Source organism: Hemicordylus capensis, chromosome 2 (assembly GCF_027244095.1).
Source record: "Hemicordylus capensis ecotype Gifberg chromosome 2, rHemCap1.1.pri, whole genome shotgun sequence".
Lineage (NCBI taxonomy): Eukaryota > Metazoa > Chordata > Lepidosauria > Squamata > Cordylidae > Hemicordylus > Hemicordylus capensis.
Window position 1 is genome coordinate 138406840 of NC_069658.1, and position 144179 is coordinate 138551018.

General features: G+C 43.8%; 1 protein-coding gene across 5 annotated transcripts; it reads right to left on the bottom strand.

Moving 5' to 3' along the window:
* Positions 1-15204: 15204 nt before the first annotated feature.
* Positions 15205-85485, bottom strand: TAL2 (TAL bHLH transcription factor 2). 5 transcript variants are annotated; one of them, XM_053298524.1, is made up of 8 exons: positions 62818-63055; positions 60607-60741; positions 59185-59297; positions 43320-43370; positions 38401-38623; positions 34647-34704; positions 33776-34065; positions 15205-21088 (listed from the first exon to the last, which is right to left on the bottom strand). In XM_053298524.1, exon 8 carries the CDS (start codon positions 21069-21071, stop codon positions 20718-20720), a length of 354 nt encoding a protein of 117 aa, XP_053154499.1. In that variant the 5' UTR covers positions 21072-21088; positions 33776-34065; positions 34647-34704; positions 38401-38623; positions 43320-43370; positions 59185-59297; positions 60607-60741; positions 62818-63055; the 3' UTR covers positions 15205-20717. The 5 variants fall into 5 exon arrangements, with proteins under 5 accessions (XP_053154499.1, XP_053154498.1, XP_053154500.1 ...); XM_053298523.1 differs by lacking the exons at positions 59185-59297; positions 60607-60741; positions 62818-63055 and adding exons at positions 55183-55307; positions 85341-85429; XM_053298525.1 differs by lacking the exons at positions 59185-59297; positions 60607-60741; positions 62818-63055 and adding an exon at positions 48628-48648.
* Between the last annotated feature and the right edge of the window lie 58694 nt (positions 85486-144179).

Sequence of the window (144179 nt, forward strand, 5' to 3'; positions counted from 1 at the left end):
TTACTGTCTCCAGAAAGCCCCTTTCCCCCAAACATCTTTTTGAAACTATGAATACAAGATTGCTTAAATATTAAGTGCCTTGAGAATTTTTTGTTGAAAAGTGGCATTTAAATATGATTATAAAACAATAATAAGAGACACAATCATACTTTCACAAAAATCAATGCACACAGAAAGTTTCTGTTTATTATGAATTGTGTTCCTGAAATATAAACAAGCCATAAAGTGATCAGTGATATGACAATCCTGTGTTTTTACCACTTCGTTCGTATTCAGTTATGAAACTTCTGACAGGGATGTGAGTCACTGAAGATTTTCTCACAATACTACAATAGTATATATGCATTTATTATTAAAGTGTAACACAGTTGTGGTCATGAAGCACTGGTAATTAGAATACTGGTGAATGCCAATACTCTGCAAACTGGAAACCCAAGATGGATGATTCAGAATTCTATTCAGCAAACCTTCATAGACAACTGTAATCTTAAAAGTACTATTCAACCACAATATTTCAGTCATTTATTATTATGATTATTATTACAATTACAAAATACAAAGCAACAAGATAGTAACACAATCTCAAATAACAAAAACATTAAAAACACAACTTAATAAAATATTGTCTAATAGCATTAATTGTATTTAACCTACTACTACTATGGGACTTTTTAAAATGGTGAAATCAAATAAAGGTAAATTGTGCTGTCAAGTCGCTTTTAACACCTGGCGCCCACAGAGCCCCGTGGTTGTCTTTGGTAGAATACAGGAGGGGTTTACCATTGCCTCCTCCCGTGCAGTATGAGATGATGCCTTTCAGCATCTTCCTATATTGCTGCTGCCGTTTTCAGAACTTTAATAAGTTCTGAGTACTGGTAGAGTTTTGAGGATTGGGCTGTCATTTATGAAGCTGTCTTTTCTAGCAATTATATGACAAATAGCTTGCTTTCTTATTTCATGCTTCCATTATGCAACTTATGATGCATGTTTGTCATGAAAATCTCAAATGATAGCCATAATCCTACCAGATGTTGAATATGTTGGTTTTTCAGACATTGACTAGGCAAGTAACTAACAGCTATGCTGCTTGCAGTACTGCTTTTCCCCCATGGAGTGGTGCCAGGTTCATTTCTAACAAACAACAATACACTTCCACTGGTTTGCACTTGGTTGGGGGTCAGAGTGGAAGAAAGTGCTAGTAGTTTAGGACACAGATGGACAACCAGATGCTTGACCCCAAATAAATTCTATCTGGCTCTTGCTGACCCTACCAAATTCTAATCAAAGTACTGTATATTAAAGAGTTTGTTTCTTGCAGATACTCCATACTTTGCTGGTACATCTTTCTTTTGGATTTGATATCTCACGTGCATGGAATGAGTAAATATGAATATTTGTATGGATGGTAATACCTGAGCATACATGCTGAAGTGCCAGATTGAAATTTGACCATTTCTGAGAAGCCACGTGTAGATTTTGTCCTGGCACCATTGTCCAGAGAATAGAAAATACTGAATTGGCCCTCTTTGTTTTGTAAGACCCTACAAAGTTCAGTTATCTCATTAATCTAGTAATATTTTAGTGTTGATACTGTCTTTTAACTTAGCAAACTACGGAGAAGAGGATATAAATCACATTATTATTGTTTATTTTATTATTTATTTATTTGTTCAATTTCTAGACCGCCCTTACAGAATCACATTAGACAGGCAAATGTTAGTTGGCCATCAGTATTCATCACATTTCCTGCTTCTGTTTGTATTTTTAATAGGGTTGGTGTGGTGGGGTGATGGTTTTTATTGTTTAACTGATTTTAAGGTTTTAAATGTGATTGTTATAGAGTTTTACTGTATTTTAACTTTTGTAAACCGCCTTGGGATGTCTTAAGAAAGGCGATATAAAAATTGAATATATGAATGAATAAATAAATAAATAAATTAGACGGGCAGAAGTTAGTTGGCTACCCATTTTCTGGGGGACTATAGTACACACAGATATCTATCACTTATGAGAGGCTACATGCAGTTTTGGTCCCTGTGATGTGGATTCGCAAACCGAATCCACATCACCTGGACCATTCTTTGGAAAATGATATCTCTAAAATGATTAGTGACTTCATTTTAATTATTAAATATAGAGTTGGAAAACAGGTCACTTAATGCCCAATGATTAGCCTACCATATACACAACTGAATAATTCTGTTCATTATTATTTCTTCAAAACAGGTCGACCTTATTTGTTCCTTATTTCGAAAACAAACTTGCTGCTCTTTTCAGCTACCTCCAAAAGTCCTCTTATTTCCCTCAAACCTAGATTTTTGATCTGGTTGGAATTTGTTCTACCTTCACAAAAAATTTGGAAAGACCCTACCCCATAATTCACTTATACTTATGAACAGAGATGCAGGGGCGTAGCAAGGTTGGAGTGCGCCCAGAGACAAGATTTTAAAATGCCTCCCCTCACTGAAACTCAGCTCATGAAGTAAAGAAATCTTAAATGAAGCTGAGTAGTGGTAACAAAAAGCAGAGTAAAATTTATATAACTCCTATGTGCCACAATAGAACATCATCCTAAATTTTTTTTTAAGGTTTTGTAAACTGTGGACGATGCAAGTCATTTAATGGTACTAGAGAAAGACATGCTGTTCTGGTAGCTCCAGGTCTTAACACTCACATCAGTTTCAGAGAATGAATACAACTGAAGGAAGCCCAGGCGGGTGTGTGGCTGGGGGAGTCAGTCATGTGACTTGCCTCTGGGGGGGCCCCAAGGCAGTGGGCCCCCAGACAACTGTCTCCCCTTGCCCTATTATAGTTACGCCCCTGCAGAGATGTCAAAATGTGCACAGTCCAACACAAATTATGGATGGGTGGTGATCTATAGAGAACCCATCAACCATTTTATTGTAAATCCATGTTTTTAAAATTAAAACGTTCTAAGTGAAGTTACAATTGAATACAACAGACAGCTAGGAACACAGACGATGTCAAATGTGTTGCATTATATTTTAGTATCCAGAACCATAGTATACAAACACAGAAGCTGCATATTGCATCTTAAGTTGATAAGTTGGCCATGCTATGCGCATATCAACACCAAACAATTCTTGCACGAAGACCTCTTTATTGCACAAAAATAAAATATCACACACCAGATGTTACAAGTTAAAACCACTTTCAATGTCAAATAAATCATACTCAGTTGCTTACTGAGCAACGGTGGGAGAATTATTGCATCTTATCCATGTTTCACTGAGCTAACTGTTTTGCTCTGGCAAGTTTTAGAATCAGCACATGATCCACAAGGAATAACTTTTTTCTGGAAATTTGACTTTTTCCAATTTTCAAATTTAGAACACACACCTGAAAGAAAGGTTAGTCTCTGCATTCTTTGAAACCTTTGCTTTCTATTTGCGCTTATGTGAGTTCAAGGCCATACATTCTTGCAAAATATTAAAATGAAACTGACACCATATCAAAAAGAAACTTAGACCAGGGTTTCTTAACCTAGGGTGCCCAGATGTTGTTGGACTATAACTCTCATCATCCGCAGCCACAAAGGCCACGGCTGGGGATGGTAAAAGTTGTAGTCCAACATCTGGGGACTCAAGGTTAAGAAACCCTGACCTAGACTATCAGAAAGGAATATACTCAGGTACCAGGCCAGGCTTGGGATCAGAACAGGATGTCCCATTTTACTGTCAATGATCACAACTTTAAGCAATTATTATGGTCAGGCTAGTTGAGTAAGACTGTGAGGTTGTTCACATGACCGGGCAGGCGGGAAGGCTGGTTGAACTCACCTTCCCCCCAGTCAAGTGCTGTTTTGTTGCTGGGAGTGCAAACCATGCTCCTAGACAATCTACACTGCATGGCACAGCGCGGACCTCCAGAGGCCAGGATGATGTGTCCCAGCTTCCGGATATCTCACAATGCACTGTGTGATGCACTGGGGGATTCCCCCAGGAGACGGGTGCTCTAGGTGCCTGTCTTTTTGTCCGCAGGGGCTGAATTCAGCCCCAGCGCACATGATCGTGGAGCCCAAGTTAAGGATTTGCTCTAGCCTTAAACCTGGCTAAGAGCTGGGATTCAAAGCAGGGCTAGGCGGTGCTGCCCCACTGGGGTCGGGCCTGATCCCGGCAGTTCTCACACACAGCCTAACCCAAGCTGAGCTTCCCTAGACTGGGTTAGGATGTCCGTGAGAACAGCCCCAGTCACTAACATAAGAATAGGCAAAAATAGATGGGAACGTGGAAGGCAAGGTCAAGCAAGTGGAGCTGAGCATCTGTAACAGACAGGCAAACAAAGGAAGTCCTGTGACAAAGGCAATGAGACTGAGAGTCTTTTCATATGGGCACTTATTCCAACATAATCATTTATTCTTACAGGCAATTCTGCAGGGGGGTGGGGTTAGATTACTTTGTCACATCCTGTAACTTCATTGTGCACGCTGTCTGACGATCTATGAAACACCCATTTCATACTACATTTATTCTAGTTTGCTCACAGGAGGGCAAACCTTGTACGAGGAAAATGTATAGATGGGTCATAGTGCAACCTGTTGAGAAAGGGTTATCTGCATAGGTGGCATCATATGGGAGGGCTGGTTCCCAAGGGTATGTCCCTCCTAGGCCCCCCTCACTTCCACACCTGAGGGCACTTTTCTTATGAATCGCACCTCATGCAAGCCCTCTGTTTGGAAATGCCCCCAAAGGAATCTGTACAGGAATGCGAACTGAACTGATCCAAGGAGTTAATATCCCTGCTAAGATACGATCCTCCCCATCTCTGGCAATTTTCAAAAAACACCTGAAAACACATCTCTTCAACCAGGCTTTCTCAGCTTTTTAAAACTTGTTTTTAAATTCTTCTGATTATTTAATTGTTGTTTTATGATGTTTTTAATTGTTAATTATTGTTTTTATGCTTTATAATTTTTGTTTTAATTATTAACTGATTTTAATGGTGTTTTAATGTAAACTGCCCTGAGCCTTTTGGAAGGGCGGTATAAAAGTTTTTAATAATAATAATAATAATAATAATAATAATAATAATAATAATAATAATTCGATTTCTATACCGCCCTTCCAAACATGGCTCAGGGCGGTTTACAAAGAGAAATAACAAATAAAATGGCTCCCTGTCCCCAAAGGGCTCACATCCATTCAATCAAAGAAAGAAAGAAAGAAAGAAAGAAAGAAAGAAAGAGAAAGAAAGAAAGAAAGTAAGTTTGTCTATTTAGTGCCTACAGCAATATTGGAGTTTTACAAACGATACATTGGAAGACGGATGCCCTGCTCCGCTTGCTTGACCTTGCCTTCCAACGTTGCCATCTACTTTTGCCTATTCTTATGTTATTGACTGAGGCTCTGAGCCTGCTCTGAGGCTTTCAGTGTAAGGAAGAAGAAAAAAAAGGACTGAAGCAAGACACGGAAACACATCATGCAGGAGGAGGAGGAGGAGTCTGAGGACACCCATCACAAAAGGTAGGCTTATAATAATGGCATAAATTAAGTGAGAAGAGGACTCCAATAAGGTGTTCAAAGGTACAGATTAACTAAACTACATCCAGTAAGAAAGCCCACAAGAGCCTAATCAGAGTTGTCACAAGATAGCAGCTTGAAAGAAAGCAAGAGACTATTGCTTGCATCGCTTAATGCAGGCATCCCCAAACTGTGGCCCTCCAGATGTTGATGAACTACAACTTCCAGCATACCCAGCCACAAAAAATTGTGTCTAGGGATGCTGGGAGTTGTAGTTCAGCAACATCTGGAGGGCCGCAGTTTGGGGACGCCTGGTTTAATGTGATGATGAAGAGAGATGTTTGCCGATGGACCCCAGAGTCCTAGATTTTGATTCTGTGAGAGTGTTCTTATATGCAAATAGGTTTTGAAAGCCTATCAATTTTTAATGGCCCATGTATTCAGCTAAGTAACCTGCCCTGAAGTGTGTGAATCATTATCATATATCACTTGGATATATAACAATATTTCTGTGTTATATACGCTCCAAATGCCTGAAGAACATGCAGTTTGACAGTTTGCCTACAATGTTGTATTATTAATTTAATCCAATGACAGGTTTGATTTTACTTGCTTAATTATTTTTCTTTTTTCCCCATTCAACTCCAAAGATATTCCAGGGAAGTAAAATCTGTTGGGGGTTGTCATTTTACCCCAATTAATTAGCAAAGCACTAAAGAAGCTACCTACTCCAGTTACAGAGTAGAATGCAGAGTTCAGTTGTTGCAGCTACTTAGAGAAGACACATGGAGATTCTTGTAGAACTAAATACTAAGTATTTATTGGTGAAGTGCACTTTGGATAAGAAAGACCCAATCCTTAATCTAAAGATTAAGTAGTTTGGGAGTGCTCCTGGACCCAAAGCTCTCCCTGGTTTCTCAGGTGGAGGCAATGGCCAAGAACACTTTTTATCAGCTTTGGTTGATACGTCAGCTAGGTCCATTTCTAGATGTGAATGACCTTAAAACAGTTGTACATATGCTGGTAACCGCCAGGCTTGACTACTGTAATGTGCTCTACATGGGGCTGCCTTTGTATGTAGTCTGGAAACTACAATTGGTACAGAATGCAGCAGCCAGATTGGTCTCTGGGACAACTTGAAAGGACCACATAACACCAGTCCTAAAAGAACTGCACTGGCTGCCGATATGTTTCCGGGTAAAATACAAAGTGCTGGTTATTACTTATAAAGCCCTTAACGGCTTCGGTCCAGGCTATTTGAGAGAGCGCCTCTTTTGTCATAATCCCTGCCGTCTGCTACAATCTTCTGGAGAGGTCTGGTAAAGGTTGCCACCGGCTCATTTGGTGGCGACCCAGGACCGGGCTTTTTCTGTGGCTGCCCCAGGGCTCCGGAATAAGCTTCCTGCTGAAATAAGAGCATCTCCTTCTCTGTTTGTTTTCAGGAAGAACCTCAAGACCCTCCTGTTCTCTCAAGTTTTTAATTAGAATTTATTTTAATATTTTTAATAATTAAAAAAACTTTTAAAAATAATTTTATGCTATTGTTTTTATTGTCATGTATTTTAATTTGTGACCTTTAAATGTTTTAAATTTTGTACACTGCCTAGAGATATACATATCAGGCAGTATAAAAATGATAGATAGATAGATAGATAGAGAGTACATAATGGATAGGTATGGAGGAAGAGAGATGTTTCCATGCTTATTCTATAAGAAACCCAACACATTTCAGCCAAAAAAGGCCCTCTCGGGGACAATGATATTCCTCTAAAAACCTTGCAAATGACCTCTGTTCGAATCCAGTTGGATTCAAGTTAGCAAGAAGCATTTCAACAGAGATCTCTTGGAAGTTTTTCTTATTATTATTAAAGAAATTGTCATCCCTGAAGAGGGCCCTTTTTTTGGCTGAAATGCGTTGGGTTTCTAATACAACATCCATACATATTCACAAACATCTTATGCGATGTGGTCTTTTCTACTTATTTTGATTGGCTGACATAACAAGGAAAAAGTAGTCCCTCTGAAACTTAAAAGGACAAATTAGGCAACACCTTACATGTCCTTTTAATTTCAGCGGGACTACTTTGAGTAATGTTCCTCCCCACGGCAGCCCCAGTCTTTGTGGGAGAGAGAGACCACAAAGGAAGTGTAACTAAAGGAACTCTAACCCTGTCTGGAGAATAAGCAACTATTGGATCAATAATGCTGGGCAAACTGAGACATGGAAAGGATTAGGCTTTCTATTATTGTTTTTTAAAGGAAGAAAAACAACTTGCAACAGGAAACAATGTTTGCATTGTGCTCTGCATTGTGAATGCAGTTCCACCTTTTCCTACCCATTGAACACCAGCCTGTTTGGAACACTCTAAATTCTCAAGAGCATCGTGGGCTTCCCAGAGTGAGCTTTGTCTTTGGAGACAGAAGATGTTTTATTGTTAACTGACTCGCAAGCGCATTGTCCTCCATTGCCACCACCATCGTCCCGCCAGCCCCAAAGCGGGGCACCCTTTGCGGATCCCATTACAGTGTTTGGGATCATGAAGTACAAATTAGCATAATCAGATTAGCTGCATAGTGCTGTACGTTTGAAAAGGACACGGGGAGGGGGAAAATAACAAAAAGAAAAAGTATTTCAACAAAGGGAAGCCCTGAGGAGGGCAGAAAGGGTTTATTGCTATTAGGCTGCGGCGCTGAAGGCTTTGCACCTGCATAGCGAACAAGTCCTCTTCTAACTAAGGACTCTTAGATGGTATTAAAACATGGGAGAGAGGAAAGAGAAGGGGGAAAAAGAAAGGCAGACTGAATGAAAGGGGGACTGAATGAATCAGCCTGCATCCCATTAATTGATTTATCGGGATAGGGAATGTGCAAATTGCTGACAGTGGTAAAACGGCCGTTTGATTTCTACTCAGCATGGAGAGGAGATCAGCCAAGTAATCTGGTCTATCGAGATAAGAGTTTTAGAGCCTCTGCAGAAGAGTGATAAGAAATGCCAAGACCCCATTGGTGGTTTTAGGGGGGGGGGGTTGGCTTTGCTGTTTGAAATCCTGCACAAATTCTTCCCTTTTAAAAAGAAACATTTCTAAATATACAGTCTTTTTCCCCTTTTTTTATGTTCTAAATTTAAAAATATAAAACTGAAGTAGAAACAAAGAAGAGGGCCAACCGAGTGAAACGGTCTGCCTCAGGTGACAAATTTCAGAGTTCCAGGCAGCAAATTGCCAATGATTTAGTATATGATTGTATTTTTCCAGGGCATTCCATTTGGATTTTCTGCTTCAGGCTCTGAAACGTCTTGGGCTGACTCTGAAGAAGAGTACTAGTCAGCTTTAGTTTAAAAGGGACTTATTCCTCATATTTGGAGGGGGAGGGAAACTCGCGCACACACACACTAGCCATGGATGCACATCTTTACAAGAAGGTGCCAGGTGGGGGCTGGACACCCAAGGCTTTTTAAAAAATGCACTGGTGGGATTACTTGTGTTTGCCCTACCACAAAGCCAATTTGCATGACGACCAGAGGTTTTTGCTAATTAATCCCCTCCTTTTTGATTATATGCTGTAGGGTAGGAGAGGAATGGAAGTACATCTAGTAGAACTCCATGCGGAAATTCATCACAGAAGCTTCCAGCACAGACTGACTGGCATTGACCAACTGAGGCAGGGTGTTGTTATCCTGCTGATTCCACAAAATGATGCACAGTACTCAAGATAGGTCTTTTGAGTAGAGAAACTCAAGTGACAAAACATGTTCTCCATATTTTTGCAAGGTTCTATCAAGTATGGAAAATCCTGAGTAGTCTGAAAGAAAGCTTGCAGAACCTATTTCAGCACCAAATACCACCATTTTCAGTTTGCTTATTGCCACATGGGAAGGTGATGATGAAGAGCCCCAGACAATTGTAAGATGCTAAGCAGGCTAATCAAGCAGGCTTGGGGCATGGCTGTGTGGTTGGGCAACTGCCATAAAATGGAAGATAATTGCCCCTGACCTACCAAGGGTCCTAACTGACAGGGCCAGTGCTGCCATCTTGATTCTCATTCAGAGTGAGGCCTAGCCAGATCAGAGGGGTTGTTGCCTGACATGATGAGAAAAATTATTCAAAGTTATCTCACTGAAATTAAATGGACAAAACAGGTAATGCAAAACTTGTCCTTTTAATTTCAATGGGGCCACTTTGAGTGATTTTCCTCATCGTGTCAGCTGTTGTCTTTAATCATGTCAGCGCCTATGTGACTGAAAAGGGCTACCCAAACTGCCCTGTGATGGCACAGAAGAATCTAGGCCATTTTGCTAGTTCATTTTGCTCATTGGACCTTCATCGGCCAAGTTGCCCAAGAGCTTCTAAAAAGCTGGAGCTGGTTCTGGCCAGAGGGCAGCACGACACATTTCTGGTGCTGACTGGTGCAGGTATAGAGACTCTATCCATGGCAGCAGCAATCCACATGGGGTTCAGCCTTAAAGCATTACAGCTCCCATATGATGATGTTGCCCCCTGGAAGTGTTAATCGTGGCTTATGGCTGCTGTGACATATGAAGTGGCACAAAGTTTCCAAGGTGGCATATAGATAGATAGTTAGTTAGTTATTTGCTTTCTAGACTGCCCTTACAGAATAGCTCAGGGCGGTTCACAAATATAATAAAACAGTTAAAATCAATCAATAATTGGGAATAAAAATTTAAAAATACAGTAAAACAGCTAAAAAACAAAACAATTCAAAACCTTCTAAAAACCCAATACATTTAAAACCCTTTAAAACAATTTAAAAACCCTGAAAGGGTTTTTATCTCCTCAAACAACCTCAGAAATTAGGTTGACCAAATGCAAGGACATACAGGGGTCCTGCACATTTAATATTTGTGCATAATCAAACTACCACAACTAATTAAGCCCATTGCAGTTAACAACACCATCCTAATCCCTCTCCATCCATGGTCGCCAAAAGTCAACTGAAATGTTTAAAAGTCTTACACTTAAACTATAGGATGGGCTTCAGTTTAGTAGAGACCTGAAGGCCAATTCACACATCCATGTACATCTCCTGATGTCTGATCACTCAACAGCCCAATATTTAGAGCAAGCTTTCACAATTTGTGACCCCACTACCAAACTGAATGCAGCCCATCTAACATATACTGTGATAGGCCAAGCACTTAACAGATTTCCTTTCTTGCAGTCGCAGGCAAACAGAACAAAATAGGTTTATCAAGATAAGAGCTAGCGGCTATGTTTGGCTTGGAGCCATTTCAGGCAATATTTCATCAGCCTGGGCCACCACATAGAATCACAACACATGCACATCGTGAGGATTTGTGTCCTTCCCTCCTCCTAGTATGTCAGGGCACCTTTTCCTCATTGCAAGGGGCGGGGAACATTAATTCAGTCCACCTCTCTCCACACACTATTTTGATCACAGCATGCACATGTGCTGACTAGCTCACGGAGCACATATGGTGGGCCAGGTAGTCATCATATAGTCCAAACTTGCCTTTGGTGAATCACAAGTCATGCAGATCTGATGTGACCAGATATAGAAGAGGTCAGGGCAACAGTTCAGAGAACAAGGAATTTCAGTGGGTGTAGCTTGTCATGCAGGGACAAGAAAAGATGTGCTTGCCTATTCAGAGTACAACAGGCGACTCCTTCTTTGCATCTAGACCTCCTTTCAGAAATACACAGCTATGTCCCATGTCTTACAAACATCAATAATATGCATGTATTTATTAAAACATTTGTATCCTGCCTTTTGAGTGCAATATTCCCCCAAGGCAGCTTAGAAAACATAATGAAAAGTGTAAATAGCAACAACAGAAGAAAATTTTTAAGGCACACCCAGCAGATTCCTAAATGCAGCAGTGACTGAAGCATCACTTTAAAGGCCAGTCAGAAATTTTTTTAAATCAGTTAGTAGCAGAAGCTTCTCCAAAAAGAGTCTTCAGCTGTTTTTTCAGCACGCCCCAGGACTTAAGTCTGTCTGATCTTCCCAGGGATGGTGTTCCATAGAGACAGTGCTGCAACTGAAGAAGTCCTGTTTCTGGTCACCTCTATGCAAACTGTAGATATTGGTAACAAGCAGAGCTTGCAAAGGAGATACTTAGCAGGTTAATATGGGCATAGGTGGCTCTTCAGGTGCTCCTGACCCAGGCCGTAAAGGGCTTTAAAGTTAATACCAGCATTTTTACTGTGGCCCAGAAGCAAACTAGCAACTGGTGAAACTGCTGTAGAATGGGCTACACTCATACAGCAGCCACCTCCCGCAAGCATTCTGGGCCAGCTGAAGCTTCACCCACCTTGCTCCTCCCCTTTAGTTTCTCTCTTAGCACCTGCTGCTTTAAAAATGCAATCATGATATAAGAAAGGATGAATTTAGGGTCACTTTATCTTTGGCTTTTGGATTAAACTATGTGACTTTTGAATGACCTCTGACCTTACAGGTCAGCAGTTAAGCTGTCCATTCACTTGCTTCCCTTTTACGGTGAAGGGATGAAAGAGCATGTCAGATGTGAATTGTTTGCCCTTATCTTCACTTGGTCATCTCAGGCAATTCCCTTATAACTAAAATAAAATCAGCAAAAAAGCAAGGTAAATTGTGTGGATTTATCCAGCACTGTAGTGTTTGAATAGGACATCCTTGATTCATAACGGACTAGTACAAATCTCTTTCTGACTTGCTTACGCTGGATTTCTTTTGCAGAAGATTTTACAGATGGGTCATGCAATAGTTTGCAACACAATATCCCTTTCAGTTCACTGCAGGATTTCTTCCATTTGTGGATATGGATTAGAGTAAACTAGCTGACTGGGCGCATAGCATCTGTGCCCCTAGTTCTCCCTGACTATTCCCCCCCCCATTCAGCCCCTTCTCCCTAACTCTTCCCCCGGGTGTCTCTGACACCCACCCAGCCCGCTTCTCCCCCCTGCTCCCTGCCCATGGTTTCTGGCCAGTTGCCAGCCCGTTCGCTCCTGCCTCTGCCTTCTCCTCTTCCTGGAGGCCTAGCTGCCTCCTGACCCCAGCGGCAGCGCAGGGCCCGCCACCACTGCCGCCTCCTTGCCACGGCTGGTCCTGCCGCCGGCTGCCGCCATTTCCCCCTGCAGCAGATCAACAGCCTCCTGAGTCCTGCTGCGCACGAGCCTCCGCTGCCCAGCCAATTCGCTGGGTGTCGGGACGCTTTCCACACATCAGGACGGACACGTCTACGAGGATTAAATATATAGATTCATACATGTATATGAGCACCATACCAAAAAGCTGATTCAGAGATGCATGTTCATCACTTGATGGTGGCTCTTTGACCGAAAGAATATACAAAGCTATTTTATACCAAGTCAGGCCACTGTCCACCTCGCCCAGTGCTATCTATTCCAGCTGGCTCTCCAAGGTCTCAGGCCAAAGAACAGCCAAATCTCCCCCCCCCCGAGACCCTTTTAAAACAACAGATGATCCTTTTTAAAACAACAGGAACTGAACTTGGACCTGGATGGATGCATGCAGTGTACTCTACCACAGAGCTAGAATCCTTCCTGACAATTTAGCAAAGGCATGAATGAGGCCAAGCCTGAAGCAAAGTTTTATATCCTCCAATGACACTTCACACTTTAGGATGGTGTCAGTTCATGTGCTTTGCCAGACCTGCACCACAGAACTCACATCTGGTCAGTAGCATATAATAAGGCAATGGCTTGCTAAGGAATGGTCTGAAGGTGCCTGATGTTCAATCTAAGCTAGTTTAGCCCTGTACACTGCATGGATAAGAGACTGCCTGTGACATATACGTGAGCTTCTGTCAGTCAGGGCTTAACGAGATCTGTCAGTAAACATGTTCCTTCTGCCAAAAATTAACCTCATACAACTTATTCTGCCTTGCCCTCCTGTGATGTCTGGAAGACTTTGCCTTTTGCCCCTTTCATTGGCTGGTGAGGGAGGATTGGCCTGTAAAGTCAGTCACTGCTTACAAGTAGTAACGGGTACCATCGTAATGGAGAGAGGCACCTTTACGCATAAATTAGTAGGTACTTCCATCCATTCTGGCAACACCTACAAGCTGCTCCAAGCAGCAGTGCACTGCCCAGCACTCCCTGGAGCAGGGGATCTGCTCTGCCACCCACCTGGCTTCCACAGAGCTATATCAAGTAACCCAGGGGAAAGGAAGGCCCTCAAAACAGTCTTCCTGGGCTTTAACATCATCCAGCTACTCACCAGGTAATTTGCAGGTCTTTACTGGCAGTAGGCTTTGCTCTTCTTTCCAAGCCTGCCCACTCAGCTTGAAGCACAACGCCCCCAATCAGGCATCTTTGACCTACTTTAGGATTAAAAACTCCTGAGGCCTTCGCCTGAATATCTTTCAATCTGGCTTTGTTTCCCTTAGCCTATCCTCCCTCCCGAGCAGTTTTCCAGTCCTGGAAACAGTCTTTATAGTTCTTGTACAGTCTTTGCTTTGCGTCCCTTAGATTAGCAACAGCCCTCATTATTCTTGGCCTCAATTCTGGCAGTCCATTTGTGGCTGTCACTGCAGGCCTTGCTCCTGGCCCCGAGTGATTTTGACTTCCCTCCTGTTGGTTGTTTTGTCCCTGGTTTTCCTCATAAGGTTTGTCAAAGTCCTTCTGTTTGCAGACCCTTTTTGCCTTCTTGAACCATGATCCAGAAATGACTTTTAAGCAGCTTATTGCAGCTAGGGTGTCTGTGAAGTAGGATGGAGATCAAAAAGGTGGGGTTCAGATAATGTTATAAGGCAAAGTCCAGTTGTGCTATGAGCTAAAACCTTCACTGGAGCAAAAAAACCCACACCTGCTCTGAAGAGAAGGATTTCAATAAGATAATTGTTCATTAGCACATAATTATTATTCAAAGTACACAGACCCTTCATCTGTGGACCATACATTGCCTTGAACTATTTGGAAAATATAATTTGACTGTGGGAGACTGCAGTTCAACCGCTGCGTATCTAACTATTGTAAATATGCACTTTGGTTGTGCAAAATATTTCTCTCAAGGTTTTTGTATAGTCTGGCATTTCATAGTAGACAATAGGGTCCATGTTAATATATGCTAATGACTGCTTCTGTCCACTGGAATTTGTGTTCATATCTCACTTGTCTAGGTAGGGATGTCTTGAATTTAGCCGGGTTGAGGGAAACAGTTTTTAGTTTGGAACTGGTTAGTGAGATTACTGTGAGATTTGTGGTTGGCAGAAGTGATTCCCAAAACACAAGTAAGCAACCAAGCAAGTTGGGATTAGTACTCCCTGTATGATTGCTTGGTTGCTTACTATCTGTTCAGCCTGTACATGTGTAAATTTCCCAGGTTACCTCAATCTTCTCCTACTCTTTCCTTGCAAAGAAACTAACTGTAACACTTCCTAGAACTTAGGCCTGATCTACACAAGCAACAGAATGAGGTGTTAGCATGCCGTGATGGTTGAATTAACTGTACTATTTCAGAATACAGGTTGGATCATATTTTGAATGCTCTCCTATGTTCAAAAACTCCTGGGAAATTTTTTTTAAAAAGGTAGTACATCAGGGAGAAACATTCTATCCAAGCTTACTTTCTACTGTGCTAGGTTTCTACCTACATGGAGGCATTCAAAAATGTTAACTCTCACCTGCAATGATGAAATGTCCATTCCATTACTTAGGATACTGTTACTTTATTCTGCCTTAGAGAAGCAAGGAAAGCAAAATAATGAATTTCTTATGTAACAAATGACACACTTACTCCAACCTTGAATTTTCATTTTTAATCAAATAAAAGAAGTGTCTGCTTTTGTAAATAATTTATTTCTTAATATATTAGCCATTAAATAACATACTATACAGGATAAGGTATATTGAATGAACACCATATTTGTTCATAGCTATACAGAGGGGAATCACAAAACATAAAAAGTGCTGACAAAATAAATCTTTGGTAGATAAATCTAGTTAAAAATGCAAGTTGTACATCAACACATATTATATTTTAAAAAAACAGAACCAAATCTTTACTATAAAATTAGGCAGGACAATTCAGACAACATGAAGAACATTTTTTACCACCCTGATATTAAATATCTGCCTTTTCCCTTTGCATCAGAACAGTGTTCTACTCAAGGAATTAATACATCTTCATTTGTTTTGTGTATTTGGAATAGCTTCTTCACAATAAGAATAAATTATGGAAGGAACAGCCCCACAACACACAAGCCTGGTCAAATCAAATAATAATAATAATAATAATAATAATAATAATAATAATAATAATAATTATTATTATTATTATTATTATTATTATTTTATTATTATTATTTTGTTGCAGTGGAGTTGCACCAAGGATCCATCTATCAAGAGGTAGAATCAGGACTCAGAACCCCTTCATCAGTTCTCCCCATTTTAAGTGGGTTTTTACTTGAAAATATGAAAATCTCACATATTTATTGTATGATCAATCAAAATGTCGCAGCCAGATCGCCCTCACATCCATTTATTGTATGTAGAAATGCAGAACATTGCTAGTGATTCTCAAACACTTCAAAATAAGTTACACAATAAACAGAGATTCAGACACCTGTTCTCCGCTCCCTCACAAGGCAGTGGGTAACATCTTGACTAATGAAGTGTGCACATAAACAGCAGCTTCGGGCAGGCCAAAGGTCCGCCACCCTCAGCAATATTTGTTCACTTATGCACATATTTTCGCACAACAACGTAAGTGGGCCCTTCTCCCAAAATGCTCTCCTGTACCCACAAAGCCTTCTGTCACAGTAGAAACATGTCACTGAGGGCTTAACTCTTTCCCTGCCAGCTGTTTCACCCCTTGTGGAATTCCAAACCAATATCTGCAAGTAAAAGCAGCAGGGCAAAATGTTAAAGAAGAGGTAAAGAAACGTTTCCCTTCACCTTATTTCTGCTACAAAGCACGCATGCGGACACACACACATTAACATCACACACCATTGCAGTACACATGTAGTTTGGTCCTGAATTCATAGCAGAGGTGAAATTTGAACCAGGGAATGCTCATCCCAGTCTCTCTGCCACTACACAATAGTGTTTGCTCCATAGTGCCCTTTCAGAACTAAATTCACAGGTTCTAGGTTGAGTTCCAGCCCTACTTCTCATATTTTCATCTCTATGTCGTATAGTCTTTAATTTCATTTGTCCTCCAAAATCAATGAAAAAATTCTAAGCAGGGTAAGGTTAAACATACTTTTCATATTTTAATTATAATAAATTGGGGCTTTGTTATTGTTTTTTAATATCTGATTGGTTTATAATTTGTTGCATTATCTTTTACTGGTTTCCCCTCAATAAGCATTTAATCTTTACAAATATTAATCAAATAAACAAGCAAGCAAATAAATAAACCTAAATAAATAAAACTGCCTGACTATGGCTGCTTCATCATGAATAGTTTCTATAAAGCTTTGCAACATGCAAAATGCTTTACAGATTATATCCTCCTATCTATTTCCAGTTGTTTTTCACGAGGTATAAGCAAACCACAGCTCAGCACAGCCAGTAACCTAGCCGTTGCAGGAGGCAGTGCAAGTGGTGGTGGTCTATGTCAAAATAACTTTGAGGGGGCGGGATACAATATGGGCTGCATTTGATTTCAAGTGGGCAGCTCCTGTTTGAAAATTTCAAGTAGCAATTCCTGTTTGAAGATAATTTTAGTAAATGTTCTGGGGCACCTTAAAGATGGCAAAAAGGGTATGGGGGGACAAATCCCCAAGGTGCTGATTGGTTTGCTCAGTGGGTTTTTATTAGTACACTTTTATAAAATTGGTTCAGTGTTGCCAGAACCGTCCTTTGGGCAACTGCTCTGAGCCCCGCGCTGGCACGGGCCCCGCTCTGGGCACACTGCAGTGCAGCCTGCCCTCCTCTCTCCCCCAGTCCCAGCCACTTATCTTTCCCCACAGCCCAGCCGGAGGTAATATTTTGTGTCTGTGTGCAACTTGAAAGGCTCTCAGGCAAACTGCTAGAGCTCCGTCTCTCGGCTGTTCGGCAGGTGGGCGGGGCTTCCAGAGAGGCCTCCATGCAGGCCTCCCTGAAGCTTGGGAAAGAAGCAGGGGGGCAGGCAGGCAGAGATTGTCCTGCACCAGAGCTCTCTGCAGACCCTCTGCCCTGCCCAGCCCAGCAATGGAGGTATGATGTGATTTCCTTTTTGTGATTATTCCCTCCCCTCCTTTGAATATTTAAGGACTGGCTTGCCATAGGGCTTTGGTATTGAGCAGAGATGTAGGGTAGGGTGGGAGGAATATGTATATTTGAATTGAAGTGGATTGGACAAATCGTTGGATTTTTATTTTTTTTCCTTTAATTTTAAAAACCCCTCCCAAAAAGTCCTATAAGTGGCTTGCTTCGTGGCAGAAAATTACAAAAACTTCTGGAACAAACAATATATAATATTTATTTGTTTGTTTGTTTATTAATTAATGCACTATGCTCAAGTTGATTTGCAACCCAGAAGGTCTTAGAACTGTGAAGCATGTGTTGTGCTTTTTGTTTTTATTTCTTTAGAAATGCATTATATGTCCAAGCTGGTTGGACATGTCCATAAACCTCACTCACACTATTTACACTGTATGTCATCAATCCGTATGATTCTGTAATGATATGAAATGTGAAGAAGGCTCCACACATGCTGATTCGCCCCCAGCCCCACATCCCACTAGGGACAGCCCTGAGTGTTGCCTTGCGTGTTTCGAGTCAGTGCTCTTCTTCAGAGGCAATTCTTGGGTAGATACAATGATTCACAATTGTTTCATTATTCAACATTGTGAATGATTTTATAAAACACATTGAGCAATAACAAAAACACATTGAGCAAGCCTATCACCACCCTGGGAGTCTCCCCTCCAATGCTTTGCCTTCGAATTGTTGGTACTGTGTCATTTTTCTCTCCCTCCCCCCCCCTTGCTTCGCACCTTAAAGATGAGGGATACTATCTAATCAAAGTTAAGCGCTTTGATATCTCATTTCCTTCAATGGGGGAGTTTACACCTTGTATCAGTAATTTCCCAACTGTGCACTGGGGCACACTCCTGTGCTGGGGGAAATAAATACATAAAATTATTAAAGACTCCTAGAGCCCAAAGTACCCACCCACAAGGAGGCTGCTTGCCATGTCTCCATGATTCCCTGCTCTAGCCTCGCCCCTTCCCAATTGGCCTCCACTAGGGTTGAATAATCTTGTCTTATCCCTGCATTGGCACGATTTAAACATTCAGTCTCTCAACTGGGCCAAATAGGAGAATGATCATTGCAACTGCCCACTGCATCTCTGTGTGAGCAATTTCTCTGAAAGCCAATCAGCAGGCCATTCTAGACCTGTTATTCACAGAAAAGTGCAGGGGGTGGGCTCCCCAGAAGAGGAGTCATTCTTACTCTAAAAGGTAAACTTTTGGGGGTGTATGGGTGACGTGTGCCTCCAATTTTAATTCAGCAAAACGTGTGCTTCAGCTATCAGTAACTTTGGAAATAGTGCCTCAGATAAACATCCATACTGAGAAGTAGGATTACATATAACTCAAATTGTGGATCTTATTTTCATTTCATTGTAATGCATCCAAATAGCATTTTGCTGATTTATGAATGTCAAAGGCAATGAAACAGTTGGCTTTCTATTAAACTGTGCTTTTCATTAGAAAACGCTGTTGGAAACCAAATTAGTTCTACTTGTTATATTTGAAATTGAGATTTTTTACAAAGTTAAATAAAATGGTGCTTTTACTGGGTGACATCCTGACTAAACCTCTGTACAACCAAAAATGGCCTGTGTACAGCAATAGCATCCCCACTTTTGAAGCACAAGGGCTTGCACATTCAGGGCAGGCTGATCCTCATCAAATTTTCTATCTCCTGGAAGTGCTGTGTGGCATCATAAAATTGTGTCCCTGAAGGTTGACCAGCCCTCAGGGACATAATTTTGTACTACACAGAGCAATTCCAGAGGAAGGGGAGATTGACAAAAATCATCACGTTTCTCCATGCTTCAGAAGTGGGGATGCTATTGCTCTGTGCATGCCTTTTTTGGTTGCATGTATGCAGGTCTAGGCAGATTGTCAGCCACCATTCTGACTAAAGTCACAATTAGGAATTTTAAAAAAGAATTTTAATATTTGTTCTGTCTCACAAATAATCAAATCTGAATACACCTTCTAAAATACCCCTCTTTGAAAAATTCACGTAAACAATTGCAGTTCACTCTAGTCCTTTTGGCAATTTCAATAAAATCCGAGGCAATCATGCTAGGTATTATACATTTTCTTCTGAACTACGTAGTTTCTACACTATGCAGATTCACAATGCATTTCACTATGCAGATTCTTCAATTTTTTTTTGGTTGGATATATTATCTGGAATAGGCTAGATAATCAGCACTGTCAACCTAAAGTATTTTTACACTTGACACAAAAAATAAAACACAGAGACCTCTACTCACAAGGGTAACTTGTTTTTCAGATGGCACACACAGACCAAGACTGAAGGCAGGAAAGTGGGGCTCTCTCTGGAATCTGCTGCCTGAAGCAATTACTTGTAATTTTGGCTGTTTTGAAATTAATTTAAATTGAAGATGAGTTGGAGAGGTTCCCCTCTAAGACCCAGTTTAGAAGTTATTGAATGGTGGAGGGAATGGGAGCATACTCTTACCATTCTGCACATCTTCTGGAATGTGTGATATGTGAAATGAAGCATCTGGACTGTGCTACATTTGTAGAAAGCTGTACATACTGTGGTCAGGTTTCTTATTGTTCCCTCTAACAAGTGCGGGGTAGGGGTAGGATCATATAAATTCCTCAGAGCATACATCACAGGGGGTGCATGGGTGCAAGGGCATGCACCCGTTCCACCACAGGAAGGGGCTCAAGCAGCTTAATAAATGTATGAGGTGGATCTAGTTATACTCCTCCTCAGCCACAAGCTATTGGTCCCAATAGCTTTCATCAGTGTGTCATGGTAAAGGCAATCGATTGGTGCCCTTCTATGGGGGTTGTGAGAAGATGCTAAACCTGGAAATCAAAGCACTTTGCGGCAAGTTAAGCAGCTGGAATCCCAATCCAATTCATTTTTAGAGAATGAGTGTTCCTGTTTTAATTTTTGAAAACAACAGTCTTCCCAAGAAACCCTTGCACAAAATACACTGGATAAAAAAACAAAATAAATATAAATAATTGGAAAGAAGCAAACGACCCACAATTAAGTCAAGGGAAACTAGCAGATTACTACCAGGATGGCACCCCTGACTGGTGGTTCGTCATGGAGAGGATGTCTCTGACCAGCACTCTGGAACATTGCTGCTTGTGTTGGGAGAAGGGACCTCAGAGTCTTCAATGAGAGTCAGTTCTTCCATGCTCTCCAAACTTGGACTCTGCTGGAAGAGCCCTAGTATCCTTCCCCGAGGAGTCATCCCTGTCTGTGGCAGGCCTTGCTCCCCGAGCACCTTGACAAGGAAGTTGATGTACCTCATGGCTAAGCGAAGAGTCTCATTCTTGCTGAGTTTTTTGTCCGGAGGGTGGGTGGGAATAAGCTTTCGCAGCTTGGCAAATGCACTGTTGACGTTCTGTTGTCTCCACCTCTCCCTGCTGTTGGTGAAGATCTTTCTGGTCATTCTCAAGACTGGCAGAGCTAAAGGAGGAGGACAGGGAGGGGAAAATGATAATGAAGATTTTAAAAGGAATAACTGTGCAACAGGCATGTAATGTTATCCCCTTGAAATCTGTTTTTGTGCCCAGGGCTGAGTATAATTTTTCTTTTCTTTAAGATCCTTACAGCAATACCACAAACAGAATTTCCTTGGCCAGGAACAACTTGTATATTCGACTCCTCGCCCCTTGCGTCTAACCCCCATCCTTTCCATTCTGAGCACTTGAAAGAATAGAATAAAAATTCAGTAAGTCATAAAAGGGATGATGGGAGAAAGGAACCAGGACATATGTGTATATATACAAACAGGTCAAAACACATTCAATATCCCAACCTTCCCTCTCTCCCTGCTATGCCCTTGTATCACTACAACCATCTTGCATTTTTAAAAAAAACCCATTTGCAGACATTGGAGATGCCCAGTGGGCCCACTATTGCTCTATGTGCTGTCCTTTATGCAGGCCTGCTTACAAATAATTATGTCTGAACATGCTTCATTGGTCTGGAGCCAAACTGGCCTTCAAAAAATGCCCAAAGGCTATTTCATACATTTATGGACATCACTTGATTACTGGACACTTGGTGCTTGATTGGCAGCTGATGACCTCAACAGATTTAAATGAAAAGTGTTGGGTTTGAGGGCCATGCTAGATATTCACCTAAGTCCATTTTAAATAAAGGTGCCTATAACGAAAAGCATGTGTTATTTGGGGGTGGGTGTGGGGGACATGGGTCCTGATCCTCACTGGGACCACAGGGAGGGAGAGATTCTCCCTCCAGGTCATCGTCCTCCACAAAGCTGCTGTTTGCCTCTGTAGAGGCCATTCTTAGAAAATAGCCATTTTGGGGATAAATAGATGCTTCAGGGGAATGATTGTTGGTGGGGGATATGGCATAAGGGAGAGGAGTTAATGTTTATTCCACATAGGCCATCATCCCAATGAGGATGGGGTCCCCTGCAGCTTTTTTTAATTTTTTAAAATCCTCTCTGAAATAAAAATAAGTTTTTCTGATTATAAACACGCCTCTTGAAACTGCATTTCAATTAGTGCTTAATTTTTTTTACTACTACTACTACTACTACTACTACTACTACTACTACTTATATACCATTTCCCAACCAAAAGGCCTCAAAGCAGTTTACATAGAAAAAGAAGATGGTTCTCTGTCCCCAAAGGGCTCACAGTCTGAAAACTTACACAAGGTAAAAGGTAAAGTGTGCTGTCGAGTTAGTGTCGACTCCTGGTGCCCACAGAGCCCTGTGGTTTTCTCTGGTAGAATACAAGATGGTTTACCATTGCTATCTCCCGCACAGTATGAGATGATACCTTTCAGCATCTTCCTATATTGCTGCTGCCCGATATAGATGTTTCCCATAGTCTGGGAAACATACCAGCAGGGATTTGAACCGGCAACCTCTGGTTTGCTAGTCAAGTCATTTCCCTGCTGCGCCATTAGGTACTGGTAGACACCAGCAAACCAATGGAGGGATGCTGTGCTGGGGTTGAATAGGGCTCTCCCCTGTTTAATATAAAGAGATTCATCACTTTGAAAGGTGCCTCTTTGCCCAGTTAGCAGGGGCGGTGATCACCATCACTTCAGTGCTGGTGATCCTGAAGTGATGTGAAAATCCAGAGTAGCCCAAAAGCCTCTGTAAAGGAGTACATCACTGAAAGTAGTTCACATTATAAAGGAACAATTCCAGCACTAACAAACTCCATGGCCTCCTGGCCAAGAAACTGAAAGACCTACAAAACCAACACTGACATTAATTTTACCCAGTGCTTGTTTTAAGACTCCTTCTGTACCGAAAATGGGCATTAAAAAAACCCAAAGTATAATGTGAATAAATAACTTAATTCTAGACCAGAGTCTCTCTGTTTTGTACTTGAAATGCTCTGTAGACAAAAGGTCATTGGCCTCCCATTAGCAGATCACTTCAGTATGAACAGCATTATTTGTAGAAGGACAACCGCAGTCGCCTCTGTGCCTTTCTTCTGCTCTCCTCTTTTGTCAGCACAAGCCCTGTGAGCAAATAGTGGCCTTTGTGAGTTCTGTTATTAGATGGCACGTTAAAAAATGTATCCTAGTGTCTCTGACATTTGTACAAGATCGGCAAACAGTAGTGCCCTCTCTGTCCTGAGAATCCTTTTTAAAAAGCTAATGTCTCATATAATGCACTGTAGTGGTGCTGGCGGCTTATTTTTGAAAGCTTAACCTGTAACCCAGTCCTGGGTATGTTTACACAAAGGTAAGTCCCACTGTATTCAATTAGACCCACTCACAAATAAGAATAAGAGGACGGCAGCGCTAGTCTGTTTGGTTCACCTTAAAGGTTCCTTCTTCTGTGTGTTCATAGGGAGCTGCTGTGCTACATATTTCGCATCAAATTCAAATTGTTTAGCACTGCAAAACCACAAATGAGGGGTGTAGGGGGCACCCAGTCAAGAAGAACAAAAGCACAAGATCCTTTCTCATGGTACTGCTTTATTGTGACCCAAGTGTTTTGGGAAAACCCTGCATCATTTATTATTTATTTAAAATATGACGCAACCTTGCATAATTTATTATGAAGTGACCAAACCCTGTGACCCAACCCTGCATCATTTATTATTTATTTAAAATATGTATAAGATAATCCTCTCCAGGACACTTCTGCTCAGGTTATGGCTGAATGGCTCACATACTGCACTCTACTATGATCTTGTTGATATCTTCTAAGGTGGGAGGGGATGACACACTTTTGCATTGCAAGTGTGGCATGGCAAACAAAACAAATCTCTAGAGTAAACATCCCAGTAACACAAGAAAGCTTAAATCAAATCCAAGACCTGATTCAGTCTGCTTGCTTGAGGTCTTATCTGAAACGGTTCTCATATCTCTGTTAGCTAGTGGCAATTTACACCGGTCCTTTAAAAATCCTCCTTACAAATTTAAACATGGCCGAACATCATATAAATGCAGGTTTTAGGGTCTGGCTATTGTTGTTCTTGTTGTTGTTGCACTGCTATAGTTACTTTTAAGTTTAGGTGTGTAGATGACATTTTAAAAAAATATTTTCATTTTAATTAACTGAATTGCTCCACTAACTTGCGTCATAGTGGTTCCAAAAACAATTTGCAGAAATGGGCTTGCACGTATTTGCTGAAATAGCTTCACAATATATCATATGTCCTCAGCCAGTAAAGGTAAAGTGTGCTGTCAAGTCGATTTTGCCTCCTGGAGCCCACAGAGCCCTGTGGTCTTCTTTTGGTAGAATACAGGAGGGGTTTACCATTGCCTCCCCCTGCGCAGTAGGAGATGATGCCTTTCAGCATCTTCCTATATCACTACTGCCCGATGTAGGACCAGCGGGAATTCGGACCGGCAACCTTCTGCTTGTTAGTCAAGCATTTCCCCGCTGCGCCACTTAAGTCAGCCAGTGGGCTACCAGAAATAGTAGAAAGGAGCTAAAACGGTCTTTTTTTTTTTTTTTTTTACAAAGGTTGATACTGGGAGGCTAAAGACATTTCTGCCTGCGGTATACACATTCATACCACTAATACTTGTATGTTTTTCTTTGCGCATGCTGATAGATATCAGACTCAGCTCTTGGTACTCCAACTAAATGAAGTTCAGCAGGAGTCTACCAAAAGTAGGGCGCCTTCAGTGGTGGCACCAACTCTATGGAATGCCCTCCTCAAGGAAGCTTGCCAGATCCTTTTCTTGCACGTCTTCAGACATGAGGTTAAGACTTGGCTTTTCTGTAAAGCCTTCTGTAAAGGCCCAGCTAAATTAATCAGAGCTAACTTGAACCACTGATTTGCAGCTAGATTTCCTTTTTTCTTGAAACTGATGTGTTTTGCTCTTTATTGTGGGATGTGCATGGAATTTGCATGAATTTATTCAAATTCAAATCAAATCTGAATTGATTCAATTTGGAGCGGAGATTCATTTGAATCAATTTGAGTTTTCCCAAATTCGAATAGAATTTGAGCAAATTCTCTCGGATTTGATTTGAATTTGGTGAATTCGAATTTATTCAAATGAATCTCCACTCTGTTCAATGGTTCCAAATTGAATTGATTCAAATTCAATTCACATTTGAATCAGTTCATACGAATTTCATGAACATCCCTGTTGTTGTTTTATTGTTGGTGCATGTATTTTGTTCTTTTTGATAAGTAGTGCTTTTCATCATTACTAGCCACCTTGAGTCATTTTTAAAAATTGAGATATAAAGTGGGATATAAATTTTAAAGTTAAAATGACTATCTACATATTATATTTGGTTAAACAGGTTTTTCACATATATGAAAAAACCTGCTTGACTGGAGTCAATGTGTGACAAATAAGTCAGTATACAACAGGAAATATCATATGTCTCCATCAAAACAAAGTCCCGCCAGACATGTTACAACCTTGAGCAGCCCTCTTCTCCTCTCAACCAACCCTCACAAAGCCAGAAATGAACAAGAACAATATAGATCATCCAAAAGGCTACTACACAAAAGATCAACCATGCAGGGAGCAACTGATGAAGATCTTTTTTTCAATAGCTAGAGCTCTGGCAAAATCTCTATGTGAAATCTTTTCAAACTGTTTAAGCAATAGCAGCCTTAACAGTTCCACACACAAAGCCATGTTTCTTCCAAGCATTCCACAGTAAATGACCATTCAAGCATCAGTAATACTCACAGACTAGCAGAGAACTTCTGCATAGAATGGTGGAATAAGCTCAATTAAAACAAATAAGGATCTTGAGGATGTATATAGCTCAATAAATCAATGTGTAGTATTCGTCATACATATGCATATTCATAATCATTTTTGATGATGAATGATTTATCTAGCTCAATAAATCAGTGTGTAATATTCATCATACATATGCACATTCATCATCATGTTTTGACTGCACCATCAACTGACCTAAGTATCACAATGCTCAAACTCCACAAACAGTTATCATCTTGCACACAATGTTTTTCAATTGAGTCCATGCACACATTCAGCGGCATTTATCAAGTGTATACTAACTAATCAAGTGAAGAGGAATCGAATCACATACTTGCATGTGCAAATCAGGCACAAGAGTATCATGCTTGAACATGACTTGAGTGCTTTTGTGGCTAAAAAAAGATGTAAGAAAGTATTAGGGCCTGAATCTAGTTCTAGTCCTGTGTAAGAAAGATGTTGTGTATGACTAGTAGTGGTTGAAAGATGGATTTTAGAAAAAAATAATCCCCTGAATAACCAAGATGGTACAAAACTCTTTATATCATTAGAATGCAATGAACAGCCATGGGGTGCTTACATTCATTGAAACAACCCCCAAGTATCATTCTCTATATTTGAAAAATAGAGGGCCCACATGCAGACTCTCCAGCAAAATATTAAGGGCCCGAATATCAGCCACCTCCCACCTAACCCCCAAATCCAGCAATGGATGAGGGCTGCACAGGCACACAGCCCTCTTGCTGCTAGGAACGTCTTGCAATAGGAAGCAGTGCTTCAGCCTGAGCCTTCAGCTGGCCCGAGCGAGGGCTGAAGGGAGGGGAAGCAGCCGCATCTGAGCCCAATACCCTCCAGGGGTCCCCGAAGCGTTGAAGGGCACAGCCTCTCAATAGACAGTGCCTGTTCCTGGGCTCCTGGGGCTGACAGTGGAGAGTCCAGAACCAGGGTGTATGTCCAGTTGAGGGGGCACTCTTACCCCCTGATTCTGCACCCTCCCTAAGTGGAGCCTCTTCGGGGGTGGCGACCTGAGACAGTTCCTCGGGGTATGTTGATTCCCCAAGGTCCCAGTACATGCTGGGACCAGTGGAAGGGCCCTTCTGTTTGGCAGAACTGACTCAGTCAGTTCTGGATTCAGGCATGGGCCGGTCTTGACACTTTGGACCTTTCTTTGGGCCTCATAATGTTTTACTTCCAGAGGATTTGGACTACTTAAATCCTTAAGTATTCAACTGAATACTGGAGCTGCCTTTTCTTCTTGGAGTACTTCCAGTCCCATGTCTATCTGCACTTCTTGGATGTCTCTGTGAGTTTATAAATGCATACGTTTTGTGATAAGACTGTGTGCACTCCACTGTCCATTATATTCTTGTGATATGAAGAGAGCGCACCAAGAGATAGGTGGTGTGCATTTCAACATATACATTGCAAAGACAGGTGGCAATGCACAGCCTATCCATCCCTGCAGTGAGAATATCTAGAAAAAAATTGGAAAATGTTTATCAGTAATTAAAAGTATCCAGTACTTTTTTAAAAAAAGAGATAAAGTTAGTGGCAAAGTAGATGCTGTTTAAAAACTGCAGAGCACATGTTTGTGTCCAGAATGTCCCTTGAGTGCAGAAGGTCCCGCATTTTTCGCTAAGAAGTGTCTTAGCTAAATATCCCCTGCTAACTGAGCAAAGAGGCACCTTTTTAAAGTGGCGACCCTCTTTATTTAGCAGGGGGAGAGCAAGTGGCCTTATCCATCCCCAGCTCAGCATCCCTCCAGAGGCTGTTGCTGTGTCATGAGATAGACCCCAGCAACAGCCACTGGAGGGATGCTGTTTCTTTTTTTAGATTGTGAGCCTTAGGGGACAGGGAGCCATTTTATTTATTTATACATACATACATACATGCATACATACCTATGTAAACAGCCCTGGGAACTTTTGTTGAAAAACAATATGTAGACATTTGTTGTGTTCCTATCTTCTTGGGTAGCAAGGCTGGGAAAAGACCTTGCTACAGACCTTGGATAGCTGCTATGAGTCATAGAGTTTTAGAGTAGGAAGGGACCTTGGATGTCTTCTAGTCTAACCTCTTGCTCAGTGTAGGAAACAGTTACAGACTTCCTGACATATGGCTGTCCAACTTTTGTTTGAAAACCTCTAGCAAAGGAGAACCCACCACTGCATAAGGCAGACTGTTCCATTGTCCTAGCTTGTACAGCTAGGGAATTCTGCCAAACGTCTAGTCTAAATCTAGTACAGTAAGTACAGTGTGCCGTCAAGTCGGTGTCAACTCCTGGTGACCACAGAGCCCTGTGGTTGTCTTTGGCAGAATACATGAGGGGGTTACCATTGCCATTTCCCGTGCAGTATGAGATGATGCCTTTCAGCATCTTCCTATATTGCTGCTGCCTGACATAGGTGTATCCCATAGTCTGGGAAACATACCAGCGGGGATTGAAAGCAGCTACCTCTGGCTTGCTAGTCAAGCCATTTCCCCGCTGTGCCATTAGGTGGCTTAGCCTAAATCTGCTTCCTTGTAATTTCAACCCATTGGCTCTAGTCCTGCCCTCAGGAATAACAGAGAAGTCTGCTCTGTTTTCTATGTGACAGCCCTATTGATGGTTGAAGATGACTATCATAGGAACATAGGAAGCTGACATATACCAGGTCAGACCATTGGTCCATCTAGCTCAGTATTGTCTACACAGACTGGCAGCAGCTCCTCCAAGGTTGCAGGCAGGAAACTTTCTCAGTCCCATCTTGGAAATGCCAGGGAGGGAACTTGAACTTGAACAGCTTGCATGCTAGCTCTTCCCAGTGCTCACACGTAGTCTCCTATTCAAATGCAACCAGGCAGACCCTGCTTAGCAGAGGGGACAATTCATGTTCGCTACCACAAGACTAGCTTTCCTCCCATATCCCCCACCTTAGTCTTTTCTTCTCTAGGTCAGAGCAGACAATGCTGGGCAAGATGGACCAATTGTCTGACTTAGTATAAGGCTGCTTTATACATTCATTTCCAGCCACATAGTATAATTCATTTTAGTTTTTTCAAAGTAGAACTATTCAAAATATAGAAACATTCAATCCCCTTCCCCAAAGTTGGAAAGTTTTGACCATCTGTAATCATAACCAAATAGTTGCTTATCAACATGGTCCAAATTAATTCACAACAGGGGGCAGATTTCCCCAAGGATCTCCTTATTTTTGTTCCTTTATCATTGTTTTAGTATGATATACAGAAGAAAAGGGAAAGCCTCTTGTATTCTACTCAATTTCATGGTAGTAATAACAGTGGAGCCAGGTGGTGCAGCGGGGAAGTACCTTGACTAGGGAGCAAGAGGTTGCTGGTTCAAATCCCCACTGGTATGTTTCCCAGACTATGGGAAACACCTATATTGGGCAGCAGCAACATAGGAAGATGTTGAAAAGCATAATCTCATACTACATGGGAGATGGCAATGGTAAAGCCCCTGGTGGTGCAGTGGTAAAACTGCCGCCCTGTAACCAGAAGGTTACAAGTTCGATCCTGACCAGGGGCTCAAGGTTGACTCAGCCTTCCATCCTTCCGAGGTCGGTAAAATGAGTACCCAGAATGTTGGGGGCAATATGCTAAATCATTGTAAACCGCTTAGAGAGCTCCGGCTATAAAGCGGTATATAAATGTAAGCGCTATTGCTATTGCTAAATCCCTCCTCTGTTCAACCAAAGAAAACCACATGGTTCTGTGATCGCCAGGAGTTGACACCGACTCAAAAGCACAACTTTATTTTCATAACAGTGGAGTGCAAATCCTTCAAGGTTATCATAAAATATTACTGTCAAATCCCTACTATAGACACACACTTTTTGTGTGAAAGCCACTTTGGGGTCATGGTGAGGGGTGTTGGACTTGGAGAGGGGAAGCCTGGATTCAAAGCTTTGTTGTACCATGAAGCTTGCTGGGAGTCCTTGGGCCAGCCCCTCTGACCTGGTTCTGATGCTCATCAGGCTGAAGAACACATTTCTGTTGTGGAGGGACAGCACATGCACCCACTCCATATGCTCACTATGTAACTGTAATATGGGTGATTCACTTGCATGCCTGTAAACACTGAAGGGACAGATGGTGCAATATCTCCTCTCCCCAATATTTTTAGTGGGGGGGCGGAATCGTGTGAACAGTGCTATACAATATGTGTTTAACCCTTGTACGTCATGTTACAGAATGGACTGTAAAAACTGGGGGCCCCACTCTCTCTGCCTAGCCTCTCTCCTCAGAGTTGTCGTGGGGGGTGGGGGGTGGGACAACATATTATGTCGCTCTAAGCACATTGGAGGACAAGTAGAATACAAACATGCTAAATGAATACTAAATAAGTCTCAAATTTATTGAATTTATGTTGCAAGCAGGAGCTGCTCTTGTGGACAGAAATACTTTAGAATATACTCACCGGAAGCAAGGCGTGGACATTTGTTACAGAACACAGGTTTGTTATGTTAGCAATAAATACTGTGGACTTTCCCACACAGTTTTCTGAGGTAAACTAGCACCCTCAAAAACTACTATGCTGTACCTCACATAGCAGGTACAGCAACAGTGATGTGACATATATGCCACCTAACATTACCAGGGCGCCATTTTGTGTGAAGGAGCTTTAGCAGATTTTCCCACCATGCCGCATGTAAGAGTGCTGTGATTTTTCTTTTGTTTGCTGTACTTACACCAGACCTATATTCATAAAGCAAAGCAAAGCAAAACAAAACACAAAACAAGTTTCTAACTATTGTCTATTTATTGTAGGTATAAACCTCCTTTATAGACCTTTAGGATAAAATATTTCCTGGTGTATATTCAGCACATATAGTTTGTTCAGCAGTACAAATAAGGCTGTACAGTGACTGCACAGTATTTATCTATACACTGCTTCTCCCTTGGTTCAAAGTGGCTTCCAACAGCAACAACAAAAACATCACAAAACAGTAAGCGTACCAACCATTAAAACTATAATTAAAACGGCATGTTAAAAATCTACTCTCTAGCTAAACCAGTGAAACCATACAGTAGCTTATAGGCAGACATACCTGCAGAACACCACTAGCGATCTCATATCAATTGAGGTTAGTAGTTAAGTTTTATAAAGAGAGGTGTGAAGTCTTCCTGACCCAGCCACAATCTTTGACTTGGAAACCCTGCCCTCAGATACATGGGGCCTGTATTCAGTTATTCAGCGGTAAGTGAAATACATCCCGTACATGCTCAGGGGAAATTTTGTTATTATTATGTTATGTATTCCACCGCATTTTGACCTGGAGACCAGATCTGGGGTTAAATGCTGATGTAAATGAACACCTAGTTGACAGGTTTCACAGTCAATTAGGATGCTAAATGCTTTCCATGATAAATAAGAACTTTATCTCTGTTTTAGATGGTTGTTTTAAAAACATAATTAGATGATGTTTCTGCTTTCTGGCTACTTGCTTGTACAGCGAAATTGCATCACATAACATAAATTGTATTGACTTCAAATGAACTGGTGTTTCAATACAATTAGCAATTTATTTAAATAATGAAAAACCAAGTTTTGCTTATGTTTACTTGCTTTAAAAAAATCTATAGAAAATGTTTTTCTTTTTAATATGTAGGCCTAGCTTTGCTCTCATTTGTATTTGAAAAAATAAGAAAAATATACTTTACACTAAAAAAATTATCCCCAGCCCAGAGTTTTTCAATGCACATGCTCCCATATGAACAGTGGATTCCTCTTTCATTTCAGACAGTTGTGCCTAAGAGTCCTTGTGGAATTTTGGATTAGGATGATTATGTAGCAATTACATTCCACTGAAATTAATGGGACTTAATTCTAAGTCATGCATTAGGTCACCTAATTAAAGCTGCTTTTATATAAAAATTATCCCAAAATTACAATTAGAGGTAGGGACAAATAAACAATGACTGAAGATTAACACCAAAACACAGGGATTGGAAGGGAAAGTCATTGTCCAATCTACTTCTTCAAATAAGGGTTATCCACTGGTTACAGTGGATTTTAATATATATATTTCAAATGAATTAGTATTCAGATAAAAATTAAGACAACATATCAAGGAAGGAAGGAAGCTTGATGAGAGGGAATGTTCTGAAACTTTCAACTTAAAGGCATGGACAAGATTCAGCTATAATTAAGCTTTTTAAGTCCCATTGATTTCAACTGGAAAGTTAAACATGTGCTTAAATCTGTCCCACTGAAATCAATGGGATTCAAAAATACTCCACATTGGATGGACCATGCCCTCTACATCAATAACACACACAAAACTAATGCATTACTATATGACCAAAAAGGTTTTCTATTGGTCAGGATTCTCACCGCCCCCCCTCCCTCCAGTTGCATTTAAATCCAATATAGCAGGTTTACTCTGTTATTATGGTTATTAACTGGAGAGATCCGGTTACGGTTGCCACCACTCGTTTGGGGGCAACCCAGGACCAGGCTTTCTCTGTGGCTGCCCAAGGGCTTTGGAATATGCTCCCTACCGAAATAAGAGCATCTTCTTCTCTATTTGTTTTCAGGAAGACCCTCAAGACTCACCTGTTCTTGCAGGCTTTTAATTAATTTTAATAATTTGTTTTAATAATAGTTTCATGCTACTATTTTTATTGTGTTTGTTTTATGCTACTATTTTATTTTTGTGTTTATTTTAATATGTGCTGATTTTTAAATATTGTTTTAAATTTTGTACACCACCTATGTACAAATCAGGCAGTATAAAAATATGATAAATAAATAAATAAATAATGGTTATATTTTAAATATTGTGTAGGGAAAAGGCAACAGCAGCAAAACAGTCCTTGCAATAGATCAGTTTTGTTACATTAAGTCATGTGCACACATGCAAAGAATCTGCCATGTAAACAGAGAATGCATGTCTGATATGCATTTTCAAAAAATCTGGTGACATACTCCATTCCTAAATACATTATATGGAAATATATTCTGACTCTGTAGCATGGAAACATCCCCATTAATTTCAATAGGACTCGCTTTTTAAGATCAGGATTTCTGAGCAGTAATTACAGGGAACACAAAGTTACAAATCTTAACTATACCTATTGGGTACTCAGTTAAGCTATCTTTATTAAACACTAAAAAAAAATTCAAATGAGATGCATCATGATCTAGCTACGTTCCATGCTAAAAGTAATAAAAAGAATCCACCTTCTCATTAAAGGTTTTAAAATGCACATGGGGTGGGAGGGAACTGTCAATGTGCTGTCGTTTAAGCGAGTGGATCTTCCATTTTGGATAAATCCCATGTAGTGGCATGTACAGCATGAAGAATATATTAAACTCTCCTGCTGTACTTTAGTGGTATTTTTATCCTACAAATGTTTATAAATTTTTTAATGCAACCCATGATAAGGTCTGAAAAGCTTGGTTAAACCACTGCAGAGCTAATGAATAGGGTTTCAGATGGTTGCTTCTATTTCATGGTAATTTACGAATGTGCACATTAATCTATGGAATGTTGTTCAGAGCAATAAAAATGAGTGGCTCCACTGCCAGACTTTGATTGCAATGCTTACACCGTGTCAACAACATTATGAAAAAGTGTGTACACAGTCATACTGTGCGACTGAATTTAGTCACCTGTGTAAAGCAGTAGTATTTCATACCTAGCTGAAAGGGTGATCTTTTGCAACCCTAGGTATGAAATACCACTTGTGTTGTTTGTGTTAGAGATGCCACAGTTCTGAATTCTTCACACACACACACACACACACACACACACACACACACACACACAGTGAAAGCAAAAAAGGTGGGTTTGTTTTTAAGAAATTACTGCAATGCCACAACCTTCTTTATACACCTTCTTTATACACACTTTATAGGTGTGCTCAGACATTGAGGAAAGTTGCACAAGAGACAAAAAAGCTATCTATAGATCTATATTAGAGAGAGAGAAAACCAATCTTTTAACGTACCTTTCCCAAGGATGCTGCTAGCTGATCTTAACCGAAGTATTCACATGCAGCGAAGTAGGAGACTACTCTGCTCCTAGTACTTTGCTCTCGCAGCTCCAAAACGCAAGAGGTTCCCCTCCTTACAATCCAGCCAATTGCCGATCCCTGCCTGCTGCCTCTTTTATAGAATGCCAGCTCCTTTGTCTGGCGCGTGTCACCACTAGTGCTAGCGATCCGGGGAGCTTATGCTGCATCTCCTGGGAGATTCTATTCACTCTGCATCTTCTTCCCTCCTAGAATTCTATCCCATCCTAGAAGAGGTGGAAACAACACAGCAGCTACAAACTGTGTTCTGATATGCAACTGTGAGTGTAGATCGATCCCCCATTCTTTGAAGAAAACCTGGAAATGTTTTGCAAAAGGCCAAAGGCTAGGACCTCAGTGGGGTTTAATATGAGCCCAATATCATTTGTACTGTGTGTGCACTCAACACCTGAACTGCTTTTCAAGTGTCAAAGCACAGCCATACATGTGCAGTAACAAAGAAAGGCACACCTACATAGGAAGTTGCTTTATACAGAGTCAGATAATCTGTCCATCTAGCTGTGTATTATCTACACTGACTGGCGGCAGCCAAGGTTCCAAGCAGGAGGCTTTTCAGCCCTACCTGGAAATGCCAGGGACCAAACCTGGAACCTTCTGCAGGCAAGCAGATTCTCTGCCACTGAGCTGCGGCCCCATCCCCTAGAGGAAATATCTTATCACAAACAGTGCTCAAATGTAGTCATCCATCCAAATACAAACGAAGGTGAACCCTGCTTATCAAAGGGGACAATTTATGCTCATTTCTGCATGACCAGCTCTCCACCCCGAGGAGACCCACCACACCTACCAGTTCGGAGCATGTGCAGTGTTATGAGCCCATCCCATCCTCATGTATCTGGGTTTCACTGGAATACAGCAAGTGTGGAGAATGCTAGTGAAACGCATTGCGAAAAAAGCAATTTTGTGAAAAGTGACGGACACTATATATGTTTGCAATCTCAAAAGTTTTGTACGTCACACACACACACACACCCCCACACCCCCCCCCAATGTTTAACATAAATTAAGGCCACATATGTTGTGTGCAGGTTGCAACTGCAAACAGGCGAGGAAGGGAGGGACCATAGCTTAAGTAGAGCACATGCCTTGCATGTTCAGTCTTTGGCATCACTCCTTTAAAAGATTTCAGGTAGGACTGGGCATGGCATTCATCCAAAACCCTTAAGGGCTTATGCAAGTCAGAATTGACAGTAACCCAGCTAGATGGATGACTGCTCTGACTTAAATATTCCAAACAGGTAACAACTGAATAGGGGTGGGAGGCAGAAATCTAGTGTGAACCAGGCTGTTCATATGGGATGGGGAGAGGGATGCAGAAGCCATTTCCATGATCAATGGTAGGTACAATTTTCCCAGCCGTTGTGGCCACAGAGATGGCTGGTCTCTGCAAGTAAGGCTGGGTCGCACTAGGCTTTGCCTACACAGCCACCAAGAATCTTACAGTTGTGCACAACTACTCAGCCACTGTCCTGCAAATTGGCTGACTATTTTAGCTGATACTAGAGTTACCAAATGACCAGGACACGGACACACACGTGGCCTCTTTTTGTGTCTAACTACAGAATTATTGCAGAAATCAGTATGTCAGCTTTCTCACACCATGGATGTAGCTATTATCACCTAATGCCAGCACATCAAGCTGCTGTTCAAGGCACAGCCACGACAGCCATGACTGAAAAGTTGGGAACCCTATTTGAAACTCAATAGATAGTCCATTTCTTTCTGGCATTTTTGTTAATGTGTTTGAAACTGTCAGCACAGCCTCCCTGAAAAGACTATGAGCCGAGTCTCACGATCAGTGTGACCCGGTTTCTAAGGGTGAGCGGGCTTAGCCCACTCTCCCCGCACACAAGCAGACAGTCTGTTCTGGGCGGTCACACCAGCCGCCCACACGACTGCTGGCCCTGTAATGGAGCCGGCGAGTGCTGGGGGAAGCAGGGGCTGATCGTCCCCCAGAAGCTCCAGCATGCCCTGCGCAAGCATGCAGGGCATGCTGGAGAGACCCCCGGAGCAGGGAGGCGGCTTTATGCCTCCCCTCCGGGAGTCTACTTGTGAGTAGCCACGGCGCGGAGCCACGCCACGGCTACTCACGATCTGAAAAAACGGGGTTGTGGAGCACTCGCTCCGCAAACCCAGTTTTAGGGGAGGGGTACTTAGGTGGGTTAACCACTGGGAGGCAACCAGGCTCGCCTGCGAGCCCGGTGGCTCCCACGATCAGCCAAAAACGGGCTAGGCTCCCCTAGCCCGATTTCAGCTGATCGTGGGAACAGCCTCTTTGTCTGTGGTTTGCAGGGTCAGCACCAAGTTCAGGCAAAGGCACTGCCCCCACATGGTACCCACGGAGAGTAAAAGTGGAGCAGGTCAGATGCTCCTCCTTCAGTGCTGCTCCACACCCACAAGGCACCCCATGACAAGGAGGGAAAATATGGACAATTTAAACTGATGCCGGGGTTCAATCAGAAGGCTTACTTGGCTGGGTGGGCAACAACTGAGTCTTCAAGAGTCAGCCAAGTGGGCCCTTGCAGTGTTCCCTCTAACAGGGATTCCCAGATGTTGTTGACTATAACTCCCAGCATCCTCCGCTGCAGTAGCCTTTGCTTGGGGATTGTGGGAGTTGTAGTCAACAGCATCTGGGAATCCCTGTTAGAGAAAACACTGGGCCCTTGAATGGCCCTTTGCCTCAAATTGGCTAATCTCCAAGATCAGCTCTGAGTGTGCAGCTGCTAGGCTCCATTACTGGGAAAAAGGTGGGGAAAGTGAGGTACTGACTAATCCCACTAACTAGAGGCATCAGAGAGCAGGGACAGGAGTCACAACAGGCACAGTCCCTCGTAGCCAGTCCAGAAGCAGCACCAGCACATGGTTCTTGCTACTTCTCCTTGCTGTGCTACTGAAGGGCAGAAGGGGCATTACCCTCACTCAACTGTTGCTTTCTCCTCCAACCTCCCAGCAGCAGCAGCAGAGTTGTGTCATACCTTTTCTTCTGGTCTCTGGCATATATTGCTGTGATGAGACTGGTGGAGCAGGGGAGGAGAAATGGCCAGCATAGCAGGGCAGGCCGACCTGGATGTCTCATACAAGTGTGAGATTCGGAAGAGTCATGGCAAATAGGCAACTTGGCAAAGAGGCACCTTTTAACGTGGTGATTCTCTTTATTTAGCAGGGGGAGACTAACTGGCCCTATCCACCCCCAGCACAGTACCTCCAGTGACTGTTGCTGGTGAGGCTCTTCTCACAATGAGTGAGATGAGCCTGGAGTGGGTTAGCGGGGAGAGTGGGCTTAGCCCACTCTCCCCGCACATGAGCAGACAGTCTGCTCCGGGCGGTTGAAGTGGCTGCCCACACAACTGCCGGCTCCATTACGGAGCTGGCGGGGGCTGGGAGGATCGGAGGCCACATGGCCCCTGGAAGCTCCAGCATGCCCTGCACAAGTGCGCAGAGCATACTGGAGAGACCCCCGAGCCAGGAGGCTGCTTTTTAGCCTCCCAGTAAGGAGTCTACTCGTGAGTTGCCACGGCGCGGAGCCGCACCACAGCAATACACAAGCACAAAGACAGGGTTAGCAGAGCGCTCGCTCCGCTAACCTTGGCTAAGGGCAGGGGCAATTAAGTGGGTTACCTGCTTGTAAACCACCAGGCTCGCCAGTGGTTTACACGACCAGCAAAAATCGGGCTAGGCTCTCCTAGCCCTATTTTTGCTGGTCGTGAGAATAGCCCCGGTGTCTATCTTGTGTTTCTTTTAGATTGTGAACCCTTTGGGGACAGGGATCCATCTTATATATTTATTATCTCTCTGTGTAAACCGTCCTGAGCCATTTTTGGAAGGGCGGTATAGAAATCAAATAAATAATAATGATGATGATGATGATGTGTGCCACTCAGTGCCTGTGCTTGCTTATTTATTTATTATTTCTCTATGTAAACCGCTTTGGAAACTTTTGTTAAAAAGCGGTATATAAATATTTGTTGCTGCTGCTGCTGCTGCTGCTGTTGTTTCATAGCCAGCATGTGGCTCTGACTCCAGTGCATGTGGATGTTATTAGGAAAAGAGCAACTGTGAAGTTAAGATTGAGTGAGGGCATTTCCAGCTGGGGTATTTATTCCAGGATTGTCACTTCTTGTTCACACAACATCATCATGCATCCATTTACCAGTCAAGCACTTAAACCATCATATTGGTTAATGGAGTTTTTCTGATTTTTGAAAAAACCATAGCAAGTTCCACAATGAATATACAGTACATTACAGCATCATTTTTACATCGCCTATAGGCTTTTTAATATAGTGCTAAAAATGTGCACACCACCATGCTAGTATGGAAGTAGTGATGCAGCTCTGCTTGGAGCTCAAAGCAGAAAGGCAAAGACTGGGTGATCCCACAAGAAGCACGTCTGATAGTGCCCCAAGATCAAGTGGGGAATCAAAAGATTTGATTTTCACGGATGTCAACTTACAGAACCGTAGAAATTTCCTAAATCTTTGAAAACACTCTTATACAAGAGTTGCCACTCTTTCTTTTTCCGAGTCCTGTTGTTTCCATACCTGTAGAACCAGCCTGATCTCACTTATCTTCATGGTAGGAAAAGCTTCACCTGCTTTCCCAATTCTAAATTACTGACTTTGCACTGACTCTGCAGGGGGTCTGGAGCTACTTTCTGTTTTGGTGGTTCAGGAGGTTGGTGGAAGCTGAAGAGATAGCAGCCAGAAAAGGTTGGGGTCACACTCTCTTCCCCAGGTCCTCAGCGAGAGGCCTGGACTGACAAAGCTGAAGGAAAAGTTACAGAAAAATAAAACTTTTAAGGAAGAACTAAGAAACAACAGTGATCTTAGTGAGACATATTGTGTTTCCTCTTTTGTTTTAGTGTGCCTGTGAATTTCATTTTTAATGCATTTTTTATTTTTACATTTATATCCCACTCATCCTCCAAGGAACCCAAAGGGGTATACATGGTTATGTTTCTCATCACAACAACCTTGTGAGGTAGGTTAGGCTGAGATATGTGACTGACCCAGAGTCACCCAGTGAGTTTCATGTCTGAATTGGGATTTGAACTCCGGGCTCCCTGGTCCTAGTCCACCACACTGGCTCTCCTACAAACAGATTTGTTTTTTCCTATTACCAACCCTTATATTTTCTCAACAATCCAGTGCTTCAGAGAACAAACACTTTTCTACTATATAAGACTGGTCTGGGATGCTTTTTGGGAGAGGGGAAGGAAGTTCGCTAGCACCACTTTAATGAGCCTAGGCCGTCACCAATTGCACCTGTCCTGTGAGCATTCTTTATTGATTCCAGTTGGATGGTAGGTGGTCTGGGTCTTCTACTCTACCCGGTCCAGGATACCCAAAGGAAGGGGAGTAACCTAAAGGAGAGCTGGTGGTGGCAGCAAGCATTACCTGCCTGGAGGACCAGCCCCTTTAGCGGTAGTCAATCCTTCAGCCACCCTATAACCAGAGAGGGGTCTACCCAGTAGGTCTGGGGTTCACCCTGCTACAACAATATTGATACAAAGATGGAACTAGCATAGAATAGCTTCAGGATGGTTTGGAGTGTGCAGCAGAGGGGAAGGCAATGGTAGCGACTGTAGAAAGGAGCAGTGCTGCTGGAGCTAACAGTGCATGTGACTAAAAGCCAACATACATGCATACATGTATGCATCAAATTATGTGGGTTATTGATTTCAGGAGAGAAAGATGCAAAATCTCCACATTTAGCCATGAAGCAAATCAGTGAGGTGGCACACTTGAAAATTATTCCACATATCTATCAATGCCACTCATCCTCTAGTGCAGATGATCCTATATGTATTACATCCATTTGAGTTCAGTGGGACTTGCTTCTGGCTAAAAGCCTATCTATAGATAGATAGATAGATAGATAGATAGATAGATAGATATCTCAAAGTGTGTGGAGTATTGATTGTGACACTGTGAGAAACCATACAGACATTTGGTGTGATCCATTGGGGCTCTTCTAATCAAGTATGTATCCTGAAAATGAGAAGAAAGGGGAAAAGGGGGCAGGGAGGAGAGAGAAATCCTGGGCGAAAAGGAAGAGATTCAGCTAAAGGAATGTGGGCCCTGGGAGGGGCTGCAAAGTACTGACGGGGATGGAGTTGGGTGAGGTGGGGAAGGACAGAGGCAGGGGGAAACCTAAGGGATGAGAAAGAATTTAAAAAATGGGAGTGGGAATAGAATGGAAGGCTTAGGGAGAAATACAGGTGAAACGGAAAATTAGAATATCGTGCAAAAGTCCATTACATGCAAAGCGAGATAAGTCAAGCCTTAATTTGTTATAATTGTGATGATCATGGCGTACAGCTCATGAAAACCCCAAATCCACAATCTCAGAAAATTAGAATATTACATGGAACCAAGAAGACAAGGATTGAAGAATAGAACAATATCGGACCTCTGAAAAGTATAAGCATGCATATGTATTCAGTACTTGGTTTGGGCCCCTTTTGCAGCAATTACTGCCTCAATGCGGTGTGGCATGGATGCTGTCAGCCTGTGGCACTGATGAGGTATTATGGAAGACCAGGATGCTTCATTAGTGGCCTTCAGCAATTCTGCATTGTTTGGTCTCATGTCTCTCATCCTTCTCTTGGCAATGCCCCATAGATTCTCTATGGGGTCAGGTCAGGCGAGTTTGCTGGCCAATCAAGCACAGTACACTGTATACTTTTCAGAGGTCCGATATTGTTCTATTCTTCAATCCTTGTCTTCTTGGTTCCATGTAATATTCTAATTTTCTGAGATTGTGGATTTGGGGTTTTCATGAGCTGTACGCCATGATCATCACAATTATAACAAATTAAGGCTTGACTTATCTTGCTTTGCATGTAATGCGTCTGTCTCATATATCAGTTTCACCTTTTAATTTGCATTACTGAAATTAATGGACTTTTGCACGATATTCTAATTTTTCGAGTTTCACCTGTAGGGCTGATAGGAAAAGGCAGTAGAGGTATGCGGCAGGAGGGAGAAACTGTGTGTGGCAATGGAGAGTGGCGGCAGGGCTGAAATGTGAGTCAGGGATTCACCCTAGAAGCCAATGCCAGGGTTCATCCTGGGGAAGGGAATACCTGAAATTATACTCAGGCTGAAAGGATTTCTGAACAAAGGCAAAGTGCCTTTCCATCACCATGGCAAGGTACCTCTGGGGACAGAAGTACGAGTTGTCAACTCAGACTGAAGCTGTTCCTGGAGACTTCCCACCCACCCATCTGCAATATTTCCCCCAACACCAACCTATTAAGATATCCAGAATTGATTTCAATTTCAATAGTCATCTGGAAATCGATGCCAATTCCTGGAGTCTCCAGTCCAACCTGGAAACTCCAGATTGTCAACCCTAGGCAAAGGGTATGATTTAAATTTCATATGATAAGTCAAGTGGGGGCATAATTCTCAAAATCTGCCCTGGGCAAACAACTACAACAGCTGGTCCCATCACTGGCTCCATTTCATATTATTTATTTGCTGGACTCATTTATCAGCTCCCTTGATTATCTTCAGAATCTTCTGGAACTTGTCAGCAAATGGCAACCCAAAGCTATCTGTTTTGCTAATTCAAGAGAGGCACAATCTTTTGGAGCGCTGAATATGTTGAGAGCTGAGTTTTAAGCATGCAGCTTAAAATCACCAACCAAGCAATACAATTATAGGAGAATAGGTCGGGGGGGGGGAAGCCCTTAATCAAATCCACAAGCCCTGCCCTCTGACTCCTAATTTAGCCGTATCACAGTCCATCCAGCAGCCTTCTAAAAACAGTAATGAAAGGGGCCTTGACCCTGCTGTAAATCGAGCACTGACATAGCCTCAAACTAGAGGTAAGCATGATGTGAAGGAGTGCCTTGAACGAGGCATCCAGAAGGAAGTGAAAAAGAGCTGAAGAAGCTGAGCACACATGGGTCGGTTCCAATAATGCAAGTAATCTGTTGTAACACTTGTGAATATTTCTCTCTGATTTTTGCACCAATATTTTGCAGAATATTCCTGTCTGGTTTTTTAATTGGGACCTCAGCCTTAGAGGTTCGAAAGCTTGTCCCAAATAAAAATAGTGATAGAAAACTGGAAATCCTTTCCACACCCCCATGCCCCAGAGTTTTTAACAAAATCAGATATTAAAGGGTTTAAACTGTCCTATTAAACTTACACACTGCGCAGAGTGTCGACACTTAAAATTTCAGTGGCTTGGAAAAACACAAGCCACACATTCTTGCGACTACAAGTTCCTTCTCCTGCAGGACTAAATTGGAGGCTGGCTGGGTCCTTTCTCATGGTAAATTGAAGCAGCAGCCCTACCCTCTGAAAGCTGTGTGTGTCAACTGCTTCATTTAGCACAAGTGTTATGTTAACTAAATCCCCCACAACCCATTTGAAAGGGGCCTTTGGCCTCACAGAAGTCTCATTTCCATATAATTTACATTGGAAATTTGCCAAAAAGCACCTCCGCTGTGTAGCCTCCTCCAGATCATTATTTACCCACAGCCTGCAGCAGTGAGATATTCCAGCCAGGAATATCTAATATGGGAGAGAGGAGGTTTGCTCTGGTCTGATAGGGAGGAGAAAGGAGGAGAAGAACAGAGGAAAAGATATTGACATTTTTTGGGTGGTGACAAAACTTGAGGAAAACATGATCTTTCCCATTTTGCGTTAGTCTGGTTATTTTGATGAATAAAATACAATCTGTTAAATTCATATGAAAAAGATTAGGTAACTGCTACAAAAATCTGTAAATTCCTATAATGGACTTTTAGATTTCCCTATGATTTAATTAGTGCCACATAGTAGCTTAAAAACTAAGGAATGAACCAGGAATTCTCCAGCTGAAAACTTTCCTCTGCCATGAACACACTAGATGGCCTTAAACTAGCCACTGTCTAGCACAGTCCATCATCTGCAATATGGATATTGCAGATATGACTTACCTTACAGAGCTATTGGAAGAATTCCTAAAATGATATATGGGAAAAACTTTGAAACACCTTAGTGTTATATAAATGCTAAGCAGTAATATGACATTCTTGGTATTTTAAAAAGTGAGATATAAGTGTATTGAACAATAAAATAGTTTTTAAAGTATAAAAATACAATCCTGTAGACAATCCTGTACACATAAAAGCCAAACATTATATATAAGCAAATATGGTAAATAATTATACAGAACCTTTTCAGTGACATATACAAATATGTTTCTTTGTTATCCATGTGCCATAGACTGACTTTTGATTGTTTCTAAAGTCATCAGTCATTGAACCAGTGGATTGGCTAGAAATACATGCGAACCTGAGGAATGATCTCATTTTACACATAGGAGGGTGGAATTGGAGATTGTGTTTAAGGCTAACTCATGCCCTCCATAAATGGTGTGCCCCTGCCTATTTAACAGCCATAATTCCAAAGTCAATATTGTGGGTCACTACATTCAACTGACTGCCCTTATTTTCACCAACCTTTCTAAGAACAATTCATTATGTACAGCACACAGACCTCTTGTTGGAACCCTGAAGACAAAGAAACAAATATTATGTTGATTACTCTTTTGAATGATAAACATTTAAGGAAATGTTTTTAAGCGAGTGAGTGGTTTGCAATGACAAATGCCTAGTTCATATTTTACAAAAAGAAATACAGCTACTGGTAAAATTATCTGGAAAGAACAGATGCCATTGTTCATATCTGCCCTCTGTTCCCAATGTGCGAAAATTTACACGGGTTACCCAGTAAGGGAAGGCATTTTGACTAATGGTGTAGTGGGGAAATGACTTGATTAGCAAGCCAGAGGTTGCCGGTTCAAATCCTCGCTGGTATGTTTCCCAGACTAAACACCTATATTGTGCAGCAGTGATATAGGAAGATGCTGAAAGGCATAATCTCATACTGCACAGGAGGAGGCAATGGTAAATCCCTCCTGTATTTTACCAAAGACAACCACAGGGCTCTGTAGTTTCTAAGAGTCGAAACCGACTCAACGGCACACTTTATCTTTACATTTATTTTGATTCCTACACAAGCTGTAGGGCTAAGCCTGGGACAGTTTCTGGCACTGAGACTAGCTCCTCCAGTGTCCAACCATAGGACTGGTTTGTGATAATTTTTCTTGCATAGTGTCTGAATACTGGAAGGGAGGTCACTGAGTTTGGTACCTTTTTCATAATTATTATGGATTCTCCTTATGTTGGTAGCCTAAGGTAGAATCCTTGTGGATGGTGTTAGCCCCCATCCTGTGAAATACAATCCCAATGGATAACAGTACTTTTCTCAAATGACAGATCACAGAGAGCCTATTTGTCACTTTAACTGATCCCTGTGCTTTCTACAAATACAGTACAATCTAACTCACCACTGGCCTCATATCGATGTGATGCTGCCAGATAGGGAAGTTTTCCAAGTGCATTGCACAATTAAAATAACTGAAAAATTGTGGCAATATGTCTGCAATTTTAATGTTCTTCTAACTTTGCCCAGCTGATCATCTGCCATCTTAAAAGGCAGTAACCCAATGACTTACTTCTGAGTAAAAATGCATAGGATCAAGCTACTAAGGGCATTCATTTCACCATGTTTCCTATAATATATTAGGAAAAATAATAAATGTGGATAATTTATTTATTTGTTTGTTTTTACATTTCTATACCGCCTTTCGTTAAAAGAAAACCCCAAGGCGGTTCCCCAATGGGAAATTCCCCAATGGAAATTTAGCTTAAAAACATGCTTTAAAAATAGCATTCTGTCTCTGCCTTTGTCAGCAAACTGTGACAGTCTCAAGAATCTTTCAAGATGTTGTAAGGGCTGGTGCTCAAAATACTTGTTGCACAGAAATTGTGCAGTATCTTACCGTACAGCGGTTACAGGGGGTGGGGAGAACACTGCAGGTGCCAAATTAGAAAAGCAAAACATAAAGACAGACAAAACAAATTTTGGGTAATGGTAGAGTTACCATTGGTAATGGTAACCAATGGTAGAGAAAATGGTGCCCATCTACTAGAGTGGTGTAGTGGTTAGAGTGCTGGACTAGGACCAGGGAGACCTGAGTTCAAATCCCCATTCAGCCATTAAACTAGCTGGGTGACCCTGGGCCAGTCACTTCTCTCTCAGCCTAACCTACTTCACAGGGTTATTGTGAAAGAGAAACTCATGTATGTAGTACACCGCTCTGGGCTCCTTGAGGGAAGAGCGAGATATAAATGTAAAAACAACAACAACAACAACAGACTGGACCCAGGCAGAGCTAGAGATGCTAGATCGTAAGACCAGGAAAATCATGACCATCAATCATACTCTGCACCCCTGCAGTGATGTCGATAGGCTATACCTCCCTCGCAGCTCAGGTGGAAGAGGAATGCTGCAAGTCCATCAAACAGTAGAGGAGGAGAAAAGAGGCCTTGAAGAATATATCAAGGACAGTGAAGAAGATGCACTTCAAATGGTCAATAACGCGAAACTATTCAACACCAATGAAAGAAAGCAGGCCTACAAGAAAGAACAAGTCAAGAACCGAGCAGAAAAATGGAAAAATAAGCCTCTGCATGGTCAATATTTGCACAATATAAGTGGAAAATCAGACATCACCAAGACCTGGCAATGGCTTAAGAATGGTTACTTGAAGAAAAAAACAGAGGGTTTAATACTGGCTGCGCAAGAACAGGCACTAAGAACAAATGCAATACGAGCAAAAGTCGAAAAATCCATAACAAACAGCAAGTGCCGCCTTTGTAAAGAAGCAGATGAAACTGTGGACCACCTGATCAGCTGTTGTAAGAAGATTGCACAGACTGACTACAAACAAAGGCATGACAAGGTAGCAGGGATGATTCACTGGAACATCTGCAAAATATACAAGCTACCTGTAGCTAAAAATTGGTGGGACCATCAAATTGAAAAAGTTGAAGAAAATGAAGATGTAAAAATATTATGGGACTTCCGACTACAAACAGACAAACATCTGCCACACAATACACCAGATATAACTGTAGTCGAGAAGAAAGAAAAACAAGTTAAAATAATCGACATAGCAATACCAGGGGATAGCAGAACAGAAGAAAAAGAAATAGAAAAAATCACCAAATACAAAGATCTACAAATTGAAATTGAAAGGCTGTGGCAGAAAAAGACCAAAATAATCCCAGTGGTAATTGGCACCCTGGGTGCAGTTCCAAAAGACCTTGAAGAGCACCTCAACACCATAGGGGTCACAGAAATCACCATCAGCCAATTACAAAAAGCAGCTTTACTGGGAACAGCCTATATTCTGCGATGATATCTATAACAATTGACAATAAAATCCAGCCATCCCATGTCCTTGGGAAGGACTCGATGTCTGGATAAAACAAACCAGTCAATAACACCTGTCTGACTGTGTAAACAAGAAATAATAATAATAATAGAGGGCACCATGACAAGGCCCACAAGCCGAGCTGGTGGACATTAGAAACAGCCAATGAAAGGTAGGTACACAGGAAAAAGGGAACCAAGTCCAATTATTAAATAAACTATATCGCTTTTGAACAGGAGTTCAGTGAGGAGAGGGGTAGAAGAAGGGGAAACCACTGATGATGGGGGTTGCCGGGTTTTTTTAGAAGACCTAAGAACACCTTTGGCTAGCTTGAAAAGCAATTGCAATTACACTGCAGACTAATGTAACTGGAATCTTTTGATGAGAAACATAGAGGCTATTCTCATGATGGGAGAAAACCGGGCTAAGGAAGCCCATCCCGTTTCCCCCCCACCCATCATGTGAACCACTGGGCTCACGGGTGAGCCCGGTGGTTCAACAGCAGCTAGCCACCAAAGTAGCCCTCCCTTAAAACGAGGTTAGCGGAGCAAGTGCTTCAACCAGTGGAATCCCCCACTCGCACAGGGCATTCTGGGACTTCCAGGGGCCAGGCGGCCCCTGATCCCTGCTGCCCCTACCGGCTCCATGATGGAGCCCTTAATCGTGTGGGCGGCCGATCCAGCTGCCCAGGGAGGACGGAATGCTCGAGTGCAGGGACAGCAGGTCAAGCCCACGCTCCCCACACACTCTCCCCACACTGCTCATGTGGAGAGCCTCATAAACTCTGTGTGTGTTTGCATATTGAACGTGGTCTGCTTGCTCTTCCTTTGGGCCAAGTGGGCAAGCAGACTCAGAGGACCCAACAAATCTCTCATCTCCTCTGCTGTGGTAATGGCCATGCCTCAGAAGATGAGAGGGAGAGATTTTTAAACATCTATATCATTTATTCTCCTTCAACCTGCATCTGGAGTGGTTTCAAGCAGTAACATTTTAAGAACCAGTCATTGAAAGCAGAGCCAAAGTTCCAGGAAATGGTCCTCTCTCTTTATTCTCTATTTTGATTGTTAAAACATTATCTATTTTAACACATTAGATAGTAACCAATTACAGGGGAAATAAAATAGTAATAACCTGCCAGACAGCTTGTAGATATAACAAATAGAAAGCATGAAAGCAGATTATAATAAATCTGAACTGCTGTCCTTTAAGATAATATAAATCAATATCAGACTATAAAGGCAATGAGAGGCTATAATACAACAGCTGCACCTACCTTGTGCAATATTAAACATCTATCATGAGGTTTTCTTTTTTTTTTAACCTTTTGAACACCTTATTAGCATTAACAAAACACTCCCAGCAGGTGAGACCATGTGCTTGCCTTTCTGGATACACTTCTTAGCTTAATTCCAGAACCCAGCGCCTTCCTTTTCATTATGAAATACCTTGATTGGGCATGAAGGAAATGAAATCTTCAGCCCAGGGAATTGTAAAGAGAGATTGGCCATGAGATTGTTTCTTTTACATCAGCTGAGAAAGCAGCAGCAGTTCATTATTGCAGAAGCCTTTGGGTATTAAAGGGTTTGTAGCATTAATGCAAATGCAAAAGCAAATTTAAAAAAAATAGAGGGAGAGAGAGAGAAGGGACGGGAAGGCATTACATACACTTCTTCATGAAGCAGGTATTGTTTGCTCACAGGTTTGTGAGGAGACACTAGATATGACAACCAATGGGAGATGCAAAACAAATAGAATAATCTGCCTAGGGATTAAAAAGGTCACAACTTCAAGCAAACAAGTGAGAGCTAATTTGAAATTAATGGCCAAACCAAGACTTGGCCATTAGGTCTCATTCTTGGACTTACACACTCCCTCTCCCTCCTCTGCCTGGGTACCTGCTGCACTTCCCTCCATGACTTCTTTGTTTGGACAGACAGAAAACTGTTACAATGAAATTGGCAAACCTCCAAACCAGATTTGGAAATTTATTTCAGACCATGGCTTCCAATTCTTGTTTGGCCAGCAACTGAAAACCATAGTTTTGCAATTTGGATGCAACAGCTTACTATGGTTTATCTGAGCAAGGAAGTCAGGAAGGGAATCAGGGTATGCAGGAGGAGGAGGAGAGGGGAGAAGGAGAAGGCATTTTAAAAGAAATTTTAACTGGGTGTCCACTGTTCCCCACACTGTGGTGTGGCTGTTTTCTGTTTTTAATCCTAAATCATGTCCAGCTATGGCATCATTCTTACAAAGAAAAGAATGAGGATATATAAAACCTGATATCTCAGTCTATTCAGAAATAGATATTGTTCAGAACAGTGGTGGAGCAATGTCTGAACAGGCCTATGTTTCATAAGTGAATGTGTGTACTTGTGTGTGTACGCACACGCATGCACACACCATAGGCACCAACACATTTTTTTAGAGGAGACTCAAGGGACTATGAGCTTTTTTGGAGTTCCCATCATTGCCCACTATCTGTCCACCTGCATGCATGCTTGTCTGCCTGCCTCCCTCCGACGCCAGTAAAGAGCCAGCTTGCCATCCACCCACTTCCTCCTGTTGGAGCTGGCAAAGCTGACAAGGGTTAATGACATCACTGCCTTAGTCCTTCCTGGCTCTGCCGGCACCAATGAGGGTGAGTGGGCGGCACCCCTGGCCCCATGCGTGCCAACTTTTTATTGGTGCTGGACAGGGAGAGAGGCAGGTTAGTAAGTAGGCATGTGGGTGTAGTGGTGCAGATAGGTTATTTCAGAGTCTGGACCTAATGGCGTTGGGGTGGGGGCCTGGTATACAGATGCTCTATTTTTTATTTTTATTTTTTAAAAGCAGCTATGTACGTCATTTGTAGAGCACCTAAATTATTCTGGCGCAACTTCTGTGCCAAGCATCCATACATGGAGACAGAAAGACAAGTGAAAGGAAAGAAGAGGGGGGAGGGAGAGAGACAAGTGAAGTGAATGCAGAAAGAGAGGGAGGAATAAAGACAAGTGGAAGTGGGGAGAAAAAGAAATAATTTGCACATGTGAGGGCTGAGAATCCTTGGGAGGGAAGTAGGTCACACACACACACACACACACACACACACACACACACACACACACACACACAAACACACAGAGTACTGGCCCCTTCAGGAACTGCTAGAAGGAAGAGTGCTTAGTCTGAAGTGCTGTGCCTCCTCTCCTGCTGCCGCCTACTCCTTTCCCCTTCCATTCTCAGAATGGCTGACCGCAGCACGAACGCAGGTGGAAAGAGCTGAAGACAGCTGAGTGCCCTCTATTCTAGAACCCGCTTAAAGGGCCAGCACACCAGCTCCTCCAACTGGATGGAACACTCTGCGGGTGAGGAGGGGATTCCTGATAGCACTGCCAGGGCACTGCCACCACACATGAAGGAAGAGTGGGAGGTTCTGGATTTCCACCCAAAAGTCCATTCAAAAAGGTGCCACTATGCTAGTGACTGGCTGGTGGGAGTGGAAACTGCCAAAAAAAAGTAAGTCCCCAATCTCCTCAAAAGCTCTGGCTCCAGCCCTGGTGAATGACCCCATTCAGCCCTGGCTCAACACAGGCTGCCCAATGGTATTTTCATTCCTGGTTTGGAAGTTTTCAGAAAAGCAGATGGTTTAAAACAGGGATTTTCAATGTTGGGCTTCCAGATGTTATTGGACTCCCATAATCCCCAACCCCAGTGGCCTCTGGTTGGGGATTATGGGAGTTGCAGTCCAATAACATCTGGGGACCCAATGTTGAGAATCTCTGGTTTATAAGACTCTTATACGTTACTGAGCAATATGTTGTTCTGCTGTTCTAGTTATACCATAAACAGTACTAACATTTTTAATCTTAGTTTCGTTATAACTGCTGATATACTTAGTAGTTAGCCTACAGCTACTAATATTGCTTGAAATAAGACCTGTGATTTTATTTTAAACGTTACCAAAAGTTGGTATGTTTAAATATATTACAATGCATTTTATATTGTCAATGTCTCAAATTACTTTTTCCATTTCATTATATGAATTTTATGCATCCAAAACATGTTTGCTGGGTGTCCACTAGCTAGGACTGGGTGTCCATTTGGACACACAACTATTAGTTTAAAAATGATAACCAAAACAGTTAGGTGTTACATGTTCATTTGGGACCAGAGTAACTGGACGTAAATGAACTAACTCAAGCAGAAGACTTTGGGGGAGGTGTATCCCTTTACAGAATCTGTTGTCCCCCTATACCACACAAGTACTCTTTCAGAGACCTTGGTAACCTTATCCAGTTCAAGAGGTCATGGGGCCTAAAACTGGCAATGACAGCCAGAATTGCACTCTGGAGGAAGGCCCATATAGAGGCTTGCACTCCATACGAATGGTATTCAATCAAACAAATATCAGGGAATGAACAATGACTAAGGGTGAATCACCAACCATCCTTTATATCACCAGTCTCCCCTACCATGCAGTGCAACCCTATACATATTTACTCAGGTGATTATTCCCAGTGTGTTTCAGAAGTAGGGAGTCCTGAGGCCCTACAAGGCTGTTGCCTCTCCAATATACTATTACTATTGTTATCTAACGGCATTTGGGAGAGTGCAGAAGGATGGCACCAAAACTATGTTTCACCTTGTATTACCTCTCTGTGGCCCTTTTGTGTTAAAATAGGCTTTGCTCCTAGCCACCTAATGGCACAGTGGGGAAGTAACTTGCCTAGGGAATAAGAGGTTGCTTGTTCGAATCCCTGCTGGTATGTTTCCCAGACTATGGATAACACCTATATCGGGCAGCAGCAATATAGGAAGATGCTGAAAGGCATCATCTCATATTGCGCAGGAGGAGGCAATGGTAACCCCCCCCCCGTACTCTACCAAAGACAACTACAGGGCTCTGTGGTTGCCAGGAGTCAACATCGACTCAACGGCACAACTTTACTTTAGGGTTTGCTCCTACGTATGTTTGCCTAGGATTGTAGTCTCTCTTTCTTTCCTTTATATTGTTTTTTCTAATCATTTTTTAAAGATAATAATGTGAGTTTCTCTTTTGTGGGTCACAGTGGATTAGGTAGCAACAGAGAGAGCAAGGAAGATAACTGGGACATATCTTGATTAACTGGGGTTTTCCACTCCTGTTGTCTGTCTCACCTGAATTGTTCCCAAAGCTAGTCAAGAGGGCTATTCACACAATTATCAAAATGAAGGTAGAAGGCATGAAGCCCAGGTTCGCAGGCTTGTGAGAACCCATGCAATTCCCTCCAACCCTGCTCGTGGGTAGTCCAGATCCTGTACCTTGTTCTTTACTGAGGTAAGCCAAATAGGAGCCATTGTACCTTAGTGTTTTGATCATGTAGGCACATTTGCCATTTCTAGGAGTCCCTGGGAGTGAGCAGCCATGTTTGTAATAGAGGACTGTGGCTACAGGGGCCACTGTCTGTGCATATGCCACTCTGCACAGCACAGAGTGCTGTGGTCATTTGCTAGCATTGCTTTCAATAGGGCTGGGCCTGCTCCAGCCCCTTCATGGCTAATCAGAGGATAGCTGTTGATGCAGTGAAGACTGCCAATCTCCTGGCAGCACAAAACATGATGGGAAGGTTTTACTGATCCTTGGAGGACCTCCCTCCCACACAGCTTCCATCTGCAGGAATGGAGACTGAGACTGCCATGATCTTATGGGTGCTGAGTTTGCAGACCCAAATAGAGGGTCTGCTTGTCCATGGGAACACTGTAGGAGCTCTTTAACCCACACCCACCCACAAAGCACCCCCATAAGATAATATGAAAAGCCCTAAGATTACTATTTTTAAGTAATTGTTCCAGTTAGGTTATATATGATTCAAATATATTTAATAATTTGCTTATCATGGTACATTCTAAATTACCATTATCTTTAGTTTTCATCTTGTCAAACAGTTTTATCAATCTGCATGCATATCTACTAGGCTTGTCAAAAAAAATTCTGGACCGCCTCCTGTGCTTTTAATTGCAGCCTGACATGGGACCAGTTCCGGCAATTCTCCATTCACACAGGATCAGGATGTGTGCACACTGTGAACATGCACATTCTTCCCCCTCCTGGCATGTCAGGGCATCTTTCCCTAATTGTATTGGAGTGGTAGTTTCTTTGGCCCATATAACTGGAGCTTTTCCTGGTAAGAAGAGGTGGTGGGGAGATCTTGTCTTGCTCCATGTCTGCTGAGGTCAGTAAAAAAAACCCTGGTAACCCTCATCTCTGCCATGTTTTCAGTTCACTTCCTACATTTGATGAAGTAGCTTGTTGCCTATGAAAGGCCCTGTCACATGATAAGACAGTTTAGGGTCGGACACTTTCCTGTGTCACAGCCCTGCCCCTAGGCAGGATGAGACGACCACCTCAGGTGGCAGAGCTTGAGGTACCATTAAATAGCCACAAACTGCCAATTACTATATTTTACTTGCATGAGGAGATATCTTTTGATCTTCTATCTCTAGCGCGTACACACGCACACGCACACAAAAGCTTGGCCTATGCCTCATAATGACAGACATTCGGTGGTGGAGAAGGAGTGGCCACATGAGAAGCAGGCAGGCTTTGTGGAGGTCTGTACATATGACTGCCTGATACACACAGTGTATTCCCCTCTCACACAACGTACACGCAATGTGTTCCCCTCTCAGGAAAATGTACTGAGAGAAATGAATCATGTTTTCATGTATACTGGCCTCCAGGTGAAGATACATATTACTCTGTGTGTGTGTGTGTGTCTGTTGGTGGTGGTGGTTGGGCTGCGGGGAGGCAGACGCTTGTCACCACCTGGGTAAATGTCTGGACCAGGCTTAACTCCCTTGCCTGCTCGCTCGCTCCCCAATCATTTAAATGGGCAAAAGCTTTTATTGTGGCCTCCTCAAAGCTAATCCAAACAGATCAATTAAAGGTTGTGTACACACCAAACTGTATGACTCTGATGGCCACCTTTCCTCCCTCTCAGCCCCAGCTTCCCCCCACTCTTGAAGGGCTTGGCAGCGCTGCAGGTGCAGTCTCTCTCCAGCATGGTGAGAGCTATGAATAGTAAAGATTTTTAGCTCAAGCACATGGAGGCTGTTCAGCAGCCATTGGATAATCCCCTGCTAATCAGATTATGCTAATTCTTCCTCCAGCCCCCTCGCCTCACTCTCATTCCCCACTCTCTAAAATGAGAAGTTTAGCCACGCTCTCTCCATGAAGCACCTAAAGGGCATCAAGATACAGGTCTTCTGAGCCCACGCTCTCTTCACGAAATATGTCCTCCCCTCTTATATTGCTTTAACATCCAGCCTGAGAAAGGATGCTGTGTATTTCAAAAGCTCAAATGCCAAGTTCGGAACTGTGGCTGGTCCTAATAGAGTTATTTTAGCATCGTTTTGAATGGAATTGTTAAGAGAGGCAACATGCACTACAATGTAGAGAGCAGCGAGCAGCGGCTGGAGGCCTCAAAATATGGCCCCTTAGGAGTGCTGCTTGGTGCACAAGTTGTGAAGCAAACGGCAAAAGCAGCCTGCAGAAAGAGGGATGGCTATAGCAATGGAACTTGCTAGCAATGTCGCCATTTTGGGAATGCGTCTTGGCGCATCATCCCTCATGCCTTTCTCAGAGTGGTTTTCCGGCAAAACTAGTTGCTAAGCAGAGATACAGAGAGATCAACATGAAGATGTAGATGTAGCTCAAGTGGATTTTATTGGGTTTCCCCCCAGAGCACCTCACAAACTACAAAAGAAAAACTGTCCACACTGCCCCATGACTAACAGAGCAGAAGATGGACAGTGTTCAGAGACAAACTAAAGAGAAGAGGACCGCATGAGCCATGGCATATGCTTGACTGAGACCTAAGGAAGTCTGTGAAAATTAAAGTTTTGTTTCAGTTGTTCTGTCAGAACAACAGTGGAAGGAACAAGGACCTTGCTGGCCCCACTAAAATTAAATCTTGATTGGAGAGAGAGGATAACATTAGGATTGTCATGTCACAACTTGGAAATTGTCCTGCATCTTTAAATTAATTGCTTTATCAGAAGAAGAGCCAGCCACAGCTGCTGCGGCTTTTTTTTTTTTTTTTAAAGCTTGGTCATTCTGTCTATCCTGTCCCCTAGTTGCAATGTGGCACACCTAGAATTCTGCTTGCTATGGCAGATAGTGTGTAGTGATAGAGAGCCGAAGACTTGGGCATAAATGCGTAGGAGAAGCTCAGCTTCTCACTCTCTTGATTTTGAGGTAATTGTAAAGGTACAAAGGGAAAGCTCCAACTTAGGATCTGACAGCCCTAATCAAAACACAATTGTGGACTGTGGGCGGGGTGTAGCTAGGGGAGAGGGGGCCTGTGTTTGCCCCTCTCTCTGGTGGCCCCTTGGAGTGAGGGAAATAATGAAGAAAATAGGGAGGGGTGGGGTGGCGCTGGGGGGCCCTCAGGAGCTTGAGTTCTTTGAACCCATTTGCTCAATTACAGCTGCACCCCTGACTGTGGGTCAATGACTCAGCAAGACTCAAGGGGTCAAAATGATCCAAAATAGTTGTTTAAAGCACACCTGCAACAACCAAGCAATTTATCAAAACATTTTTGCATGTGCTAAAGAGATAGTTGTCCCTTTGATTTGTTTTTTCTTGTTGTTTTGCACACAGGTGTACCTTTTTCTTTGCCCATGGAAATAGCCTTCAACATCGTGAACATTAATTTTGGGGATGCAACAGATATATTTGCAAATTCTGAGGTTAATAAATCTTGCGACAGGAAATCTTCAAATTTACCCTGCCCCATGTTTAGAGTCAGGTTTACAGATTAATGTCCATTTTACACACTTCTCAGAAGCCATTTTGGATGCAGTAAGTAGTGTCCAAAATGAGCTACTAACCACAATGGTCCAACTCAGAGTAAGCAACCTTAAACACATTGAAATCAATGGGTTTAAAATGTTGGATTGTGGCCATGAAGTTTTAGTATTAATCGGACTCCAGTAACTCCACTGATGGATTTTCGTGGATTGATAAAGATAACATTGGAGGAACTGCATCTTTTTAAGTCAATAGTTTTCAAAATCCTTACCTTCAGGGAACTTTATCTATATAGACTTGTCTTTTGAGGAACCTCTGCATCTCGTAGAAAATTCTGGGTCATTTTCTTCTAACATATACTCAGGGCAGCTAGACACTGGTGAGGCCTGTTGGGGACTGAAATTCGTCAATGCTTCATGTGACTCAAGACTGCAGCTTCAAACACTTCCAACACTCTCCTGTTACTATACACTGTGGTGGAAGCTGGGCAGTGGTGGGCAAACTGGATTTCAGGGAAGCTCGTCTGTCATTATGACTTTCAAGCTGAATCTCAGATAAGCTTCCATGGTACTCCAAGATTAACAAGAAAACAGTTTAAAACCAGTTTTTTAGATGATCTTCTGATTAGTGCAAGGAAAAAGGTAAATAATTACTTCCATCAATAAATAATCTGGGGAATAAATGCAGATCTTTGTTAAAATGAATAAGATCTTATTTTTTTAAAAAGCCAACAGTGCTATAACTTATTCCTACATAAAGTTTTGTGCATCATGGAATAGAATAATGTAAGCTTTCACATTTTAGATTTTTCTTTTTTGCTATTATTTCAGTTTATATAGCAATTACACAATTGTGATATATAGCATTAGTTATTTGGTATTCTGTTATCAAAAATTTAAAAGGCTACATAGTAAGAAGGTGAGCAAATTATCTCTAGTCAGGAGACATCTACTTCTGGCTACAAGACATCTAATAGCTGGCAGTTCCCTTTGTCGAATTTTGCAAATGTTATGTGAGTCATCAATTTCAGCCTTTCCTCTCCTCCCCTCTTTCTTCATGTTGCTAAACAGGTCCCTGGTTAGATTTAGGGAGAGTGTTTGGGATATAAGAGTGTGGATTTTAAAGAGTGAGACATGGAACACTGAAGTTTATGTCTGTACATGAAATGCTTTCAGCTTCTATATTTTTCTTTTAAATTGCACAATAAAAAGGTCTGGAGAGAAGACTCTGGTGTAGATCCATCATGTGTATTGCATTGCCAGCATATCAACTAATGTTATGTTCCTCAGTGCCTATAAAACATATTTTCATATTTGGTAACCACAGGAAGGGGGTTCCAAAGAAACATGCAACAGGTTCCATGTTCCCTAAGAGACTCGAGTCTTCTATTTCTGAACACTTCCTCACCAAAATGTCACATGGCAAACTGCTTTTGAAAATGAGGGCAGTTTCAAAAGTCATTTGTGATGGCAAAATCCCATGTGCATGTGTGGGGTGTGTCTGCACTTCCCAATAAGAAAATCCTGCTTGGAATAATGCAAGCTGTTGGGTCTATCTGAAATAGATCTTTGGATTCCTGCTAACATGAACTAAAATAATATTCTACCTGCAGGCGCGGCCTGTGAACGCACCTCCGGGGGGGGGGGATAAGCGGGCAGCATCTTTAAGTATAAACGAAGCCGATGTTCCATGCCACCCAGCAGCCCCCACAGCGGGAAATCGCGTCAGCCACTCACGTGGCCACTGGCGGGGGCTCGCTTCTGTGGGAGCCAGGTGAGTGGCGGAGGTAATTCCCCGCCGCAGGGGTTGCTGGGCAGCACGGAACACCAGCTCTGTTTACATGTAAAGAAGCCGCTGCCACCCCACCCACCCCGAGGCGCGTTCACGGGCTGCGCCTGTCTACCTGGCATGCAAACACAGCTTCTAATTATAAAGGTGGGGAGAAGGTAGGTGGCCTTTAAGTAAGTTCTTTAGCCCCCAACTCTCAGCTTTAGTCAAATCATGGCCCCCATAGTGTTCTAAAAACAGTATCTTTAAAAAACCAAACAAATCAAAACCAGTAACCAGTAAAAGTGGTCATCTCAAAACATAAGAAGATTGGAGACCTCTCTGGTCACCTTATACTTTAAGTAGTAAAGGTAAAGTGTGCTGTCAAGTTGATTTCAACTCCTGGCACCCACAGAGTCCTGCGGTTTTCTTTGGTAGAGTATGGCCTTTCAGCATCTTCCTAGATCGCTGCTGCCAGATATAGGAGCAGCGGGGATTCAAACCGGCAACCTTCTGCTTGTTAGTCTAGCATTTCCCCGCTGCGCCACTTAAGGTGGTTACACTTTAAGTAGTGGAAATGCTATATTATATTATGGCATTATTTATTTATTCAACATATTTCTATACCACCCAGAACTTGCATCTCTGGGTGGTTTACAATTAAAATCATTTAAACATTAAAATCAATTAAACAATTAAAATCATTTAAACATTAAAATCATTAATATTAAAATTGGTTAAAACCCAACATTAAAAGTATTAAAACTATAAATCTAATTAAAAGCCTTGGTGAATAAATATGTCTTCAGTGCTTTTTTAAAGGTTGCCAGAGATAGGGAAGCTCTTATTTCAACAGGGAGCGCATTCCAAAGCCCAGGGGCAGCAACGGAGAAGTCCCATCCCTGAGCAGCCGCCAGACGAGCTGGTGGCAATCACAGACGATCCTCTCCAGAAGATCTTAATGGGCGATGGGGCTCATGGTGAAGAAGACGTTCTCTTAAATACCCAGGGCCTAAGCTACTTAGGGCTTTATAGGTAATAACCAGCACCATTTATTTTGCTCGGAAATCGGCAGCCATTGTAGCTCTTTCAACACAGGACTAATATGGTCTCTCCTAAATGACCCAGAAACCAACCTTGCCACCGCATTGTGTACTATCTGCAGTTTCTGGACTGTGTACAAAGGTAGCCCCACACAGAGCGCATTACAGTAGTCTAGCCTGGAGGTTACCAGCATATGTACCACCATTCTGAGATCGTTCATCTTAAGAAACAGACGCAGCTGGTGTATCAGCTGAAGCTGATAGAAAGCACCTCTGGCCACCGTCTCAACCTAGGACTTCAGGGAGAGGTTCAGATCCAGATGCACCCTCAGACTGCGTACCTGTTCCTTCTGGGGGAGCATGACCTCATCCAGAACCGGCAGATCAAAACTGTCTCCTGAGTTCTGACCCTGCACAATAAGTACCTCTGTCTTTTCCGGATTCAGTCTCAGTTTGTTATCCCTCATGCAGCCCAAATGCCTCCAGGCAGGCATTTAGGGAGGTTATGCCTTCTCCCGATGATGTTGACATGGAGAAAGAAACATTGGTAGACTTATCATGAAGGGTTCTTTTTCTGGTATGGGGAGGGCATCCATCACATGATGGGTTGTCAAGCTCTGCATGCTCCGAGACAGGGCCAATCAAATTTTAGCATGTCCTCTACCCCTTCAGCTCCTCCTTATGTGACCCAGTTCTGGTCATGTAGAGTGTAAGCAGGATGCATCTGAGGACAGCACTTCTCAGCCAAGAGGAACCAGGTAAGATAAGCAAGAACAGCAAGAAAATACAGCAACAGGTAATCTGTGTACCCTAGGAGTTGCCCCGCCACCCATAGTTCCATCTCCCACATCCGCGGGAGGGCTGGATGCCCTCCCCATACCAGAAAAAGAACCCTTCACGGTAAGTCTACCAATGTTTCTTTTTCCAAAGTATGGGGAGGGCATCTGTCACATGATGGGACATACCCAAGCCCCAGAACTGGGCGGGCAGCAGATGTCTATACCACCTTTTGAAGTACAGTGCGACCCACTGCCACCTGAGATTCATAAAAAGATGGAATTTTATAATGCTTTATAACAGGTGACCAAGACGACCACGTGGCCGCCTTACAGATTTCCTAAAGGGGAACCCTGGCTGAAAAAGCAGCTGACGTGGAAGCACTTCTGGTTGAATGAGCAGTAATCCCGTGAGGGACAACTAACCATAAGGACTCATAAGCCAAAGCGATCATAGCTTTAATCCACCTGGCCAGGGACGCCTTGGAGACTTCTGAAACCCAACCCAGAAGGCTGAAAGGATACAAACAGGGAATCCGATTTTCGCAAATTTCTTGTGCGCTTAATGTATATGCGAAAAGCCCTGCGTACATCTAAGGTATGCCACACCTTTTCTTTTGGATGCTGAGGTGTCGGACAAAAAGATGGTAAAACAATCTCTTGGTTCATATGAAACAACGAATTTACTTTTGGCAAGAAGGTGGGATCTAGCTTCACAACCACTGAGTCCTTTTGGAAAATACAAACTTCATCTCGAACTGAAAGGGCTGCCAGCTCTGATACCCATCTGGTCAAAGTAACTGCAACAAGAAAAAGAACTTTAAATGACAACAACCTTAAGGATACTGAACGGAGCGGCTCAAAAGGAGCTCTAGTGAGAGCATTTAACACCTTATTTAAATCCCACAAGGGAAATCTATGGACTGGTGGGGGACCCAAATTTACTGCCCCTTTTAAGAAGCGTTGAATGTCTGGGTGCAACCCACGAGAATCCTCGCTGGAAATGGCTAAGACTGATGTTAACGCCGACGTTTGGCGTCTCAGCGTACTGGGGCGAAGACCTTTATCAATACCCCGCTAGAGAAAGTTGAGAACATCTGGAACCCCAGCCTCCAATGGTTGAACGCCATTGTCCTTAGCCCAGTTACAGAAGGGTAATGTCCTGCACCTTCTGAGAGTAACCTTTACTAACTAAAGTCTGCCGCTCAACCTCCAAGCGTGTAACTGCAACCACTCTGGGTCCGGGTGACTGATGGGCCCTTGCATCAACAAGTCTGTCCTGCACAGCAGAGGCCACAGTGCCCGTATCGAGAGGTTTATCAGATCTGAAAACCACGGCCCCGGTGGCCAGTATGGCACCACCATTATCAGTTCTGCCCTATTGAACATCACTTTCCTGATGACCGAACCCAGAATTGGAAGGTGGGGAAACGCACAGAGGAGGCCCTGTGGCCACCTGGTTACCAATGCGTCTACCTGTTCTGCCTGACATTGATGCCTTGAATAGAACCTTGGAACTTTGTGATTGAGATGCGAGGCAAACAAGTCCATTAACGGTATGCCCCACTTCTGTACTATCAGTTCGAACACCCCCGGATGGAGGGACCACTCTGCTGGGTCCAAAGACTGTCGACTCAACCAGTCCACTTGTAAATTTTCGACCCCCCGAGAGGTGCTCCGCTGATATCGACTTCAGGTGCTGCTCTGTCCATTGAAAAAGTAAATCCGATTCTTGCATCAGCGATCTCGACCATGTTCTCCCCTGATGGTTTATATGAGCCTTCACCGTGACATTGTCCATTCGTACCAGTACGTGCTGGTCCTCTAAGATGTCCTGGAAACTCAACAGGGCTAACCGGACCGCTTTCAACTCCAGCCAGTTTATATTGTGTACTAAGTCATTCTGCTCCCATCTCCTATGGGCCTGGAGATCGGAGCAGTGCACCCCCCAACCAAAGAGGAGTGCCATCGTGCCCATAGTACGCAATCCAAACACACGATCATTAGGCCCAGGATACGTGCTAGATGAGATAATGTAGCCTTCTTTCTGTGTAGACATGGTTCTATTGCCAAGACCATCTTCTCTAGCCTTTCCCTTGCAAGACTCACCGTTGCTGCCTCCGTATTGAAGAGCACCCCTAGATGAACTAGAATTTGAGATGGAACAAGGTGGCTTTTGATCTTGTTTATGATGAAGCCGTGCTCCTCCATGATCTGGACAGTGCGTTCCATGTCCTTCTTTGCCTGTGGAGCCGAGTTCGAAAGATTCAAAACATCGTCCAAATATGGGTAGGAGTGAATGCCCTCCTACCTGATACTAGGGGTGTGCAATTCGGATTTTCGGGTGATTCGGCTCGGACCCGAGCCGAATCACCCCCGTTCTGTTTTGTGCCCGAATCTGGGTCACCCGAATCACCCTCGATTCGGTTCGGATTCGGATTTAATCCGAATCCGAATCCGAATCGATTCGGGGGGGTAAAAAGGGGCCCAGGGGCAAAATTTTGGGGTGGGGTGGTAGTGCCCAAAGGGTAGAGTCTACCACCCCAATTTCAGGGGGATTGGGCAAAGTCCTGATGTTTTGTGAATATTTAAAGTTTTAGTGACTTTGGGGCAGTTCGGGGGCATAGCATGGGATTTGGGCAAAAGGAGTGGGGTGGGGTGGTAGCGCCTAATGAGTGCAGGCTACCACCCCAATTTCAGGGGGATTGGGCAAAGGGCTGATTTTTGGTAAATTTCTGAAAATTTCATGTCTTTGGGGCAGATTGGGGCATATTGGGGCAGAAAGTGGGGGCTGGGGCAGAATAGTGGGGTGGCGTGGTAGTGCCTAATGGGTTCAGGCTACCACCCCAATTTCAGGGGGTTTGGACAAAGGGGTGATTTTTTGAGAATTTTTGAAGTTTTGGTGACTTTGGGGCAGTTTGGGGGCAGAAAGTGGATCTGCCCCAAAAGAGTGGGGTGGGGTGGTAGTGCCTAATGGGTGGAGGCTACCACACCAATTTCAGGGGGATTGTGCAGAGGGCTGATTTTTTGAGAATTTTTGAAGTTTGGGTGCCTTTGGGGCAGATTGGGGGCAGAAAGTGGATCTGCCCCAAAGGAGTGGGGTGGGCTGGTAGATAGTGCCTGATGGCTGGAGGCTACCACGCATCCCCAATTTAAGAGTGATTGGGCAGAGGGGTGAATTATGGTGAATTTATTTGTATGAGGTTTGTCTTCATAAGGTGAAGTGTGCTAAAGTGATTACTTCCTCATATTATTCATAGTAAAGGAAAGTGTGAAAAAGTGAAAGTGGGGTCATGAGAGTTGTTTAATTGAAAAAAATCTCATTTGCTATGATAGAATGAGAATTCACACCTCAGAAAAAACTTCTGAGGTGTGAATTCTCATTCTATCATAGCAAATGAGATTTTTTTCAATTAAACAACTCTCATGACCCCACTTTCACTTTTTCACACTTTCCTTTACTATGAATAATATGAGGAAGTAATCAATTTAGCACACTTCACCTTATGAAGACAAACCTCATAAAAATAAATTCACCAAAATTCACCCCCTGCCCAATCACTCTTAAATTGGGGATGGGTGGTAGCCTCCACCCATTAGACACTATCTAGCAGCCCACCCCACTCCTTTGGGGCAGATCCACTTTCTGCCCCCAATCTGCCCCAAAGACACCCAAACTTCAAAAATTCTCAAAAAATCAGCCCTCTGCCCAATCCCCCTGAAATTGGTGTGGTAGCCTCCACCCATTAGGCACTACCACCCCACCCCACTCTTTTGGGGCAGATCCACTTTCTGCCCCCAAACTGCCCCAAAGTCACCAAAACTTCAAAAATTCTCAAAAAATCACCCCTTTGTCCAAACCCCCTGAAATTGGGGTGGTAGCCTGCACCCATTAGGCACTACCACCCCACCCCACTATTCTGCCCCAGCCCCCACTTTCTGCCCCAATATGCCCCAATCTTCCCCAAAGACATGAAATTTTCAGAAATTTACCAAAAATCAGCCCTTTGCCCAATCCCCCTGAAATTGGGGTGGTAGTCTGCACTCATTAGGCGCTACCACCCCACCCCACTCCTTTTGCCCAAATCCCATGCTATGCCCCCGAACTGCCCCAAAGTCACTAAAACTTTAAAAAATCGCCAAAAATCAACCATGAACTGAATCACCCGAATTTTTTTTGCCCGAAATTCGGGTGATTCGGCTCGTGTCCGAAAAAATTCGGGGGACATCGGGGGTGATTCGGTTCGGCCCCGAATCACCCAAAATTGTTCGTTTCGGGCACAGATCGTTCTGTGCCCGAAATTTTTTGCACATCCCTACCTGATACGTGCAATGACTGCCACCATCAATTTTGTGACCAATTCCTTAGTCCACAGGATCGTTGCTCTGGCAAAGATGGAGTTTGTGGAAGCCGCTCTTATCACCGTTGAAGACGCCTCGTGAGCCTTTCACAGCAGATTGTCTGTTTTCTTCTCCTCTGGAGATTTTAGAAATTCTTCTCCTTCTCTGTTCACCAAGGCTCCAGATACCAATTGTGCCAAAGGCACATCTACAATTGGGACAGCTAACATGGACATAACATCAGGAGGTAAAGTATACAGTTTTTTAGGAAAATGAAAGACAGGCTTTGCTGACACAGGGGTCCCCCATTCCGCAATCATAACCTCTTTGAACAGAGAAGGAAAAGGCACCGTGGCTGGTGATGCAGACATTGATAGGAAAACCTTCTGATTCAGACCAGAAGCTGGCTGATCACTTGACTCCTTTGATATATCCTTTACAGGTGAAACTCGGAAAATTAGAATATCATGCAAAAGTCCATTAATTTCAGTAATGCAAATTAAAAGGTGAAACTGATATATGAGACAGACGCATTACATGCAAAGCGAGATAAGTCAAGCCTTAATTTGTTATAATTGTGATGATCATGGCGTACAGCTCATGAAAACCCCAAATCCACAATCTCAGAAAATTAGAATATTACATGGAACCAAGAAGACAAGGATTGAAGAATAGAACAATATCAGACCTCTGAAAAGTATACAGTGTACTGTGCTTGATTGGCCAGCAAACTCGCCTGACCTGACCCCATAGAGAATCTATGGGGCATTGCCAAGAGAAGGATGAGAGACATGAGACCAAACAATGCAGAATTGCTGAAGGCCGCTAATGAAGCATCCTGGTCTTCCATAATACCTCATCAGTGCCACAGGCTGATAGCATCCATGCCACGCCACATTGAGGCAGTAATTGCTGCAAAAGGGGCCCAAACCAAGTACTGAATACATATGCATGCTTATACTTTTCAGAGGTCCGATAGTGTTCTATTCTTCAATCCTTGTCTTCTCGGTTCCATGTAATATTCTAATTTTCTGAGATTGTGGATTTGGGGTTTTCATGAGCTGTACGCCATGATCATCACAATTATAACAAATTAAGGCTTGACTTATCTCGCTTTGCATGTAATGCGTCTGTCTCATATATCAGTTTCACCTTTTAATTTGCATTACTGAAATTAATGGACTTTTGTACGATATTCTAATTTTCCGAGTTTCACCTGTATAGCTCTCTTAGCCTTTGCCAGCAGGATTTCAAATTCTGCTGTTGACAACAGCTTGGATGTAGTAGGCTTTTCAGTTGGGGTCTGCTCATCAGAAAGCTCTCCCTCCTCTTTCTCTGTACCAGAGGAACTGGACCTGGGCCCCCGCGGGGGTTCCTGAGGGACTGCTATTATCGGAGTGTGACCAGATCGTGACTCCTGGCGAGCACCCTCAGCCACCACACACGTGTCTGTGGGCATAACGGAAGCTGACAAAATGTTTCTCTCAGAGGCACAAGCTCTCTTAGGTTTACTTGCGTCTTCATCCGAAGACGATGACCCACCATGTTCCCTCCTAAGGCGACGCTTCTTATAGCATCTAGCAAACCAGACACGTTCCCCCAAAGGAATTTGTCACCTAGTAGGACTGGAATCTGGGGACGACAAAAGGATGGCCGCCGGGGTCTGCGCTTAGGTGCCATTACTGCAGCCATGCTAGTGGGACCACCAACTTTCCCCCTGGAAATCTTAACTGACTGTCCCAACAGGGGAGAAACTAACGCCATGCATTGGTTCTTAACAAAATTTCCCAGCCATTGCAACGCCTTAACGGAGAACTGTTCACCATTCGGGCCCCTGATACTTGCTGCTGAATTCTCGATCTCTGCATTCATCCCCGCCATCGTGTGTCCTGCCGCATGCGGGCCCCCAGAAAGGCTAGTATTAGTCAAAACTTTATCAATTTGCCCCATGGGCACGGTGCCCAAATTGTTTAATGGTGGCGCGGAGGTTGGGTGAGGACTGACTCCAGCAGCGCACTCGGCAGCTATTAAAATGGCGGCGCCGTTTTCAGCGGGAATATCGGTTTGCAGCTTATCAGGCTGTTGTGCCCTTACCGCCCGCATTTGGAGGCGTTCACTCAGGGGTGCCGGACTAGCGGCATGTTTCTTCCTTTTCTTTGATTTAGTGCCATCTTTGCCCTTCAAATGATTAGATTTTTTAAGGGCTTTTGAATGCGTCTTAGGCGCCGTAGGCCGTAGGACTGGCGGGTAGCAGGCTTCCCGCCAGTCCTCTGTCCTAGTGTACCACCGTGCCTCCCACTCTTTCCGAGCCTTCCGCTTTTTCCCCTTCCTGGGGCGTAACTGGGGCTGAAGCTCCCGTTATTGTGGCATTCCCCGTCCCCGAAGGGACCAATGGGGCATCCGATAAAGGTCCCTCTGATAGGGAACCTTTTAGCATGTTACCCATGTGTGCAACTTCCATGTCTCCTTCAAAAAACCTCCACCAGTAGCATTAAAAGAAGGGCAGGCAAAAGACAAGACTCAGAGATAGAAAAAGGAAACAACAAACAACTATCCAAGAATCACGGAGGAAAATAGACAGCGGAAGGCGGCAATGGTGGAGGAAAGCTTGTTTGGCAGGAGTGGGGGGAGACGAGCGGGGGGGGGAAGGGTGTGAGGGAACTTGAGGGGGGGATGAGGACAGTGGAAATAAAAACCAAGAAACAAACAACCAAAACGTGCAAACTCCCCCCCCCGCACACATAGAAATTAGAGTTTATAGATAAAGTATAGAAAAGGCTGAGATCTCACAGAAAAAACACTGTTCACGGAGCGAGACAGGACCAGAACTGGGTAACATAAGGAGGAGCTGAAGGGGTAGAGGACGTGCTAAAATTTGATTGGCCCTGTCTCGGAGCATGCAGAGCTTGACAACCCATCATGTGACGGATACCCCATACCTTGGAAAAATAGATTTGAGTATCATCATCATATTGATAACACCTTGCACCAAATCTCCTGATGATCTCTCCCAGCAACTTCATGTAGATGTTAAACAATATCAGAGACAATATGGAGCCCTGAGGGACACCATACAAACGTTCGGATTTTGAAGAACAACCATCTCCAAGAGACACCATTGGGAATCTGCCTGTGAAGTAGGAGCAGAACCACCGCAAAGCAGTGCCTCACACCCCCAATCCCCTCAGACCTTCCAGAAGGATACTTTGGTCAATAGTATTGAAGGCCACTGAGATATCCAAAAGGACTAACAGATTCACACTCCCTCTGTTAATTCTCAATTGGAGATCATTCATCAAGCTGACCAAGGCAGTCTCTATCCCATAGCCTGCCCAAAAGCCAGTTGGAAATGGGTCTAGACAATCAGTTTCCTCCAAGACCGCCTGGAGCTGGGAAGCCACCACCTTCTCAATCACCTTGCCCAGCAATGGAAGGTTGGAGACAGGCCTGAAGTTGCTTAACTCTGAGGGATCCAAAACAGGCTTCTTCAGAAGTGGTCCAATGATTGCCTCCTTAAGACAAGGAGGCATCCTGCCCTACCCCAGAGAAGCATTTATAATCTCTACTGGGCCCTCTACAAAAGCCTCCCTGCCAGATAGTATAAGCCATGTCGGGCAAGGATCAAGAGGGCAGGTGATAGCAATAGAAACATACTGGGCTCTGTTAAAAAGGGACAGTTGCACGCTCTCTTTTTGCCAAATTTAAGAGAAAGTCACCACTTTAAAAGATGCCTCTTTTAGACAATTAGAAGAGACTGCTAGGATATTAATTCTAAAATAAAAATTTTAAATTTATGTACAGATTTAAATTAAAACTAGGATCTCCCATCCAGGAAGGTACAGACAGATGTTCTGCTTCAATATTAAGCACACATTTTAGCTACACAACAGCAAACGGACCATGCAATTTGTGGGGTGGGGTGGAAGGCTACCTTTACTATTAAATGGAATTGTTTAATTGCTGTTGGAATTGTTTAATTGCTGTTTTAAAATGTTTTTAAATTGTTGATCGTTGTTATATTGTTTTTAATTTGTTTTAGCTTTTTATTGTTTTAGTGGTTTGTTTTAATTGTAAACCGCCCTGAGCCATTTTGGAAGGGCGGTATATAAATCAAATCAAATCAAATCAAATCAAATAAATAAATAAATAAGCCTGTGCACAAACGAGAAAGTCAGGATCGAGTCTGACCAGATCCAATCCAACCCCATAAACGTTGGTTTGGGTCCTTTGGACCCTTCTGAATTTTCGGATTGGAGTCAGGATCAGGGTTGGATAAATTTGACTTTTAGAAAAGTTTAGACAGTAACTGCGGATAAGAACATTTAAAAAGCCCTGCTGGATCAGGTCCAAGGCTTATCTAGCCCAACATCCTGTTTCATACAGCAGCCCGCCAGATGCCTCTGAGATTCTTACTGAACCCGGAAGAAATGTGATGTAACATCAGAAAATCTAAGACGAAGTTACCTCACACCAGAAAATTGCAGGAGAACCCCAGAAAGCGGCTGCTGTTTGTGCTTGTGAATAAAAAATGGGCTATTTTTTAAAAAATAAAAAATTGAGATAAGCACGGGCAGGCAGGCAGAGGGCAGATGATGCCCCCCCCCCCACGCCATGACTGCTGCCACCTCCTCCTCCTCCTCTGACTCTCACCCCAATTTGGAGCTTCAGAAAGTTCCGGATTTTCCTGAAAGGGGTCACAGAATTCTGATCTGAACCGGGGTGTTTATGTTTAGGCATGGACTATCTTCAAACCCCTCCGATTTGAGTAAAATTAGACCATGTCTGATTTTACTGAGCCAACTTTGCACAGGCCTACCATTAAATCCATGCAATTGGAAAATGCATAGAATTGGAAAATGCATGTGCATTTTCTCAGAAGCTCTCAGATGTCTTTTAGCACCCTCCCTCCTACTGTTTAGTTTAAGCCTGCACAAGAGGCACAAAAAAACAGAAGATAAAGAAAATAAAAGGTTCACTTAACAGCAGGTACTTTTCTCACCATAAATTCTCAGTCTATAAAACTCTGCAAACAACAGCTATTGCTTCCTCATGCCACACACAAAGCCCAAGGAGCAGAGATGGGCATGGCAAGGAGCAGCACAGTCAGCTGTAAGCCAAATGATGACAGTTTCAAAGGGTATCAGTCACACAGAACAAATGGGGGATGGGGGTGTTTCTAGGTGGTTTCTATAGCAGACCTGAGGTAAATGCAATAAACTGCCATTATCCCAAGCTATAAGAATCTCTTTGTAAAGGTGTAAGATTTAAATAGATCACCCATTACTATCTGTTCAAGCCTGCCAGCATTATGTAGCAGCTGGAGTTTGGGATTTGAGAAACCAAGATTCAAATCCATGCTTAGCTACAACACAGACTGAAAGGCCCTGGGGAAGCCATCATTTCTCAGCCTACCCTACACCACAGGGTTGTTGTGTGAAGCTATATGACTGCTCAGAGCCAGTGATCTAGTCGCAAATTTGGAAGGGCAGGCACTCTCCATGACAACCCCCATAGCCACACCCACCCTGACAGTCATGCCCCATGGCCATGCACATCCCAATGGCCACACCCACCATTGATAAATGCAATAATTGGGGGGGGGGCCTTCTGTTACAAGAAGTTAAGGATCATGTCAGTTCCAGTGACTGTACTATAATGAATGAACAACCTCCATCCATAACAGGAGAGGAGAGCTGGTCTTGCGGTAGCAAGCATGACTTGTCCCCATAGCTAAGCAGGGTCTGCCCTGGTTGCATATGAATGGGAGACTTGATGTGTGAGCACTGCAAGATATTCCCCTCAGGGGATGAAGCCACTCTGGGAAGAGAAGGTTTCAAGTTCCCTCCCTGGCTTCTCCAAGATAGGGCTGAGAGAGATTACTGCTTGCAACCTTGGAGAAGCCGCTGCCAGTCTGTGAGGACAATACTGAGTTAGATAGACCAATGGTCTGACTCAGTATATGGCAGTTTCCTATGTTCCTAACAACCTTGTGATGTAGGTTAGGTTGAGAGTTAAGGAACTGGTCCAAAGTCAGTAATATGTGGACAAAGTGAGCTTATACAATTGCAGGGGGAAGATAAGGGTTAAATGATCCTGTGAATATCCTAATAATATATGACTGTATACCTGAGCTGAGTGGAGTTCTATTAATTTATTATGAGAAGAGAGCTGGTCTTGTGTAGGGGTGTGCACGGATCCGCCAGACTGCGATCCAGCACTGGGGTGGGGGGTACTTTTAAGAGCGGCGGGAGGGTTTACTTACCCCTCCCACTGCTTTCCCACTCTGTCGCCGTAAAGATACGAGTAATTGGGGCGGCAGGATACCTCCCTGCCGCCCCTTCCCCGATGTTGCTCTAAAAAAAAAACTCCCAGTAGTCCTTTGCGGGAGCGCACGTCAGAGAAGCAAAGGACTACTGGGAGTTTTTTTTTTTAGAGCAACATTGGGTAAGGGGCAGCAGGGAGGTATTCTGCCGCCCCAATTACTCGTATCTTTACGGCGACAGAGCAGGAAAGGCGAGGGAGGGGTAAGTAAACCCTCCCGCCGCTCTTAAAGGTACCCCCCACCCCTGAACCGCCACACCCAGGTCCGGACCAGTCCTGAGGCCTTTTCAATGGCCTCCAGACCGGTCCGGGGCCCATCCCTAGTCTTGTGGTAGCAAGCATGACTTGTCCCCTTAAGCTAAGCAGGAGCCACCCTGGTTTGCTTATGAAAGGGAGACTATAAGTGTGAGTACCATAAGATATCCCCCTTTTTTCATGTTTAAATTTTCATTGATTTTAACAATATCTTAACATTCACATCACATTAAACAAATATTTACTTCCCGCTCACACCTCCTCGTGAATCACCAACTACAGAATTAACCCTTGCTATAATAGTAATTCAAAACATATATCTTAAACTTTACAATGTCGATTTTGATCTACCCAACCTGCTATTATCACTAAATTTCAAACCCTGTTGTAAAATAAATATATCCTCTACTATATTACCCTTATATAATTCTGAATAGTATCTAAAAAATTCTCCTCTTATTTCCTTACCGTCATAAGAAAGCCCATTTTTTGTAAGTATTTTGGATATATAGGGTGTTTTTTTTCAGTTCTAATTTTCCAAGCCAGCAACTTGCCTGGTTTATTTGCGAATTCAAATGACCTTTGCTTGACATATTTTAAGTTCCATTCAACTTCATTTACTACTAGCATAGAAAGTTGTTGTTGAAGCATTTTGATAGCTTGAGTAATCGTCTTCTTTTCCTTGGCCCATAGTAATTCTCTTTCTTTTTTAGAAATCTTCATCAATAATGTCTCTTTTTCCAATCCTCTTTGCTTTTTAAAGTATGCATTTTGCTGTATAAAGAAACCTCTCATAACCGCTTTTCCTGCATCCCAGACTATTTTGTTGTCCATTCCTTGATTTAAATTCAGCTCAAAATAGTCCTTTAGCTTCTTTTTAGCTTTCTCCACAACATCTAATTTTTTCAGCAGGTACTCATTCAATCTCCAGCAAAAAGAAACCATTCCTTTCTTCTTCCATGTAAAACAAATTGGGTTATGATCTGAAAAAGTTCTGGGCAAAATATCCATTCTTTTTATACATGGCGTAATAGATTTTGATGTCCAGACCATATCTATCCTTGAATGAGATTGATATATTTCAGAGAAGTAAGTGTATTCTTTTGCATTTGAATTTTTAATTCTCCACAAGTCATAAAGATCCATATATTCTGCTAAATCAAAAAACACTTTAGGAAGCTTGCCTTGTAGGTTCCTTTCCGGTATGTCGGATTTTCTATCCAAAGATGTAGAGACAACACCATTAAAATCTCCCCAAATAATCAAGTTAACATTCGATAACTCAGCCATCTTCTGTTCTAAGTAATTATAAAATTCAACTTTCTTTTCATTAGGTGCATAAATTCCAATTATCACCATTTTAATTCCAGAAATTAAAATTTCCAAGGCTAGCAGCCTGCCTTCTTCATCTTTAAAAATCAACTTGGGTTCAAATTGTTGTTTAACATAAAATACTACCCCTCTTTTTTTTTCTTATCAGAGGAAACAAATTCTTGTCCTAAAGCCTTATTAACCAAAAATATTCTATCTTGTTTTCTAATATGTGTCTCCTGTAAACATACAATGTCCAAATTTTGTTTCTTAAGAAAATGAAAAACTTTATTTCTTTTCATTTTGGTATTTAACCCATTAATGTTCCATGAAGCTATCTTGTAATCCATTTGGTCTAATTAGAATTATGTGTTGAAGGCACTGGGTGCTCAGAGGTTAAAGTTTTTTTGTATTTTCACCAAAATTCTTGCGCTTTAAGGAGTTCTGTGAACCTATTCTTCTTGCCCTTGTAAAAAAAGGAGACCCCTTCAGGTATTTCCCATCTAAAACGTATTCCATTAGCATTCAAAGCATCTGTCAAAAATCTGTAATCCTTACGTTTCCTTAAAATCCTAGATGGTATTTCTTTCAAAAATTTTACCTGCTGAGTTTCAATAGTGAGGGCTTTGGCAAAATGAGCTTGAAAAATCTGCTCAGTAATTGATTTTGAATTAAATTGAGCCAGGCAATCCCTGGGTAGTTTATTTCTTGTAGCAAATTCCGAATTTAAATGAAAAACTTCATCAATCTGCACATCCAGCTCTTCACCTGAAATTCCCAAAGGTGATGCAAGCTCCTCCCCCAGAACAAGAGGAGTCACTGGACACCCCTACCATTGACTCTGCAGTAACGATAGAATCTAAGCTGGCCCAAATCTGAGAGATTTTATAAGCAAAAAAGTTATTAAAGGCATCACAGCGGGATGATGAAGACTCCAAATTCGAGTTAAGAGGAAGGGACCCGAGTCAATCCCCTCACAATTCTGCACAATTTTGTTGGACATGAATTTGGGGGTGCAGTATGTGCAGAATAGAATTGCTTCTTTGCTGCACATATTGCCATAGTATAAACCTTTAAATTGGCTTTGTGTCTTATTTTGTCATATTTGAGTTGAGTTCTCCTTCACTTGCGCTCCAGTCTTCTCCCTTGCCTCTTTAGCTTCCATAACTGTTCTATATACCATCTGGCCGATTTTGACGCACAACAGAGAGGACGCTTAGGGGAGATTGTGTCTACTGCTCTGGTAAGTTCCCTATTCCAGGTCTCCACGAGGACATCAATAGAATCACTGGTAGAACCAACTCCAAAACCCTCCAAGACCTCTTGGAATCCTATGGGATCCAATAGCCTTCTCAAGCGGATTATCATAATAGGTCCTGCACTCCTGCATTTTATCTTGTGATTTCATAAGTCGTTTTCTGTGGCCCTGAAAGTTTGCAAATCTTATTTGCATAATCAATCAATAGGGTAACTTCAACAGAATTAACATGAGTATAAGGTCAGTTCACACAGAATCCCATACAGGTCTACTTCCAAGTGTGTGTGTATGTGTGTGAGGGGCTCAGTATGCTACTCCTCTTACCTTTGGGGTGTGTATGTTGGTGTTTGTGATTTCATGTTTTAAACTTGATGTTTTAATGCTGTGTTGTTAGCCACCTAGAGAACAATTTGTTATGGGGCGGCTAACAAAGTTTATTTTTTTATTATTATTACCTACACAGTGCAGGTATTGTGGTGGTGAGCCAGCAGCAGAAACAGTGTTCTAGTCAAAATCTACTGACACCAGCTGCTATCCACCATATATTTCCTCCACAACACCCCATGTAGTGCTGCACAGTTGATGCTGGTGGTTGCTTGGGGCCATTCCTCTCCCAAAGACCAGAGCAGACATCAAGAGTGGATTCCCCATGTCAGCTTGGATGATTACACCTACAGATCAGAATCCTCAAGATGACTGCAGTGGCTTTCAGTTCCAACAGCCATCAGCAGTCAGCCTCCTTCCTGACTTCTCCCAACAGAGTCACTGCCCATCCACCATTTTCTTGCTCATCACCTCTTCACCCTCCAACAGCACCTGGCTTTATGCAGCAGTACAGAGGAACATTAATGTTGCTGTAACTTCCTTTCAGTATATTTTCTTTGTTCCTCTCTGATGCAAGAAATTGCAAAAAGCAGCCAGGTGCTGCCACAGGTTGCAGAAATGGGTGGCTGGGGGCACTGCTGAGTGAGGGTTAAGGAGGGGCTATCCATATGTATCTCAAGCAGCTGTAAAAAAAAAAAAAAAGGTTGCCGTCACTCTGAGTCTTCTCACCATATGGAGGCTCATTCACAGGTTCCTATGTGAATCAGAGTAGGTTGAAATACTATACAGTAATGAGACACAACTGTAAAGCAGTGGAATTATCCATAGGGAGAAAAGGCTTGGCAAATGGAAAGTGCACCAAAAACATACAAGCAAGCACAGAAATGTATGGGATGGTTGATGTTGGGACTGTCACCTGAATCTTGCATTGCTAGTAGATGTACCTTTAACTAATTCATCAGTCAAATTTAAAACAATTTGTATGTTACCAAAACGTCAGTATAAGCACCAGAGAAGGCAGAGAACTTACAAAAGGCACCATTCATTATCAGAAGGAAATATCATTTATAGTATTTTCTCTTTCATTTTAATGAGACCTGAAGAACTGCTTTAAAAAGGAACCACTGCTGCTGTGATGTGTACTCAGGAACTTAGGAAGCAGCTTTATACCAAGTCAGACCATTGGTCCATCTAGCTCTGTGTTGTCACAGATTGGCAGTGGCTCTCCAAGGTCTCAGACAGGAGTCTTTCGCAGCCCTACCTGGAGATCCCAAGGAATTAACCTGGGACCTTGTGCATGCAAAGCAGATGCTCTACCACTGAGCTATAGCCCCAAACCACACTTCCACCCTTTGCCTCTAGGAAATCGTGTTTTCAGGTTTATGTATTGTTTAAAAAACCTGCAAAGCTTCCAACCAGAGACATCAGTGGGACAAAAGAAATGTGTATATTCACCATGGGAAGTGCTCCTCTCAAAACCTATTGTCTGTCTCCAGCAATCTGGAGAATTTCTGGTTGTGATGCTAGTGGCTAAACTGAAGTTCCCTTCAAAGCATCTATTACATTATTATATACCTACGTAAGTTCATAGGGCTGGTTCTCTTATTTTCCTGCCTCTTTCCTTCCAGTCAGCTTGTCTATGGGGCTAAGCAACTCTTCAGGAACGGTAGGGCAGCCCTCGTGCTATGACCAAGTGGAGAAATCAGAATCTCTTTTCAGTTCATTGCCAGTAAATGGCAGCAATTGCTAAGGGATTTAGGGGGGGTGGAAGAGAAAGAGAGAGGAGGGGCTGAAAGAGGGAGACGGTTTGTGTTTGGCTCTTCATTCCCTATTCATTGTGAAATGGGGATCACTCCAGCTAACTGGTCCAGGGAGATAAGGATTTCAGACAATCTGCCTTAGCCTGATAAGGACAGCTTGCATTGCGGAAAGATTATTTGTTAAGAACCTCAGTAAAGCAAAATATACAGTCAAAGGCCTTATCTCTGGAACTCATTATCCATTCACACACACGGTCACTATCACCAATTCTGCTATAAACACAAATCATCTGCTTGTTGCTGAACTACACAAGGATGGTACATGCGTTGGTGGGGCGGGGAGAGGACTAGAGATGGAGAAGGGAGAAGACTGTGCACATGCTTGGAATCTCACAGTTATTCGTGCCATTGTCTGAAGCAGTAATTCAGATTTCATTTATTTCTTCGAAGAGGCCAGATTCTAAGTCCATATTCATTCTCGAGGCTTCATAATAATGGAGTCTGAGAAAGCTGACCGTTGTTTTACATACCTCATTTCCCTGGGCAGGTAGTTACCGGGGCAGCCCTTTATAGTGTCAGTTTCTCTGTGGGAAGAGAGTCCTAGAGACTTATGTGGCCAGTTCAGACAATACAATTGTCTGAACAATTCCAACCTTCCTTGTTCCTGGCCACCCTCCCAGCGTGTCAGAGCACCACTGCCTAAGGTGTGTGTGTGTGTGGGGGGGAGATTTTATCCAAACTGCCCCCCCATTTGCAATTTAAATATTACTTTAAAGTAGTATTTAAATTGTGCATGGAAGGGGAGTTTGGATGAAATCCCTTTTCCCACATATTTAGGCAATGGCACACAAGCTGGTACTGTATTTACCTGAATCCAAGACTAGGCTTTTTCCAAGTTCTTTGATGTTAGAAACCAGGGGGTCATCTTAAATTCAGAGTCCTCTTCCTTTCTGGTAAATACAGTAAAACCTGTATTTAACCTGTATTTTTTAGGGGGTCATCTTAAATTCAGAGCCTTCTTCAATTCTTGGCACAAAATTGGGATTGCCTGGGCACAGAATTTTAATACTAGTTTTCTTAGCACATTGTACATACAGCCTAGTGCATTACCAAATTTTCTACTCTGCCACAGAAGCCAACAAACCAACAGGCAGTATATATTGTTTTGTCACCTTAAGAAGGTGGCTAGAAACCAGAGCACTGGTTCACTGAAGGCTTCTTCTGGCTGCTGGAATCAAGGACATCTCTATGAGTTATCCTCCTCACCTGCTCCTAGACAGGACTATGCTAATTAGCTAAAAGAAATAGAAGCCTACAAGAGCCCAAGGAGGATACCCTGCCCCAGTTCTTTCAGGCCAAGTTACGAAAGGTACAACAAAATGTTATGTCAGAAGGAAAAGTGAACGTATAGATAACAAGAAAACGGAATATGAAAAATACATGTAAAAAACATTCAACCCGGCATGAAATAAACAGTGCCCATTAGTTGATAGTTCTGCTCTGCAATATTTGTGCAATGAGTAAGTCCTCAGCAGTCTGCTGCTGGAAATGTCAGAGAGGCTAATAAGATGGTCTCCCAGGAGCAGACAATCACACCAAGCCAGGTGGGCCCGAGATGTCCTTAACTCCAACAGCCAGAAGAAGCCGTCATGGTAAGTAATGCTTCATTCTCAGCTGCTGGGGTCAATGACATCTCTATGGGATGCTTGTATGTCACCTAGGGAGGGAGCGCTCTTGGCTACTCATGGGGAAGCATCTGCTGTAGCACTCATCTTCCAAATGCCACTTTTGCAGAAGCATGTATGTCCATTTTATAGTGTCTTGTGAATGTTGAAGGACTCTTCCACATTGCTGCCTTACAAATTTCATGGACGAGAGCATTCATTGAAAAGGCAGCCAACGCTGCCAACACTATGCAAGCTCTAATCCATCTGGCAATTGTAGAGGAAGTAACTTCTTTCACCTTGAATCCAGGTAGGAATGATGGAAACAATGAGTCTGTGGTACTGAAAGAAGCGGACCGTTTCATGTATTTCTTGAGGCATCAACAAACATCCAACTTGTGCCACTGTTTTTCCGCTGGATGCTTGGGGTGTGGACAAAATAAAGCAAGAAAAACATCCTGTGAGTGATGAAATGGTGAAGCCACATTAGTACTGACCAAGGGATCCGGGATAAGTCATATAGACTCTTGCTGGAATATGCAGCGTGACTTGTCAACGAATAGTGTCTAAAGTTCCAATACCCTTCTTGATGATGTAACGGCTATCAGGAACACCATCTTAAATGATAGAATCCAAACTGGAATGGACCACAGTGGTTCAAAAAGGATGTTACTGTAAGGCCCTTAACACTGTATGCAAATTCCTAGAAGGGAAGTGGTGTACTGTAGGCAGTGACATAATTGTTGCCCCTCAGAGGAACCTTTTTAGATGAGAGTGTGAATGTATTGACCTAGCTGATATGCCCGAAATAAGTCCTACTAATGAAGCCACTTGCCTTTTCAGTGTGTTTGGAGACCTTTCTCTAGACCTTCCTTCCTTTTGCAGAAACAGCAAAAGGTGCTGTATAGATGCTTCACCATGAGGCACTGAATGGCGTGCCGCCCATCTTAAAAATGCTCTCCATGTACATTGGTAGAATTTATTCGTTGACAACCATCTTGATGCTAGAATAGTATCCAACACCTTATTGGAATACCCCTATTGTCTCAGTATTCGCCTCTCAGTTTCCATGTGGCAAGTTGCAACCAGTTCAGGTTGGGATGGTGCACTGAACCCTGAAGAAGTAGATCCGCTGTTATCGGCAGTCTGCGGTCAACAGATGTAGCAGCTCTGCAAACCATGGCCTCCTGTACCAAAACAGAGGCACCAGTATTAGGCTTGCTTTTAGTAGACATACTCTTCTCAACACTCTTGCCTGCAGTGGAGTATGTGGAAACATGTAAAGCAGACCATTCAGCCATGGAGCCAATAGCGTATCTATGTCCTCTGCCTCCCAGCAGGGGAATCTGGACATGAATCTTGGTAGGTCCGTGTTCTGAGGTGCCACGAACAAGTCCATTATTGGCATTACCCATATTTGAGCTATCTGCTAGAAAACCTTCTGGTTTAGGGACCATTCTCCTGGTATCAGATCCTCCTGACTCAGCCAGTCAGACAACTGGTTGAGGTCTCCCTTACATGGTGGGCCAATATGAAGGCCAGGTGTAGCTCTGCCCAGCTCATCAACAAGCCCGCCTCCGTGTGAAGAGACCTTGACCTCATCCCCCCTTGCCTGTATACATGAGCTTTTGCCGTTGTGTTGTCTGTTCATATCATGACATGAGAATCCTGTAAAGGTTGTTGAAAAGCTCTCAGAGCCAAATGGATGGCCTTTAGCTCCAGCCAATTTATGCTGTGGCTTTTTTCCTGGTCTGTCCACTTTCCTTGCGCTGACAATTGTTGGCAGTGTGTGTCCCAGCCCCTGGTGCTGGTGTCTGTCATCACTATCACCTTGCGTGGGTCCAGAAACTGCTTCCCCTTTAACAGGTTTTGTGGCATCAGGCACTATTGAAGAGACTGACAGACCCAGCAAGGAAGGCGTAGTAGCATGCCTCTTTTTCTGGTGATGGCCACCTGATGCAGTAGAAGAAACCAATGTAGATCTCTTAGATGGATCCTCGCCCATGGAACAGCCTCCAAGGTCGCTACCATGAGGCCCAAAATCCTTGCCAGAGTGAGCAGCAGAACTATAGGAACTGAGACCACTGCTTTTACCTCTGTGGTAATCATCTGGAATCTGTCTTGAGGAAGGAACAATCAGTTCTGCACCATATCGATCACCACTCCCAAATGTGCAATAGAATCATCTGACTTTTGGCCAGGTTGATTAGGAACCCATGCTCCTGCAGTGTCTGAAGTGTTGTCTGAAAATGGCTTTCCTCTGTTGTTCTTGAAGGTGACTGGATCGAAAGGTTGTTCAAATATACAAATATCTGGACTCCCTGAAGACGGAGGTAAACCATCAGTGGTGCTAATAATTTTGTAGACACCCGAGGGGCTGATGAAAGGCTGGACAGGAGGGCAACATACTGGTAATGCCTTCCTGCATATTTGAATCTGAGGTGGTGGTAGCTACTTTGATGTATAGGTACATGTAAGTACGCCTCCTTCAGATCTATCGATGATAGAAAATCTAGGTGGTGCAGCGCTTCTGCCACCGAGCGGATGGACACCATCCAGAAACGTTTGTGCTTGGCACACCTGTTCAAAAATTTTAAGTCCAGTACTGCTTTTCTTAAGCTGTCCTTTTTGGGGATGGTCAACAACATAGAATAGATGCCGCTTCCCTCCTGACAGCGAGGAACCGGCTCCACTCCTATTTCCAGTAGAAGCTGAATGGCCTTTTTGAGCTCTATGTGTTTGGAAAAAGGAATGAAAGTGCGGAGTTGGTAGGAATCTGTTGGAGGGTTGGGCATCCAATTCTATCTTGTACCCCTTTTGAATTATGTTGAGAACCCACTTGTCCAATGTGGAGGTCTCCCATGCGTCTAAGTGCTCTGACAGACGGCTTCCCAGCCTGGTGACTCCTGAGTCATTGTTGCTGCTTGGTTTGTCTGGAGGCCTTTCTGGTATTTCCAAAGCCGCTGGAAGGGAAACGCTGACAATTCCAGGAATCACGTTGCGAACTGAAATCCCTGTCTCAGCCCCTGAAAGAGGGCCAGAAACTCCAAAAGGGCTGAAATGGCTTTTTAAAAAGCTGCCTATCTGGCTTGTGTGGGGCTGACAGCATTGTCTTTCTCTTATCTTTGGATTCAACTAGAATATCCTTAAGAGCAGCATTGCCAAACAACTTCATGCTGTCACAGGGAACAGCAGTCAAGTTATTTCTGGAAGCAGAATCCACCTGCCAGCTTTTCAGCCAGAGGTGTCGTCTGCCTACCACCAACGCTGCAGATGCTCTAGACAACAACAAATATTTATGTGCTGCTTTTCAACAAGTTTCCAAAGTGGTTTACATAGAGAAATAAATAAATAAGATGGATCCCTGTCCCCAAAGGGCTCACAATCTAAAATTGTGACAAAAATCTGATAGAATCCAAAGTAGCATCTGCTACAGAAGCCTGTGACTTCTGAATCTTAACCAACTACAGCCTCATTTTCACCAGAAGGTGGATCACTAATAAGGAGGCCCTGGCAAACATAGAAGCTGCCGCTGAAGAACAGGTAGCCAATGAGAAACTGTCATGTACTATCCTAAAGGCAAATTCTACCTGATATGAGCTGCACCACTGGTACATCTGTGGATGGCGTTTTTAATACGTCTGATGGTTCCTGCTGAAAGGAATAATATCGGTTCACCACCACCATTGGCTTTCTATCGGTTGTGGGAAGGAACCATTCCTGCTTTACCACCTCTGTAAACACTTTGGGCATTGGCAACAACATGTCTCTAGGCTTTGCCTTAGGAAATACCAGGTCCCCCTTAGCTGACTGCACAGGCTCTGGTGTTACCTTAGATTGCAATCCAATAGTGACTAGTACTCTTGACATAAGTGGCTGAAGTCCTCAGAGACAAAGAGGTGCTGTGAAACATTGCCTGGGCCTGGGTCCCCCACCCCCTCACCAACCATTCACCTGCCTGCTTTTCTGGAATAATACCTGGGTCCTGATTTCCCCCATCTCCCCAATCTGGGTCCACATCAGAGTCGGGTGTTGCTATGACTTTACGCTTATCAAGAACCCTGGGTCTAGGGTCCTGTGAATTTGGGTCCCCAGAATCTGGACCTGACCGGTCTGAAGAGTGTTGTTCATTATTCTTACATTTAGAAGACATGTTTGTTTTCATTTTTACTTGGAAGTGACCCTGTGGTATGTTTTATCCTTTTCTTCACTTTTTGGGGAGATGTGCTAGAAGATTCGGATGACACAGAGTCGTCGGATGAAGAGGAGACCTGTTTACACCTTTTTGATTTTTTACTTTTCTTTTGAGGCTTGATCTGGTGGATAGTATCTATTGTGGCATTCTTGAACCATGCCTGCCTTTCAGGCAGGACTGCTCTAGAAAGACTGAGACCTGGCTCTGAGGGACCCATGGTGGGTGGGGGGGCTACTCTCAACAAGGAGAGGTCTCACCAGCTTTTTTGGCTGTCTCTGGTCCTGGGTCCAATCCCTGTAGCCCCCTTCTGCTGTTACTGGCATTATCTGTGCTGCAACAGACTGCTGAGAAGCCTCTCCTTTTTTGGCACCATCTTGTGCTACTTGTGCCACAATGGAGCTCCTGGCAGGCACCATGGTGCCTCCGATGCGCCCCATGCCCTCAACTCTGCTGCTGTAGGTGGAGGCTTGGTGAGAGGGACTGTTGCCGCCCCCCGTTTCAGCCTGGCCATAAGGAGAAACGATGCTCCAGATGTCTCCTCGCCCTCTGTTCTCCCACCTCTCCCTGAGGCACACTGGGCTGCTTTACTGTGAGTTTCACAGCTCAGGGGCAGGAAACCCGCTGCGGCCTCTACGGCGTCCAGACTGGGCGGCATTTGAGCATCCAATAATGACACTTGCGGGGTAGGCGATCCGGGAGGTCTGGTTGCCACTGGGAAGCTGCTTTCCCCTTTCCCCTTCAGCACCAGGATTATCCTGTACCCTCCTGTGCGTTCCATGGCAGGGAGAAGGAGGAATAGGCGTGGAGGAGGGAGAGAGATTGAAAATCTAAAGGAGGGGTTTTTTTAAAAAAAAGATTTTTGAAGAAAATAGGAAAGGAACAATGAGAAGGGTTGAAGAAAGGATGAATAGAATCAATAGGAATAATCAGAGATCTGAAGAGAAAATTTTGGAGCTGCCTGGAGCTACGCCGGACAGAAATAACTGGGGCGGGGCTATCCTCCTCAGGCTCTTCTAGGCTTCTGTTTCTTTTAGCTAATTACCATAGTCCTGCCTAGGAGCACGTGAGGAGAATAACCCATAGCGATGTCCTTGACCCCAGCAGCTGAGAACCAACAGTATTATTAGTTCACCTTGAAGCTTGTAATTGCCCCCATAGGCTTTCTGCAGGTTTCCTATGGAAAAAACAGATTTATGAATCAAAGCTGGAAGGAAAACATATTTCCCAGGAGACCTGGTGTCATATGCCTGATCAGTCATGGAGTCAAATCTTAGCTCTGGCGACATCACCCCATCCCTGAAGAAACATTTTAGCCCAGCTTTTGTCTTCAGCAATACCTATTGAAGCAGCTTTCCAGTGTTTGCTCAGATCTCCTCTCTGCCAGACAGCTGGAGAACTTTCTTACTGAATATGACAAAGCTGACAACGGAGTCCGATTACAGAAGCCTAAAATGTAAACATGAAGACTTTTCATCCAAATGAAGCTGTTCCTGCTGCTACAGAAACAGAGATGAGGCTGCTGACAGGGAGCAAAGCTAAGAGGGGTATAATGTCAGCTGAAGATGAGAGGCGACAAAAGTCAAACAGCAATTTGATGGTACTATAGCAGCACTTAAGAGCCTTGACTTTCCATACTTCCTGAAAGGCCAAAAGCTGCATTAATTAACTAATTTAGAGGAAAGAGAGGGGCAATTTATGTCTGAAGCAACCTTGAGAGCGGGAAGAATTTAACAGAGATGGGGCACTACTAGAATCACTATTGGTGAGGTGAGGTGAGGTGGAGAGAGATATCTGTGTGTGAAGCGGGGAGGCTACTCTTGGATATATTCAAGATGAAACGGCAAACAAGCTGCATATTTAAAAAGCATTTAAAGAACACACACACCACAAAACCACCAGAATCAAAGGTAATCTTGAGGAATAATCACATGCATTGTAGCCTGAGAATTAGTTATGATTAAGCACCATTGAAATAAATGAGACAAGTTAGGCATGACTAATATAAATTCAATTAATTTCAATGAAATTTAGGAATAATAACTTCCTTCTAATACAACCCATGTGGTTTACAATACAGTGTTGGTTGGAATGGATCGTCTGTCCTCCATAAATAGCATCCTTGGGCATTATCACCACTTGAAGGCAGCTTCATACCCAGAGTTCCAACCAATGTCTTATAACAAAAGGCAACATTTCCTAAGCAGAAACTGCCCTCCCAAGGAACATAAGGCAACTGCCTCAGGTAGCAAACTTTGGGTGCCACTAAAGACAGCAGAGTAAGAGACAGACCAATTGGAACTGCTAGACCAGGCCTGCATAACTTTCAACCTCCAGCTGTTGTTGGACTACAACTCCCATCATCCCTGACTATTGCCTGTTACGGCTGGGAGTGATGAGAGTTGTAGTCTCACAGCAGCTGGAGAGCGGAAGCCCTGTGCTAGAAGCAATCCACTGGGAAGTTCTCCTGCACAAACTACATTGCAGTGAACTGGAGCTATGCAAGAGTTCCTAGTCCCTGCTTCGAAGGAACTGAGTTAAAACCTGTTTTTGATGCCCACACAAAATGCTACACACCCCATTAATGTTAGCATATATCTGTACCATCTGTTTTTCTCATATGTATCACCTATTAGGGTGGGTAATCAGCTGCAAAGAACAGCACTTCTGCGCCTTTAATAAAAGGGTACAAGATGGAATTCACACTTCGCATTTGTATAGCAATGTTTAATGTCTTCAAATAATTTCACATATTCTCAACAAGGAAGGTCAGTATTATCATTAGCGATGGCAGGCTGCCTGAAAGACAACTGGCATGCCACAGATCACCTAGTGAGTTTGTGGTCAAGATGAGATGTAAAACAAAGCTTTCTGAACTCGCAGCTTTGTCACTACATTGCACCAGCTTTCCATTTCAGCCTATGCCACTTTTCTCACCCTTCCATGATAAACTGCAGCTGCCAACATGGGAACAGATTGGCTGTTAAATCTGGCCCCTCAGCTGAATTCCTGAAAGTTCCAGGAATGTGAGAGACTGCCCTGCGGTTGGGCAGGTATTACTCACTGGCCTAACCTTAATGCATGAAAGCTTCACTAAGTTATGAAGCAAATAATAAAGCATGGTCTGGTTAGGCAATCACGCTGGGAATGTCAGTTAAAAGCACACAGGTAGCCTCTGCACAGTGGCCTGCTTATTCTTGCTAGGTTTTTGTGTGTATGTGTTTTTGTTTTAAAAAAATTTTTATACCCCGCTCTTCCCAGAGCGGTGTACTACATACTTAAGTTTCTCCTTATAACAACCCTGTGAAGTAGGTTAGGCTGAGAGAGAAGTGACTGGCCCAGAGCCACCCAGCAAGTATCATGGCTGAATGGGGATTTGAACTCAGGTCTCCCCAGTCCTAGTCCAGCACTCTAACCACTACACCACGCTGTCTCACAGCATGGTTTTTGTATTGCCTAACATTTGATAGTGGACAACAGGGCCCAGGTGAATGGGATCCAGTGCAGTGCCGGATTTAGGCACAAGCTAAGTAAGCAACAGCTTAGGGCCTCATATTATGAGTGTCCCCTGAATACCAAACATGATTAAAATTTTATGTAATTGGTTAAAAAATAAAGGAGAAAGAGTGGGGGGAGAAGAGACTCTAAAACAGACATTATTCTTCTGATAAGACAACAATATACTACACAGCTACAGAATTGTTTATCATATAGCTTTTTTAAAAAAACTGTGAAGAAATAACTAAGTTATATTGAAATTTTATTAGACCAGGGCCCAGTTTAGTCCAATGCCTGCCGTCACAGCTACAGGCAATGTGAGTGATGCCCAGGATGGGAAAAACCTAATTTGCAATGCTTTATAGGCTTGACATTGCTTAGGGCCTCAGCACATCATAATCCGGCCCTGATGGGATCTGTAGCTGGTAGTTACTGGTAGTTGTCTCTTATGCGAGAGCTGACATTTTATCTGGTTTTGAACAACTGTGGAAGAGAGAAAATTTGAATCTTGCTGAGAGAAGTCCTGCTGGCAGAAGCTACTTCTAGAATACAGTACTGGGGTGATATGGGAGTAATGTTGCTTTGAGTCTAGTACTGCTTAGAAGCATGTTTGCTTCCCATCTGCTCAATGTGCACACGCTAACAATTCCTTTCAAAAGGCACTGTTATCACTAGTCCTCCTTGCTCCTCACAAGGAAGATGACTTTGTAGAAGGCTGTCAAGATACTTCCAGATGCTTGGGGAAGTGTGAAAGCTCTTAGCAATTGCTATAACCCCAGGATTCAAAGCTCTCAGAATTAGTTTTAGAACTTTTCTTCTAGAAAAGGAGTAACCATATTGGATATAACAAATATCTCTAAATCCAATGACCTTACTCTGATCATACCACTGAAAGGGTGGAATTAGAACTTAAGACCATAGGAAGCTGCCATATACCAAATCAGACCATTAGTCTAGCTAGCTCAGTATTGTCTACACAGACTGGCAGCAGCTTCTCCAGAGTTGCAGGCAGAAGTCTCTCTTGGCCCTATCTGGGAGATGTCAGGGAGGTAGCTTGGAACCTTCTGTATGCAAGCAGGCAGGTGCTCTTCCTAAAGTGGCCCCTTCCCCTAAGGAGAATATCTTACATTGCTCACTTGTAGTCTCCCATTCAAATGCAACCAGGATGGACCCTTGCTTAGCAAAGGGGACAATTCATGCTTGCTATGATTAGCACAGGATTATACATTACAGGCAACAGAGAAGCCATTGAAAATGGCATTACCATATCAAGCTCTCCCCTATAATATTCAGGAACATGTACACAGATTTTCTGCCTTCACTTCACATTATTGGCTGCCATGGGCAGGGGCAAGGAAAGACAAGTGTTGATGTCACAACAGCAGGGTAAAACATGTTGGTGGGGGGATGGGGAGAACTTGGCTTCACAATGGCCTCCATAAGACACCCATATTTATTTATTTTATTTAAAACATTTCTATACCACCCAAGATTTGCATATCTGGGCAGTTTACAATTAAATACACAATTTCTCCCTAAATAAACTGTTTCTGCAACTGTCATCCTTTCAGTCTGTTTGCTTGGCTTTTGCTGAGTGCATAAATATTTTTTAGTGACCCAACTTAAAATACCAGCTGTATAATATATTTAGATCATGGGTTTGCATTTTTAGCCAGCCTGTCTGCAGCATTTGCTGGCTCGTGCCACATTTAATTGTTACTAGGCGTAGAGTTTTGCATAACCTCCTCTTTTCTCTTTGGATCAGACAGCTCATCATTTTGAAATTCTAAGCAGGAAAGGCTTTTCAATCATCAGATATAAGCCAAAAAGCAAATTTTTAGATGTATAGTAGATGCTGAAAACATTACTCCAATGTACCTAGCCTAGGACATCTGATTTCTGTAATTATTTTTTCTTACATTGCTGCCACACATCACATTCACATGAAGCATTTTCAGATTCTGCAAGGCAGTATTCCCCTCCTTCCTTCAGCTTCTCCCAACTAAGGATGTGATAAGAAAAGAAATTGCACAGGTGCAAAGGAATGGCCCCTTCCCACTTTGTTTTATAGATTGTAATTTGTGTTTTGTACTTGCCTTGTTCTTTGTCCACTCCAGGCTCTGCAAAGCCTGGAGCCTCTTACAGCCTTGTCTGAGGTAAAAATATTGTCAGCTGCCCAGTTTTGGAGGGAATGTTGTAAAGTGTTGCTGTTGGTTGCCAATGGTTGTCTCCAGGCAGAGACAGAAGGTTCTGGCTGTCTGAGGGAAGACACTCCCTGATTGGACAATGTATCCCTTTGGAACTGAATAAAAGGGAGTGGAGGAGACGATTTGTTATGTTGTTTTGTTGCTGAGTTTACTGTAAGCCAGAAGGCTTGGACACTAGCAGTTTAAGATTGGGCTGTAAGTGCTCAGGAAGGTAGCAGTGAGGGAGCTGGTCTTATGAAGCCTGCTAGGGCTTGTGACAGAAGGTTAGCAAGTTTGTTTTGTAGTTTGTAATTTTTTTTATTCTTGCCATCCTAATATTTCATCTACTGCTCCTGTACTGTTGTTTACATTTTTTAAACCTTTTTATCACAGTAAACATGTTCTTGGTTTAATATATTTTCTGGTGTCTCTGTCAGTTATTTTAGTCCCACCTCACATCTACCTGCCCTTTTTACCGCACTACTAAGTTTTGGTCTTGCTTTTAATTGACAGAGGGTTCAGTGATTACAAGCCTTCACAGGCTTAAAAGTCTTTGTGGCAGCAGATGGTTAAACTGGGGGCCAAGCCCTCACAACAGGCAAAACTGCCTGGATGCTTATTTCTATATTAAGATGCATGTATTGCTTTTCAACACTATCAGCGTCCCTCCCTGATGCCCCCCTCAATTTCAGGGAGGTGCTTTGTTGTTTACATTGTTCTATGACAATTTAGTCTTCTGGGAATTCATTAAGTTTTGTTTTTTAAAAATTTCCCTCGCTACCATCATATAAAACTCTTGTTACCCTGCTCTTGGTACTCAACACCTATGATTGCGTAGCTTTGCGAGCACAGGACAGGCGTATATTCAGGATATAAAATGAAAAATAACTTGAGGTATAAAATGAAACGATATAAAATGAAACAAAATGAAAAGAATAGGTTTATTTACTGATTAGAATAAAGATCCCTGCAAAGCAGGGCACACAAACCTCTCTACCAAGTTACTAGGTACTTCCACTATTCAACTTTCTGAGTATTTCTTTTCATCTGGATAAAATGTAATATATAGGGGGGTGAGATAACTGGGACAGAGGTAATTAAAACTGGGTTTGTTTTGTAAACCTAGTGAATTCTACCATACTTTCTTGTTTGTTACTTGGAGCTACCCAGTATACTTCTGGCTTCACACACAGCCTCCACACATTCACCCTTCAAGTTCCACACAGCCCCCAGAACAATTTCTCCTGTTCAGAACACACACTCCATTCTCTCAACCCTCAGCTCAAAAACCACCTCCTGTTCCAACACTACTAACTCCAACTCTCTCCCTTGTCTCTCCATCTCATCTGCCTTTATTTTAAATCCTTCCCGCTCTGAGCCTTCCATGCCTGATTACTGGGATAACCTTCACACACTCACTCACCAGCTCCTATGTACGTTCCATTGCATTACCCCACCCCACCACCACTCTTGCTTTGCAGTATCATTCCTTATCCTAATGACCTGTCTAAGCTGACAACAATCAGTTATGGAGGTTACATATAAGTGGTGTTCGTTCCTTTACAACTTTACATAAGTAAAATCATTACTACATTTTCTTTCCACAATTTAAAAAACTTTACATTAAACTTTTCATTGTCTTGACAAGGCATGGGCAATTACATTTTGTTTCCCTGAAATGTGTTCCACAACAAAACTACGCTCCTGCAAGATCCATGACCAAAGTTGAAGTTTGGTGTTGCTATTAGTCATGGTTTGCAACCATTTTAACTCCTTGTAGTCAGTTACTGTAAACTCGTCCCCATATACCGTGTTTCCCCGAAAATAAGACAGCGTCTTATATTAATTTTAGCCCCAAAAAATGCACTAGGGCAATTAGCGGTACATCAGAAATTACTGCTAGGTCTTACTTTCGGGGTAGGTCTTACTTTCAGGGAAACAGGGTATGTGGTCAGAGTATCTCCACTGTCTCCATTTGCTAAAACCGCTCTACATAAGTCCAGCATTGCGATGATGTTTGCAGCTCCTAGTGTCTCTATCATCGTGTCCACTCTGGGCATTGGGTATGCATCTGGCTGTGTGATCTTATTCAGACAACGACAGTCTACACAAAACCTAACAGTATTTGTCAGACTTCTTGACCAACACAACAGGTGATGCCCATGAACTTAAAGATGGGTGAAGTTTGATCACCCCCAAGTCTAGCATTTCTTTTACATCTCTCTGAATAACTTCCATAATTTTCCTGTTTACTTTAAACGGTTGCAATCTGATGAGTGTTGCACTTCTGGTGTCTATTCAGTGTTTGAAGAGATCCATCTGCCCAGGCCTGTTGCTGAAGGTGTCTTAGAATTCCAGCACCAACTCTAGCAGCTTCTCCTTTTCTACTGGTGTTGATCAATACTTCCTTCTTCTTCTTCCACCATCAACCACTGGTAGTCTCTGTCTGTGTCCCTCAGCGTTGGTACTTACTATTGCTGCTATGTTATCCCTTCTCAGGTATGGCTTCAGTATATTAACATGCACTACTATGGCCTTTTGGTTGGAGTTTTTTTAACTTGACCGCATAGGTATACTCCTCCAACTTATCCTGAACAATATGAAGTCCTTTCTAGGAAGGCTTTAACTTGTTTGTCTTTAGGGGTAAGAACACCAGAACTTCTTCCTCAATTTGAAATTCTTTTTCTCTGGCATTGCGATCATACCAGAATTTCTGTTGTTGTGCATTGGACAAGTTCTGTTGCACTAACTTCATCATCTCTTCCATGTCCTTTTCTATTTTAAGCACATATTGAAACACTGATTGTTTTTGCTCAGCTAACTTTCCTTCCCAGTTTTCCTTTAGAAGCGCCAATGGACCCACCACTCTCCTTCCAAACATGAGTTCAAATGGAGAACCCTGTTGAGGTTTGTGGTACTTCCCTGTAAGCAAAAAGGAAGTACGGCAACATTTCATCCCAATCATTAAGATGATCTTGGGTGTAGGTTCTTATATTATTCAAGGTTCCATTGAATCTTTCCTTCATCCCGTTCATTTGCGGGTGATATGCCATAGTTTTTAAATGGGAGATTCCAAAACACTTCCATAACTGTTGCATGACATCTGACAGGAATTTTGTACCTGTCAGAAAGGCTCTCTCATGAATATCTAACCTAAAAAGTATTCTAAGCAAAGCCTCTGCTACTTTGCTGGACTTATACTAGGTAGAGCCACTGCCTCTGGATATCTTGTGGCATGGTCTACTTCTGTCAACTTATTTCCTTTTTATTTTCTGCTCATTTTTTTGAATGGTCCAACTATATCCACACCCACTCTAAAAAAGGGTTGGCCAATAATCGGTAGAGGTTTCAAAGGTGCTTTAGTTTTCTGCTTACTTCCTCCCACTTTTTGACATATCAGACATTACTGACAATTGTTTTTTACAACTTGAGAGACACCAGGCCAGGAGAAATGTTCGTGAATTATTTGTCTGGTCTTTTTGATGCCCAAGTGACCAGCACAGGGTAGATCATGTGCAATACTCAGGATCTCTTGTCTATATTTCAGTGGGATCATCAGCTGTTTTACTGCTTCCCACCTAATCTCCCTATTTTGTGGCCTCCAAAATAGAAATTGTATTTCTATCAAATACAAAAACACGCAAGAGAGCATGAAAGGAACAAGTGCCCAAAACACATTCCGCACTCAACCTGACTATAATCCTGACTATAAATCACCTGCCCTGCCGAGAATATGAGGGGCCCCACTTCTGAGGCAAATAATTATCTATTAAATCTCTTACTAGCCTCGTCTCGGGAGAAAAGAACCTTGCAGAGAATGTGACCTCCGCCCCGCTTGAGAACCCCCTTTGCGAGAGGCCTTGGGGACTCCTATGGGGGAGCAGAAGCCCACAAAGCTTCTGACTGGAGAGCAATCATCCCGCTTGGATCTGGTCAACCCGCCCCCTCCCCTGAGCTGAAGCTCGCATTTGCACAGCTCTCTTCACACTTGTGCTATGGCGAAACGGTTGGTAAAAGTGCAGTCGCAGCACAGGTGAACCAGGGATGTTGCATGAAGGGCTGGATACCTAGCCCCAGAGCACTGACCTCGCTCCATCACTGTTTCTTCAGTGTTATCCTCTTCTACATCCTCCCTCTCGCAATCTGGCACCTTCTCTGTGAGAGAAATGCATGTCAGGCTGAAGGAGGAGTCTCTCCTCACCCTCATCCCCCCTCCCAAGCAAATCCCCAGGAACATGAAAACCTTACCAGGCCCAAGGTAGTCTGCTGCATTTACAGTAGTCAAGTCATGGTGCTCGATTTCTCTCTCCTGCCTTGGGCTGGTAGCCGGCTGGCGGTACTTGAGCCGAATGCTGCTCACCCCCCGCCCCTGCACACCATTATACTGGTATCATTGCGGAGGAAGACATCGAGCTCCCTGTAGAAAGGGCACGTCGTGGGCTCATGTCCCGATCTTGAATTGTGCACCCTGACAGTCTTGTAAACATGCTTAGTATCTTAACCTTTGTCTGGCACTCCAGCGCTGTCCTCTTGTGTCCCTTCTCGCATATCTTGTTAGCATTATATTCATATGTGTCTGTGTTATGGAGGCTGCCCCAAAGCTTGCTCAACCCCTGCTTCTCTCCCCAGATTGATATTTATTTCATCTTTTATTTATTACCTTTATGTCCTGCTCTTCCTCCGAGGAGCTCAGAGTGGTGTACATGGTTATTTTTACCCTCACAACAACCCTGTGAGGTGGGTTAGGCTGAGAGTTAAATGACTGATCCAGAGTCAACCAGATCGATAACCTCGTTATGTCGCCAAGAAAACTCCCAAGTTCCCTTCTGCTTTGTCTCGGCAATGTTGTCCGTGCTGCCTAAAAGTGGGTGACGAAAAGCCTCACAGGGACAGGCAAGCCAATCTGCCCTGGGTCAGAAAGGTTAAGGTGGCCAAGCAGGCAGTTGCACCCCAGGAACAGCAATTCTCACTGGGTGGCATACACAAAAGCAGGACCTTCACGCCCCCTCAATTCACACCCTCTATAGCACCATGCAATCACAGTAACCGCTTTTATCTTGAGTGCTTCCGCAGAGCAACCTGAGCGCAGCTATATGCAGCAGAAGTAGCTGTTGGCGATTGGAAAAATTCTGAATACCTGCCTTTGGCAATTTATGCAACAAATAAAGAAGCTCAGCTCGCAGGGTATGGGATTTTGCCTTTGTTCTCCCCACAAAATGGTCATTCCTTTAACAGCAACTGTTTGTGCAAATTTCTGCCATTCAGAAAAGCAGCTCTTAGCCCCTCTTGAGTGAACAGACCTTGGAAAGCTTCAATTCTCTGCCCAGGCTTTCACCTACTGCTTGCATCTCTCACAATTATTTTTTGGAGCCTACAAGTCCTGATGGAACTTTGCGCTTCTCTCCCCTTTTAAACAGGGTTGAAATGTTTTCACTGCTTTCCCCAAACAATCTCTAGCCTGTGTTGTCTCCTGTTGCTAGCCAGGGGCTTCCTTCCCCCACAAGAGTGCTCCTTAAGAGCTCACAGATCTCACATACAGTACATAGAGAGGACTAATGACTGGAGAAAACACCGGGCTGCCTCGCTTGGGAGTAAAGAAAATGCCCAAATTTACATGAGTTATTTGTATGCATCAGTCCTGCATACATTTGGGGAATCACAGTCACTGCTAAGCGGTTCAACCGCCTAGCATCCACACATCCAACCCCACATTCTGCATTCCTGCTTCAGAAACCAACAGCATCCCTGAGGCAAGGCCCCTATGTGAGACCAAACCCAACATTGGAAAATAAGATAGACTGTGAGCACGAATGATTCTAGTTTGCGATCACTAAAAACAACAACCCATGTTTGTGTCAAACCCATAAAGGACTCTTCTTGTGTTCATATCCAAAAGCTGTCATTCGAGTTTGTCATCACTTACTAGTCCCGAGCCCCCACCCCCACCCCCCACAATGCTCCCTCCATTGTATACTCTGTAAAACTGCAGAGACAAATGTCATGATCAGATAGACCAATTGCAGAGACTGATAGGAATAAAACCGAAAGGATAATATAGTTCATGAAAATAAAATCTGTGCTATTGCGCAAGAACTGACGGGAATACATATTTTTAAAAGGGCTTCACATATGTACATCACCAACTCTGAGCCTAGAGCTCCCTCTCCAAAGCTGGAAAATCAACTAAGGCATTTGCTCCCCCTGCTGTCTGTTCCTTGAAAGCTCGTTGAAAGTGTCAACAATGTGTGGCAGCTGTGAAAAAGGCCAATTCCATGCTAGGGATGATGATGATGATGATTTTATTTGTTCGATTTCTAGACCGTCCCTTACAGAATAGCTCAAGGCGGTTCACAAATATCATAAAACAGTTAAAATGAATCAATAATCGGGAATGAAAATTTTAAAATACAATAAAGCAACCAAAAAATAAAACAATTCAAAAGCTTATAAAAACCCGATACATTAAAAACCCTTTTAAACAATTTAAAATTGTTTAGGAAGGGGATTGAAAATAAAACTGCTAATATTATAATGCCCTTATACAAAACTATTATGTGGCTATACATACTGTGTACAATTCTGGTCACCACATCTAAAAACGAACATTGTAGAACTGGAAAAGGTACAGAAGAGGACAACCAAGATGATCAGGGGCCTAGAGCACCTTTCTTACGAGGCAAGACTACAACACCTGGGGCTTTTTAGTTTAGAAAAAAGACGACTGCGGGGAGACATGATAGAGGTCTATAAAATCATGCAAGGAGTGGAGAAAGTGGATAGAGAAAAATTCTTCTCGCTCTCACATAACACTAGAACCAGGGGTCATCCCATGAAATTGATTGCCGGGAAATTTAGGACCAGCAAACGGAGGTACTTTTTCACACAACACATAATCAACGTGTGGAATTCTCTGCCACAAGATGTGGTGACAGCCAACAACCTGGATGGCTTTAAGAGGGGTTTGGATAACTTCACGGAGGAGAAGTTTATCAATGGCTACTAGTCGGAGGGCTATAGGACATCTCCAGCCTCAAAGGCAGGATGCCTCTGAGTACCAGTTGCAGGGGAGTAACAGCAGGAGGGAGGGCATGCCCTCAACTCCTGCTGTAGGCTTCCAGTGGCATTTGGTGGGCCACTGTGTGAAACAGGATGCTGGACTAGATGGGCCCTGGGCCTGATCCAGCAGGGCTGTTCTTATGTTCTTAAAGTGCTGACACGACTCTCATGGAGTGGAAACACACATGAACAAAATTCCTATCAAGTCTCAGAGAGTGATCTGACCCAGACCTCAGTGGAGCGGTGATTGCATCCTTGCAAAAGAAACTGATCAACATTATAAAAATTAATATACACACAAACACTTGTGTATATATGTTGTTGTTTTTTAACTGTCCGCATTGATCAGCAGACCTCGACTGACCCAGACAATCTGCAGTGCACCAAGAAACAGGGTTGATGTGTGTGGAAAATAAAAGCAGATGCTTTTAGGATCAGCAGCCAAAAGCATTGGTGAATGGGCTTGCAGCTTTGTGCAAAAAAAAACCAGTGTATACTTAAAAAAAAAACTATTTCACAAAGAGGTCAGAGAGGGTTAGGAGACGGACAGCTAGATCAACAAATCGGGGGTGGGGGTGGGGGTTGAAGGGAGACTATTGCCTTCTTGTGACTATCCCACTCCACGCCGTAAGTGGTGCTTGCCACCTCCCACCCTCCGGGGGTGGAAGGGAGACTATCGCCCTCCCTGCCATATGCAGTGCCTGCCTCCTTCCCCTTTCCCAGCTGGGAGAAGCAGAAACAGTCATATTTAAAAGGAATGGAAATACTTGTCCATACTGCCATATGCTGCAACACATAAACTGCAAGGCAAGCCTCCCTACAACAGAGAAATACAGCTACTTTCCTGCAACACATTTAAAACGTTGTAGGGCAAAAACGCATCATTAAAATTAGAATCAAGGCTTGGGAAATATGAACAGCACCCTGCTGACAACACAGTGACACTGATGTGCAAATACAGGCAATAAGGAGGTGCCCTTAACAGGCACGCTGCAGCATGTAATCTGGAAAAAACTCTTCTGTATTATAACTCATTGTCCCAGTATTAATCTTGTCTTGAGAGCTATAATTCTTCTGAAGTGTTTTCCACTCTTGCCAGTTCTTTAATTCTTTTTAAGTTTATTAAATCATTTTAAAATTCCATGGTGTCACAAATCTCTGGAATGGCTAATGTACTTGGGGTTTCTGTCTTACTGAGGGTAGTGTTATACTCTTCTTTTTCTTTGCTCTTCAATTTATCTTCCTCCTGCTCACTCATCTTTTCCGTTTCTAAAACATTCCGAAGTGAATTGGAGTGGCAGGGAGTTCCTCTGGCTCCGTAACCATTTTATACTGGATTTCATCAGTTTGATTCACAAAGTGAACTGCAGTGGTAGAGTTCCTCTGGCTCTTTAACCATTTTATTTTAAACGTTAACATTTTGACTCGGAGAGCATAACTGAATCTCCAATCCCATGATTTCTCTTCCAAGTATAAAAGTTGCAAATTGATCATCCATGACTCCAACCTCAAACAATCCCCTTTCACCTCTCCATTCTACTGACACCTGGGTCATGGGCATAGAAACTAGCTTCTTGCTACCCAAGCCCTTTACTAATACAGATCTGTCTGGAAGGTATTCTTTCTTCTTTACTAAATCAGATCAAATCAACAAAATTGTGGCACTGTATCAAGAATTGCAAGAATTTGCTGTTGTCCTACTAATATTGACTCTGATGAAATTATTCATCACAATTAGTGATCAGGAATCCATATTTGTGGGCTTCTGCCTCTGCTTTAACTGCAGGGGATTTTTCATACCAGGGTTCTGTAGCGACATTCAGCCTTGATATGGCCCCTCCTCCCACAGCCATAACAAAGCATCTCACTCTGGGTTTTTAAAAAAAATAATATGGTTTTTGAATATCTTTTTTCTCCCATGTAGGAGATTCATTGCTTTTATTCACTGGGTTCTTAGTGTAGGTTGGGTAATTGGGTCTTCTATTTAACTCAGGTTTGGTCCGACAAGGGGACTCTTCTCTGTTTAAAACCAGTTGATCAGCAATCTCTGCCATTTTCATAACAGTTTCTGGGGCCAAATCTTTCATTTCAATTTTGATCTTCCTTGGTAACTGATAATAGAACTTATCTAAACTCACCAGCTCCATAACCTTCTGAACTGAATCAGCTTTCACCTCTTCAACCCATTTCCTTATGAACTGTAATAAATATGAGGCAAACTCAGGGTAGGATTTCCCAGGTTTAAGCTGTAAAGTTCTGAACTTCTTCCTCAAGACGGAACCTTATACACTGCCTGTTTAAAGGTTTCATAAGAATCTGCCATTTCCTCAGGTAAACTATTACAGATCTATGCCAGGTTTCCCCTGACAAGACTGGGCATATATTTCATGAAATCTTCCTTAATCACCTGCCATCTTTTATCTGCTCTTTGAAAATTTGTGAGAAATACATAGGGATCTTCCCCTGAAGAATATATGACAAACAATTTTGGTTTTATTCTGATGTTGTGCCTTAAATTGAACTTCTCTGCCATGCTTAAGCCTTGCTTCCTCCAACCGAATCCTCCTTTCCTCGAGTTCTTTCTCGGCGTCCCTGTTTTTCTCTTCAAACTGTCTCTGTGCCATTCTATCTTTCTCCTCAAATTCTCTCTGAGCCTCCTTATCTCTTAATTTAGCTCTCAGCTTTTCTTGTTCCGTAGCCATTTTTTCTTTTAAATATTCCAAGTGTTCATCACTTGATCTGGGGATACTTGGTTCCACCACAGCCTTTTCTCAATTTGTGGCATAGGTTATTAAGAGCACTTTCAACTCTTCCACACTTGCACCACCATACTCCAAACCTAGCTTTTCACATTGATCAGAACTGCTTTGTTCATAGATATATATCTAGTAGCCATTTTCTCCTTTTATCCTCCCAAAAGTGTTTATATTGTTGTTATCTTACTTTCCAGCTGATGTTTTACTTATATCAAGCAACTTTTACCTCAGGATTTCACTTGTTCATCTTTATCTCATTAAATACCCCGACTAATCCTCTTGAATTAATCCCATCGACAGCTTGCCACCACTCTGTCAGGATCCCTCCCTGACACCTCCCCTCAATATCACAGCAGCGATATAGGAAGATGCTGAAAGGCATCCTCTTATATTGTGTGGGAGATGGCAATGGTAAACCCCTCCTGTATTCTACCAAAGACAACCATATGGCTCTGTGGTCTCCAGGAGTCGACACTGACTCGACGGCACAACCTTACTTTACTTACCTCTTCCATAAACATTCTGCAACACCTCCATTCTCTCTTAACATCTAGTACTTGACTTTGTTTTAATTTAAATTTTGCTTGTATGCCAAAGAAAAATCACAAGCAAATATTCAGACTTTTTTGTTTTTTTGCATAGGATTGGTATGCTGGACACAGTAATATGCCACCCACTCTTGCCTTTTCATTGGAGACAAGGATTACAAAATTGTAATGGGGAATGGAATGCTACAGAAATAGACCCACTATTGGATTATTGCAAAACAGCAGTACCTCAGCAGTACTAGAGGAGTCATATTCTCCCCTTTGAGAAACAGGCTAGAGGAATTGGTTTATCTGGGGTTGAGATGGTAGCAAGGAGCTTTCTTGCAGCATCTTTAATACATTGCAACACCACCTGGCAGGGAAGTTCATACCTCAGAGTTCCTATTTCCAAGCACTCCATTGCCCCAAAGAAGAAGCCTCCAAAGAAGTATTTCTTAGTGTTGACAGATTTCATCTTATGCATTGTTAAATGGAGCTGTTCTGGGGTGACTGCTCCAGGGTGACCCCTATATGCGATTTGGCTTGTGTGGGGGAATTAGCCAGCTAGAGTGGAGCAGTCCCATGTCAGAATAAATTTGTGCAAAGTTCTGGTCCTGGAGAAATGAACTGACAGAATAGGTTTAAGGTTCATAAATGCAATTGGTTTATTGAAGGGTTTAGGGGTACAGTGGAGAAAATTATTACTAAAATACATCACAGAAATTAACCAGGTAACTTGCAAAGAAGCAATTTGAGCTTGGTGTCCAAATTAAATGAACTTCAGGCTGGATAGAGAAAGAAGGCTTCAGACAAAGAAGTTTTTGGATTCAGGAAAGAACAGGGATAGGGAGAGGCCCAGAGGGGATAGTGGTTATTATACTACCTCACTTCTTGTGGCTCTGAAACAACCCAAGGACCTCTTTCCTCTGGAATGGACCGGCAGGAGCAGAGGTGGGAATCAGGAAGTAGCAGCGGAGAACCTAACATGTTTGGGGGTTAGGTAGCAAGGGTAAATCCAAAAGGGGTCTAGTCTCATGTAGCCAGCACCTTCTTGTAGCAGCTAGGCATGCTGGGCGGATCGGGCTAGCAAGGAAGGCCAATCTGGTGGCTGAGAGCAGGAATGGCATGAAGAGCAAGACATGGCCAGATGTTATGGCGAGTGTCAGGTCAATTGCCCAAACAGCAGGTGGCTCCAAGGAGACCAAAGGAAGCACACTGATTGATGAAACCAGGGCCAGTTATAGTCCAAAATGAGGCAAAATGTTGAATCCTTCTCCTTCCTGAGGAGGACAATTCTTGGGGATCTCAAAAGAATCCATTGTCTTAGCATAAGCACAATGGCATAAAAAGGTCAACAACAACTTGTATGTAAATTGACTGAATGGGCATACAAGGACTTATCTGTCAGGTTGGAAGGACCCGGTAAACCAATCAGTATTTTTAATGAGCACATCTCCTGAGTTTCTGTGGCCCATCAACCTTTTTTATTAGGGAGGGAAGCAGTGTTTGCAGTGCCTTATCTGCTTTCCTGCTGAGGTGATTAGTTTAGCTCCTTTGAGGCAACCAAGGAGAGGAGATAACAGGGTCAGTCTCTGGACAGAGAGACCTTGAAGTTAACGTGGAAGCTAACTCAAGTCTGTTCAGACATTCCCAATAGAGGGAAAGGCATGAGGCTAATCCCCTTTCAATTCGCTTGATAGCTGGTGAACCTGGGGGCAATTGTCCTACTTCCTGATAAGTGACCTGTCCCCATGTACCAATAAGCAGTGATCCCATGAGGCTCTGAGCACATTAAGAGTGGGAACTACAAATGTGTAGTTCCAGCCATGAGCTGAGAGGCTTCTGGGAGCCTGCATAGCAGCAGTCCTGGCAACAGCAGAGATCCCTTTATTTTGAGACCCGAGACTCAAGAGGCATGTAAATGGTCCATGAATGCAGCTTTTCATATCATAGTGGACATAAAAGTGGGAGAAACCAAACTCGTGGAACATGATGTGCCTATCAGACAATTATTATTAGCATTGCCACCTTTCCCCCTAAGGCTGCTTGGAATGTAGAAAATTCAACAGATGAAGCATTCCCCACCTGTCAGAGATGCACTGACAGGCAACTGCACTTCTCAAATGTCTGTCAATCACATCACCGTTAAAAGGTACAGACATCCTGCTGGGTGGGGGTGGGATTTACAATCCTGCCTCACACACAAGACATAGAAATATAGTTCTTCATCATGAAATTTACTAGAGCTGTAGTTCAGTGTCAGGACGCACACTTCATGGGACTAATAGTGTCTGCGAGGACTTATAGTGTCTGCTGGGCTTCACCACAGTCATAGGAACATACAGTAGGAAACTGCCATATACTGAGTCAGACCATTGGTCTGTCTAGCTCAGTATTGTCTTCACAGACTGGCAGCGGCTCCTCCAAGGTTGCAGGCAGGAATCTCTCTCCGCCCTATCTTGGAGAAGCCAGGGAGGGAACTTGAAACCTTCTGCTCTTCCCAGAGCGGCTTCATCCCCTGAGGGGAATATCTTGCAGTGCTCACACATCAAGTCTCCCATTCATATGCAACCAGGGCAGACCCTGCTTAGCTATAGGAACAAGTCATGCTTGCTACCGCAAGACCAGCTCTCCTCCCTAAAAATCTTGTCCTATCTTGGAAACACCAGGGAGGGAACTTGAAACCTTCTGCTCTTCCCAGAGCGGCTCCATCCCCTGAGGGGAATATCTTACAGTGCTCACATAGAAAACATAGGAAACTGCCATATACTGAGTCAGACCAGTGGTCTATCTAGCTCAGTATCGTCTTCACAGACTGGCAGTGGCTTCTCCAAGGTTGCAGGCAGGAATCTCTCTCAGCCCTATCTTGGAGAAGCCAGGGAGGGAACTTGGAACCTTCTGCTCTTCCCAGAACGGCTCCATTCCCTGAGGGGAGGATCTTACAGTGCTCACACTTCTAATCTCCCTTTCATATGCAACCAGGGCAGACCCTGCTTAGCTTAAGGGGACAAGTCATGCTTGTTACCACAAGACCAGCTCTCCTCTGAGTGTGTGTGTGTTCTGGAACACACCCCAAACTTCTGTACATATTGTATGGGAGAATTAGTAATGGTGGGCCACCTGACTTATAGGGAAACTTGTGTACCATTTCTGATGATCTTATGGGAAGAAACCCAGCTTTCCAGAGCCCCAAGTTTCCTCAGAACAGCTTGAAAACTAATTTTTAATATATTTATTTACTTACTGCTTTTCAACAAAAACAGACCTCAAAGCAATTTACATAGAGAAAGAAATAGAACTATGCCTCTATTGTTTTTGATCACTGACTAGCCACTACAGTCCGTGAAGATAAAGTGTTTGGATTTATTTATGTTACAGCAGAATAATTTGCAAAACAAAGCCAACAGCACATTGTTAAAATGCCCGTCAGAATTGAGAAACAATTTATTCCAGGCAGAAAAGGGCTCTCCGTTTTTCCAAGAGGCAAGAAAGAAACTAACCATAAACTCAGGAAACCAAAGATTTTATACAGAGTTCATTTATTTTACAGCCTAGAGAAATGCTGCCTTTTATGGGGGCCACTGTTATGTAAATGCACTCTGAAGTGCTAAATGTCTAGTATAAGTCTAAATGTGGTAACTTAAATAAATGCACAGCTTGGGCTTCACTGAGACTTCAGATATTAAGGCACTAGTAATCAGTCTTGTCTATACCTTTCATACTCCTCCTAGCGATATCCCTCTGGGCTATGTAATATAAACAGCCTTTAAAAAGAATCAGGACAACACATATTCAGCACAAATCATTCCCTGCTGATATTTTTGGCTAGTGCATACAGATAGATGCAGCAAGTTTTCATCATCACTGACATGAAGAAGCAGATATTTGAAACTAAGATACATTAACTAAATCACCCCTTCAGGATTATTGGTCCTCCTTGCCTTAGATGTCACTTACTGTATATACATACCTAGCTGAGCAAGTAACTAGCCAGCAAGCCTCTGGGGAACAGGGCAGGAAAAAAAGGTGTCATAACACGTCATCCAGAGGAGGGTGGTTTTTTTGTGGGGGGAGGTTAGCACCAGCCTTTTCAATTGCACAGTCACAATCACAGACTTCTAAATTGTTTCCTATTTCTCCTGGTTTATTTTTCTCCCCTACAGAAAATACACAAAAAGCCTAGAAAACTAACTTTCACCTGACATTGTTATGAACATAAGAACAGCCTTGCTGGATCAGGCCCAAGGCCCATCTAGTCCAGCATCCTGTTTCGCACAGTGGCCCACCAGATGCCGCTGGAAGCCACAGGCAGGAGTTGAGGGCATGCCCTCTCTCCTGCTGTTACTCCCCCGCAACTAAGAGGTGAAAAGGCAGAAACACCACTTAAAAGATACAACTCCATAAATGAGGGTGGCTGGAAGAAAGGACATGGCCTGTTGCCCACCCCCAATTTTCTTATACTACTAGTGTTTTCAGGCCCGTTGTGATAACGGGCGCTAGTAGGGGAGAGTTCCCCCCCGCCCCACTTCCTCTGGCCTCCCCCCCCCCACGCCCTCCCAGCTGGCCGAGACTTCCTTACCCGAAGCAGCCCGCGACAGTCGGGCGATCTAAAATCCATTTTTTGCGAAGAAGAGAGGAGCTCCCGAACAGAGCTCCTCTCTGTGCTAAGCCAATGCCCAAACTGCTGCTATGGACGCAAAGGACGCCTATTGCGTCCTTTGCGTCCATAGCAGCAGTTTGGGCATTGGCATAGCACAGAGAGGAGCTCTGTTCGGGAGCTCCTCTCTTCTTCGCAAAAAATGGATTTTAGATCGCCCGACTGTCGCGGGCTGCTTCGGGTAAGGAAGTCTCGGCCAGCTGGGAGGGCGGTTGGCGGCCATGGCGGCGGCCGCGGAGGCATTCTTCTGGGTCATTTTGGCCCTTAATCATTTGGGGGGGAGTGGGGAAGGAGTATTTGGGCAGCTGGGAGGGCGGGAGAGTGGGCGGTGGCGGCGGCCGGGCGGACTCTGGGGGCGCCGCTGCCGGTCCGGTCCACCCCCGCCTGTCTCCCCGGCCGGGCAAGGGCCCCAAGGACTCGCAGCCGCCTGGCTGCGGCGGCGGCGCCAGGCCACGGCGGCAGCTCCGCCACCACCTTGGCCGGCTTCCCCCGCCGCCTCCTCCCCCCGCCTGGCTTCGGCGGCGCGGCTCCGCCGCCGCCTTGGCCGCGCCGCGTCCTCTGGCCGAGGCGGCAGCTTCGCCCCCGCCTCGGGCAGTCTTCCCCTTCCCCGCATTCCCGGCTTCTTCGGGGCGGCCGCTTCTGGCCGCCCAAGATGGCCACCGGGTGCCAGCCGTCGTGTCTCCCTTGCCCTGTTCTGCGCATGCGCGGAGGAGGCACGGACACACACTTGGTGTCCGTCCATGGACGGACACCAAGCGTTTTATTAGAGAGGATATCAAGAATTGAAAACTCATCTTTATGGAATGAGCTGAGGCAGCAGTGCCCAGGTTGACACCTTGCCTGTGCATACACATGGTCCAAGCTATGTAGTTGCATGATGGCCAACTTAGGAACATAGGAAGCTGCCTTATTCCAAAAGTGGTCCATCTAGCTCAGTATTATCTACACAGACTGGCAGCGGCTCCTCCAAGATTGCAGGCAGGAATCTCTCTCAGCCCTATCCTGGAGATGCCAGGGAGGGAACTTAGAACCTTCTGCATGCAAGCAGAGGGATATCTTCCCAAAGCAGCCCCATCCCCTAAGGGGAATATCTCAACATTGCTCACACATGTAGTCTCCCATCACATTCAAATGCAACCCAGGTCAGACCCTGCTTAGCAAAGGGGACAAATTAATGCTAGCTCTCCTCCCTTGAAGAACTGCTTTAAGAAAATATAGTATTGCAGGATCCGTTATTTTATTTATTTTTATTTTATTCAACATATTTATATAACGCCCAAGATTTATGTCTCTGGGCAGTTTACAATAAAACAGTACAAATTAAAACACTACATTAAAATAATTAAAAATTTAACACTGTTAAAAACTAAGTCTAATTAAAAGCCTGGATGAACAAATGTGTCAACTGTCTTTTAAAAAGTTGTCAGTTGTTCCAACAAATGGAACCACCGCATCCACATCCTTGAATATTAGCTTCTCTCCATGCAACTAAGCTAGGATTTCCCAAAAACATATGTATATGTGGGGTGGGGGGAAGACTGAACATGAAAAGAGTGTCCAGGTGAAAAGAAAGAGGGGCTGTCCCTATGGATACTGCACTTGGGAGTGGGCCCCATTGAACTCAATGGAACTGACTGACAGTCCTCATTTCCTGATCCCATCTGAAAGCTATTTGGGACAACAAGGCAGATATGGAGGAGTTGCCAATTTATTTTAAAAAGTACTGAATTCAGTGCTGAACAATGGAAAGGAGTTATTCCCTCTCCCATTTAGCCACAGAGAATGGAAAGAGCATCACATTAACCTTTTCAATTCACACTGTGAAGAAGCAACAGTGCAAAATGCAGTGTGAGCATTCATTTGGTCCTGGCTAAATATTCCAATCCAAAATGGTTCTCAAAGTGCAAGGAAACTCCCCTCCGACCTTTTGATCAGGGGATTGTAAATACTTCCCTCAGCCCTCTCAGTGTCACTTCAGATTAGGATACTAATTTAGCCCCTCTTCATCAGTGGAACATTACCTGCCCTACCTGTTGACAGCCAATGCTGGAGGGAAGGTGTATTTCTCCCCACATTTTGTTTCCCTCACGTACTGTCTCCAGCCCATGGACTTTCAAATGTGCTGATACTCTGGGTGAGAGCAGATCTCTCCCACTGCCTCCACCTCAAGGTGCTAGATACCAGTTATGGACAAGATTGAGCAGTATCTGGCAAAGTACTCTTCATTTTTGCTTAGGCTTATGGACAGGTAGAGATTATTCTTGACTTTGGGAAGCTGTTTCAACAACAGAGTTTCAAAATGGCTGCCTATTGTAGCTTTTCCCCTGCATTGGTTCTTTTGTATTGTTTTCCCCTCATGTTGCTCTGTCCTCAAGCTTTAGAAAATTGTCCTTGGTATGAGAATGTGAAACACACCAATTTTTGTGTTATACTCAAAACAGAATCCCGCAATACATCAGTTAATACAGCTTTTATAGGTCTTCTTGACAAAATGAAGAAAGCATCTCAAAACTGAAAGAAACCTCAAAGCTCTTGTCCTGGAGGTCAAGATTGATTTCTTCCTATTGACACTGAGCCCCAGATCTGCCAGGAGAGAGAGGGTAAACTTCAAATTGGACAGGCGAGTAGACTTTTCCCTTGCTATGAAAAGCCAGTCACCGAGATATGGAAACTCAGAGATGCCCTGGACACGTAGGTAGGCAATGACAGCTGCCAGGCACTTAGTGAACACCCTAGGGGCTGTACAGAGGCTGAATAGGAGAAATGGCCATTTGTACGGATAGGCCTGAGTGCTGAGGCAGAAACGTAAAAATTGGCAGTGATGAGGTCTTATAGATGTGGCAGCAAGTGTCTTTCACATCTAACGATGCCAACCACTCCTCCCTTAGCAGTGGTTAGATAGACTGTAGATAGATCATGCGGAATTTGGAGGTTTTGACAAACTTGTTCAGCTCACGTAAGTTCAAAATGGGACGAAGCCACACCATCATGTTTAGGGACCTGGAAATAACTCGAATAGAAACCAGCGTGCATCAAGGAATGAGGAACTGGTTCTATGGCATCTTTTTGGAGCAGCGAAGAAACTTCAAGGATAGGGATTGAGTGGATGTATTTTATGCCCGCATGGGCAGACAGAGAGTCAAATTCAATAGCAGCCTCTGGCCACTATGCACAACACCCAGGCATCAAATGTCATTTGACGCCAGGAAGGGAGGTAGGGAGCGAGATGGGTGCCATATGAGGGGAGGATGAGTGACATTTCCAGGTCCAACATATTAAAAGGACTGCTTAGCTTGGTCCTGGGACATGGACTTTGACTGCTGGCCCTTTTGGCACTGGTGGAAAGGACGCCTGCCATAAGGCCTGGAACCTCTACGATGAGTGCCCTGATCGTGAGTTGAGCGAGCTTGGTACCTCTGCTAGTAAAAATCTTGCTGAGATTGGGTAAAGGTCTTTGAGGTATAACACAACTTTTTTGGGTACTCCATAGTCTTGTCTGTGTCTGACAGGATATGCGAATTTGGACATTCTGGAAGTTCTGGAAGCACTGGAACAAGTGACAACGGCAGCACTGGAGTGAGTGGAGGTGCTCGAGGTAGTGGTGTGGCAGATTGAGATGGTGCAGGTGGTATTGTAAGTTACCAGAGACATACCGTATTTCACGGACTATAAGACGCATTTTTTCACTCGAAAAATAGCCACCAAAATTCAGGTGCGTCTTTTACTCGCAAGCCTGCCCGAGGGGGGGGGGTATCCCCCAGCAAACAATGATAAACGATGCTATTAACTCTGTGCAGCCTGGGGACTGCCGCTCCAGCTCACCCTCCGCCGCTAGGCCTGTGGACTCCCCGATCGTGCAATTACATCACCACCAGCAACACCATTGTTTTCAGCTTTCTGTTTTACTTTCTGCAAGCATATTCAGCTGAAGAAAGTGTAAAGAATTAAGAAAGCCGAAGTGGTAGCCGCTCCCTCCTCTGGTATGTGCATACTGATGAGAAGCGGAGCGCTGGAAAACGAAAGAGGGTGGTGTTTTTTTTTTAAAATAGAGTCAGAAGCAGGTTGAAGAGAAAACAAGGAGTGGAGTACCAACAATTGAAAGAGGACTTATCTGAGGCGAGGAGAACAAACTGAAGCAAGGCTGAAAGTCCTTTCCTGGAGCTAGCAGGAGTGAAGAAAGTGAAAAGAATTAAGAAAGCAGAGCTCCCTCATCTGGTATGTGCATACTGGTGAGGAGCGGAGAGCTGGGAAACGAAAGAGGTGTTGTTGTTTTTTAATAGAGTCAGAAGCAGGTTGAAGAGAAAACAAGGAGTGGAGTAGCAGCAATTGAAAGAGGACTTATCTGAGGCAAGAAGAAAGGCTGAGAGTCCTTTCCTGGCGCTACCGGTAGCAGGACTTTTCGGTACAGTTGATAACAGTTTAATATGTTAAAACCCTGAAAAACTGGATTAAAATTAAGGTGCGTCCTATAGTCTGTAGCGTCTTATAGTCCGTAAAATACGGTAAGTTTGGGCCGGTATAAAAATGTTTTAATAAATAAATTAATTAATATTGCTGGTCTTTTGAAAAGGTCAGCTGGTGCAACACTCAAGGGGTCAGGAATATCCCTTCTAAGATGCAGTGCTTTCCAGAGCTTGTATTCTTGGAAGTCATGAGGCAAGACTGGTGAGTTGTACATAGAGCATGAACTGATACGTTCCCTGGCCCTAAAATGTGCTGACTCAAAAGCCCCCAAGGAGCTATGATAGTACAAGGGATCAGCAGGGACAATGTGACGTAGAGAAATGGAGCTTCTTTCTCCAAGGAGCAACTGAAGGACACACCAGGGTAAGGGTGGCAAGACTTCCCGTTAGTGTTTGGGGGATTGGAGCCAGAGTTTGTAGTTCATCCCCATCAAGTCCCTGAGAGATCAGAAAACCTTTAAAGGTAGCATCAGAGCGAGTAGAACTTGTGACCCCAAAAGGCTTTCCAACTCCTCTCTGAGCAGGGTTTGCAAAGCAGGGCACTCCAAGGATGTTGTTACTGGTATTGGTGCGCGGCAGTGCAAGTGAGCTGGGGTTGACACCTGAGAAATCACGATAGGAGATGGAGGCATCAAGTGCACTGGAAAAATCCTGTGGGCCACTGGCGCCAAAGGAATTGGCGTCGATGTTGAGACTGTAGATGAACACCTCAGTGCTTCCATCGGCACCAATACCATCGCCAACATCTGTTTCAGGGTCGAGGTCCTTTGCATTGAAGCAGTGACCGACTGACTTTGGGAGTCTCGAAGTCTTCAGTGTCAAAGTGGAGGTTGATGTCGAAGGCAGCAGCGCAGCTCCAGATGGGTGTTGGGAAGAATAGAAAGTCCCAGGCTGAGCCAAGGAAGGAGACAGCGTCAGAGTCCTGGACGTCAATCTTGACACCGACTTTGGTTTGTTGGCCATTGGGGCCATAGCCACCGAAGCCGCCGAGTACAAGCTCTTTTCCTTCTTCTTGCATGGCTCCTCAGCTTCAGAGTGACCATGTCCATGTTTATGCTTATGGGACTGTTCTCTGACCCCCTCCTGAGGTTTTTAAAAGCAGAAGCATCCAACATTGGCGGCGCTGAATGGCTAGGTGCCAAAATTTTAGGAGGTGATGGGGGACTCAGCCTCGGGGTTCCCGGGCGTAGAATATTTTTGTACAAAGAACCCTTAAGACGAAGCTCCGACTGAGGCGAGTTTTCTTTTTAAACGCCAAACAAACTTTACATGCACTAGTATTGTGTGAGTCTCCTAGGCACAGAAGACAGTCAGAGTGCCCATTGCTGGAGGGCATCGTGCCCTACAAGTTGCACTTTTAAAGCTTTTAGAGGAAGACATGTTGAGAAAACAATCCAAGTCAGCTGGGAAATTAGAGATAAAATGCCAAAACTGTGAGGGAAAGATAAACCGAGTCCAGAAAAACAGTCCAAGTCAGAAACCAGATAACTCAGTCAAATTAGCCCAGATAGAGTCAGATAATCAGAAAAACAGTCCAAGTCAAACCAAAGTAATCAAAAACACAATTTTTCTCACAGGAACGAGGGAATAACCAGAGCAGAACCTTTCCAAGGAGATGCAAGCAACAGACAAGAAGGAACTGAAGAGGGAGGCACTCTACAGCTGACTTTGAAGGCTCCGATATCACTGTGCCTTAAAGGGCCAGTGAGCACCTAAATGGAGCTAAAAAATTCTTCCGAGATCCTTCTGTCCAGGCGCGCAAGACCCAGTTGTGAGTGACCATGGATCCCTACAGAGATCAACTGGTTCAGCCAGTTGTTCTGACGGAACATTCTGGAGCTTTGCATTCTGTTCTGTCCTTGGAACAGAACACACAATGTGTTTCATGCACACCTCTCGTGGCCATCATCCAGCCTGTCTTTTCCCCCATGGTAGGGCTGGCAATGAGCTGCTGGGGGAAAGACAGGGGATGCGGCGGCTGGTAGGTGAAAGGCAGGGACTGGATGATGGCCTCTTCTTGGCCATAACTTCCTGGCCCCTGCTCAGCAGGGGAAAGATGGGGGCTAGATGACAGCTGCTTCTCGGCCATGATGGTGCCATGGCTCTCACTTGGCAGTCACAGCAGCAGGGCAAGACAGTGTAGCTCCACAGACCAGATCTGGGAGTTAAACATCCCTGTTCTAGGTGGTTGTGTCAGACAGGTCAGTAGAGTTGAATGCCCATTCATCAATGGGCCAGATCCCATTGGACTGTACATTGGGTGGCAAGGTCTTCCAGTTCCAAGCCTTCACAAGTTTCTTCCAGTCTTTCCCATAGTTGGCTTCAATGTACCGGAGGGTTTCACATGGTACACGTAGCCTGAGTTCTATGAACTCAGTCCAACGATGTGTGAATTTGGAAAACCTGTGTAACAATAAAGAGCAGAAGAGTTAACAGAATGCAGGTTATAAAAAAAGCCTTGCCATGCACTGGAACACAACTTCTTAAGATACTATGTGGAAGCTGCATACAGATAGCGCTGTGTATGCATTAAAGTAATCTGCATCAAAAGCCTAAATTTTGCAACAATCAAGGCTGATTTCTTCAACAGGATAAATTATGCAAATTATACAACTTCCCATTATTTCTATCACTTTGGGGAGAAAAATATTGTGCTTCTGCTAACTATAGGGATAGAAAAGGAACTATGCACAGCAATGAAGTTCTGGCCTCTGAACACTGGAAATCTCATTCAATCATTCCTCTGGCTTCTCACATATTACTGGAATTGTCAACATACTTTTACGTACCTTTTCAAAATCATAAGGGCTAGAAATTGGCTTTTTGTTTAAAAGACAAACAGAACACCATAATCCATGAAGACAAATTCTGTAACCTGATTCTGTAGACATTTCTGAAATACAAAATTGCTGCAAAAGTCCACAATAACTACATACCTCTGAACAACATTCTTTTTCTAGGATACACCAACTCTCAGGAATGAAAACAAGGTTCTGTGACAAGTTTTATCATGGGCTTCAAGTTTGATCAGCCACCAGAAGCTCAACAGCATTCTTAAAATTTGGCCAGAATATATATTTTTAGATTGTGAACTCTTTGGGAACAGGAAGCCTTCTTATGTATTTATTATTGTTCTATGTAAACCACTTTGGAAACTTTTGTTGAAAAGCAGTATATAAATAGTAGTAGTAAGTAGTAATAACATGCTGCCCCTGGAATCCTGACAGCGGTAGAATGCCATCCATTCTTAGGCAGTAAAAGCTTGATGCCAACATCTAAACAAGTTGTTCTAGTAAGCACTAATCAGCCTGCTTTCCTTTCACTGTCTCTACATCTGGACTAATTTTGGTGCAAATCAAGGTCCACAAGTTAGATCTCTTTCACCTAAAATGTTCATGTGTCTGCCATCTTGAATCAGGATGGATGTCGTTATTACAAACTGCACCATTGATGTGTCCCTGTGTGTCATTCACTACAGCTGTTCCAAATTTGATTCAAATCAGACAGTCCTCAAATTAGTGCACTTGTGCCTCAAAGGTTTACACATCCACCATCTTGGATCGGGGTGGATGACATCACAAACTATACTATTGAGGTGTCCCTGTGTGTCACTCACTGTAACTGTACCTAATTTGGTTTAAATTAGTTAGATAGTCCACAAATTAGCCCACTTGTGCCTCAGATGTTCATGTGGCTGCCATCTTGAATTGGAGTGGATGATATCATCACACACCACGTCACTTGGGCATCCCTATGTGTCCCTACAGCTGCAGCAAATTTGGTTCAAATCGGTTAGGTGGTTCACAAGTAAGCCCACTTGCACCTCAAAGGTTTACGCATCTGCCATGTTGAATTGAGGTGGATGACATCATCACAAACTATGCCATTGAGGTGTCACTACAACTGTACCAATATGATTTGGTTCATATTGTTCCAGGTGTTGCAAAGTTGATAGCAGGAGACAGACTGACACACACACACACAGAATGCTGGGTGATCTCATAAGCCTACTGGAAAGTAGGCTAAAAAATGGTATGGCATTACAGCCAGTGTGGTGTTATACACAAATATTTATATACCGCTTTTCAACCAAAGTTCTCAAAGTGGTTTACATCAAAATAAATAAATAAAGGGCTCCCTGCCCGCAAAGGGCTCACAATCTAAAAAAAGAAATGTAAGGTAGACACCAGCAACAGCCACTGGAGGGATACTGTGCTGGCTATTAGGGATATGCACAAACCATTGGTTGGACTGTTCAGTTGTAGTGGTGGTGTGGTTACATTTAAGAAGCAGGGAGGATGCCCTTAACCCCCTACCGCATTTTCCCTGCTGGCACCAAAACCGCTTGTGTGGGGCTGCTGCATACCTCCTTTCAGTCCTAGTCAGCGTCAAACCAGAAGTGCCGACGTGTGGGCACTTTTTAAAAAAAAAAAGGTGTCTCTTTGCTCAGTTAGCAGGGGTTGTGCTACACTTAGTGTGCTACACTTGGACTAAGATAACCTGTGATCAAATCCTTGCTTTTCCTTGAAGCTCACTGAGTGACCTGGGCAGTCACCATCTCTCAGACTAAGTTTCAGGGGCATATCTAGGGTGGGGCAGGCAGGGCACTTGCCCCAGGTGCCACTTGAAAGGGGGTGCCATTTTCTAAAATTAATTTGTTTTAATTGCCACCAAAAACAAAATGGCCACCACGCATGCTCAAATGGCCTCTGTGAGGCCCTAGGCCATGCCAGGCCTCACAGAGGCCATTTGAGCATACGTGGCGGCCTGCAAAATGGCCACCATGCCAATCTTTGCAGGCCTGAACAGGCCCGAAAATCAGCCCGGGATGGGCTGCGGCGGTGAATTAAGAGGCTAGTGGGGGGAGGGGGAACCCTTGCTGCCCCCCTCACGGCCTTTAGGAAGCCACCCGAAGGGGCTACATGTAAAAAACAATTTTTAATTTAATATAATATGTCACTGTACACATATTCAGTTTGGCACTATGTACAGAGAATCAGGGCTTGTGAATACTGAGCTGAATGGTGAGTTTGTCTTTGAATCAGTGTCCTTAGTAAAGTTTGAGTGAGTTTGTCTTTGAATCAGTGTCCTTAGAAATCCTTAGTATTAAGGCCCACTGGGAGTTTCTGGCTCTCTTTCTCTCATTTTAACTGTCTTTCTGAAATACTAGACTATATTCCAAGCAGTGACACAGTTTACTCTCCATATTCTTTAATTATTTTCAGAATATCTGGGAAAAGTCAAATTCTCCATTTATTTTTAAAACTTATGTAATACTGATGCTACAATGCATAGTAGAGAATTAGACAGGCACTTCTGTTTAGTTTTCCAAGTATACCTCTGCATAATATTTGGGTATTTCATGAGCCCCAGCATACTTAAATTTGTAGTTTTCCAGCATTTTTTTGTCTGGCTATGTCCACTGCTAAATAGTTTTTGAAATATTAAAAGATTAACAAGCTTGACTTGTATTTTTGAGCTGATATTATGGTAAAGTTATCTGAAAGATGGGTGTCAGATGTTTGGACAGGGGGTGCAATTTCAGTGCTTGCCCTAGGCAAGCATACGATACGCCTCTGCTAAGTTGTACTGGTTAAGGACCATAATAAAAGAATTCATTCAACTAAGCTACCTCACAGGTTTGTTGTGACGATAACATAGGATAACCCCCAGGAATACCACCCCTGAGCTCTGGGACTTAGAAAGGGATGCAAAATAAAGAATTGCTTCAAAGGTTATGCAATGACTGTTCTGTTTAGACCAGACATTTAACAGCTATCTATGTCTCCCTTAATTCCTGCTCAGCCTGGAAACGTGCAGTTTGCTAGCTGCTTCCAACTCTTCCCAGCATCAGCAGATAGTGCATCTGTTATATTCCAGCAAGTTGTCATGGTGGGACCATTCCTCATCTCACCAGCACTAACACACCAACTTGTAGCGGAAACAGGTGAGGCCCCATGTTAGGGATGTGCAAAAAATTTCAGGCACAGAACGATCTGTGCCCGAAATGAACAATTTTGGGTGATTCGGGGCCGAACCGAATCACCCCCGATGTCCCCCGAATTTTTTCGGACACGAGCCGAATCACCCGAATTTCGGGCAAAAAAAATTCGGGTGATTCGGTTCATGGTTGATTTTTGGCGATTTTTTAAAGTTTTAGTGACTTTGGGGCAGTTCGGGGGCATAGCATGGGATTTGGGCAAAAGGAGTGGGGTGGGGTGGTAGCGCCTAATGAGTGCAGGCTACCACCCCAATTTCAGGGGGATTGGGCAAAGGGCTGATTTTTGGTAAATTTCTGAAAATTTCATGTCTTTGGGGAAGATTGGGGCATATTGGGGCAGAAAGTGGGGGCTGGGGCAGAATAGTGGGGTGGGGTGGTAGTGCCTAATGGGTGCAGGCTACCACCCCAATTTCAGGGGGTTTGGACAAAGGGGTGATTTTTTGAGAATTTTTGAAGTTTTGGTGACTTTGGGGCAGTTTGGGGGCAGAAAGTGGATCTGCCCCAAAAGAGTGGGGTGGGGTGGTAGTGCCTAATGGGTGGAGGCTACCACACCAATTTCAGGGGGATTGGGCAGAGGGCTGATTTTTTGAGAATTTTTGAAGTTTGGGTGTCTTTGGGGCAGATTGGGGGCAGAAAGTGGATCTGCCCCAAAGGAGTGGGGTGGGCTGCTAGATAGTGTCTAATGGGTGGAGGCTACCACCCATCCCCAATTTAAGAGTGATTGGGCAGGGGGTGAATTTTGGTGAATTTATTTTTATGAGGTTTGTCTTCATAAGGTGAAGTGTGCTAAAGTGATTACTTCCTCATATTATTCATAGTAAAGGAAAGTGTGAAAAAGTGAAAGTGGGGTCATGAGAGTTGTTTAATTGAAAAAAATCTCATTTGCTATGATAGAATGAGAATTCACACCTCAGAAGTTTTTTCTGAGGTGTGAATTCTCATTCTATCATAGCAAATGAGATTTTTTTCAATTAAACAACTCTCATGACCCCACTTTCACTTTTTCACACTTTCCTTTACTATGAATAATATGAGGAAGTAATCACTTTAGCACACTTCACCTTATGAAGACAAACCTCATACAAATAAATTCACCATAATTCACCCCTCTGCCCAATCACTCTTAAATTGGGGATGGGTGGTAGCCTCCAGCCATCAGGCACTATCTACCAGCCCACCCCACTCCTTTGGGGCAGATCCACTTTCTGCCCCCAATCTGCCCCAAAGACACCCAAACTTCAAAAATTCTCAAAAAATCAGCCCTCTGCCCAATCCCCCTGAAATTGGTGTGGTAGCCTCCACCCATTGGGCACTACCACCCCACCCCACTCTTTTGGGGCAGATCCACTTTCTGCCCCCAAACTGCCCCAAAGTCACCAAAACTTCAAAAATTCTCAAAAAATCACCCCTTTGTCCAAACCCCCTGAAATTGGGGTGGTAGCCTGCACCCATTAGGTACTACCACCCCACCCCACTATTCTGCCCCAGCCCCCACTTTCTGCCCCAATATGCCCCAATCTGCCCCAAAGACATGAAATTTTCAGAAATTTACCAAAAATCAGCCCTTTGCCCAATCCCCCTGAAATTGGGGTGGTAGCCTGCACTCATTAGGCGCTACCACCCCACCCCACTCCTTTTGCCCAAATCCCATGCTATGCCGCCGAACTGCCCCAAAGTCACTAAAACTTTAAAAATTCACAAAAAATCAGGACTTTGCCCAATCCCCCTGAAATTGGGGTGGTAGACTCTACCCATTGGGCACTACCACCCCATCCCAAAATTTTGCCCCTGGGCCCCTTTTTACCCCCCCGAATCGATTCGGATTCGGATTAAATCCGAATCCGAACCGAATCAAGGGTGATTCGGGTGACCCAGATTCGGGCACAAAACAGAACGGGGGTGATTCGGCTCGGGTCCGAGCCGAATCACCCGAAAATCCGAATTGCACACCCCTACCCCATGTGCAAAGAAATGGCTGAGCATCAGAGCCGTTTGCTCAAAAAAGAGTACCACATTCTTTTTTTTTCTTCAAATAGAGAAAATAAACCAATGCTATCCAATATCATACAAAACTCTCTCCAGCAGCAAAGGAAGATGACAAGTCCTTTGTGGGTTAAAAATGATAAAATTAATATGCTCAGGGGAAAAACAAGGAGGAAAAAGCCTCTGCTAGTTTCTCATCTGACCTTCCTTGTAGTTTTTATTTAACCAATGTATTACTAGGCTATGTAGAAACTGTTTTCCTAATTAGATTTCAGATCTACCACAGGTCTTTCAGGAACACATCATCATGATCAGTAGTGGACATACTGTACCACTAGCTTACAGGCATGTTGTTCCTTCCTTCCCTCCGCCTCCCTTTCTTTGCTTCAGGTGATGTGAGAATGGACAAGATCTTTAGAGACACGGCCCCTTCCTGTAATAACCTTATTACTTAGAGCAGTGGTTTTCAAATTTCTGGGAACCCTTTCTGCCACAAAGCACAATGCTGACAAACCTCTGTGTTGCGGCCACAGAATCCCAGGGCATTGCAAAGAATTTTGGGACACAGAACATACAGTTCATGTGGGGTACTGGTCAGAATTTGAGGGGCCTCACTGTTTCTTCATGTAGACCGAGACTGTGGCCTGTAACACAGTTAATGCTCTAGCTTCAAAGGAAAGTTGTGGTTTTTTTTAAAGGAGCAAGTTATCTTTCAGGGAAAACATGTCCACCATTATTGATATTCTCATTGAGGAACCCCTGAGGTGCTTCTGTGGGATCTCAGAGTTCCCCACAACACATTTTTAAAAACCAGCTGCAGAAGATGCAATTGCTTGATGCCTGGTGGGTTATTGCTTGTTTATGCTCCCTCCACCGAGACAGCTGCCATGTGCTCCTTGGTAGGAGCATCTCATGTTATGATTTGTCAGGTAGCTCATTTTCTTCTCCCCAGACACTGTGCCCAAGTCATACTTTAATTTCTTGCTCGATTTGGTCTGAGTTCCTCCATTCCACACATGGTTATCCTCTTCATAGAAGGGAAAAAAAAGATCAAGTTTCACATCATCTTCTCCCTGAAAGGAGAGCTCCAAGTTATCTTCCACCTGCAAGGGGGACAAACATACACATTGTATGAACAAAAATATTGTATAGAGGCTACAGCTGAGCACTGAAAATATGAAAGACAGATAAAATGCTACATCTGAATTTCTCACCTTCACACATGTATCCTCTGCACTAGTTTGAGAGAGAAGTATCTAGTGGATTTGAAGATATGCAGAGATGCAAGAACCAAATGAAAAGAATAAGTTGATCTTGCCCCCCTAGAGCAAGCTACTTTAAAGGCTAATTCACTCACTCATAATCATCACTTGATTTCTCCAGCAACAAGCTCATGACAAGGTGTGAATCAACAACTCCATTGAAAAGCATTGCACTCCCTCTGGACTGAACTGGGGGCGGGGGCGGCGAGGGGGTGCCAGACCGAACTGGCCCGGTCCAGTTCAGACTCAAACCAAACCAGACTAGCCGGTTCCATGCACACCCCTATTGCCAATACACTACCTGGTGTTGTTATATTGGATGGTTTTCAGAATGTGTTGCCTGAGGTGGTGGACAGGCTGCTTAAAGGATGAGGCCTACCATGTCATGCTTGACCCTTACCCTTCATGGTTGGTGAAGGCAGCTAGGGAGGGACTGGGTCCATGGATGGCAGGGGTGGTGAATGCCTCTCTGAAGTAGAGAGTGGTGCCCTTTCAGCTGAATGAGGCAGTCATTAGGCTCCTCCTAAAAATGCCTTCATTGGACCCAGATGATTTAAATAACTTTCAACCAATGTCTAATCTTCCCTTCTTGGGCAAAGTGTTGGAGAGCAGGGACATAGCTAGAATTGAGCAGATGGGTTCTGAGGGCTCCCCAACTCCCTCCCTCCCTATTTTCTTCATTATCTCTCTCACTCCAACGGGCCACTAGGGACACCCCTGTTGGAGAGTGTGGTGTTGGCAGCCTTAGATGAATCTGATTACTTAGATCCTTTCCAGTCTGGCTTCTGGCCTGTATACGGGATGGAAACTGCCTTGGTTGCCCTGGTGGATGACCTATGCCAGGAGATAGGCAGAGTGAGTGTGACTGTTAATTCTTATGGACCTCTCAGTGGCTTTTGATACCATCGACCATGGCATCCTTCTGGGTCATCTCTCCAGGTTGAATCTTGGGGGCATGGCTCTGCTCTCAACCTAGAGAATTGTACTCAGAAGGTAGTGCTGGGGGACACCTGCTCCACCGCTTGGCTTTTGACCTAAGGGGTGCCAAAGGGATCTATTCTGTACCCTATGCTGTTTAATATCTATATGAAAACTCTGGGAGAGGTCACCCATGGGTGTCAGCTGCAGTGCCATCAATATGCAGATTACACCCAGCTTTACCTATCATTTAAGTCAGCAGACACCAGGGAGGCAGTGGATGCTCTGAACCAGGGTTTGCAGGCTGTTCTGCAAACAAGCAGAATGGGAACAAACAAACAGAATGGATGGGAACAAACAAGCTGAAACTAAATCCAGATAAGACATAAGTGCTCTGGGTTGGTAAAACTGATCATCCGAGTAGTGAGGTAAATCTGGACTTGGAAGGGGTCACACTCCCCCTGAAAGACAAAGTCCACAGCTTGAAGGTGCTTCTGGACGTGACACTATCATTGGAGGCTCAGGTGGCAGTGGTGCTCTTTGCCAGCTATGGCAGGTATGCCAGATGCGACCATGTTTGGAGAAGTCAGACCTGACCTTAGTCACTCGTGCTTTGGTAACATCCAGATTAGGCTACTGCAACATGCTCTATGTGAGGCTGCCCTTGAAGACGGTTTGGAAGTTTTAGCTGATCCAGAACGCCACTGCAAGGATGCTTATGGGCATAAGTCACTTCATGAGTGTCTCACCCATCTTGCAGCAGCTTCATTGGTTACCAGTCCACTTCCAGGCTAGATTCAAGGTGCTAGTCTTGACCTTTAAAGCCCAACATGGCTTGGGGCTGGGATACCTATTGGACTGCATTCACCCATATGAACTTGCCAGGGCCCTCAGTTTGGCATCTCAGGCCCTGCTCATGGCCCCGCTACTAACCAAGATCCAGTTAGTAAGGGCTAGAGACAGGGCCTTTTCAGTTGTGGCCCCTTGGCTTTGGAAGGCCCTCCCCAAAGAGCTTTGCCATGCTCCCTCCCTCAGTGTTTTTTTTTTAAACAAAAAACAATTAAACACACATCTTTTAAAAGAGATTTTTAAATGTTTTATATGCTGCTTGTATCTGGTAGATGTTTTTGTTCTGTTTTAAGCTTTTTATTAATAACTTTTAATTTGAAATGTTTAGAAATCTGTAATGTTAAATGTGGTCTTTTACACTGTATCTGTTTTGTTGATGTTGTGAGCTACCTCAAGTGGAAGTGTACTGGAAGGGCAAAGTTTAAATATTTTAAATAAAATAAATGGTAACAGCCTGTTGTTTCTAAGTTAGCCACAGGTATAAATGGGATTTATTTGCCAATATATTTTATAGATACTTTTATATTCAAATGCATGTGAATATAAAAGTACTGTGCTGGGGGTAGATAGGGAGAACAACTGGCCCTATCCACCCCCAGAACAGTAACTCTCCAGTGACTGTTGCTGATGTCTATCTTAGGTTTTGGGGACACGGATCCATCTTATTTCTTTCTCTCTCTCTCCCCCCCCCCCCGCCCTCCACCATCATGAATTGGAACATTACATGGGGAACTAAATCCATTTCTAGTTCGTAGTGCTTGCCTTTGCAGCTGCAATTCTGAGCCCCCACCTACCAGATGGGAAATTCAGCTCAACTCCAGTCCCCTTTAAACATGACATTTATCATATGGGGACCTGTTTTTCCTTGGGTCCATCCCATGGTACTAATGTGATGCTTAAAGGCCTGCAACCACTGGGCAGGGCTAAATGCACACAAAACGGTTGCCCCCAATCTCAGTTGGGCAGCAATTTTGCATAAAGGAACTGCACAACTGGTCTGTCCAGGTGGCTGCAGGCCTGTAAACATTCAAGCAGAGCTGTGCAAGTAGCCCACAGGAAAGCAGCTCCTGCTGGGTCAAGATAATATTTGAAAGGGAATCCATTTTACAGTAAACATGTAAAATCAGGCTTTTAAAAATATTTCCTTTTCTCTAGTGTTTGTATATAAAAATGCTTATGCCATTGTATTTGTTGAGAGACTCAGCATCAACACTCACCAGTACTCCTTTCAGATGAGACTATTGAGGCACAAGCCGAGTACAGAGTTATAAAACTAACAAAATCCCCAGCATACAGAACAGATGCAGGCACATAAAATGATCCCTGTCAGTGGGGGCTGGGACACTAAGCATCTGGATAGAAGGTAGGTTTTTTCTTCAGATCAACTACGTCTCCAAGTGAAGCACTGTACGTTTCCCGTTAGAGAGGACAGAAATGGTTTACTGACATGGGGGAAAGTGAGGAAGTGCACTCAGGAACGTCAGTGGGGTGACAGCTAAACCAAAAAGCAAGTCCGCTCCTATCCGCATGGCCCTGTCACGGATTCTGTTTCTTAGCGCATGCTACAGTGCAATAGAATGTTGAAAACACAGTAGCTTTATTCACATGTTCTGTTCAACACTTGTACAATGAGGGTGCAGTGTCCACAGATACAGATCCGTACGCAGGTACAGTGATTCACGTTATGCTGGACACAGGTACAGCAGTACACTTCCTACATGTACTTTGCATCTGAGGGGCAAATACCCAGGTTCACTTTAAAAATGAACCCCATACAGTCAGAGGCGTAACTTGGGAAAATGGCGCCTAGGGCAAGCACTGTAATTGTGCCCCCCTGTGCCCCTACCCGTCCAAACATCTGACACGCATCTTTCAGAAAAGAACTTGTCTTTTACCATAAAATTAGCTCACACTGCCAAAACGTTTAAAACTAGCTTTCATTTCTGAACAATAATGCATTTCCACATAGAAACCTCAAATATACACTTGCATAGGTGAAAAATCAAGAGAAAATCAAGTTGAAAGCCTTGCCAGTACAAATGAACTAAAAAGAATGGAGGCTGTTTTCCACGGCCTCTGAAGCTCTGCAGAAGCGGTTTCCCACCCCTGAATCTGCTATTGCACTACAACTCCCATCATCCGCTGTCTTTTGCCACTGTGTCTGGGGATAATGGGAGTTGTGGTCCAACAACATCTGGGGAACAAAGTTTGAGGACCCCTGGTCTAGACTATCAGGAAGCTCTACGAGCATTTCTCAATCTTTAAAAAGATTTAATTTAATGTAATTCAATTTATACTTTTAAAAAAAATCAAAACCACCCCCCCCGCGGCAATTATTTATTAATAATTTACTCAGGAAAATAGGTCTTAAAACCCTTTGACAGCAAACAGCAAGAGAAAGGGTTAGAAACGGTTTGATTTGGATTTGGCGTGGGTGTGTGTGTGGTGAAGCATGCACACAGAAGTAGGTAAGCATAGGATAGATTGCATGGGGTCATTATCCATCAGGGAGTTCTCCTGAAGAAGCTCCAGTGAGGTGCGCATGTTTCTTTGGGATTAAATTGAAAGGATTCAATCTCAAGTAAGTGCGCTCCCCTGACCCTGTTCCAAACACATTTCCGGGAAATAAATCCCACTGAAGTTAATTCAACTTTCTTTTAAGCAATCAGAAAGTGATCAGTCAGGAATAATTAGTTAATATGTCCACACTTACTTGGAAACATGTTCTCTAGACTTCAGTGGAATTTATTTTTGAGTAAATATGGCGAAGTAGGATTTGGCTCTACAACTCTCTGCTGAACTCTCTTCAGTTCAGTGACTGGTACCATATGAATATGGAGGAATATGTATATACCGCTTCACAACAAAAGTTCCCAAAATGGTGTACATAGATATATATAAATAAATAAAATGGCTCCCTTACCTCCCAAAGGGTTCACAATCTAAAAAAAAAGAAATATAAGATAGACGCCAGCAACAACCACTGGAGGGATGCTGTGCTGGGGATGGAGAGGGCCAGTTGCTCTCCCTCTGCTAAATAAAGAGCATCACCACTTTAAAAAGGTGCCGTCTTTGCTCTGTTAGCAGGGGTTACTTCTCAGTTATCATCCAGTCACTCCATCCCTGGTCAACTAATTTTTCGTTTCCCCTAAACCATTTTCATATGTAGGACACACACACGCACACCCCTTGCCCCCCACCCGCCCAATATTTTGCTTTAACTGGGATATCTGCATTTTGACGGTCTCCATCAACACTACATCTATTTTCCAACACGTGTATCCAGAAAACTACTTTTTCAGCGCAATGTGCCCATCTTGTTCTTGTTTTCCTCAACACCCAGATGCTCATTTCTTTGTGAAACATGCACACAACTTATTGCTATTTCTTTGCTCATCCAACTTCCCGGTTTGAACAGTGATGTTGTTGCCAGTTCAGAAGTGCAGAAGGCGGTCTCCGTGACAGCCGCCACGGCAATGCCCACCCCAAGAGCCAGAGAAGGTGAGAAGCCCCAGCTCTCTGTCTCTGCGCATGCCCCCTCCAGGACACCCCTGGGTTTAAAAGCATTCAGAAATGCCCACCTCTTTGTAACCCTGCTTGCCTGAACGCTACACCGTTAATGCCATAAGAATTCACTTCCCATTGACTTCTGACTCCCCCGCCTCACCCCCTTGACTGACTGACTCACCGTCGGTTCTGAATCCACCACAGGCACAGCCATTTACACTGCACTGCATGGGCGGGGACTCGCAGTCCCACCCCACGCGATCTCTCTGCATTCAAAAGCAAAGTTTGCTTTTGTTTGCTCCGCATGGCCCCTTTTAAAAAACTCCACTCATTTCCTCCTCCCTAGCCATCCGGATGCGCCACCCTCGCAGCTGCCTTAGCCTTGCCGCCCCTTTGTTTTTATTTTATTTTTTCCTGGGAATGAATGAGGACCTTTGTGTTAATTAAAAGGGTGGCAGTTACAAATATTAAAAGAACAGGAATCTTATAGGAAACTTTCAGAATCTAACAAACAAACAAACAACTTCAGGGAGGTGTAACTCGAAAGCCAATGAACATTATATACAGTCAAATTAGGAAAGAAGTTTACAGCACTGTAGAAAAGGGAGTTAAGAATACTGTTGGAACTTGCCCCACTGAACCAGTTGCTGGTTCCTTTTTCCTGCCGCCGCCTCTTGCGCGATCACTTACCAAATACTATCTATCTCTGGGAAATATTCACATTACAGCCTCTCAGTAAACTGTTCCCAAGGTCCCAAACTGTTCCCAAGGGAAACGGAACCACACCAGTATGAAACACAGATATCAGCCCCGCTCCACCCTGCAGCTCTCTCTGCTGCTCTTCCCCACATTCCCCTGAACTCTCTCAGCTTCTCCTGAACAAGAGACTTTGCTGGAATCCTGGGTCATTGGTGCGCCTGCGCCTTCGAGATTGTGCCTGAAATCTCTCTGCACATCCACTTCAAAGAATGCAGTCAGCTCCAGGCTAGGGGCATGAATAAATACATACATAATAAATAAACAAAAAGCTCCCATGGTGCATTGGATGGTTGCAGAAAAGTGCTGGGGAAAGTGGGCGCGCTCTGCAGAGAAGTTGGGCTCTGCCTCCTAGGAAGCAACAAAGCCAGCCGGACACCCGCCAGCCCTCACGCCCCTACCTGGCCGCGCCTGCCGCTGCCAGCTCAGCATCTTGCGGAATGCATGGCTTGTCCCGGCAGCCCAGCACAGCACAGGAAGCCTCCTCGTCTCCTCCAGGCATGCTGATGCACAGACTCCCCGGCAGCAGGAGGGCGATTTTTCAAAGGTGGGGGGGGGGGCGATTGATTCACTCAGAGGGGGCTGAGCCCCATCAGCGGAGCATCCAGAAAAGGGGGAGGGGGCCCCACAGCCAAAAGCGGAAGGGGAGAGGAGGACTGCTGGGAAGCCGAGAAGGAGCGAGGGGAGGAGTCAGAGGCACTTGCACCCAGCCCTCCGCTTGTTGCTCATGTTGTTGAGTGATTAGGTCATGGCTCCGCTCCTCTGCTGCCAGGAGCCAATGGTGGGAGAATGCCCACCCCACCCAGAAAGATCTGGTGACTGGCAAGTCGCGCCTGCGCCGAGGGGCACTGCCACCGACCCGGACTCAAATTTTTTTTAAAAAAAATTTTTTGGCAAAAAAATTGGTGGCGGGGGGGAACGGGTATGGGGCATGGCAGGCACTTTGCGCCCCCCCCTTCAGCAGCGCCTAGGGCACATGCCCTGCCTGCCCCACCCTGGTTACGTGTCTGCATACAGTCATTCATAGAAAAACATGTACAAGTATACAGCTATCTGTACCTTAGTGCAACATAATGTCTGAATAGGGCTTCTGTGGTATGCATATATGACTGTACACACAGATGCAAAAAAGTTGTGCGAGGACTAGGGCACAAAAAAATCTCGCTGTAAAACTTTGTGGTAAATTTGTATTGCAGACATTTTGAAAGGAGGGATGACCCAAGAGGAGCAAAGTACTAAGACAAGCATGTGTATACTATCCACCAACCTTGCCAAACTTGTGCTTTATTGGTAATCCTGCCTTCTGAAATGCTGGAATAAGATCTGTCTTGTAGTCTTGAATAAAAATCCCCAAGTCCACATCTTTGCTGTAAGGAATAATATTGCACTGTCTGTACCAATCTGAAAACATGAAAGCTGATCCATCAGCTTTATAGCAAATATTCAAGTAAAGGTAACACAGCTCACAAGTTAGTGCAGTATGACATCTTCATAAAAATGGACAGATTGCTGCCTCCTGATCCGGATGATGGGGGTTCTACTGCATTTAATGTTTTATTATCATTTTTAAATAAAACTTGTTTCAAATAATATCTGCATAATCATTTACTTTTAATTTTGAACATATCCCAAATGTTTAGTTTATAGAATCTATCTGCTGTTCCCAATTAAAACACTGAATAAATGCCACTAATTGATTAAATATACTCATCCTCTTTAAGAAGAATATAATTTGTTAATGTTGATATCAATGCATAATCCTGAAGTCTGGATAAGGGCAGGTTGCTTATCTGTAACAGTAGTTCTTCTGGTGGTCAGCTGTACCTTCACACAAAATGGGTTTTGTGCATGCGCAGTAGCCCCAGTTGGGAACATTCCAAGCTCTGTTGCTTTTTGGCGGTAGCCCTGCCCCCAAGGCTACATGAGCGATAGGCTAGCCTTCCCTTTCCGTTCAAGAGTTAGCCCAGCAAAAAATGCAGTGCCCACCTACAGAGGGGAGGAAGGGTGAGTGTGTGAAGGTACAGCTGACCACCAGAAGAACTACCATTATAGGTAAGCAACCTGCCATTCTTCAGAGTGGTCACTGTACCTCACACAAAATGGGTGCACGCCAAGCTAGCTCACCTGGTGGAGGGCACAGGTGAAGAAGGCATATGCATCAGGAGAAAAAGTGAACCGCCTAGCCAAAAGCGGTGTCCTGTTGAGCTTTAGCGTCCAATGCATAATGCTTCACAAACGTGGATGGTGTGGACCAAGTAGCCACCTTGCAGATAGGGTCAAGGGGAATGGCTCAGTCGAACACTGTTGAAGCAGCTAGGGTTGTGTAGAATGCACCCACAAGGGTTAGTCACCTCCTGGCTACTTGTTTCTGCTGAGCTGATTTTTGTAGCTTCAGGGGCATAACAAGGCTGGAGTGGGCCCAGAGACAAAATTTTAAAATGGGCCCCTCACTGATAAACACACACACACACTTCACAATATATAGTCATGTGGCTTGCCTCTGGGGGCCCCCTCGAGGCGTGGGGGCCCCCAGGCAGCCACCTCCCCTTGCCTAATAGTAGTTACGCCCCTGTTGTAGCTGCTAAGAGATAAGATTAAGAAGCAATATTTCTTGTTTCCTGTTATGGGTAAGTGAAATTATGGTTCAGAGAGAGGGAGTGGGCCTCAGGATTGGACACACCATCCCCTCTACAGAGTGGGTTCCCTCCTCCCCGAGCCGCAGTTCAAGCCTCACCCGAGGCTGCCGTCACACAAACATGCTTTGCAGCATGGGAGCTGCTTCAGCATGGGGCAGAGGCACACAGGTGACTAATATGTAAGTGTGGGCAGATTGTATGGGTCTTTCCAACAGAAATGGCTCCCTGCCTCATCGTTGCATGACGCTTTGAACAAGAGTTTGGAGAAGTAAGATAATCTCATCCTCCCCGCCCCCCACAAGTAGTACAGTTTATTATTTTCAGTCAGCAAAGAATGTAGGCAAACAGAATGTAGTCACATAGCATCTTCCCCTTACTGCTGATCCTTACAAAGCATTTCTCAATCTTTCACGTATTTTGAGACCTGTTCAAACCCATGGAAAGAACCGTAGCTCCTTTCTGTTTGTTAGACAGAAAGTAGTCTTTGCCTACTTTCCTAGACAAATGAGTTCATTACAATTATACACTGTATTTTCCTCCTTTGGCGCCATCATGTGTTAAAGCTGTATAGCAGATTTTACTTAACAGGTATTGCTGGCTGGGTTTGGGGATGTATGGTTATGCTGCTGGGATGGAGGGGGATAGGTCTATACTTTAGGTTTGAAATGGTTTTCATTTGAATTTAAACTTTAAAAAATGGTGACGATCCAAAGAGCTATGCAGATGATTTTGCACATCAAAGGGAAAACTGGACTGAACAAAAGCCTCCCATGCCATGTGGTACATTATTTTTTAGAGAAGCATAGAAACCCACACGAGTGTCTGTAGGGCGAGACCACTCTGCCTGGAATTTGAGCACAAGCTTTGCAGATCCTGCACAGTATTGCTGTCAGGAATACAAGACAGAATGCCTGGAATCAGGATGACAGAAACTGTGATATGCCAAGTCAAACACAGCTCACTAGCCATGTATTATGGCCTTCAGCAGGCAAGCAGCAATGACAGAAGGTTTATTGAGGCCTGGTAGGCCAACGTACATGACAGCACTTGGCTTGGTGGATCCTGGGTTGTTTAGACCCACATTAAATGTTTTTGTACAATTCCATATTGGAACATGAGCCAGAGATCCTGTTCTTATGCATGCACTACAGGTGTCAGGGTTTCCATATAAGAGCCCCTTTATTAACTTTGACAGGCACCACTGCTTTTACAGTGGGGGAGAAATGCAAATTATTTTGAGGGTTACAATTTTATTTTGTATTTGGGAAGACATACTACGTAATAACCACTAACCTGTAAGAAAGACTGAGCTTCTCTGTACCCACATTCAATAAACCTAGAGAGAGAACTTTCCTCTAGGAACTGGGATGACTTTTTTGGAATTTGGACTGTTATCCCATCAATGGAAATACTCAGTAGTTCTAGCCTGTCATGAAAGAAAGAAAGAAAGAAATTTCAGGCCAGTAAATCTAATACAGCAGAAGTTACTTTCTTTCCAACTTGTATCATTAAGATGACATACAAAAATAGCCAAACCACCAACCAACCTCTAGCACAGTTGTACATCAGACACATAAGCAGCAAGTACAGTCGGTCCCTTTTCATTCCGATTCTCTGAAATAACTCCACCCGTTCACACCAAGAAGAAGCGACTTCAAAAGCTCATGGCACATAGATGACTAAGTTGTTTAATATTTATTATACTGCTTTAAAGTTGGTTTTATTATGTTATTTTGAATATTTTAATTGTGAGCTTTTAATTGTGAGCTTCCATGAAGGTGTCTGGTAAGTGGGACATCATTACAGTGCAGCACATAATATAAAATTATGACAAGGGAAGATATACTAGAATGGCCCATTCAATCTTAAGAAGAACTTACATTATCCTCAGAACTGAAAGATATTAAATTATCCTCAGAACTGAAAGACATAAGTGCCTTTACTTATGGAAATGGTATCTCCCCACCCCCACCCCGCCCGCCACTACTTGCATTTAAGGGGCACGAGCTGGAGCAAGTTCTCTCTGTCTTTCCCTCTTATTTCTTCTGTTTTTCCTCAGCATCCAGCCCTCAGAGGGATACCTGCATTCGTAGCTAACATGTCTAATAGCTATTGATAGACCTATCTTCAATTAATGTGTGAAATTCTTAACCTAAGCCAATGGCGCTCCCTACTTGTTGAAGGGAATTCCACAGCTTAATGATGCATTGTGCAAAGCAGTCTGTCCCAAATCTACTGCCACTGGGCAACTTCAAGTTCTATAATGCAAGCGACAGCCCAAAAAACCCCAAAGCTGACTGCCTCTACAAATATAAAACCATTTTTACTTATTTAAAGCATTTTTCATCTACACTGCTGTTGAGGTGTAATGCAAGTCTGACTGCTGTGGTTTGCAAGAAAGACCCCATGATACATAGACAGACAGATGAAGTTTTACCATTGTCCTGCCAATTCTTACTTGTCATAGGCTCCAGGCTAATGTAGCTTCTGGAAAGGTACAAACTTCCTGTCCATGTGCTGTTTCAACCACAGCTGTCCATGCCAAATGTTACAAACAGAGAGTGCTGCAAAGTCGAAAACTCTCCTAGCCGAGGTGATTGCCACTAAAAATAAAACCTTAAATGACAAAAGCTTTAAGGGAACAGACCGAATGGGTTCAAAGGGTGGCAGAATAAGGGCATTGAGGACTTTGTTAAGGTCCCAGAAAGGAAACCTATGTACCAGAGGAGGAGCAAGATTGGATGCCCCCAAAGAAACTGAGGGATATGAGGGTGAAAATTAGAGGAACTCAATATGGTGATGTCAAGCACTGAAGTAGGAGCAGAGGTTTGTCTTTTCAATGTGGTTGGATGCAACCCTATGTCTACACTGTTCTGCAGGAACGATAAAACTTCTGATACTCCCGCAGAAGAGGGCAGGAATCACTTTCTAAATTCCCAGAGAGAAAAGGCAGCCCAAGTAGTCTGATATATACAGGTAGTAGATGCCCGTCTGGAAGCTAGAATAGTGTCCTGTATTTGAGTGGAGTAACTTTTGAGTGCTAAGGCCCTCCACTCAATCTCCATGCGTGAAGTCAGAGCCACTCTGGGTGTGGGTGGAGGAGAGGACCTTGAGACAGAAGATCAGGACTAATCAGCCCCTCATCCAGAAAGACTCGCATCAGTAGTTAAGACATTTATGTGGGAGAGTTGAGCAGAGCCTTTCGGTGAATGACGGGAGACATTCACCAGTGGAAGGAGTCTTGAATCCTGAGTGGATGAGAAACCTGCATGTATGTTTGTGACATAATGGCCTCTTGATGGGGAAGTACATAGAGGAAACAACTCACACCCACCCCAACAAGACCAGCTCTTCTAGTCATAGAGGCCTGTAGTGAATGTAGTGAATCTGCTAGAGCATCCCATACAATGGGTGGCATATCAACATTTACAGTATAGTAGCAGCAGTGGTGTGGACATGGTTATAAGACTGTGACCCATCCTCTAAAAGATAAAAACTTCAGCAGTAATGAATGATATGTTTAGAAAACCAAAGAAACTCCATTTTTGCCTAGAAGACCTCATTCTAACTTAAAGTAACCCAGCCTAGCTCAGGGACATCACTGCTTCTCATGATTAACATCATTATCTCTCTCCAGCTAAATTGTATCTATGAAACTTGCTAACACAGCTAAGGTTCCCACGGCTAGAAAACAGGATCTAACCAAATAAGGAGTAATCACCCGATGACCAATGAATCAGGCATTCGCATGCATATTACTTAGACCGCCATACTGTGTCTAGGGTGTCAGCACCATTTAGATTGTTTGTATAAATCTAAGGTGCACCTGTAACCAAACTGTAATCGGTTTGAGAGCATGAGCCTACTGATTACCTGTTGCTATCTGCAGAAGCAATAAAGCCTCAATTGATAATTCCCAATCCTTGTGTCTGACTGATTGGTTAAGCGGACCCAGGAACGAGCCCCATCTACATCAGAAACAAGGGATGCCATATAGCTGGCCAGAAGAGTATTTTCCATCCTTCCAATCACTCTTTTGTCCCTGGATGTTCCTATGGAAGGCAAGGAGTGTAATTACCAAACAAGACCCCAGGAGGCCATGCAGGATTGCAGTCTCGCAAAAGTGGGCTCTTTGGCGATGCTGCATGGAGACCCCCTGCAGCCATGTCCTCCAAGGCTGGCCAGGATTCGCTACCTATAAACTAACTGAGTTTGGTACAAACCGCTCTTGTGACAATGGGTAAAAAAACTCCAATGGGGCAAAGAGTTAGGCCCAGGGGTGGGAGGTGGGTGAGGCTACTGCTCAGGCAGGTCTGTGGCCATAGGGATGGTGCCTGCTGGTCCTGATCTCACTGGTTTGGGCAGGCTCTCGGGCAGTGTGTGCGCGCTTGTGTGAAGAGGTGGAGGGTAGCTGAGGCCGCGGCATCTGGCATAACAGCGCCCCCACTCCATTGCTGCCCGCATGGGTCGGTTGCAGCAATCCTAGGATGGGCATCAGGACCTTGGTCTCGCTGCTGCAAATGGAGCTCCTTTGGAGTCAGGAGCTGCTGGAGGCAGCGCTTCTTCCCGCAGGTCCTCCAGCCATTTGTTTGGTGCTGGCCTTGGTCTGCTGCTATCTTGTGGAAGCAACGGTCAAGCCCCAGAAAGGGCCAGTTATGCTGAGGCAAGGGCTGCAGAGGTGAATTGGCCAGCAGGGAGGGAAATGTTGGCCCGAAAACAGGGTGATTGCAGAGACATGTGGACCCCCTCCCGCTTGATCAGGCAGGTGATATACAGCCCCAAAACCTGGAGAAGAAGCCTCTGACCTTCATTGTTGCTGCAGCCCAATATCCATGCTGGAAACTCCAATATTTTGGGGCAGGGGGAGAGACGAGGATGAGGACTCAATGGCACTCAGCGTGTCTGTGGGCCATCTTTTGCAGAAAACCTGTGGAGTTCTTGCCCATTTGTTCCTTGGAGGATCCCTGCTTGAAGAGACACCGTAAGAGCAAGGATAAAGGAAAGAGGGGACAGAAGGGGGGATTTGGAGGAATGGTAAAAGAAAAAAGGGCTTAAAATGCATAACAGTAAGAGAGAAAATGAGCAATAATGAAGGTCTGGAAGACAGGAGTCAGAGAGAGTGGGTGGGGGAGCACACACTTAAATAAACAAGGTAAGAGAAGGCTGTCTCTGGAGATGGTCAAAGGACTAAAGAAAACTGGGTTGGGCAATCCTTCCCAGGCTCTTAAAGCTCCAAGCTAATTAACAGAGTCCTGTCTCTCAAGCACGTGGGAAGGATAACCCATTGGTGAGATGCCCTTCATACAGCAGCAGAGAAGAAGTAGGTAATTGAGGAGGTGCCTGTTCATCAGAGAGCTCCTCTTCCTCTTTTTTAGAGTCATCGGTTTTGGAAGCTGAGGAGTCAGACCTAGTGGGCAGAGGCCTGGGAGCAGCGAGAACTGGCGCCACAGGCCCCAGCCCTGCAGGTACCAATGGAACTACAGGAGCTGGAACCACAGGTGAAAAGTTAGTAGGTAATTGAGACAGTGCAGGGAGAGAACCCTGAAAGATCGGGGCTGGTTTCTTAGGAGCAGGAGCCCCATCAGGAGAAAATGATGGTGACCCAGATATTGCCCACTTCCTGTGGACATAACACCTAGACCTAGGAACAAATCTTCTCCTTTTTCTAACTGTGATAGCTTCCCTCACAGGACTGGTGTCCAGGAAATAAGAAAATGGACACGCTGGCCATCTGCATGGTATGTGCAAAGGGGTAGGTACAAGGGCAGATGGGCCTGGTAAAGGCTGGGGAACAGGTGGTGAGGTGGCCACGATGGCTTTACATAGTTTTATTATAAAGTCCTGTAACCATGTGGCCACATCTGCAGGGAGGGAAGGTAGGTACCTGCAGGGTGGTTCCCATATCCAGTGGCGGTCCAGCCAGTAAAGATGGAGTGGGCGCCTCAGGTGCTGCAGGTAACTGAGGTGGATCAGAAAAACAGGTTGCTCACCTGTAACTGATGATCTGGTAGAGATCTGTCAACAGCCATAAGAGTGGGTTCTGCACCTGTGCAGGAAACCTGCGGTAGCCATGCCTCAGCTTGCCAAGGCATCCAAGCCCCGCCTCCACACAGAACATGCTATTTAAGAGTGGGCTGGATGCAATGTCCTTCAGTTCTTGGACGACCGCCGTGGAAGACAACCATCCTGTAAGCAGGTGAGTTCACACTTGATGATAGGGCATCCGAAGGGTAGTAGCACGTACACCAGTACGCATATAGTAGTTTAGCTCCACTACTGCAGAGGGGAAGGTCGGCGGGGGGTGTCTTATGGATGTCGACGGATCTCTACCAGACAATCAGTTACAGGTGAGCAACCTGTTTATCTGGATCAAGATCCACCGACAGCCATAAGAGTGGGTGTTTAGCAAGCTCCCTTTGGAGGAGGGTGCAGTAGTGCTATTGTAACACCCACTTAAGGACGCTTCTCCCAAAACTAGCCTCTGCAGCAGACCGCACATCTATGGCGTAATGTTTTACGAATGGGAGATATGAAGACTAGGTCACTGCCTTGCAGATATCCAGGAAACTAACTCCTGAAAAGTGTGCTGCTTAAGAAGTGTAGGCCCGAGTAGAGTGGGCTTTGATGGCCTCTGGTGGCATCATTTGCTGTAGTTTGTAGGCGAGCAAGACAAGCTCAACTAGCCACCTTGACAATCTTTGTCTAGATATGCAGGAACCATTGGAGGAGCCCTTATAGGCGATGAAGAGGCGTGTAGTGGATCAAAAGTCTTTCGTTTGAGCCATGTAGAACAAGAGAGCCCTGCGTACATCTAATGAGTGCATGGACTTCTCCAGGGCTGACTGCAGGTTCTGAAAAAAAGGTCCTCGAAGGACCTCCAACACATAACGGATCTGAGAATGTAACACACTTTTATCCTTTGATGTCAAGAGCCAATAGTCCAAATAGGGGTAGATGGTGACTCCCTGTGTCCTGAGGTAGGTGATCACTGCTGCCATACATTTCATAAAAACCCTCTGTGCGGTAGACAGTCCAAAGGGCAATACGTTGTATTGGTACACTTGGTTGCCGACCGTGAAACGTAAGAATTTTTGATGTTGTGGTTGGATGTTGATGTGGAAATAGGCATCCAGTGTTGCTAACCAATGCTCCCCTTAAAGGAGAGCTAGTATTTGTTGCAACACCATCATTCTGAATTTTTTTACGCGAATAAATTTGTTCAGCTGGTGAAGATCCATGATGGGGCGAATGCCCCCATCCTGCTTCGGAATTTGAAAATAGCAGGAATAGAAACTCTCCAGCCTGTCCGCCCACTGCATCAGGGCTATTGCCCCCTTCTCCAACAGTTCCCTCACCCCCACTTGGAGTGTTGACGTGGAAGGAGTGAATCTCATCCCCGTAAAACAAGGGACCATCTTGAATTCGATGGCATATCCTGAAGATATGATCTCCAGAACCCAACAGTCTGATGTTATATGGTGCTATGCGGGTGCATGGAGCAACAACTTGATGAAAGGCTGTGGCAGAGACAGAGGGGTGGCATGATCCATCAGATGAAGAGATGAAACCCCCACAGATGGGAATGGGGAGTGGAGAAGTGGTGATGGCCAGACTTGTTCCTCAAAGATGCTTCTGGATCTCTGACGCCTTAGGATGTTGAGACTGGGTGGATTTAAACTTGCTTTGTTATGAGCGTCTCTGCAATGGCAGATATGATTTTTTATAGTCCTTTCGTTCCTGATTGTGGAACGGGAATCATTGTTTGTAGGTAGGACAGTCCGTGGCAGTATACAATGAGGCAGAAGGCTGTGTTGTAAACGTCTTTGCCATAAACTTCGACTTTTTAAGCTGCTCCATTGTGGAGTCCATTGATTCATTGAATAGACCTGAGCCATCAAAGGCTAGGCCCTCTATTTTGTCTTTCATATCATTCTGTAAGGAAGTGGATCTTAACATGCGTGTCTTTGGAGTGTAATGGCTGTGGCCATTGCCCAAGATTCGTTCTCTGCTAGATGCTTTGTGATACTGAGCTGTCATCTAGTAAGATCCCCGGATGCTTCCAATGTTTTACAGAACTTTGCTTTAAACTCCTCAGGGAACAAGGTATCAAGATCAGGCAACAAATTATCCCAGAGGCAATGGGTATATTTTGCAGTACAAGCTGCGTAACTGGCCACTTTTATGGACAAACACGTGGTTGAATAGAACTTCCTCCTAAGCATGTCCAACTTCCGTCCTTCCTTCTCAGGCGGGACAGTGTGACATTTACCCAACTTTGAACCGGAGGCGCAGTCAATCACCAGCGAGTTTGGAGCCGGGTGTTTCAGTAAATAAGTATTATCTTTCTCCATGATACGGTAAAGACTTTCCAGTCTCTTGGAGGTAGGGGTGGAGGTGACGAGCACCTCCCAAGCACATTTTGCTGCACATGTAATGACAGGAAGCATAGGGAGGGCCACAGGCATGGTAGATTGCGACTTAAGCATAAGATTGTACACAGGATCGTCTATAGTGGCCAAATCTGAGTGGAGATCCGGGGCCAATGCCTCCGCCATGGTCCACACATGCTTGTGATAGGCCTTGAGCTCATCATTAGGGACATAAACAGTCAGGGCCACATCTGTAGGAGGCTCCACAAGGTTGTCCTCTCCCTCCAGGTCTGACTCAAAATCTGATGAACCGTAATGCTCTGACAGAGAGCCTGTAGGCGACGAAGGAACCACAGTCTGTGTTTCCACAGTGTTCACCTGGGAGGTAGGAAGGCACATAGTCTGTGTGGACACAGACAGCATTAGCAGCAACTTGGTTTGTGCAGCCTGGTGTGCCATGCATGGAGAGCTAGTTTGCATTCCTGCAGAGACACATATGGGTGCATGAACTGGCCGGGCATCTGCAGGCAGCGAAGTCAATTGCAGGGCAGATGGAAGGGGCATTGCAGGCCTCCAAGGGCAGATGGGATCCTCAATAGGAGAAGCCATGGGAACTGCTGGCCTGGAGCCTGGGATGTGTACTGGTGCAGAGTGAGCATAACCACAGGTATGCCACGGTAGCGGAGTATGGAGCTGTGCTGTGGAGAGCATCAAACATGGTTGTGCTGGTGGGTCTGCTTCCAACGGGGTTGGGGGGAACCATGAAACATCGATGTCGAAGGGGTGCTGGCAGACGAGTCAAGTAAAGAGAGGAGTGTATGCGTTGTGGTTGCAGGAAGGCCAACTTCGTTGTCCTCGGTGTTGAGCTCGACATTGAAGGTTGGAAGTGGAGAGTGACAGCGTGGCGTCACCTGTCTCGATTCCAATACCACAGGTGTATGTAGAGTGGAGGACAATGCTGGTCAAGCTGTCTTTGGTGTCAGTGGTGACGATGCGACCAGAGTTGATGCCGGAGACAATGAACACACTTTTGACATCGAAGCAGCTTGAACACACACTGGTGTCGATCTTGAAGATTTCATTAATACCAACACCACAGGCTGAGCATCAGCATCGAGTGGCCCCTTTGAGGTCATAGGGGGCACAGAGTCTGATCCTTGAATATCTGTCGGAGACAGAGTATGGTCCCTTGTTAGGTCAATCAGGCGTTGGCATTTCTCTTTAGGTGTTGAGGGAGTTGGAGAAGCCAGACGCTTCTTCGGCCTCGAGTGCCTGTCTTGGTCATAGTCACTGTCAGTAGAAGACGAGATACAGCGAACGGCTTTTGAAGCCGATGCCAACGTCCAAGACAATGCCGACGTCCTCAACTTGGGCGGGGTGGAAGCGGAGGCATGGCTGGGTGTTGATGCTGAGGCGCGGCTCGATGTGGAGGCAGTCTTCCCTGGCGGTGCTAAAGATGATCTCGGAGGCGTATTTGACGTCAATGCCAAAGGGCGGGGTGTGCCCAGCGTCGATGGGCTTAATACCTCATCATAAAACGCCACTCTGAGGCGAAGTGCCCGATTCTTCCTTGTTTGTTTGGAAAATGACTGGCATATTTTGCATGAGGAAACGTTATGTTCCTCTCCCAAACAAATTAAGCACAGGTTGTGAAGGTCTTTCGAGGGGAGTTTGGCCTTACAGCTCTCATACCTCTTAAACGATTTTTAAAAAAAGATATTACGCAGTGAGTGGTCAGGTCCATTCCGGGGTCAAAAGCCAGTCGTGGCTTGGCTTAGAGAGAAAAATCAAAGTCATGCTTCAACTTCCTGCCAGAATGACAATCCAGACACAGGCCTCAATCTAGCCTTTTGGCTTTTTGGGGTCTCAGAGCAGGCCCTGGCTCTAAAAAGGGGTCCACCCACTTGTTCATATCAACATAACCCCCTATTTAATCCTTGATGACTATGAGTATATCTTAGCTCCATTTTGGTGCTAGTCTCAAGAGGAAGCCAGGGTCCGGATGTACCTTGACTTCCTCCATTATTTCCTGGGAGAAGTCAAAAAGCAGAAGCGAGTCGGTCAGTACCCATGGACTTCATTGGGATAGATCCAGTCCCAAACACACACTCTTGACAGTCAGGTTTTGACTGAACCTGTCATTCTCTTGGTGAATCTCTGCTGCCAGTGGGCTGTGGTGGTAGGCATGTGCACACAAAGCTGCAGGAAATGGAATTTAAAGTTTTTAGATTTTTTTTTATTCTGGGGAGCACAAGGCAGCAAGGGGCAGGTGGCTCGCAAGTGGTTGGGTGGGGGAGTTCAGCCGAGTATGTCCCACACACAGCATCTGTGGGACATACAGGCTGTGGTGGTGGGCACACACAGACACACAAAACTGCAGGAATTTAAAGTTTTTTAAATTTAAAAAATCTTGGGGGGGAAGCAAAACAAACCAACTGATGCTAACACTTCCCTTTCCTAAAACTACCTAATTAATGGGGATCCCTCCCAAAGAATCCCTATTTAAAATTTAAAAAGGTTTCTTAAAGCTAAATAAACATTTTTTTAAAAAACCACCACCACCAAGTTAAACCTCCCTAACACAACCAGAAAAAAATACAATACAGAAGATTGCAGACATCACACTGTGGCTAGGTAGGCTGTTAGGCAGTGCTGGGGAGGAGTCAGCTGTCATGGTGAACTTTGGCACCAACGATGTTGGAAAATACAGTTGGGAGGTCCTGGAAGCCAAATTTAGGCTGCTAGGTAGCATACTGAAGTCCAGGACCTGCAGGGTAGTGTTCTCTGAAGTGCTACCTGTTCCATGCGCAGGGCCAGCAAGACATGTGGAGCTGAGGGGTCTCAAAGCATGGATGAGACGGTGCTGGGAGGAGAAGTTTAGATTTGTTAGGCACTGGGATACATTTTGAGGCAAGCAAAGTCTGCACAAAAGGAACAGGCTCCACTTGAACTAAGATGGAACCAGACTGCTGGTGCTTAAAATAAAAAAGGTTGCAGCGCAGCTTTTAAAATAATGCCTGGGTAATTGCTGACAGGAACTGGGTGATATCTGGTTCAGCCAGCAAAATCCCCTAAGTGTGAGGGTGCACCAATTTCGGATAAACTAGAAGGGAACAGTGTAGAGTCAGGAGTTTAGCAGAAGAGAACACAAGACAGCTGGCCAAAAAGGTCAAATTATGGTAAGGGAAATAGCACATGCCAACACCAAGTGAAGGACTCGTCATATAGGTGTCCATATACCAGGCCTGCTCAACTTTGGCCCCCTAGCTGTGTTTGGACTAAAGGTAAAATGTGCTGTCGATTCAGTGTTGACTCCTGGTGACTACAGAGCCCTGTGATTTTCTTTGGTAGAATACAGGAGGGGTTTACCATCGCCTCCTCCCGTGTAGTATGAAATGATGCCTTTCAGCATCTTCTTATATTGCTGCTGCCCGATATAGTACCAGCAGGGATTCGAACTGGCAACCTTCTGCTTGTTAGTCAAGCATTTCTACAACTCCCATAATCCCCAGCCACAGTGGCCAACAGCCATGGATTAAGCAAATTGTAGGCCAACATCTGTAGGAGGGCCGAAGTTGAGCAGCCCTGCTATATACCAATGCCAGAAGCCTCTGAGCAAACATGAATGAGCTAGAGTGCTTGGTTACTAATGAAAACAGAGTTATAGTGGGTGAAACGGAAACATGGTGGAATGGTGAGAAGCAGTGGGACACAGTTATTCCTGAATATAAACTTAACAGAAAGGACAGGAAGGGAAGGATTGGGGGAGGAGAAGCACTATATATCAAAGAAGGGATAGATTCCAACAAGCTAGAAAACCTAGGTGGACCTGAGTCCTCCACAGAATCATTATGGGTGACAATACGAGGACTCACAGGAAATGTGTTACTAGGAATTTTTATATGGGGCTATAAAACTGACCTCTCGTCATGGGGTTTTATGAGGCTGATTGTGTATCTTTCAGTTATTTTATGCTGTATATTTATCTATGGTAACTGTCTAAAGTTTTAATTTTGTTGGCTTACGGCCATAAATAAAATGATTGATTGATTGATTGATTGATATACTATCGCCTTCCGGATCAATACGCTGAAAGTGACCTGGAGTTGAAGAAGCAAATCAGAGAGGCATCAAAGAAAGACAGGGCAGTAAGAATGGGTGACTTCAACTACCCACACATGGACTTCAACTACCCACACATGAAATTCACATTCAAATAATGAAAGAGAGGCCAAATTTATAGACATGCTAAATTACTGTGCCTTAGAACAGTAGTCACAGAACAACCAGAGGGATGGCAACCTTGACTTAATCCTGACTGGTGCCCATCCAGGACCTGGGAGTTATCCAGACATGGCCTAATGCTGCGGGGTATCCAGAGAGTGAATCTGCTTCGCAGCAGATTCCAAGCTGTTTAATTCGGGTGATTAGATGGGTCGATCACATAGAGTCAGTTCTTCTCTGCATTCCCTGTGCATCCTTTTCCTGTTTGCTTCCCCACAGCTTGCTCTGGGTTTTTTCTCCAACCAATCACATCCCAGAAAGAGGCGAGACACACCTCCCTTCATTATTAATATTTTTTAGTTTAACAGTCGGTGTTCCGCACGATAGTCAAAACAACAGAATGCCTAACCCAAACCTGTCATATCTGACCCAGATCTTTGCTGATTTTTATAATGAACTTGCCTTTGTGACTGGCTTCATCACCTCATGTTCCTCCACCCCAGACCATTTAAGAGGCCATGGAAGTTTAAAGTAGAAATCATTACTTGCTCGTGTGGGGATTGAGAAAAAGAGAAGCAGCTTTTATTGGTTGCAAAGAATCACTTCTGCTGCCAGCCTCCTCCCATCCACAGGCACGGCATAGGGTATTATTTATTTATTTATTTATTTTTGCATTTTTATACTGCCTTTCGTTAAAAGATAGCCCCAAAGCGGTTTACAAAAGTTAAAAACATACAATAAAAACACAATAAAAACATCATGCTAAAAGTATAAAAACATATAAAAACAGGCATAAAACAATACAACAAATAAAAACACCCAGATGCAGCAGTAAAAACGATTATGTATAAGCCTGGGTAAAAAGCCAAGTCTTTACAAGCTTTCTAAAAGCCGTGATGGAGTCCGAGGAACGAATGGCCATTGGGAGAGCATTCCAGAGTCTGGGGGCAGCAACAGAGAAGGCCCTGTCCCGAGTGCACGACAGCCGGGCCTCTCTCATTGTCGGCACCCGGAGCAGGGCCCCCTCAGATGTCCTTGTCAAGCGGGCAGCAACCCTTGGGAGCAGGCGGTCCCTCAAATACCCCGGGCCCAAACCGTTTAGGGCTTTAAAGGTCAAAACCAGCACCTAGTGTCAGGACACATTAGGAGAGTATCACTGAACTGATCAGACCCACCTTGGCAAGAGGCAAGAAAAACAAAGTCGGCTTGTGCATTTAGATTCAGCCACAAATTGATTTGTGCCCAAAAATGGCAATTTCGGATAATTTGTCTACAAATCAAAATCAGAATTAGACCTCTGATAATTTTTGTTTACAAACCTAAATGAACTCTCAGATCCTAAGTTTGTGTACTTCAGAAAACACTTTGTAGCTCCATTTGCGTTTCAGCATTGCATTTTGTCCTGTTGGTCTCCCCACTCACCAACTGAATGTTTGTCAAAAGGATTAGCAATTAGCATAGCAGAAGATAAGATATGCAAAAAGGGGCACATCTCTTTGAAGACATTTCCTTGGCCATGAATGATTTAGTTGAGAATGTGTTGTATTGTATTTCAGTTGTGCACTAAGAATGTAATGATTAACCTGAAGAGTTGCCAATACAGTGCCAACTCTAAGTAACAATATCCAGAGCTTCTACTTTGCTAGCAAAAGCCCTCCCCACCCCTTTTCTCTCTCTGCTTCTCCTGTATTTTCAGCCTTTTAAAAAAAGGCGTGTGAAGGTGATTATTTATACTTTAAATAGACTTTTATACTGCATTCCAGTTTTGCATGCCTTTAGAAAGATTGACTTGGGAGAGAAGGGGGTTATATCTATGTTTATGTGTAAAACATATTTCATCCATTCTTGCATGCCTGCCAGCCTGCACAGCAGCCTCTACTTGTTGAATTCCCCCAGACTTTTAAAATGTTTTTTTATTGTTGAGTGAGTTTATATTTATATATTTATATTGATATGATTGACTCTGCTGCTGCTCTTTGTACTTTGTATTTATTGTTTTTATACTTGTGTCTTAAATTTTTTAAATCAGATTTGTCTCATATTGTTAGCTTCATATTTTAACTGTATCATATTTATAATCTTGTTTTTAAATTTTGCTGTAAACCACCTTGGAATTGTTTTAATGAAAGGCAGTATATAAGTGTAACAATAAATAAATAAATAAATAAATAAATAACTCACCTTTCCTTAACAATTTGTTTTGCCATAACACATTGTATTTGTAATTATTATTCATTATATCCTGCCTTTCCTTAGATACAATCTTGAGGCGTTATTCCTTTCAAGGCTGTGTGCATGTCTTTTGGCCCACTAGAGAAGAGAAGAGCCTTGCTCTTCTCCAAATTATTCAATCTTTTAAAAATTAGCTTGGGAGAGAGGGGGATTCTATTTAATTTTGTATTTGAACCTAATATTTCTTTCTTCCTGGCCTGCACTGCAAGCAAGCCTCCTGCCTCCCAGAGCAACCTCTCCATGTTGGAGGAGGAAAAGAAAGGGAAATGTGCAAAGGGATTATTTTTAAGTAATTGCTGGAGACTGTGTGTTTTTGTGGCAGATTTGGGGCAGAAAGCGGTCTGCTGGGGCAAAAGAGTGGGTTGGGTGGAAGTGCCCCAAGGGGTGCCTGCCACAACCCAGACTCCCATGGAATTGGCCAAAGGGCTGCTTTCTTAGGAATTGTCAAAGCTGGAATGTCTTTGGTGCAGATTTGGGGCAGAAAGAGGTCTGCTGGGGCAAAACAGTGGGTTGGGTGGAAGTGCCCCAAGGGGTGCCTGCCACCACCCAGATTTCAAAGGAATTGATCAAAGGGCTGATTTTTTGTGACTTGGGGAAGTTTGAGTGTCTTTAAGCTTTTCCTCCATAGAGAATAATGGTGGTTTCAGCAGCCCCATAAATGCACTGGGGGGGGGGCACTGTGTAGTGCTGAGCAAGTAGTGGTGTAGTGCACAGAGGGTGCCATTATATCCTATGAGGAAAATCTGAAAGACGTGTAACTTCATTAATTCTTTAAAAATCAGCCCTTTGCCAAATTCCTCTGAAAAAATTGTGGTAGCTTCCTTGCACCAACTGAGCACTACCACCAACCACACTCCACTCTGGGCCACCCCTCCCCCCCACGTGAAGCTATACTTTTCCTAAAACCTCCATCATACTCTATGGGGAAGATCTGAAAGATGTGCAAACTTCAAAAATTCACCAAAAATCAGATATTTTCCCAATTCCTTCAAAATTTTTGTGGTAACTTCCACTCATTAGGCACTATAACCCTCACCCACTCTTTTGGCCATGTGGCACATTTTTAATCTGAATTAATCTGGATTAATTCAGAGACAAAACAAAATGGGGGTGATTCGGAAGGCTTAATTTTGGACAAAATACAAAATGGGGTTGATTCAGATTTGATACAAATCAAAACAGAAAAAATACAAAACGCGCAAACAAAGTGGCATGCCGCCTCTTCTGATCCCCAGCAAAAGCCCCTCCCAAGCTGCAGGCTCTTTCTGAAGCTGATCGGCAGTGTGTATGTGTGTGTTAACCAACAAAGTGCACGTTTTTTAAAAAGCTGAATTATTGACAATGGCCCCTCCACACATCACGGGAGAAGCTTTGGGGTATACCAGAAAGCTTGTTGTTTTTTTCAAAAAAAGCCACCACAAATAGAGGAATTTTTTACCCTGGACCTAATTCAGGCTAAGCTAGAATGCGCAGCAGTAATTCAGGGGAAAGCAGAATCGTGTGTGAACTGGCCCCGGATAGCCCGCTGCAACTTTGGAGTAAATCCAGCTGATATGTCAACTCGCACCTTCCATTCCAGAGGAGATGTGAACTAACAGCCATGTGTGTAAAAGTTCCTGGTGCGAGATGTCAGAGTTGCAGAACCATTAGGGAACAGTGACCATAGTGTGATCCAATTCAACATATATGCTAGTGGCAAATTGTCAAGGAAGTCCAACACAGATGTGCTGGACTTCATAAGAGGAAATTTCTCAAAAATGAGTGGACTGGTAAAAGCTGAAAAGGGAAAGTCAGGAGGGTCAGATCACTTCAGAAAGCATGGATCTTGTTTAAAACCACAATACTAGAAGCTCAGTTGGAGTGTATACCAAGAAGGAGGAAAAGTACTACTAAGTTCAGGAGGACGCCAGCATGGCTAGCAAGTAGAGTCAGGGAAGCTATTAAAGGAAGTCCTGCCCAAATGAAGAGAACAGGAAGGAACATAAACTCTGGCAAAAGAAATGCAAAGAGACAATAAGGGATGCAAAAAGAGTCCGAGGAACATATAGCTAGAAGCATCAAGGGGAACAACAAAAACTTCTTTAAATATATCAGGAGTAGAATCAGAATCAAGCTTTATTACAGTCAGAGACCAGCATAAAATTACACATTAAATGAAGGTAATACTGGAGAAGAGTTACATGTTGATAGAGGTGATTGCAAATATGATGATAGCTATTGTGAAAAGGCTAAAATTTAAAATAATTACAATTTAGAAACAGACAAGCTACTAAAAAGAAACAAGCTACTAAGAAACTAAAACCGCTAAACATATTTTCCCATAATAAAATGCACAGAAAAGATAGAAGGGGAATTTAAATAGCAGTAGTAATAATATAGCTGAAAATGATTTCATATGTGGTAAAAAGCTAGAATTAAAATTAAGAATGGTTAAAACTATAATGATTGCCATAAGTTGGACTATTACTAAAAATGGTAAAGTTACATGGAATTATACTAAATGGTAAAATACGCTAAATGGTGAAGTTACACTGTGTTAATCTGATAAAATATTATGCATTGCCATGGCGCAATTAATATGATACGAAGAATATGGAGGCGAGTGTTATCAGGACTCAAATTGGGGGAGCCCATCAGCTATCATCTTGCGCTGGATGCCAATCGCAGCAGCACAGAACTTGGCAACAATCTTTGTGGTGTGGGGGTTAGAGTCAGAAAGCAGCAATTGAATATAGAAGTAATCAGTACGCCCCGGAAGCTTGTTCAGCAGTGGGGAAATAAGGGTGGCACGAATGTCTCTGTAGAGCAGGCAGTATCGAAGGACATGCTCAGTGGTTTCAATTTGCTCTGAGCCACAAGGGCATAATCGCTCTGCGTATGGGATCTTTCTGTATCGACCCTCTATTACTGCTGAGGGGAGACCATGGCAGCAGGCCAGAGTGAACACCCTTATGTGATTTGGGGCTTCCAGTTGAGAAAGGTATGCTGCCGGAGAGGCCATATATCTAAGCTCCTCACTTATACAAAACTTTGGGACACTGCTGAGATCTGCTTGACGCTCAGTGTCTGTGATGCACTGTTTGATGATAGCTTTTGCCTGATCATATCCCATGTTGATCAGGGACAGAGGGGCAAGGCCCAGGGTAGCTAATTTCATCTCAATTGCCTGAGCCCATATAGAATGGTAATCGTCATGAAGGGTTAGAGGGGCAAGACCAATTGGACTGAGGGATCGTTTAAGCCAATAGAAGAGAGTGGCCACCCACACACTAGCCTCAATCTTGATCAGGCCTGTCTCCAGGCATAATGTAGCATTGGAAACACATCTTGGTACACACAGCGCTGCCCTGAGGAACTTGGATTGCACCCATTCCAAAGTTACGATATTGGGAAAAGGACCCAATTGAGCACCATAGAGTAGTTGGGCTAGTGACTTGGCTTGGAACAGTTCAAGAGCTGCAGGGACATAGTGGCCTCCTCTTATGCGCATAAATTGAAGAATAGAGGAGGAGCTTCTCTGAGCATTTAAGGCTCCGTGGGCTTTTGATCTCCATGGGCTTTTCTGGAGCCACTTGAATGAAAGACTATGCCTAGGTATTTAAAATGAGTCACTTGTTCAATTTTATGTCCCTCAGTCCTCCAGGAATGGATCTTGGGCCTCCTAGCAAAGGCCATTATTTTAGTTTTGTTATAATTGATTTCCAGACCATCTTCTTTGCAGTGCAGTGTCACAGCCCTCAATGCTCTTCTAAGGCCAATGGGAGTTCTTGAAAGGATAGCTGTGTCATCTGCATATAGTAAGGTGGCTAGGTGTCTCCCGGCGAGCTTAGGAGGATGGAAGTCAATGTTACTGAGCTGGTCCACCATTGAGTTGATGGGGTGGGGGAGCAGAAAACCTGTCAGGGAGATGATTGGGCCCTTAGATGATGAGGGCATGAAAGGTTTTTATTAAGGAAGGTAATCTGTCTTCATGGCAGAGGATACTGAGTACATACCCTCTCCGTTATTAAGCATTTCAGGTTTAGAGGCTGAAGAACTGGGCCAATTTGAGGTGACAAAGGAAAATGTTCTCAACTGTCTTGAAATACTAAAAATTAAAAAATCACCAGGGCCAGATAGCATCCATCCAAGAATTCTGAAGGAACTCAAATGCCAATCTCCTAAAAAGAATATGTAACTGGTCCCTACAATCGGGCTCTGTACCATAGGACTGGAAAGTAGCCAATGTAACTCCGATTTTCAAAGAGGGATCCAGGGGGGATCCAAGAAACTACAGGCTGGTTAGCTTAACTTCAGTGCCGGGTAAATTGATGGAAAGCATACTTGAGGACAAAATTAACATATAGAAGAAAAGGCCTTGTAGAGCAAGAACCAGCATGGCTTCTGCAAGGGTAAATCTTGCCTCACTAACCTTTTGGAGTTCTTTGAGTGTCAACAGGCATGTGGATAAAGGTGATCTGGTTGACACAGTATACTTGGACTTCCAAAAAGCTTTTGACAAAGTTCCCCACCAAAGGCTCCTGAGTAAACTTAGCAGCCATGGGATAAGGGGACAGGTTCATGTTTGGATCAGTAACTGGTTAAGGACAGGAAACAGAGGGTAGGAATAAATGGACAGTTTTCACAATGGAGGGAGGTAGAAAGAGGGGTCCCCCATGGATCTGTACTGGGACCAGTGCTCTTTAATTTGTTCATAAATGATCTAGAAGTTGGGGTAAGAAGCAAAGTGGCCACATCTGCAGATGACACTAAACTGTTGAGGGTAGTGAAATCTGCAACAGATTGTGAGCAACTCCAAAAAGATCTCTCCACACTGGGGGAGTAAGTGACAAAATGGCAATTGCGGTTCAATGTAAGCAAGTGTAAAGTGATGCATATTGGGGCAAAAAAACACCCAACTTCACATATATGCTGATGGGATTGGAGCTGTCGGTGACAGACCAGGAGAAAGATCTTGGGGTCATGGTGGACAGCTCATTGAAAGTGTTGACTCAGTGCACTGCATCTGTGAGAAAAGGCCAATTTCATGCAGAGATCATTAGGAAGGGGATTGAAAATAAAAATGCTAATTTTATAATGCCCTTACACAAATCTATGGTGTGGCCACACTCCAGTTTTGGTCACCGTATCTTAAGAAGGATATTGTAGAACTGGAAAAGGTGCAGAAGAGGGCAACCAAGATTATCAGGGACCTGGAACATCTTCCTTATGATGCTAGGCTACAGTATCTGGGGCTCTTTACTTTGGAAAAGAGGAGATTAAGGGGAGACATGGTGTATAATATTATGCATGGACTGGAGAGAGTGGACAGAGAAATTTTTCTCCCTCTCTCACAACACTAGAACTAGGGGTCATCCCATGAAACTGAAGGTTGGGAAATTTTACCAACAAGAGGAAATACTTTTCCACACAGCGCATAATTAATCTAGGGAACTCTTTGCCATGGGATGCTCCACCGGCTTGGATGGGTTTACAAAGGGTTAAGCCAAAGTCATGGAAGACAGGTCTATCAATGCTACTAGTCTGGTGGCTATGGGCCACCTCCAGCCTCAGAGGCATGATGACTCTGAATACCAATTGCAGGGGAGCAACGGCAGGAGAGAGGGCATGCCCCAACTCTTGCTTGTGGACTCCCCAGAGGCATCTGGTGGGCCACTGTGTGAAACAGGATGCTGGACTAGATAGGCCATGGGCCTGATCCAGCAGGGCTGTTCTTATGTTCTTAGAATGTACACAGTTTACAAAAAGAGTGTGTGTGTGTGTGTGTGTGTGTGTGTGTGTGTGTGTGTGAAAAATAAATAAATGGGGTACTCACTCAGTCTAGGTCTTCTCCCAAATTGCATCCAGTTATCCCCTTAAGGTCTGGTCTGGTCCGTGGTGTCTCTCCTCTCCTCTTCTCAATTCTCTTCTCCTCTCTTCAGATGGAGGGGAGGGCACAGGACAGTCACCCAGGGGCAAAATAAATCCAGTCACACACCCTCAAAAGTGTGTGTGTGTGGGGGGGGGGGAGTGGCCACAGGGCTCCAGCTCTCCACAGTTCAGGCAGGCAGCAGTCCTTTTTCAGTTGAAAAGGGGAGCGGAACCAAGAACAAGGGGGGAAACTTGATTGAAGATCTTCTTTCTTTACTTAAAGAATTATTTTTCTAATATGGACTTTTCAGTAGTGTTTGAAATATAGTAATAACAGCAGGTTGGGTTGGGTAAAATCGAGTAGTATTGTGGAGTATGTATGTTTTGAATTATTATAGCAATGGTTTATATGTATAGTTATTGTGAACCATGCAGATAGGCAAGCAGGAAGTCAATATTCACTTATGCGTAGAAATTAGATAAATGAATGCAATCTGAATATAAAAGCTATTGTAAAATCCAATAA

Coding starts and splice junctions, on each gene's coding strand:
- TAL2 (XM_053298522.1), bottom strand. CDS start 60,556: ATGTCTACACAGAAAGAAGGCTACATTATCTCATCTAGCACGTATCCT. Junction 59,298..59,973: donor ATCAATGTCAGGCAGAACAG/GTAGACGCATTG, acceptor TTCTTGTTGCAG/TTACTTTGACCAGATGGGTA. Junction 43,371..59,184: donor ATCCCACCTTCTTGCCAAAA/GTAAATTCGTTG, acceptor CTTTGTCTTCAG/GGTTCCAACAAGAGGTCTGT.